At 36.2% G+C, this 144,179-nt stretch overlaps 1 protein-coding gene across 1 annotated transcript; it reads left to right on the forward strand.

Moving 5' to 3' along the window:
* Window positions 1-13,236: 13,236 nt before the first annotated feature.
* Window positions 13,237-93,915, forward strand: CDH19 (cadherin 19). Its single transcript, XM_070778687.1, has 12 exons — window positions 13,237-13,492; window positions 41,128-41,428; window positions 44,703-44,997; window positions 52,845-52,964; window positions 55,835-55,999; window positions 58,220-58,401; window positions 59,141-59,394; window positions 64,090-64,211; window positions 80,225-80,346; window positions 86,409-86,523; window positions 89,006-89,257; window positions 92,315-93,915. Exons 2-12 carry the CDS (start codon window positions 41,234-41,236, stop codon window positions 92,803-92,805), a joined length of 2,313 nt encoding a protein of 770 aa, XP_070634788.1. The 5' UTR covers window positions 13,237-13,492; window positions 41,128-41,233; the 3' UTR covers window positions 92,806-93,915.
* Window positions 93,916-144,179: the final 50,264 nt, after the last annotated feature.

Here is a 144,179-nt window from a genome sequence, read left to right on the forward strand (position 1 = left end):
ATAAATGTATCTTCCTTATCTGTAGGCTTATATCATGTAGTATATAAATATAGGGAAATTTAAAGTGTTAGGCTTCCAGTAATTTAATCCAGAAATTCAGTCAATTCAGTTGCTCAGTAGTGTCCAACTCTTTGAAATCCCATGGACCGCAGCATGCCAGGCTTCCCCGTCCATCACCAACTTCTGGAGCTTGCTCAAATTCATGTCCATCGAGTCAGTGATGCCATCCAACCATCTCATCCTTTGTCCTATTCTCCTCCTGCCTTCAATCTTTCCCAGCATCAGGGTCTTTTCCAGTGAGTCAATTCTTTGCCACAGGTGGCCAAAGTATTGGAGCTTTAGCTTCAACATCAGCTCTTCCAATGAATATTCAAGACTGATTTCCCTTAGGATTGGCTGGTTGGATCTCCTTGCAGTCCAAGGAACTTTCAAGAGTCTTCTCCAACACCACAGTTCAAAAGCATCAAATCTTTGGCACTCAGCTTTCTTTATAGTCCAACTCTCACATCCATACATGACTGCTGAAAAGCCATAGCTTTGACTAGATGGACCTTTGTTGGCAAAGTAATCAGATCAGATCAGATCAGATCAGTCCCTCAGTCGAGTCCGACTCTTTGCGACCCCATGAATCGCAGCACACCAGGCCTCCCTGTCCATCACCAACTCCCGGAGTTCACTCAGACTCACGTCCATCAAGTCAGTGATGCCATCCAGCCATCTCATCCTCTGTCGTCCCCTTCTCCTCCTGCCCCCAATCCCTCCCAGCATCAGAGTCATTTCCAATGAGTCAACTCTTCGCATGAGGTGGCCAAAGTACTGGAGTTTCAGCTTTAGCATCATTTCTTTCAAAGAAATCCCAGGGCTGATCTCCTTCAGAATGGACTGGTTGAATCTCCTTGCAGTCCAAGGGACTCTCAAGAGTCTTCTCCAACACCACAGTTCAAAAGCATCAATTCTTCGGCGCTCAGCCTTCTTCACAGTCCAACTCTCACATCCATACATGGCCACAGGAAAAACCATAGCCTTGACTAGACGAAACTTTGTTGGCAAAGTAATGTCTCTGCTTTTGAATATGCTATCTAGGTTGGTCATAACTTTCCTGCAAAGTAATATGGTTGGGCAAAATCTCTTGCAAATAGCAATTATAAATTCTAAAATTAGAATATAAAGCTATAAGTATGTTTCCAATTTTTTTATTGCTTGCACATAAGAAATTAAAATATGCAAGTGTGTATGTGTGTGTATATGCTTTAAATGTTTACACTGAAAAAGGTTGAAGGTCTAAAATTAGTAATGTAAGTGTCTTACTTTAGAAGGTCCCCTCCTAAAAATGGCAAACCAAATAAATGGAAGCAAAGAATAGTAAATAAGAAAGATGAAAAACCAATAAAATAGAAATAATAAGTAAATCAATAGAAACAAAGCTACTTTTAAGTAGTGAAATTGATAAACCTTTATTTATAATGAGAGAGAGGGATCTAGTCAAATTATCCTTTCCTCAATGACTTTAATGCATTCAGAACTAAGTCAAATACCTCCACATTCTTGTTCTGCCTGTATTTTTATGCTTAACTCTTAACATTTTTCCACATCCACCTTAAGATCCAAGTATGCCAATTTTCTATGCATTCCATTAAGATGACATTCTTTCTCCTCCTCTTGCACATACGGATACCGTCCTAGGTGTAAGTAGACCTAATTTCTCATCGAGCTCAACATGAGCACCATGCCTTTTGGAAAAGTTTTCCCAATTGCCTCCACACTTTCATCTGTAAAATGGTATGGGGAGGGAGGAGGGAGGAGGGTTCAGGATGGGGAACACATGTATACCTGTGGTGGATTCATTTTGATATTTGGCAAAACTAATACAATTATATAAAGTTTAAAAATAAAATAAAATTTAAAAAAAATGTCAGCAGAGTAAGCCACATCCTCCTGTGGTCTGCTGTTATAAAAATATCACAGCACTTATTAAGGTATAAGAAATACAAGGTTCTTTAATACATGCCATGATTCTTGCAGGGAAAGGCAGTAGGGTTGGTTTTTTTTTTGGGGGGGGGGTTTGTTTTTGTTGTTGTTTTCATCTATTTCCAGCCTAGTGCATCACACACAGTAGTACTCAATAAATTCTTTGAATGAATGGAAGCTCTGTATCCACTTGCATTCCTAAATATAAAGCAATGTGATTGAGTGGAAGAATCTGCATCATTTTTGGCATCAGATAGAAACTTGAGATTTGGCTGCAAAATGTTCTAGTTGCATGACATTTTCAGAGCTTTAGTTTTCTCATGTCTTATATGAGGATGAAGATAATACCAACCAACATATATTATGATGCTTGACAATTGTGTATCACCTAAGAGTCACAACATCCCTCACCTTACTGCTACTGGAAGGCCTGCCCTGAGAAATTACCATTTGTCGCACACAACACCATCTACTCCCTTTGCCAAAGATATTAGGCAAGAGATGCGAATCCAAAAAATAAGAGGCTATGGGATCATTGCTGATGTACATAGAATACTTTGACCCCTTAGAAGTTTCAACAGGAAAATAAGAATAGGCCTTTACTCAGTGGAAGTTTAAAATCTGTCACTACGAGTTTATAGGTGTTAACAATCAGCCATAAACAAGATAAATTATAAATAAGCAGAAATTCTGAGTGAAAGAAACCAATACACAGAGAGAGGAGGTTAATGACATAATCTAATATTAATTGGAAAAGGTACAAAGAAAGAGAAAGTAGCCAGGTCATTTCTGGAGACCTATGAACTCCCATCACTGCCATCACCAGATCTATTATAACCTTGCCATGGCTCTTCTTCCCTTATTTCCATGAAAGTCCATTTAACATAACTACAATGAATCTCTTTTCTTTACAACTCAAATTGCCTGAGCAATCACTACCTGCTTCATAAATTTGCTATAATCCAGAGGACACTGAGTTTTAAATAGTTATTAATATGTGTCCCTCTTTCCAGTCATCACCCCTGGCATTCTAATCTCAGCACACAAACTAGATCAAGTCTTTAAAATGTAAGTAAAGTCACAATGTTTCTCATTACAACTGTCCAATAATTCCCGTTTCATCCTTGTAAAAGCCAAATAACCTGAAATTGCCAGCAAGATCTTTTATACTCTGCCACCACGTGTACAAGTAAACACACGGGCCACTTGCGATCTTTGTCATCACAATCACCACATCCTTCTCTTCCTTCTCCTTCTCCCCTTGCCCTCCTCTGCCTTCCAACCTCCCCTTTCCCCTCCTTCTCCTGCTTTCCACCTCTCTGCACTGTAGTCACGAAGGATGCCTTGTTGTCCCTTGAGCCTTTCCGGCTAACAGTTTGGTTTGACCTAAGCTTTTCTTTGGTTTGATAACTTCAGGGCTCACTCCCTCATCTTAGTGATATATTTCCCCACTAGCTCTTCAGTTGGACTTTTTCTGAACATTCTGTATAAAATTTTGTGCTTCCTGCCCCATGACAATACTAACTACCCCCCCATTCAGTTCAGTTCAGTTCAGTTCAGTCGCTCAGTCGTGTCCAACTCTTTGCGACCCCATGAATCGCAGCACATCAGGCCTCCCTGTCCATCACCTACTCCTGGAGTTCACTCAAACTCATGTCCATCGAGTCAGTGATGCCATCCAGCCATCTCATCCTCTGACGTCCCCTTCTCCTCCTGCCCCCAATCCCTCACACCACAATCCCAATTTCCAATGAGTCCACTCTTCGCATGAGGTGGCCAAAGTATTGGAGTTTCAGCTTTATCATCAGTCATTCCAACGAACACCCAGGACTGATCTCCTTCAGAATGGACTGGTTGGATCTCCTTGCAGTCCAAGGGACTCTTAAGAGTCTTCTCCAACACCACAGTTCAAAAGCATCAATTCTTTGGTGCTCAGCTTTCTTCACAGTCCTACTCTCACATCCGTACATGACCACAGGAAAAACCATAGCCTTGACTAGATGGAGCTTTGTTGGCAAAGTAATATCTCTGCTTTTTAGTATGCTGTCTAGGTTGGTCATAACTTTCCTTCCAAGGAGTAAGCGTCTTTTAATTTCATGGCTGCAGTCACCATCGACAGTGATTTTGGAGCCCAAAAATATAAAGTCTGACACTATTTCCACTGTTTCCCCATCTATTTGCCATGAAGTGATGGGACCAGATGTCATGATCTTAGTTTTCTGAATGTTGAGCTTTAAGCCAACTTTTTTCACTCTATTTCACTTTCATCAAGAGGCTCTTGAGTTCCTCTTCACTTTCTGCCATAAAGGTGGTGTCATCTGCATATCTGAGGTTACTGATATTTCTCCCGGCAATCTTGATTCCAGCTTGTGCTTCTTCCAGTCCAGCGTTTCTCATGATGTACTCTGCATAGAAGTTAAATAACTGGGTGACAATACACAGCCTTGACGTACTCCTTTTCCTATTTGGAACCAGTCTGTTGTTCCATGTCCAGTTCTAACTGTTGCTTCCTGACCTGCATATAGGTTTCTCAAGAGGCAAGTCAGGTAGTCTGCTCTGGTATTCCCATCTCTTTCAGAATTTTCCACAGTTTATTGTGATCCACACAGCCAAAGGCTTTGGCATAGTCAATTAAGCAGAAATATGTTTTTCTGGAACTCTCTTGCTTTTTCGATGATCCAGCAGATGTTGCCAATTTGATCTTTGGTTCCTCTGCCTTTTCTAAAACCAGCTTGAACATCTGGAAGTTCACGGTTCATGTATTGCTGAACTACACCCCCCATACCTGCTTTTATTTCTATTTAGCCCTTTTGTTTATCTAGTATACTCTGCTGCTGTTGCTGCTGCTGCTAAGTCACTTCAGTCGTGTCCGACTCAGTGCAACCCCATAGATGGCAGCCCACGAGGCTCCCCCATCCCTGGGATTCTCCAGGCAAGAACACTGGAGTGGGTTGCCATTTCCTTCTCCAATGCATGAAAGTGAAAAGTCAAAGTGAAGTCGCTCAGTCGTGTCTGACTCTTAGCGACCCCATGGACTGCAGCCTACCAGCCTCCTCTGTCCATGGGATTTTCCAGGCAAGAGTACTGGAGTGGGGTGCCATTGCCTTCTCCGCTAGTATACTCTATATTCTACTAATTTACCTTGTCTATTCACTATGACCGATTACTAGAACATGAACTTCATCCAGATAGAAGCTTCTTTTCCTGGATCATTCCTAATTGTACCTCCAGCACTAAGACAGGTTCCTAAGAAATAGTATATACTCAAAAATTTCAAGGACTAAAAAGGGATAAATAAAGGAAGAAAGGACCCTAGTTTAAGCCCTTATATGGTTAGTTTTATTGCTTTACAAGTGATGCTTACTATAACACTACTAAAATTGCTGATTATATTTTTTAAAAGTTTCTTTTAAAAATTGTAAGTTTTCTTCAGTAAAGAGGGAGTGTGTTGTAGTGAGCACAATATAGACTCTGTCATAAAAAAAATCCTCTGATTATTCAAGACCTTGCTTTGCTATTTGTCTCATGTTTACTCAAATGTAAAGGGAGCTGATGACTACCTGGCAGAAGTGTGGTAGGTATTCAATAGCTTCTATCATAGCACGGCCATGTTGTGTGTGCTGTAAAATGAAATAACTGCAGCTTTCCATTTCTTCTGCAAAACAGAACCCTCTGAAACTGCCATAATACTCTCTAGCATATGAGCACATATTTCTTTCAACCATGCAAATATATTATTACAAAAAGCCAGCTTTGTTTGTTTGCAAAACTGTTTATGCCAGGTTTTCTAATTATTAAAAACATGTATTTACAGAATATAACAAATTAAATATGTCTGAAAAATAGAAACCATGATTTTTCTATTAAATCTAAGATACATATTCCAGAAAAGATCATCTGTTAAAAAAGGTCAGGTGTTTAAAAAGCTGTTGAAGGGTATGAATAAAAGCATTTTTAAAAATAGATATGAAAAATTATTGAAAGCAAATAGGGAAAATTTATGTCCACATGAAAACCTGTACATGGATGTTTATGGCAGTTTATTCATGGTTGCTAAAACTTGGAATCAACCAAGATGTCCTTCAGTAGGTGAAAGGGTAAAATGTGGAATATTATTCATGAATTAAACAAGTAAGCTATCAAGTCATAAAAAAATCAGGTCAGATCAGATCAGTTGCTCATTCGTGTCTGACTCTTTTCAACCCCATGAATCGCAGCACACCAGGCCTCCCTGTCCATCACCAACTCCCGGAGTTCACTCAAACTCATGTCCATCGAGTCAGTGATGCCATCCAGCCATCTCATCTTCTGTTATCCCTTTTTCCTCCTGTCCCAATCCCTCCCAGCATCAGAGTCTTTTCCAATGAGTCAACTCTTCACATGAGGTGGCCAAAGTACTGGAGTTTCAGCTTTAGCATCATTCCTTCCAAAGAACACCGAGGGCTGATCTCCTTTAGAATGGACTGCTTGGATCTCCTTGCAGTTTAGCTAAAAGTTCTTTCAGATGTTTTCATAAGATATTAGGAGAAAATCCAAATGAACTTTTTAGGTCAACCTAACATATATTTTCGGAGAAGGCAATGGCAACCCACTCCAGTATTCTTGCCTAGAAAATCCTATGGACGGAGGAGCCTTGTAGGCTGCAGTCCATGGGGTCTCGAAGAGTTGGACACGACTGAGCGACTTCACTTTCACTTTTCACTTTCATGCATTGGAGAAGGAAATGGCAACCCACTCCAGTGTTCTTGTCTGGAGAATCCTAGGGATGGGGGAGCCTGGTGGGCTGCCGTCTATGGGGTCGCACAGAGTCGAACACGACCGAAGCGACTTAGCAGCAGCAACAACAACATATATTTTAAGTAAATATAAAGTATTTAAATTGTTCTGGGACTTCCTTGTTGCCCAGTGGTTAAGACTCTGTGCTCCCAATGCAGGGGGTCCAAATTCGACTCCTGGTCAGGGAACTAGACCCTACATACCACAACCAACAATTCACACACTGCAACAAAGAACTGGTGCAGCCAAATAAATAATTTAAAAAAATTAAGCTGTCTTTTATTTTTTTTTAATTTACCAAATTGTACAGTTTAATGCATATACTTTCATGTCAGTTATACTTCAGTTTTTAAAAAAATGAATTTCTTTAGAATAAAAAGACTGAAAAGCCATTACAATGTGTGATCATTCACTGGACCCTTCTTTAAAAAATCATGTAAGATAATTGTAGGACATTGAGGAAATTAAGCTGTCTTTTAATAAAAAAACTAACATTTTAGTCAGCCATAGCAATTTATGACCCACAGATAAGCAAGATAATGTAGTGTGAGATGACTGCTGCTGTGTAGATTTTTGTATATTTGTGTGTGTGTTTATTCATCTATTGATCAAATACATGTAATTTAATTTTTAAGTAAAATGTCCTATACATATTAATTAAAAACACTACATCACATGAATATAAAGCAGATAATTGTAAACTTTTCCTGTAAATGACTAGGTAAGAAATAGTTTCTATTTTGCAGGTCAAGTCTCTTGCAATTACTCAGTCTGCCTTAAGAACTTGAAAACATCTGCAATTTGGACAATATGTAAACAAGTTAGTATGGTTATGTTCTAAGGAAACTGATTTTTTTTTTTAAACAGAAAGCTGGATTATTTGGCATGTTAAATGTCTTATTTTGCATATGTGGATAAAATATCATTGAATTAATATTTAAGCACTACTAATTTTCAATGACTATTTTTTATTAATTTAAATGCATGCCGTTTAAGAAGAGTTTTTCTTTATATGCTCTGTGCTCAGTCACTCACTCAGTCATTCACTTTTGTCCGATTCTTTGTGACCCCATGGACTGTAGCCCACCAGGCTTTTCTGTTCATGAGCTTTTCCAGGCAAGAATACTGGAGTGGGTTGCCATTTCCTCCTCCAGGGGATCTTTCGGACCAAGGGATCGAACCCACGTCCTCTGCATTGGTAGGCAGATTCTTTCCCACTGAGCTACCTGCGAAGCCCCTTTCTTTATAAAAATATATGAAAAATCTTTCATAAAATGTCCCTCAAATTATACTTGAGGGAACTTAAAGGAAATGGCAACTCACTCCAGTATTCTTGCCTGGAAAATCCTATGGACAGAAGAACCTTGGTGGGCTACAGTACATGGAGTCACAAAGAGTCGGCCAGGACTGAGTGACTGAGCACAAACAATAGGCCATATCCTACAGTGTGGCTCAGTCTGCAGAGAAGCTGTGTTGTTCTTAAATTCTCTCCTAATGAGCTCTTGATTAAATACATATATCTCACATATCATCACAGAGTCTGGAGGTTATCATTCCTCTTTTACAAAGTGATTTTATTGGACTTTCATTTTGTTACATTTCATTTGGTTAAGCATCTTGTTTGATGCTTAAAAATGATGTGTGCTTTTTATTTTCAAGAGATGGTTGGTCAGAGTTTCATTTGCCTTTGTATAACTGTAACGAGATGTCTTACAAAATGAAAGATATGGATGACTGATAGATAGATAAATAGATAGTTCAAGAGCCAGGGTTCAAGAGTGCTAATGCTACATTTTGGAGGTTGTACTTCTGAATTCTATTATTCTAAATTGTTGATGTATTACCAATTACTAAAATATATATTTTTTATGGAATAGAACTTTTTTTATTTATGCATTATTCAATCATTTTTTTCTGTCTTGGAATTTATGTTATAGTTTAACCAGAGAGAATTATTCCTTAGATACAAACCTCCAAAGCAAGGTCTTCCCACAAAAAAGAAAAAAGTAACAAAACAGAAAATAAAATAATAAAATGCGGGTATATATGAACAGATACATTTTATTTATTTGTTGGTTTTCTTTTTTATTTAATTAATTTTTATTGGAGTATAGTTGCTTTACAATGAACACATTTAAATTGTACCAAACCTATGGCTACTGCAACTAGAATTTAAAAGATAAATCTTCCAAGACTATGCAAAATGTTGCCATATTCAATAGAATGTTTCTTTATTAGCAGCCAAGTTTTCTGTTCAGTTCAGTTCAGTTCAGTCACTCAGTCGTGTCTAACTCTTTGTGACCCCATGAATCGCAGCACGCCAGGCCTCCCTGTCCATCACCAACTCCCGGAGTTCACTGATACTCACGTCCATCGAGTCAGTGATGCCATCCAGCCATCTCATCCTCTGTCGTCCCCTTCTCCTCCTGCCCCCAATCCCTCCCAGCGTCAGAGTCTTTTCCAATGAGTCAACTCTTCGCATGAGGTGGCCAAAGTACTGGAGTTTCAGCTTTAGCATCATTCCTTCCAAAGAAATCCCAGGGCTGATCTCCTTCAGAATGGACTGGTTGGATCTCCTTGCAGTCCAAGGGACTCTCAAGAGTCTTCTCCAACACCACAGTTCAAAAGCATCAATTCTTTGGCACTCAGCCTTCTTCACAGTCCAACTCTCACAACCATACATGACCACAGGAAAAACCATAGCCTTGACTAGACGAACCTTTGTTGGCAATGTCTCTGCTTTTGAATATGCTATATAGGTTGGTCATACCTTTCCTTCCAAGGAGTAAGCATCTTTTAATTTCATGGCTGCAGTCACCATCTGCAGTGATTTTGGAGCCCAGAAAAATAAAGTCTGACACTGTTTCCACTGTCTCCCCGTCTATTTTCCATGAAGTGGTGGGACTGGAGGCCATGATCTTCGTTTTCTGAATGTTGAGCTTTAAGCCAACTTTTTCACTCTCCACTTTCACTTTCATCAAGAGGCTTTTGAGTTCCTCTTCACTTTCTGCCATAAGGGTGGTGTCATCTGCATATCTGAGGTTATTGATATTTCTCCTGGCAATCTTGATTCCAGCTTGTGTTTCTTCCAGTACAGCATTTCTCATGATGTACTCTGCATATGAGTTAAATAAGCAGGGTGACAATATACAGCCTTGACGTACTCCTTTTCCTATTTGGAACCAGTCTGTTGTTCCATGTCCAGTTCTAACTGTTGCTTCCTGACCTGTATACAAATTTCTCAAGAGGCTTTAACACAAAAGGATTGATGTTATTTGAAATATATGGATTAGCTAGTGTTTTAGTGTTTATTTTATCTTCTCTTATTTATCATTGTGATATATGATCATGATTTTTTTTTTAAAGATAAAATGCATCAAACTGGACTATTAGAAAAGAATAACATCTAAAGTTCACTCTAGGAAAGAAATTACTTTTCTTTTCAGCTTTTTGAAAGGCTATTTTACATATTTGTCTATAGTAAACACTGTTGATTGTCAAACCTGATTCAACAATCTAAATTTTAGTTGTTCGCATTAATCCATTTCTCTATTATGTAGTTCTTCCTCTCACGTGCAGTAATGGCTTAATTGTTCTAATCTTTTCTCTTTGGCATAAGTTTTTCAGATATGGACAAAAGATTATATTAGTCAATAAGACAAAATTGAAGTTTTGGGGACACTCTTGGGGTGATAAATTATTCTTAAGCATAAGATGAGAGCAAATGAACTTGAATAACTGATTGCAGGGTGAAACCACTGGCTCCAACTAACCCTAAGCCAACTTCATCTTTTTATGTATGTTCCACATTTCTCCAAGGTTTATTCCGTTCTCTTAACTTTATTTTGTATTGTTGTCTCTATGGCAGCCAAAAAGAATCCTAATTGATACAATGATTGACAGTTAATATATTTTACATTATTTCTGTCAATATATATGAGTTTTTCTAAAATCATTCATGAATATTATTTTTTATATTATAACAACAATGTTATTATACATAATAGTGTTCTGCATGACTGCAGTGATCAGGAGGTAGACCTTTAATTCTGTCAACCAGACCACAGCTGATTGGAGCCTTAACATCTTATTAAAGTCATCTGGATCATCTATGCTGAGATATATGTACAGCTAAACTTTCTGATTGAAGTTTTATCTCCAGGGATTGAGCCTGAATAACATTTGAATTTGTCCTCTGCCCGCTGTTAAGTCTGAATTTCATTAGCTGCTCCATTCTGCAGCTAGTCATTAGATTTACATTTCTTAATTATATTTTTTTAAAAAGAAATTGGTGGCTCGTCAGAGCATTAATGAATTGTAATATGATCATTTAATCTTAGATTAACTCAATTCAATCCTAGTCTGATTTCTTCTGAAACTACACTCGCCTTTGAACAGCCTGCTGTCAGATGACATTTGCAGAATTCTCCCGGACTGCATGCGAAAGCTGATGATTGTTTGCTAGAATGTCTCTGTGTACTTATGAAACAGTATCTGTGCCTCAGGAATGGTCCCCCCTCCCTATGTGTGTTCTATGATGTGGAGACCTCCAGTAACCCGTAGTGCACCAGTGGCTCTGTCTCTCCTATGGATAGTGCTGTACTTAATTCTGAGCTCTTCCTTCTGTATAACAGTCATGTTCCACGCCCTATTTCTTTACTCTCCCACACCTAGATGTGAGGAAAATGTGGTAGAAGTAATCCGTAAGCTTTTTTGATGGCCAGTCCCATCAGTCCAGTCAAGTCTATATTCTTGGTTGTGATATACAGACTTGCTGGATTCCCCAATGTGGTATTAAGAAATTTTCTTCTTCCAGGGACTATAAACTCTTAGACATTTAGAGCACTTTTTGCCTAGATTAAAAACAAATCTAGTTGGTCACTTTGCATAGGTGTTTTATAACAGATCTGTAGTTAACGAAATAAAAAATTGCCATTAATGGTATTCTACATAAAACACATAGTTTCAAACTGTTCACTATTTAGAAAGTTTGTTCCTGTCTCAGCAGATTTTCTACAGTCCTGATTGCCCCTTTAGTGGTTTTATAACAATCACTGTATAAAACGCTGACCCACACTTGCTCTCTTTTGCCTGAAGATAAGCCCTCGGGACATCTTGTTGAATAGGGCTATTGGTTGAAAAAGTATAATTGAGTTCAGAGTGGAGCTGGAGACTGTATCAATGCAGGAAACTATACCCCATAAAATATTAGATTCGTAGTCCAAAACTGGAATATAGATGAATTGGGAGTTCATTACGCAAGTGAAATAAGGCATTCACAGAAGGATATGCTGCCTGAGTCCACACACATGAGGTGTCTTAAAGTCGTCCAACTCAGAAGCAGGGGGTAGAATGTCAGTTGATGGGGCCAGGGACAGGTGGAAATGGGGAGCTATTGTTCAACAGGTGTAACATTTCAGTTACACAAGAGGAGCGATTTCTAGAGATCTGCTGTCCAACATCATGACACTAGTTTACAGTCCTATACCACACACTTTAAAGAAGTTGTCAAGAGGGTAGCTCCCATGTTAAGTGTTCTTACCACAATTTAAAAAAAAAAGCTAACAGGGAAAAAAAATTTTTTTGTTTGGTTTTGCTGCATGTTACACAGGCCTTTACATTTCTTTAGTAAGTGGTAACCAGAATTGTTTTATATGAACTCAAAAATGAAGTAAGCATGAATCAGATAACCTATATCACATAATCTATATTGTTCTCATTAGCATTGTTTGTAATCCCTTCCCCCTCTCCTTCCATTGTTATGGTAAAAAGAATGAACATGCGTATCCTCCAGATAGTGCAGGATTTGTCTATTTCTGAATTTGAGGCTGTTTCCTGCAATGCTTGCATATGTAAACCATAAAAGTGTTAAAATTTATAGACATCAATCATGGTGTTAAATACTGTTCATATTCTTTACCCTTTCTCTGATTTGGTTCAAAAATGATTTTTAATTAAAAATAGCTTGAGTAACAGTATAGAGTGTAAATAGTATAGAGTGTAAACAGTATAGAGTGTAATATTATGTAGTTCACTATAAACAACAGTAACTATTTATAACAAAACCTAACTATAAATTTGATAAAATAAATAAATTTAGGTAGTTCATATACCAAGGGAAAGAAGAGGATTATAATTTAGACATTGCCCTCTCTTTCTGTATTTTACTTCATTCCTGAGTAGAAAGACTGAATTTAGGAGCAGCCAGAAATCATAGAGACAGAGTTTAAAAGCTCTTCTCTTTTTAGTAACTTTTGTGCCTGCTTTAAATTGATCATTTGTTTCATCAGCTAATCCTCAAGTAGAGGGCATGTCCTTTCCACTTGCAGAATTCTCTTGCATAAGTTGAATTCCCTCCTTATCACCTCAAGCCATAAGCACTTTATTTTTTGTTTGTTGTTAGGAAAAAGAGGGGGGGAAAAATCAGCTCATAACTATTTGCTGGAGCTGTCTGCATTTTAATCCCAGACTATGAGCGGACATCAGAGTGCCCTTATGATATTTTGCACAAAGGCTCAGTGTTCATGGCTGTACTCAGAGAACCCAAAATAGCATTCAGTGAGCAGTGACATACTGAGGGTCTTGGTACTACAAGCACAAGTTGTCTGTAACTCGGAGCAATGTGGCACATGTAAGGTTCCAGGAGAAGCCTGCGAAGCAAAATCGGGGCAAACTCTCCTGCTATCCTTCCTGTGTTTCACGTGAATTTTGAATTTCAGGCTCTTCAGACCTTATTGAAGATATACAGGTAAGAATGCGATCAGCAGGCAAGTATTAATTATATAAGCTAACTCAAAGAAAATAGAGTGAAAAAGTAATTGAAAAACTAATTTCCACTTCATAAGGAAAAAATTTCTAAAAATCTCCAAACTTGGCGTGTACATTGAACATTCTCTAAAACAAAGATCAGTTTAGCATCTCTGCAATTCAGATTCAGGAAAATAAAAGTTCTTTATATCTAGAAAATTTAAAACAAGTTTCTTGGGAGGAACGTAGCATCATTCTCCAGGATTTTGTTTCTTAATTTTTTTTAAAATATTTACCACTCTACTATCAGATGCCATGTCAAGGTTTAAAGTTATAAACCTTAAAGATATGTGGAAATATTTATTTATAGAATAAATATTTTAAATAATAAATTATTTATTTCTTAGTAAATGATATTCATTGTGGAGATTTCCACATATTTGAATAAAATTATATGTTTCTTTGGAGAATAATTTCTTATTAAAGTTGACATATACTTATTTTATTTTCTTTATTTTTGTCAGGGTTTTATGGTTATCAAATTTTTCATTGACTTTCAAAAATTCTTAAAGTGAAAAAGCTTAAGTAATTAAGAATGTTACAAAAATAATAATAATAAAAGCAAATTATTGAGCACATTATGAATATAAATACATACATATTCAAACATGTACACATATTAGCTTTCAATCTATTATATCCATTACATGAAGGTTAATTCATCAAATATGAAATACACAAAACTAAAAATTAAGAAAATGCAAATTGTGAAAGGGATTTATTATTGTCTCAATTCTGATTTGTTGCAAGCAATTTTAATTGGGTTATTAATTTTAATAAAATATTTCAATGTAAATTTGCCAAAGCATTTAGTAAATCTATAACTAGCATATGAAATAACATATTAAAAAGTTAACAAAATGTATAAGTAGAATGTCAAAGTTTTTCTCAGATTATGTAAATTTATATATAGTTCAGTTCTATCAATCAGTTTATTTTTTTAATTACTATATCTTGAGAGAAGACTTTATTTGCATAAAATATTTGCTAATTTATAATTATAATTAAGATATATCTAATATTAGATCTATTTGCAATATCAAATAAAGTAATAAAATAGTATACTTTCATATATTATTTATTTCAAATTCAAAGTACTTTAAATGTCTAAATATCACTAATATGCAAACAAATATTTATAATTTTAAATTTGAAAATATTTAGATTTAAATATAATCTGAATATTTTTGTTTACCAAATATTTTTAACAAAATATTTAAAAATATTTCCAATAAGAATAAACATACAAATTGATAGGTCTAGAATTGCTTAAATTTTTAAATAATGAGTTTATGAAATCTAGAAATCATTTGCTCTCATCTTCTTTATATGTGTTTTCTTTAGCAACACTTTTACCAATGACTGAAATGAATCAGACCATTAGGTAAATTATATAAAATTTTTACAGTTTCAATTTAGCATGTTTTTTATTTGTTTCCTTTTTTGGTTAAACACATACACTTTCATACAATTTTTAGAAATCTTAAAGCATAGATTATCTACTTATGCATTTTGTTTTATTTTGTTTTCTCTTTTGAAATATTTTTAAGGTACTTATATCCAGAAAATTTTTAAAAATTATTCAATTAAATTACCATAAATTGAAGTTGCTTTAAACTGACGTGTACAAATTCTTCCCTTGCATTCATAAGAAATCTATTGCTTAGAAGTTTATCATAATATACTACATGTAATTTGATAAATAATAATCAATAACTAATTATGAACTTTTTGCCAGTCATGCTCTTAGCATTATTTTATATGTAAAGTGTTATAGTATAGTATTTGACAAGTTATTAAGTAGTAATGCAATAAGAATAAATGCATTACACAGTTTAAAAGAAGATATTGATTTTCATATCCCTTTCTTTAGATTAGGATTCATTGATACTGACCATAATATTTGAGGACTATGCTGATGAACATGAGGAATTGGAACTTTTATATTTTGTTGTCATGATGACTTTCGTTAAAAACTATCATCATCTAATACCTGTATCTTTGTTTTGGTGTAACAGATTAAGGATAAAACACAAATACAGAACTTCATAACCCATATGAATCCTTTCTTTCTCACAGTGCTGGTAACAACTCATAATTTGAGAAATGAATGAGTTACTTTTGCCATACTGACCAGAAAGATGTTTGACCTTTCTTTTAAAGGCTCACAGTGTTAGAGTTTTGCTGCCACCACTCAGTTAAGAGAATTCAGCTCAAATGCTCTAAAAATCTACCTTTTCACAACTTCTAGAAAACCAGTTTCTTTTTGAGACAATGCATGCCCTTTTGAAATAATGCATGAATATTCAGAAGTGATCCAGTCAGACAATTCTTGTTTCACATTAAAAAAAAAAAAAAAAAAGTGGCTCTAGAATTAGTAAAGTAGAAATATTTTTGTCAGAAGTTTGTCTCATTAATTAGTACTCAGTAAAAGACATTCAGGATCATCAAAAAATGTCTTACAGTTAAAGGAAAGCATATAATTTTTCAGAGACTCTGCTTTGGCATCTGAAATCAAGTTTGAAATGTTATCATAGAACAGTGACTTATCAACATACAAAATCAGTACATTTACATTTTTTTCTGCTCCTTCCTTCTAAGAACTTAGATGATAAATGAATTTTGTAAATTAGCAGGATAGTATATTAAAGTGGGAGTACTTTTGGCACATCAGTTACAGCTAAAAATAACCTAGGTAATTTTCTCTAAGTGCAAAATTTGGAAATGTCATTCCTGTGGAAATGAGGAAATTGTACATAAATCATGGGAAAGGAAAATGCCATCGTTTTTCTGCCTTTAAGTTGAATTATAGCTGAATTGTTTTCAAGAGTTTGCCATCTATTTTATTCTTAAAAATCTCTAGTGGAGCATCAATGACCTCCTTTTTTAAGAGATTTGTTTTTTTTTGTTTTGTTTTGGTTTTGGCCACGAGGCTCGTGGAATGTTAAGTTTGCTGAACCCAGGCTCTGAGCAGTGAAAGCACAGTCCTAACCACTGGGCCCCTAGAGAATTCTCATTACCTCTTTTTTTGTTTGTTTGTTTTGAAGTTAATTGATTTACAATGTTGTGTTAATTTCTATTGTACAAAAAGTGATTCACGCACATTCCCTTCTCCAGGAGATCTTCCTGACCCATTCTGTATTGCAGGTGAATTCTTTACTGTCTGAGCCACCAGGGAAGCCCTCTTTTTCATATTATTTCCCTTTATGATTTATCACAGGATATTGAATACAGTTTCCTATATTATACAGGAGGACTTTGTTGTTCACACATTCTCTGCATGATAGTTCACATCTGCTACAAACCCCCAATCATCCTTCCCTCACCATCCTCCCCTGGCAGTCACAAGTTTCCTCTCTCATGTTTCTGAGTCTGCTTCTGTTTCATAGATAAGTTCATTTGTGTTATCTTTTATTTTTTATTGTATTTTTGAAGCATCTTTACATATCACTCATTTAATTGCCCTACAAATGAGCTCTCAAACACTGTAATTTCTATGTTAAAAATTGTTTATTAATTCCAAATGGGTAGAGACATGTATCTGCTTTCCTGTCATTTGCAACTCCTTCGAGAGACACATCTACCATTGGAACTCATCTCGACCTTTAGCCACTCTTCAATTCACTCTTTTCTAATTCTTGAGAAACACTTATAAAATTCTTGAGCTATTCATCATGAGGCACCAGCCATTGGTTTTTGTTTTTAATTAATGCACAGAAGCCAAATCTGGACACTTCAGGTACACATTAGCACTTGTTATAGACTCCTCTGGTGGTGAGTTAAAGAAGATATCTATTTTTCATGTTCATTTGTAATACTGATTTTTCTTATTAAATATAACTCACTATCAAACTCTACTTTCTGGATAGCATATAGTTTCTCTACCAAGAAACTATGTAGCTATCATTGTCATCAGTTCAGTTCAGTCGCTAAGTCGTGTCCGACTCTTTGCGACCCCATGAATCGCAGCACGCCAGGCCTGCCTGTCCATCACCAACTCCCGGAGTTCGCCCAGACTCACGTCCATCGAGTCAGTGATGCCATCCAGCCATCTCATCCTCTGTCGTCCCCTTCTCTGTCCAAAATCTCTTTAAACATTGACTGGTTGTATATGTCAAAAATTGCTCAACTAGCTTCAACAATTAGAACAGTCTTTTGGACTCTGTGGGAGAGGGAGAGGGTGAGATGATTTGGGAGAATGGCACTGAAACATGTATAATATCATATATGAAGCGAGTCGCCAGTCCAGGTTCGATGCAGGATACTGGATGCTTGAGGCTGGTGCACTGGGACGACCCAGAGGGATGGTATGGGGAGGGAGGAGGAAGGAGGGTTCAGGATGGGGAACATGTGTATACCTGTGGCGGATTCATGTTGATATATGGCAAAACTAAAACAATATTGTAAAGTTAAAAAAGAAAATAAAAAAGATTTCCAAATTTTTTACACAATAACAATGCATCACAATAATGCATTGCATTTCTAAATGCCAGTTTATTTCTGTAGGACAGAGTTTTGGACCTGAGTTTAGTAGATTAAACAGTCTGAAATTCTTAACATTCTTGGAAGATATTTTCTAATTTCAAAATATCATTCCAAGTTATTTTGCTGGTATGAATAACAACTAATAACAAGAAGCTATGGATTAGGAATTTAGAGGTCATAGGAGATTAGTGCATATCTTTGAAAGATTTATGAGGTAGAATTGACCATAGATGAAGCTTGAATATGCATGAGAGGTAAAGGAGGAAAACATTAAACAGGGAATTTTTATTCAACTGAGAGTTTCTGAGTGGAGGCTGGTTTTATTTGGTGAAAGAAACAACATAATCATGATGTGGAGGGCCCACTCCAGTATTCTTGCCAGAAAAATCTCATGGACAGAGGAGCCTGGTGGGCTACTGTCCCCAGGGCCAAGAGTCAGACACAACTGAAGTGACTGAGCACACATGCACGCAATGATAGAGAATGAAGAATAAAAGATGATTATCAAGGTGCCTCTTGGAAAATAGGTTTGTAGATCAGGAAATAGATATGTATAGACTATTCAGGAGATTGCTTTGTGATGCTTCAGTATATAAATATTAACTGAAGCTGGAAAACCAAGAGATAAACATGTACTGAATGAGCAAAAAAAATTTTTTTTTTCTAATTTTATTTTATTTTTAAACTTTACATAATTGTATTAGTTTTGCCAAATATCAAAATGAATCCGCCACAGGTATACATGTGTTCCCCATCCCGAACCCTCCTCCCTCCTCCCTCCCCATACCATCCCTCTGGGCCGTCCCAGTGCACCAGCCCCAAGCATCCAGCATCGTGCATCGAACCTGGACTGGCAACTCGTTTCGAGCAAAAAATTTTTTAAGAATGGACCTTCAGAATTTAGGGCAAGAAAATGAGATGGAGATTCTACAGGCAAAAGAGAAACACAAATGTGTACGGAGATTTGCAAACCAAAAAAGGGAGCATTTTTAAAAGGAATGTGGTTATTGTGAAGGCAACAATATGTTATACCACTGTGAAGCTAATCTTACAGTAATAAATAAAAGCGGTTTTTAGATTTTGTTAAAATATAATGGAAATTTTCCTTTTGATCTTGATAGATTGGTTGCATTGCACTATTAGGGTGGGGGAAAGCTAAATTGCACTTTTCTGTAGACTGAATGAGAGAACGTGAAGACAGTGAATGGACATTTATTCTGTAATATTTCCCCTCCATTTGCTTCAATATTTCCTTTTGGATGTTGTGCCTTTTGAATTCGTGTTCTAATTTCCTGATCTTTTCTATCCAATTTTCTATATCTATGCATCATTATTCTAGTACCTAAGAGATCTTCTCATATTTATCGTTTAACCACCCCTCCCCCCACCTTTTAAAAACTAGTCACTAGATTCAACTTCATTAGATGTTTTTTTTTTTTTCTGGCAATGACTAAGGTGATTGATTTAGACCTCCCCAAATATCATTCCGGGCTTCCCTGGTGGCTTGGTGGTAAAAATCCTCCTGCCAATGTAAGAAGTGCAGTTCGATCCCTGGGTCAGAAAAATCCCCTAGAGAAAGACATGACAACTCACTCCAGTATTTTTGCCTGGCAAATGCTATGGACAGTAAGTTTCTACTCCAAAACCTGATTTTTCACATAATAGAAACTGTGTACATTAGCTTGCTGTGTGTGCTTAGTCACTCAGCTGCGTCTGACTCTTTGTGACCATTTGGACTGCAGCCTTCCAAACTCCTCTGTCATTTGTATGCAGCCTGCAGCAAATGCTTCCTATTATTCTTGTCCTGTCTTGGAAGGAGTTCTTTTCTCTACGATTTAAGCAGCATTCATATTGACAGTTAACTGCTTTGATTTTTTATTCCTGTGGTAATGGGGATTTACTACTGATTCTCTTATACACTCTAAGGATGGATTAATTAGAGGGTTCTGAAGAAATCTGGGATTATAAACGTTTAATGGCTTGTTTTATGGCCTAATACTAACTACCTTTGTTTTGCATTTGGCATGCTCCTGGTGCAGTCCCAATTCTTTTTACCTGACTTATCACAACATATACAGAAGTCAGGTATGTTATCTCATTTTGCAGTTGGAGAAACTCAATCTGAGAGTGTTTAAGTACCTTAGTTAGTTATGCATGCATGCTGAGTTGCTTCAGTCGTGGCCTACTCTTTGCGACCCCAGGGACTGTAGCCTGCCAGGCTCCTCTCTCCATGGGATTCTCTAGGTTAGAAAACGAGTGGGTTGCCATTCCCTTCTCCAGGGAATCTTCCTGACCCAGGGATCCAACCAGTGTCTCTTACATCTCCTGCATTGGCAGGCAGGTTCTTTACCACTAGAGCTGGTTGGGAAGCCATACCTTAGTTAGTACCATGCAACTATTATCTATAGATGTACAAGTCTTTACATTTTATTTAGATTCTTCTTAATAGCAATAATTTAATGTTACTAAATGAGAATTTAAATAAATAATTAAGAAAAAGAACCAGTTGAAAATTACACAGTTGATTTAATTATTTACTTCATGTCATACCTTTGTCTACTATTACACATTCTCAGTCATTACTATTCATAATAACCATCCATTCTAGATATAATTTGTCAGCCAGAAGGTTACTGCTACATGATCAGAGCCATACAGTAAAGTCAAGCTGAGAACTAGAGCAAATTGTTCTCTTGAAGACAGAGGAAGCAGGATAAGGTGGGAAATGTCTGCCTGGAACATCCATCTGACCACATAGTGCACCTCTATCCTAAGAACGGTCTCCAGACAGGTGCTTAGATAACACAGGGCATACACAAGACCATCAATCGAGCTGTGGGAAAATATAAGAATTTCTATTTTTGTTGATGCTTTATCTCCTTTTGCATTTCATTTTTCCGTGTGTCTTGTGAAATATCTGTATAGTCATAGAAGTTGTAGAAGTAAATGATTAGTATACACATGCGCAGCAAACGCTGGAGTCCACCTGAAGCGTTTTTTTTTTCCTGCTAAGAGTGTAAAATATGAAAGTTGGGAAACCACTGCTCTAAAAATAAACCCTGGCCCATATCTACACACATATTTCTTTTCCAATATATTATCCATATTCCAAAATCCTTCAGGCACATTGGTTAAAGGTACCCACTCAGAAGGAAGCAAGTGCCCTGAGTTTAACTCCAACCCCACCCCACAAGGCTAAGCAAAATTGCTAACCTACATGTGCACATTTTCTGCATTCATAACATAGCACATAGAATGCATACCGTAGAAATGTTGTAAGACAAGTCATTTAAAAACGGCATAGTATTTGTATAGTTATAAGTATGGATTAAGCATTCAATATTAGTTAGATAACATGATGATAATAATGATGAAGATGATGATGGTGGTGGTAGTGTTCTCAGTCTATTTGCCTTAGAATCACCTTTAGAGACTGTTAAAAATACCTCACTGAATCAGAAACTGTGGAGTGGAAAATCCACATTTTATCCCAGTTTTCATTTCAAACTAATGTAAAGTAAGTGTGTAAATCATTTCCTGCAGCTAGAGGGAACGAACCAAGCAAGTTACTGTTTACACACAAAAAGATTAAGGGATTCTCTTCATGCATAGTAAAAAATTTTCAACTAGAGAACATGTAATCAGGTCCAACATAAAATAAAAGAATTGTCACATAAGTTCACAGTTTAGTGTAAAAACCATTACTACCATTTTCAAAAAAGTATTTTTGCTTAAATGCTTTTAATATTTCACCCAGTTCATCTGCATCCAATACTATATGGTTCTATGAAACTATTTTATGAATTTTAAAATTTTGCTTTGATCCTACACACACAGATACACATACACACATAGACACACACACAAGCAAAATAGCAGAGTCTATGACTTTAAACTTTCTTTTCATTCACTAAGATTTGGGTCTTTAAAAAATTCATGTTTATATTATGCCTTTTTCAATAACAAAATCATATTTTCCACACCATTTGGCAGTGGTGCTTACTAAGTATTGCTTTTGATGGTAGAATAAATTTATAGATATTATAGTTATAAAGAAGATGTACTGAAAAAATTGATAATTGAAGAAAGGAACATTTGTTTGATATATTTGACTAGGCTTTATGTAGCTACTAATACAACATCAGCAAAAATTGTCAGAGTACAACTATGTCTTTATTTACTATAGTAAGAAGTGGCTAAAAAGATTTCCAATAAGTGGAAGACAAAATAATATATTTACAATGGAAATTGAGGACTAAATAATAAATGTTGCAATAAATTCTTGAGAGACTAGAATATATTGTTGATAAGAAAGAAAATATTTTTTACTTTATCTTGTCTTTGTAGAGATATATAAGTTCAAATCGACAGGTGGTATTTATGTAATGAAAACAATTAACCAATAATGTTGTATAATCACACAAAACAATGTTTTAGGTGAAAAATGCCTCATTTGCATGATTCTATGATTGTGGAATTCCCAACTCTTTAATTTATGGGTACAAAGCTTTTCATTAAACATTGATGGTAAATAAATAAAGAGAAAACAACTCAAAGCTCCCTCAATAGGCAATGAGTATATAATTGAGATTTCTTCATATGTCAGTATAATCCTAATCAGTGGCAATGAATGCACTGGGTCTATATATACCAATACAGATGAGTCTAACTCATAGATTAAATATTCAATTTGAGAAAGGCTTTACATGATATCTCATTCAAGCAAATTTTTAAATGCTGAATATATGTTATTTATAAACATCCATAGAGTAGATTTTTTTATCTATAGAAAAAAAAATCTCTTTATATTCAAGATAATAGTTATCTTTTTGGTGGAAAAGGAGGAAGATTCATAATATTTCATTATGTAAATATTAACATTAAAATACAAAAAGTTAATACTTCAAAAGTTTTATAACACTCATTTTGCTCAAAGAAAAAAATACTTATCAAAGTAGACTAATAAGTAATTGCTGAATTTTAGATGGAATTCCAATTGTTTTTAATATGTTTACATGTGTGTATGTATAGATATGTAGTATAATTATGTATACACATTTTAATTACATGAGAATATAATATGTATTATAAATAATATATTATACACATATTGCTTTAATGTGTGTGAGTGTTTGTGTGTGTTTTGTGTGTGTGTAACAAATTTTTGTGTGTGTAACAAGTTTTTGTGTGTGTTTGAGACTTGGGATTTGATATACAACGTATAATTGGGAATAGTTCATGGATAGGTGCACTTTCTTTTTGAAAATTTTAGACCCACCACTATTTTATGAATGTATGAATGTAGATTTATCTTTAGTTATATATTTCTTTTTGTATATGCTGCTCTCAACTACCTTTCATCTTTGTAATCATACATAAAGTAAAATCAATAGTAAAATATTTAATTATTTACAGTAAAATTTTATGTCTATTTTTCCTGTTTTAAATGTTAATTAATATCATAGAATATAAACAGCCAACAAAGAAATATTTTCTGCTTGCCACCTCAGATCATAGAAATGGTACCAGAGGGAACATCAGTCTATCTATCTATATATCTATATCAAATATAGCTCCAAACAGAAAAATTAATACCTTAATTAAATTATCTCAGAAAGTAAGGATATATATTATATACCCCCTGGAGGGGGGAGAGGGAGGGGGGAAGACTAAAATCTGTTATATTCCAGGAAATTCATTATCCTAGCTAACCTTAAGTTTAAAAGTCATTCATTATAACTTTGATGAAATGAAGTTTCCTTTTAAGTTTTTGTTTTTAATGGAATACCCCAAGCTGATTTTAGTATTTTATAGATTGCAGCCATACATGTAGAATATCCTGGTATTAAATGCTTGAGAGTTTTACCCAAATCAGAATGCACCAGATAGATGAGGAAATCCCAAATAAAAACATACTCAGTATAAAATATTTTAAGCATATGCTTTAAAAATACTGAAGAAATGGCAGAGGAATTAATTCAGGACCTAATATTGTGGAGAAAATATCCCAGAAAAATGAGGACTGAACTGAACTAGAGAAACGAAGATTTGATATAATGCAGAAGAAGTTAACTGAATTATACAGGCTATGGAGATTTGTGGCCTGTTTGACTACGCTTAATATCTTGGAAATTACTTAACTTGGGCAGCTATTTGAAATAATGTTTTTGAAATTAATATGCAAATACACTTGTCCCTGGGCACATCATATTTCTCTCCATCTCTGACCCTATTCAACTTCTTGTATCCTTTTAGGTTAGGCATTTTTATCTCTTCTGTTACTCTGACAAGTCTTTATTCCAGCTATTATCTATGGCTGGCCTCTGTGACCTCCTTTCTCTCATTACTTTCTATAAGCTCACTTTCATCTTTCTTCTCTTTTTAAATGGGAGTTAATAATTAGTATTGAATTAAAGGAATATTAACTGGAAAATACAGGGAGTACCTCCTATGGTGTTAAGAATCTAGTTGGTGATTTTATTGGGGTGCTAAGCTAGGTAACCAAGTTCTCAGCAATCTCATACCACAGATGCTTGAGTCAGTGGGCGGTACAGTCACTCATTGTCTCAAGCTTGACTGAAACTCCATCCTCTCATACTACAGCATCTGGTTGCCCAAGAAAGGAAAGATAAAGACAAGAGAACTATTCAAATGTCTTTTACTGCTTCTGTTCTGAAACACAGATGTATGGTTTCTACTTATATTTCATTAACAAAATAAAATGCATCAGTTCAGTTCAGTTCAGTCACTCAGTCATGTCCGACTCTTTGTGACCCCATGAATCACAGCACGCCAGGCCTCCCTGTCCATCACCAACTCCCAGAGTTCACTCAAACTCATGTCCATTGAGTTGGTGATCCCATCCAGCCATCTCATCTTCTGTGGTCCCCTTCTCCTCCTGCCCCCAATCCCTCCCAGCATCAGGGTCTTTTCCAATGAGTCAACTCTTTGCGTGAGGTGGCCAAAGTATTGGAGTTTCAGCCTCAGCATCAGTCCTTCCAAAGAACACCCAGGACTGGTCTCCTTTAGGATGGACTGGTTGGATCTCGTTGTAGTCCAGGGGACTCTCAAGAGTCTTCTCCAACACCATAGTTCAAAAGCATCAATTCTTCGGCACTCAGCTTTCTTCACAGTCTAACTCTCATATCCATACATGGCCACTGGAAAAACAATAGCCTTGACTTAGACAGACCTTTGTTGGCAAAGTAATGTCTCTGCTTTTGAATATGCTATCTAGGTTGGTCATAACTTTCCTTCCAAGGAGCAAACGTCTTTTAATTTCATGGTTGCAATCACCATCTGAAGTGATTCTGGAGTCCAAAAAAATAAAGTCTGACACTGTTTCCACTGTTTCCCCATCTACTTCCCATAAAGTGATGGGAACACATGCCATGATCTTCATTTTCTGAATGTTGAGCTTTAAGCCAACTTTTTCACTCTCCTCTTTCACTTTCATCAAGAGGCTTTTTAGTTCTTCACTTTCTGCCATAAGGGTGGTGTCATCTGCATATCTGAGGTTATTGATATTTCTCCTGGCAATCTTGATTCCAGCTTGTGCTTCTTCCAGCTCAGCGTTTTTCATGATGTACTCTACATATAAGTTAAATAAGAAGTGTGACAATATACAGCCTTGACGTACTCCTTTTCCTATTTGGAACCAGTTTGTTGTTCCATGTCCAGTTCTAACTGTTGCTTCCTGACCTGCATATAGGTTTCTCAAGAGGCAGGTCAGGTGGTCTAGTATTCCTATCTCTTTCAGAATTTTCCACAGTTTATTGTGATCCACACAGTCAAAGGCTTTGTCTTACCAATAAAGCAGAAATAGATGTTTTTCTGGAACTCTCTTGCTTTTTTGATGATCCAGTGGATGTTGGCAATCTGATTTCTGGTTCCTCTGCCTTTTCTAAAACTAGCTTGAACATCTGGAAGTTTACGGTTCATGTATTGCTGAAGCCTGACTTGGAGAATTTTGAGCATTACTTTACTAGTGTGTGAGATGAGTGCAATTGTGCGGTAGTTTGGGCATTCTTTGGCATTGCCTTTCTTTGGGATTGGAATGAAAACTGACCTTTTCCAGTCCTGTGGCCACTGCTGAGTTTTCCAAATTTGCTGGCATATTGAGTGCAGCATTTTCACAGCATCATCTTTCAGGATAGCTCAACTGGAATAACATCAGCTCCACTAGCTTTATTCGTAGTGATGCTTTCAAAGGCCCACTTGACTTCACATTCCAGGATGTCTGGCTCTAGGTCAGTGATCACACCATCGTGATTATCTGAGTTGTGAAGATCTTTTTTGTACATTTTTTCTGTGTATTCTTGCTACCTCTTCTCAATATTCTACTTCTGTTAGGTCCATATCATTTCTGTCCTTTATCGAGCCCATCTGTGCATGAAATGTTCCCTTGTATCTCTGATTTTCTTGAAGAGATCCCTAGTCTTTCCCATTCTGTTGTTTTCCTCTGTTTCTTTGCATTGATCTTGAGGAAGGTTTTCTTATCTCTCCTTGCTATTCTTTGGAACTCTGCATTCAGATGCTTATATCTTTCCTTTTCTCCTTTGCTTTTCACTTCTCTTCTTTTCACAGCTATTTGTAAGGCCTCCTCAGACCTTGCTTTCTTGCATTTCTTTTCCATAGGGATGGTCTTGATCCCTGTCTCCTGTACAGTGTTACGAACCTCTGTCCATAGTTCATCAGGTGCTCTGTCTATCAGATCTAGGCCCTTAAATCTATTTCTCACTTCCCCTGTATAATCATAAAGGATTTGATTTAGGTCATACCTGCATGATCTAGTGGTTTTCCCTGCTTTCTTCAATTTCAGTCTGAATTTGGCAATGAGTTCATGATCTGAGCCACAGTCAGCTCCTGGTCTTGTTTTTGCTGATTGTATAGAGCTTCTGCAATTGTGGTAGGGATACTGGTAAGATATGATAATGTTTACCATAGCAATCAAAAGATTTTAGTTCCTTTTTTGCTCTCTTATTTCACATGCCAGTCACAGCCATTTCTGCTTACTAATTATTTAGATGTTAGAGATGGTTAAGGAAATCCTACAGAACTAAAGGTAGGCTTTTCTTAGAAACAGGGCGAAAGGGAAGATACCTTGTGGACAATTACAATGGTCTCTAAGACTGGAATCACCTCATGCTACTCAAAACCTTTGCCTATAATTTTTGCAGAAATCTCAACCTCAGTATTTCCAAACTGACCTAATCTCTTTTGAATTCCAGTTAGCCATCAAGTTTTGTTAATCCTGTTTGCATATTATTCATTGTGGTCCTCATTCATATTATCTATTTCTTGGAACTGTGATTGACCTGACTGTTGGAATACACTGAAGCCTTCAATTGGGCAACAAACTGTCATGGTGGATGGGAGAAACAGAACAAACATTTCAAAGTCCTGGAATTGCAGATGCCTTTCAGCACTCTTAGAGAATTAAAATTATTTCTTGAAAACTGACCTCATATTAACTAATGGTTAAAATAAATAAATATAAATCTGAAGGAAGACATTGAGCTGGGAAACACTACAGTAGGTAATAATAGAGTCCCCAAGATACTTCAACTGAAATAGTTTAAGAACTTAACACTTTTATATTATTAATATCCTTGCTTCTGCATTTAAGTAAGTGGTGGTTGTGGTTTAGTTTCTCTTGTGACCCCATGGACTGAAACCCTCCAGAGTTCTCTGTGCATGGGATTTTCCTGGCAAGAATACTGGAGTGGGTTGTCATTTCCTTCTCCAGGGGACCTTCTGACCCAGGGATCAAAGCCCAGTCTCCTGCATTGCAGGCAGATTCTTTACTGACTGAGCCACCAGGGAAGCCCATTTAAGTAAGTAGAGAAGCTTTAAATAGATTCACACAAGTGCAGAGTATCTTCTGAAAGGTATATTGAGGCAGTTCCACAACCTTGGAAAAAATGAACTTCAAGGCGCAGTCAGTAACCTTCCCCCACCCATCCTATAAGGAATGATAAAGTTGCTTATGGAATAAGGGGGGTTGTTAAGAGGCATTCCTTGTTTTTCTTTTATAAAAAGATCTGTCAAATTAAAAAAGAAAAAGGAAAAGGATTTCAAACTACTTCCTCTGTGATAATATTACCACTCACATCCCCCAGAGCCTCATTTTACTGCCTGTCCAGCCCTAAGGTTTTATAGAACTTGCTCGCTTCACACCTTTAGATCCTAATAGGAAACATTAGATTTGCTTCTTTAAATTAATAAAGGGAAATATGTTATCTTATTTTTAAGTAGCATTTTAGAAACTAGAACTTTAAGAGTTTATTTTTTTAAGCTTTGGAACTTCCTGACCATTGCAAAGTATGTCTTTTGGTATGCTATTTTGGCCAAGCCTCCTCAGTGGTTTTCTGAAGACAGAGGCATTGTATTAACTGCCATCTGCTTGTCTCTTTGAGGAGCTGGCTTTAGTTTCAGCTTTACACAAGCCTTTCAGAATACATTATATTTTATAAGTTTTCACAGATGGAATAATTATCTTTATATAACCAGGAAGAGGTCATAGAAAAGACAATTTGTAATTAGATTCAGTAACAAACTGTATAAGTGCATAGATTATCATATTTTTCATCCCTTAAGTCATAATTAGTCTTCTTTGAAAACGTAATTGTTCTGAGTCACAGTGGGATCATTTTCAGCCCGTATATGCCCATCCAATATCACACATTGCTTCAAGCATGACAATGTTTATCTGTCATAGTCACTTAGCATTCTTGGAAAAAATAATGATATTCAAATCCTTTGAAAATACTTGTAGAACACATACATTAGGACAATGTATCCTACACTATGTTTGCAATAGTCATTTATAAGTTTTTATATGTGCATGAAGTTTGCAGAAATAATAGTAGTTGACTACTTCAAAGTTTAGAAATAAAGAAATCATTAGGTATTTACTACCCAGGTATAGGTTGCTATTTTTATAGAATTACTTAAAATACTTACATAACATATAGTGTGCATCAGACAGTATTCTGTGTACATTGACTCATTTAATCAAGATAACAACCCCAAGTGACATGCCTTATTTTCATTGTCATTTTTCATATGACAAAACTGAGGTATGGAGTTAGTGTTAGTCGCTCAGTCGTGTGCGACTTTGTGATCCCATGGACTGAAGGTCCCCAGGTTCCTCTGCCCATGGGATTTCCCAGGCGAGAATAGCAGAGCAGGTATTGCCCAGTCACACAGCAGTGCGTGGTGGGGCTGATCTTGTCATAGACATCTTTGCTCCACAGGTGGCGCTCTTAACCCCACTGAGCGGACTTAGAACATTGCGTTTCAACATATTTGGGAGAATCACCTCACTCAGGAAATAGTAAACTCTTGATCTTCAATATGGTGCTACATAACCTTACTTTATGTAAAATAGCTTCATAATTCATTATAAAACTAGGTGTATATCTGTATAAACTAAATAAATATTAATACTAAAAAATAGAAATGCATATTCTTTTACTCCATTTATAATTCCTCAATTCAGAGATGATTTCTATTTGCATTTGAGGGCATAGTCTTCCAGGCTTTCTTCTCTGAATTTGTCTACATTTATGGTCAAATTAATGGAATCATTTTCTATGTAATTTCTTTCTTTCACCTAGCAAAGTGTTGCACCATATTTTCATTTCATTAAGTGCCTTTACAGCATAAGATTTAGTAGCTGAATAGCATTATGTTAACATGAATTTCAGACTTCCCTGGTAGCTCAGTTGGTAAAGAATCTGCCTGAAATGCAGGAGACCTGGGTTTGATTCCTGGGTTGGGAAGATCTGCTGGAGAAGGGAATGGCAACCCACTCCAGTGTTCTTGCCTGGAGAATCCCATGGACAGAGGAGCCTGGCAGGCTACCGTCCATGGCCTCACAAAAGTTCAACACAACTTAGCAACTAAACCACCACCAACATGAATTTTGAAACTTATTTTTCATTCACTTGTTTCTTTGTCATCTATGAGAGCAATTTTTTATATCTTCTCCAAATAATTAAATACAAGGTATTCTGGGATTTTTCCAGTGTTTTGAAATTATACAATGATAGAAAAATATAGAGAAGTATATATGAGTTTATCTCCTGAAATACTGTATTAGAATATCTTTTTAGGTATTAAAAATAGAGCACTGTTTTATTCATTTATATTACATGTTTTCATGAGAATGTTATATGAAAAAAAATTTCAGAAAATAAAGTTTTTTGACGGCAATCACACAAGAAAATACATATGAGAAATAGCCAGTGAACCTGCAATAGCTAAATTAAAATTGGATTACAATACTGGTAAACACATAATTAAGTTTTATACGTACTAATTGCATTGGCAACATGTAGTGAGGAATATAGTCCAAAAGGAGTTTAAGTGAACCTTCAGTAGAGAGTTACACAAAGATTTAGCCTTAAAGTTATAAGAATGAATCCCATTTTGGAAGCTTGTGGAAGGGAAAGAAAAGGTGGGATACCAGGTTTTTTTAAATGAGATTTTGCCAATGTGTATTTCATCAACTGAAATTTGTATCTTCCCATTGTGGAATATTTTGCATGGGCATTTTCAATCCTATCAATGCACAGCCTTCACATGGGGCTCATTAATCCACAGCCCTCCCCGAAAGTGAGTGAAAGTCGTTCAGCTGTGTCTGACTCTTTGTGAACCCATGGACTCCCCTCCCTGCTGCTCCAAAACAGAGTTCACAACAGCCAGCCCAGGAATGAATTGACTCTACATTTTAGGATACCGCACAAGTAGTGTTGGAGAAGGCTATAATGTCAAAGAGGGCTTAGGCGGTTTCAGCCACTACATTGCTTCATCTGTAGCATACACTCTCAATTCCACAGTAAATGAGTAAAATATAAGTCTAATGAGAATTCATAAACAGAACAAAGAAAAAGGTATTTTACATTCTAACTCTCTTAAGAAAGATTTAACACATGCTTAATTATAATTTTTGGTTCAAAAATTGTCTTCCTTCTCACTTATATCTGCAAGCTATATCCACTCATTTCTTATTATATTCCTATTAGCAGTTCTGAGAAAGCCATTTAAAAGCCTTTATTTATAATGTCACTCTAAGATACTGCCAAGTTTCCCTTGATTTTTAAGAGATCACAAATAGGATTAAGTTTCTATATTTATCTGATCCACACTTCCCCAGCTCCAACTTTTATCTTCCCCCACACAGCCACCAAATCCATCATTCTGACTTATTCTTTCTCTGCTTTGTGACCTCAAGAATCTTTAGAGTAAGAGGGAAAATGATGGTCTAAAAGGAGATAATAGAAAACATTTTATTATGTCTAGTTTCAAGACTGGTCCAAAAGTTAAAATGCAATTTAAAGAACTTTATTCAGCTTTAAGAACATGAACTACCCAAGACAGACGTCATACACAATGTCAGAAATCTATGCATTTCCTTTCTTCTATTCAGGAAAATGCAAAGTATAATGTAGACTCTATGACCTTAAAATTAGATATACAATCCTACTTCTATTTGCTATTATGTAGATCACTTAAAATTTCTCAATAGACATCCCTTCATGTGTGAGTATAATATATTATATGAAATACACTTTTCTATATTAAAATCATGTGATTCTACTTGGATATATTATATTGATGCTTATAATAATATTGTTGTTCAAATATTAATAACTTTATTAGATAATATTGTGTTAATATCAATGCCACCTTATTTTAATATATTATATATTTTGAAAAATACTATACTATACGTTTTATTTAATATTTACACATATGTCTAGATACTGGAACTGATATTAAATCCAAACAAGCTAATATGATTCAGAGTAATGGCATGTTTTTCTCTATATTGACATATTATGCATGGAGGGATAATATAAGTATATATACATATACTGTATAATATAGACAGTATTTTATACTGTATATAGTATAATTGTAATAATATATAATTATTATATAAATATAATGATAATTATATACATATAATATACAGTGTATGTGTATACTGTATATAAGGGGGGATAGATGTAAATATATGTATACTTATAGCTGATACATTTTGTTGTACAGCAGAAACCAACACAACACTGTAAAGCAGTTATCCTCCAATCAAAAATAAAAATTTAACAAAGAAAGAAATGTTATACAGATTTATATCCCTGTATTCACTTGATTGGAAAATAAAACCACGATTGCCGACGTAGGTCAGAAATGTCATTGGCTATTTCTCTAGGGCCCATTTCAGACATATTAATTGATAACAGTCTTCCTTATTAGCCTGAACTCAGCTCTGGGTATCTCTCATCTGACACTGCTGACAGCTGCCAACACTCTTCAATCAAAAAAGGACCATTATTTGCAACAATTTTTCCCTTCCCCTTAAATGTATGACCACTATAGGAAATTTGGAATATGGAAGATAGCAAACAAATCCACAATAGTTCATCATTCAAATATGCTTACTGCCACCATTTCATTCTATTTTTTTACTGTTTCATATGACAGGGTATTGTATTCCTATCTGTTTTGTTATGATACAGATGCATGAAATAGTGATAACTTAACTTTTAAATATTTCCGTCATATGCTTAAGCTGAAAAAATAACATAAGGTAGAACAGTCATTCAGGTTTAATGGATATTATGCTTTGATAGCTTTAGGTTGTATCAGAGGAGAAAAATGCCACAGATATTTCTAAACTTCAACTTAAACCGGTTTCTCTTTCTCCTATCATCTTAACTATCATAATAAATTCTGTGTATTATTTTTATTTTCCTAGACTTAGTTTAGAAAGCCAATTTATGAGAATAATTTATAATGTATCATCTTATAATTTTGAAACATTTGGTAGCATATGGTCCCTTAATTTGAACTTCAATTCTTTATACATTTTTTCCTACATAATTCGTTTATATTTGCCTCTAAGTGGACAAATTTAAAAAATTTTTTGAGATATAAAGTGGTAAAGAAAATAGCTGTTAGATTATAGATTAAACTAGCTTTTAAATATATACTAAATTTGGACAAATTATCTTCATCATGTCCATGTATGTGCTCAGTTGTGTCTGATCCTTCGTGACCCTGTGGACTGTAGTCTACCAGGGTCCTGTGTCCATGGAATTTTCCAGGCAAGAATATTGGAGAAGGTTGCCATTTCCTTCTCTAGGAAATATTCCCAATGAAGAGATCAAACCAGAGTCTTTTGTGTCTCCTGCACTGCAGGTGAATTCTTTACCTTTGAGCCATCTGGTATGCCCATTTAGTGGTTGCCCAATTTTTAATTTCATTAACTTATTACGGAGTTCTGTTTTTTGTATATTTTCATCAACTGCTGGTACTAAAATATTTAATACTTTCTGAGCATCATATTGATTTTACAAATATAAAATAAATCATTGTTATTTTTATTGTTGAAAATATGTTTTAAATACAGTTGAAAATGCAGCGCAAATACTCATTAACCAATTTTAAGAATATTAACTATCAGGAGGACCAAAAATTATCAGTTCTTGACCAGAAAAACGACAACTAGCAAAATTAGCAATATTTTTATTTATCACCTAATAACCAATTCATATTAAATATTACAGATTCATAAAAATGTAAGGATAAGAATGTGTTTATACAAATCAAGGTCTAGACAATGACCTCACTTTACACTTGTTCTTGTGTCTTAAACATCTTTTAATCTAGCACAATATCTTCTTTTAAAACCCCACACTTTTTTTGTCAAACTACTAACATGTTGAAGCCTCCCCAGTCCCATCCCTCTACATTGTCACAGAACACACAGGCTTTGGGTTCCCTGCCTCATATAACAAATTCCCACTGGCACTTTACATACGGTAATGCACATGTTTCAGTGCAAAAGGACAGACTTTTGGACACAGTGGGGTAAGGGGAGAGTGGAGATCTTCCCCACCCAGGGATTGAACCCGGGTCTCCTGTATTGCTCGTTTATTCTTTACTGTCTGAGCCAGCAGGGAAGCCCTAATGCATATGTTTGAGTGCAAAAGAACAGACTTCTGGATGCAATGGTCGGGAGGAAAAGGTAGGAAGATTTGAGAGAGTAGCATTGAAATCAGATTTTTTTAGCAGCAGTAATAAGATCCCTTGGAGAAGGAAATGGCAGCCCACTCCAGCATTCTTGCCTGGAAAATCCCATGGACCGCGGAGCCTGGTAGGCTACAGTCCATGGTGTAGCAAAGAGTCGGACACGACTGAGAGGCTTCAGTTTCACTTTCACTTTCAGTGAGGGATAACTGACAGAACAAACCACACATATTCAAATTGATGTGGGTTTCTTTGGCATATTTATACTTCTGTGAGACCATCATCACAGTCAAGATAATAAAGCCATCACTTCTCGATTTTCTCTTACGCTATGCTAAGTCACTTCAGTCGTGTCCGACTCTGTGTGACCCCATAGACAGCAGCCACCAGGCTCCCCCGTCCCTGGGATTCTCCAGGCAAGAACACTGGAGTGGGTTGCCATTTCCTTCTCCAATGCATGAAAGTGAAAAGTGAAAGCGAAGTGGCTCAGTCGTGTCCGACTCTTCGCGACCCCATGGACTGCAGCCCACCAGGCTCCGCCATCCATGGGATTCTCCAGGCAAAAGTACTGGAGTGGGGTGCCATTGCCTTCCCCGGATTTTCTCATAAGACCCTTGGTATTCCCTGCTTCTTCTTCTCCTCCAGCTCCATGATCTCTCAAGAACTTACCTGTTTTCTGTCATTGTAATAGGTTTGAATTTTCTAGAATTATATACAGATGGAAACATACAATCTGAATTATCTTTTGTCAAGCTTCTTTCATTCAGCATAACTATTGGGGATATTACTTTGTGCATCAATAGTTCATTTATTTTTACTACTGAGCACGATTACACCCCGTGGATGTACCACGCTTAATACATTGAATTGTTGCTAGGCATTTGATTTGTAGTCATTTGGGCTATTTTAAATAAATCTGCTTTAAACATTCTGATAAATATCTTTGCATGGACGTGTAATTTTATTCATCTGGAGCAAATATCTGAGAATAGAATTGCTGGCTCATATGGCTGGTGTATATTTAAGTTTTTAACTTAAAAACCTGTTTTCTACACCGGTTGTGCCAGCTTCCATTCTCACCAGCAGTGCATGAAAACTATATCCCATTTGGTACTGCAATCTATAGTCTTAATTATTTTATGTTGATTGACTGTGCTTTTAATTTTCAGGGATTTTTATTGTTCAATTCACATTTCAATAGAGGAGGTCAGTGTTAACTACTCCACAATTATAACTATTTACTTCTTAGTTCTATTGATATTTGCTTCATGTATTCCAAAGCTCTGATATTAAATTCACTTATGTTCGGGAATGTTAGGCCTATTTGATAAATTTCCTTTTATAATCTTTATAAATGCTCTTGTTATGTCAGATGATATACTTCTTATCTTGAGGTCTTGTTTCTGAGATACTGATACATCATTTCAGCTAACATGATTATTATTTTATGGTACATTTTTCTCCTCCTTGTCCTTACAACCTATCTGTGTATTTATAATTACATGATTTGTTTAGTACTTTGTTGGGTTAAGTTTTTAAATTCCAAACTGACAAACACTGCATGTTATTTGTAGTGTTTTATTAATCTCATTTTACTGCAGTGACTTATTGGGTTGAATTTGCTATACAATCTTGAGTTTACTTCTTCTCCTGCAGTCTCCTGTTTATTATTGCACTAATAAAAATTTCTAGAATCTTACTTTCCCTTTCTTCGTCACATGATACGGCATTTTGTTTATTTTTAGTGATTGCTCTGGTGAATTTGGTGTGCATCCATCATTTCTCACAGCAGCCTACGTGAGCAATTGCTACATCACTTTATCTATAATGCAAGAAGTTGAATAATAGTGTAATTTCCCACATCCCTTTATTTTCATCATTATCAGCATTGATTTTATTCTACATGTTATATACCCTGTAATATTGTTATTAATTTAAATAGTAGATATTTTAAAGTATCAATAAAAATACAAAATAGCCTTTTATATTTACTATACATATTTAATATTTCCTTCTAATTCGTTATTTTATGTTGGTCCACATGTCCTTCATTCTGAAGAGTTTCCAGTTAATAGTTTTACAGTGCAGTTGTGCTGTTGATTAATTCTAATGTGTTTTATATTACCTTGATTTTGAAGGATATATAATTATAGGTTGAAGGATTTTCTCTCAGAACTTTATATGTGTCACTCTCTTTTCATCAGTTATTTCTGATGAGCATTTAATGGACATTCTCATTGTTTCCCTTTTTATCCTAACATTTTATTTTTAGTAATTTTACAATAACATGATTTTTCTCTTACTTGTTTGTTGAGTGTCTTTTTAAATGTGATATTGTTCTGCACATTTGAAAAACCATTGGTTATTATTATTTTCTCTCCTTTCTCTTTTGGACTCCAATGATATAGATGTTATACTACTTGAAATTGTTCTATAGTTATTGAAATTCTCTTTATTGTTAAAAATCATTTTTTCTGCTGCTGCTATTATCTCTCTACTTTAATTTGAATAATTTAAAAAATAATATTTAAAATCAATGGTATTTTCTTTTATAATGTTTGATCTTTTGATATAACCATTTTGATTTTAAATATTACATCATTCAGTTCTAGGAGTTTCTTTTTTTTTTTCGTTCTTTGTTGTGTTTCTTTATGTGATCACTAAAATATTTGATTTAGACAGTTATCATCAATAACTGGCAAAACTTTAAAAGGAAGAGTGATGAGGAAATTCATAATAAATGATTCAAGTGCCAGTACATGAAGCTAATAATGAAACTTAGGAACAAGAACACATCAAGACTGGAAATAAAATATGACAAAAGTAAGAACTGTTTGCCTTCAGATATGAAGCAATATGAAATGTAGAGTATCAGTTATGAGTATTGTTGACAAATATGTAAAATTGCATCTAATCAAGATTCTACTAATTTAAAGTAAATAAAGAAGCACATTAAACCACACTGTGGGGATGCAGTCAGAAAAATCCATAATGTGCGAAAATCCATAAGATCAATAACTTTTCTCAACACATAAATGGAAAGAAAAGTTAAATTTAGAGTGATGAGTCTTGTGGATTAACTGAGATGTAACAAATGTCTCAACAAACTACATGGTGTGGAAATAGCTGAATCTTGACTCAAATATGTTTAAATAATTTTACTTTGAGTATTGTTTGAATATTTGATTGTATTGAAGACATTCTTAATTTTTAGTAGTCAATTTTGATTTTTAAAAAGGGTACATACATACACACACACACACACACACACACACACACACATATATATATATATGCCATGTGTGTCCAAGTTTGCTTGTGTGTGTAATGAATCATTAAAATGATAGACATTTCAAATTGTTTTTAATATCAGGAAATAGGTGTGTATACAGATTAAGCAAGACTGATCATGTCTTGATAATTTTGAACCTAAATGATGGTGTTTGTTATACTATTCTATGCTTAAATGTATGAAGATATCATAATATAAAGTTAACTATGATGGTATTTACCTGACATTTTATTTTTTAATTTTTTTATTTATTTATTTTTTACTTTACAATATTGTATTGGTTTTGCCATACATCAACATGCGTCCACCACGGGTGTACACGTGTTCCCCATCCTGAACCCCCCCCACCTCCCGCCCCATACCATCCCTCTGGGTCATCCAAGTACACCAGCCCCAAGCTTCCTGTATCCTGCATCGAACCTGGACTGGCGATTTGTTTTTTATATGATATTATACATGTTTTAATGCCATTCTCCCAAATCATCCCCCCCTCCCTCTCCCACAGAGTCCAAAAGACTGTTCTATACATCTGTGTCTCTTTTGCTGTCTCACATACAGGGTTGTCATTACCATCTTTCTAAATTCCATATATATGCGTTACTATACTGTATTGGTGTTTTTCTTTCTGGCTTACTTCACTCTGTATAATAGGCTCCAGTTTCATCCACCTCATTGTAATACATATCACTGCTAGTGATAGTTTTCCAAATTTATACAAAATATCTTTTCATAAAGAAAACTGTACTTGTTCCAAATGTTTTCATTTTTCATTGCTATCAGAAATATGCATTTTATCCATTTCTAAGCAATAGACATAATTAAAATTTCAAATATTGAACATAAGGGTAAAATTAATCTTTAATTTTTACCTCAGGTGAATTTTTTTCTTGATTTTCATTAAGTAAACAACAAAGAATATATCTTCTTGAAGGAATTAGAGAGGAACCATGGAATTCCCATTAACAACAGTATGTCCTTTATAATTAGCTTTTTTTAACACTCTTACTAACAGGAGTCAAAGACCTAAGAAATCTGTCAGGGACAATCACAGATATGTGGAGAAAATTCAAACAAGGTCATATGAAAAACTCCTAACTCAAAAAGATTTTATGACTTTTCTGTTGATTAGGGCACTGTTAAATCTGACAAAACTATTTTTCTTCCTTGAAAGTGAAAGTGAAAGTGAAGTCGCTCAGTCATGTCCAGATTTTTGTGACCCCGTGGACTGTAGCCTACCAGACTCCTTTCTCCATGGGATTCTCCAGGCAACAATACTGGAGTTGGTTGCCATTTCCTTCTTCAGGGGTTTTTTTTCCTTAATCCCAAACAAGAGACTGGTTCCAAATAGGAAAAGGAGTACGTCAAGGCTGTATATTGTCACCCTGCTTATTTAACTTCTATGCAGAGTACATCATGAGGAATGCTGGGCTGGAAGAAGCACAAGCTGGAATCAAGATTGCTGGGAGAAATATCAATAACCTCAGATATGCAGATGACACCACCCTTATGGCAGAAAGTGAAGAGGAACTAAAAAGCCTCTTGATGAAAGTGAAAGAGGAGAGTGAAAAGGTTGGCTTCAAGCTCAACATTCAGAAAACGAAGATCATGGCATCTGGTCCCATCACTTTATGGGAAGTAGATGGGGAAACAGTGGAAACAGTGTCAGACTTTATTTTTGGGGGCTCCAAAATCACTGCAGATGGTGACTCCAGCTATGAAATTAAAAGACATTTACTCCTTGGAAGGAAAGTTATGACCAACCTAGACAGCATATTCAAAAGCAGAGACATTACTTTGCCAACAAAGGTTCGTCTAGTCAAGGCTATGGTTTTTCCAGTGGTCATGTATGGATGTGAAAGTTGGACTGTGAAGAAAGCTGAATGCCGAAGAATTGATGCTTTTGAACTGTTGTGCTGGAGAAGACTCTTGAAAGTCCCTTGGACTGCAAGGAGATCCAACCAGTCCATTCTGAAGGAGATCAGCCCTGTGATTTCTTTGAAAGGAATGATGCTAAAGCTGAAACTCCAGTACTTTGGCCACCTTATGTGAAGAGTTGACTCAATGGAAAAGACCCTGATGCTGGGAGGGATTGGGGGCAGGAGGAAAAGGGAACGATAGAGAATGAGACGGCTGGATGGCATCACTGACTCGATGGACATGAGTCTGAGTGAACTCCAGGAGTTGGTGATGGACACGGAGGCCTGGCATGCTGTGATTCATGGGGTCGCAAAGAGTTGGACACGACTGAGTGACTGAACTGAACTGAACTGAACTGAATCCCATACAAATCCAATTTGGTTATATGGAGACTATATAAATATGGGAAATGCAAAGTTATTCTGTTTCATTTAAAGCTGGGAATTACCAGTCATGTCCTGGAGAGTTGGTATGAACAGTGTCAGGTAAACGGAAAGTTCTAAATGGAAAAGTCTCTAGCTTGTTTGTGTGTCTTAATTTTTTTTATTCATTTTTTTAAATTTATTTATTTTAGTTGGAGGCTAATTACTTTACAATATTTATTGGTTTTTGCCATATAGTGACATGAATCAGCCATGGGTGTACACGTGTTCCCCATCCTGAACCTCCTCCTACCTCCCTCCCCATTCCATCCCTCTGGGTCATCCCAATGCCCCCCGCCCTGAGCTCCCTGTCTCATACATCGAACCTGGACTGGTGATCTGTTTCACATATGATAATATACATGTTTCAATGCTATTCTCTCAAATCATCCCACCCTCACCTTCTATTTAAATACTGAAAGATAGCTTTCATCTCCATTTTACTTATTATAAACATTCAGCCATGTTACCCAAGCACTGTAATTTGTATTTTATTTTCTATAAATGGTTTTGTTTCTTTGTTAAGATGAAAAACATTTCTTTGGTATATATTTGCAATATAAAAATATCTTAGAGTTTCTATTCACAAAGTATTTGATAACATCAATATTATGAATCAGTATAAAATTTTAAGTTCCCCAGGTCTTAAGCTGAATTTTCTCTTTTTTTTTTCTATTTAATTAGCTATGTAAAGTATCATAATTTGAGAAACTGAATGAAAAAACATTTCTATTGAAAAAGAGAAATGTCACATTTCACCTGGTTTGATAGTTGATTTAATGGAGTTTGAGTTTTACTGAAATAGAAAAAAGTAAGCGAGTTAAACTTTTAAAAATTTATCAGTGCCGGTTATCTGTCAAGGAGATTGGTAGGGCAACTTTTCCACCTTCAGGCAGATTTATGACAATAACTAAGCAGAAATTTGTAATTGTTCCATTCAAATTATTTCTACAAAATATGATTAACTAGCTTACCCGGAAAATAAATGCATATTTTGTCCCATTTTTACAGATGCAAAAGTTTTATCCTGCCTTCAATAATTCTGTGAGAAAGTGTTTTGTTTTTAGGTGATTCAGGAGAATTTATTTATTTATTTACTTATTTTAATTGGAGGCTAATTACTTTACAATATTGTAGTTGTTTTTGCCCTACATTGATATGAATCAGCCATGGGTATACACGTGTTCCCCATCCTGAACCCCCCTCCCACCTCCCTCCCCATCCCATCCCTCAGGGTCATCCCAGCGCACCAGCCCTGAGCGCCCTGCCTCATGCATCGAACCTGGACTGGCGATCCATTTCACATATGATAATATACAGGCTTCAAAACTATTCTCTCACATCATCCCACCCTCACTTTCTCCCACAGAGTGTTATTTTTTACATGTCAAAATATTGTTTTATTCTGTTCTCTAGGAATATGGAAGATACGTAAGAGTTGAAAATATTACAAGAGAGCTTAAGAGTTTTGTTTGCAGCACACTAGTTCCCCTGAAGAGTACCAGTTGGAATCCAGAGCAAAATGAATTGTTGGTTATTGCTGCCTTTTATGTTGGGAATTCCTCTCCTATGGCCTTGCATTATAGCAGCAGAAAACTCTAAAACAGAGGAGGTGAGGCACCCAGCGGGATCTCATTTGAGAATCAGGCGTGGCTGGATGTGGAACCAGTTTTTTGTACCAGAGGAAATGAATAAGACCAGACATCACATTGGCCAGGTACTGATTTTCTGAAAGTGCTACTGGAAATAACCTTGTAAATGTAATCGAATGAGTTGAGGAGGCTTCAGTATTTGATGAATTTTTCATTTTCTCAGTGGAACTATTAGAAAGGCTCAAACAACAGCATAACTGATTGTTTCATATTTGCAAACGCCTGAAATATTCTCAAAACTTGAAGAAGAAGGAAAGCTCTGCCTTTCAAATTTCACTTTGGTCTCTCATGTGAAAATGCAGCATTTATCAACATCTGGAAATCTGATGGTGTTATTTTTGGTAATGGATCAAAGCAACAGTAATGTTTACCAACAGTATTTAGCCGAATTTTCCATTATGCTAAGTGGGTGTTGATTTACCGCTCATTAATTTTTAATGAAATAGATTAATACCAAATCCTTTTACAGTCATGTAGCTTCAAGAACCTACACACTTCATTTGATTAGTGAAGTTGAAGTAAAATGAATAATTATTTCACTTCTCTATAAAAACATTTTAAGAAAATGTCCTTAATGACACAAAACATTTCCTATTCATGTTTTCAGTTTTTATTCTTATTTGATTTTCTTTAAACAGAGGTAATTATAATATCATGTCCTTCTTCTCTGTAAGGCTCTTTCTCTGGATGAATGAACTCAAATAAGTTTAACCGCTAATTAACTAGCACTAAAATTTAATTGGGCCCAAAGGGTGAAGCACTCAAAATTCATTAACTCCCTCCTTCTAGCCCTTTCAGGAGAACTTCTGTGTTAGTGTGTTGTCTGGATTCCGCATGAGTTCATCTAGCCCATCAGCCAAATATATGAGTACATTCAACCAATGACCTCGGTTAGGACTTTAGGCCAATTTCAGTCATTGGTGTGTGTGTGTGTGTGTATCTGGTGTAAGTAATATTTCTCATGCCTTTTTTGACTTTTAGTGGTAAGGCTCTAAGGGAAGTACAACAGTGCAATCAGAATGAGGACTAGTGATGTGATTAATTCACATTTTCTTGTTTCTTTTTTTGCTTCTGCTCACTACAGATAACTTTTATTTCCTCCTTTCATATAGCATTTAGCTTTGTTTTTCATTCTGTAAAAATATTTATGAAAGTATTCTAACAGATATCTTTCCTCTAAACAACCTCATTGGGCTTAAACAGCATACAGGTAACTATTTAAAAGAGAGTAATAGTGAATATTTACATGTTGTAGTGACAGAGCTGGTAAAAAGACAATGTAGCTGATATGTCCAAAATCACTTTGTTTTTGATCAATTTATTAAAAGGAGTTAAAATTTGGAAGCACAATTAAGTAAAGATTTCATCATATTGGTTTGCCAAATTGATAGTAAATACATAATTGAAAAAATGGTTTTGAATGGAAATATAGAAAATGTATAATCATGAAATTGAAATGTGTTTAACATGCATTTTGTGACATAAATAGGAAGATGTTGAAATTATGGTTTTTTAAATTAAATCTGAATCCTAAAAAGATCGAGCTCACTGATCTATGACAATTAAACTGAATATACTAGAAATGCATTTATTCGTAACTAAATCTGACTTTCCTTCATCCTGATATTCAAAGTATATTGAAATGATATTGGAAACCAGGGGCTGTGATTCTTCTCACTTCTAATACTTATTTTAGAAAATACATTTGTTTTCCTTAATTTCTTATCATTAGGGCATGTGGACTTCACTTTTATGAATAATAAAGGACTTTAAAATTTAAAAGCTGTAATTGTTTTTTCATTATTTCCAATTTGTTTCTTTTATTGTAAAACAATGATTCAAGACAGCATTATAATATTAAATTGTTCATTTTGATATCTTGAGATATTCTCCCCACATAGAAAAATGTATTAATTAGTCCAGAATAATGACACATTGTACCTTGAGCTGTCAGAAAAATTATGAAATTAAGCTTGTGTCTATTGGTTAACCATATAAATTTTCAGAGAAGCTCTTACTTTGAAGAAGGGCATATTCATAAATAGTGCTCCCCCGCTGGCACAGTGGTAAAGAACCCCCCTGACAATGCAGGAGATGTGAGTTCGATCCCTGGGTCAGGAAGATCCCCTGGAGGAGGAAATAGCAAACCACACCAGTATACTTGCCTGGAAAATTCCATATACAGAGGAGAACATGCACACACCAGTATTCTTGCCTGGAATAAGATAGACAGAGGAACCTGGTGGGCTATATTCCATGAGGTCACAAGGAGTCATACATGACTGAGCACACACACACATTCATAAATTGAAATATGAATAAAGAATCAAGAAAACCATGGATTCACGATAATTAGGAGGTTCCTGTCTAATGCTTCTTCTCTTAATGTAAAATAAGTTAGATATGAAAAATCATGTAGTATTATCTATATAATAACCCTTTTTAATATATAAAATTCAAAATTCCATTAACACTATGATGAATAAGCTATTTAGTGAGAGCCAAAAAATAAGTATATTTGAGAATTAAGTGGACTATATTGGAAAGAAAGAATTAGATCTAATCTGGCTTAAATTTGAGGACTAAAAGACCATGTTACATAGTGATTTGTAAGAGGGGAGGGGCTGTGTAGGCGAGGGTCTGGGGTCAAACAGGGCTTTGGTCCAAATCATAATTCGACACCCAAACCATACAACTCTGTGGAAGTTTTTATATTTTTAAATCTTACTTCTCTTCTCTATTCAAAGCATTTATTAAATCAACAATATATATTTCACAATATTAGTATGAGGATTAATTGAAAAAACTAATATAAAGCAATTTTCAGATTTTATGGATGATTGAGATTATTATCATAGTCTCAACATGCTCCCTAATTTTCTTACTAATATTTCCATGTCTTCTATGTGTTTTTAGCCTAGAGATAGAACATCACTATTTAAATTTATGTAAGTCATTATCTCTTTAACTGTCTCTAGATCCCGATCTAATATAAATATTTGAGATTATGGTTTTAATGACTAAAAATGTAATCATCTGAGTAAACATGAACCGACTGTGTTGTGCATAATGTATAAAAGAGACTTTGTTTTTCAATCATTATAGTTTCTAATTGGAATCATCTATTTAGACTAATAAAATTTGTATACTGCTTTACAGTGAAATTTCTTGGTGATAGATTTTAATCTTAAATTTAACATTTCACCTCATTTAATACAATATGGGAATTATATGAAGTTGTTAGTTTGGAGAATAATTAACAAACATGAAAATGAAACAGTTAAAATATATCTATCTTAACATATCTAGATAGTAAATTATCTCTCTTTGCACTTGCAGCTAAGATCTGATTTAGACAATGGAAACAACTCTTTCCAGTACAAGCTTTTGGGAGTTGGAGCTGAAAGTCTTTTTGTTATTGATGAAAGAACAGGTGACATTTATGCTGTACAGAAGCTTGATAGAGAGGAACGGTCCCTCTACACTCTCAGAGCCCAGGTAATCGACACCACTACTGGAAGGGCTGTGGAACCTGAGTCTGAGTTTGTCATCAGAGTGTCGGATATCAATGACAATGAACCAAAATTCCTAGATGAACCTTATGAGGCCATTGTACCAGAGATGTCTCCAGAAGGTATTGCATATTAATTTACATCAAAGATGTACCTGTTAACAATGAAAACAGATTTAAAATTTCAAGCATATGTTTTGAACATGAATTATTTAAAGTTCTACCTGGGTACTTCCTTCTGCAAATCTGTTAAGTAAAATACTTGAAAAATTTGACTATACAGTAGCATTTTATAAGCAATGATACTATTTATTATTAGGTAATTTGTCTTGTTAAAATATAATTTCAGTCTTCAATAAAGAATGGTTAAACATGTTTCAGTGATACATGAAATTCTTTAACTTGTTCACTTATTACTTTCTTCAATATAAGAATTTACTTTCCAAAATAAACTATATTTTTGAATCTCAAAAAAACATATAAGATCATCTCCATTTAAAAATAGGAGAAACCATTTTATAAGACAAAAAAATCTATATTTCATCCAAACAAGGGATCGTGAAAACGAAAAACAAAACAGTTGAAGATATTTGTGTAGCCTCATCCATTTTTAATTTCTTTTTCAAACCCAATATCACTTTAATAAATACTTTAAGTATAAATACTTGTAAAGGAAAATGCTTTCCATGAGATATAATAATTGACTGCCTTGGAAACCAGACTTGTTTCCAAATGGGGAAAATTATCATACAATCATACAAAATTTATCCACTCTTTCTTTGTCAGAAAATTGTAACAAAACAACAAATAGTATATAAATTTTACTTCATAAAATGTATCTAATTGTGATAAACTTGAATTTATGTGTGATTCAATAAAGATGATTTTTAAAATTATGCTAAGGTGCTTTAAAACTGCCTTATCTGAACATTAGATTCATTATCCAGCATGTCTAAAAATGTAAATTCCATATATACTTTCCGGATTCTTCACTCTTTAACAACTAGCAATTTAAAGACCCATTTCTACATGTATTCAGAACATAGATTTTTAACACCAGCATAAACAAATTTAGCTGTGTAATATATATCAAGGCCAATTATCCTTAGATATAAATGATGAATTAATATTGTCCTGTCTGATCACTAGGCAGTGATATATTTCTTTTTCTCCTTCCATCCTTCTCATCCTCCTCCTCCTTTTCCTCCTAGCTCTTTTCTTTTCCTTCTTCAGCAAACATATGTTATAGATCAAACATGTTCTAGGAATTTTTTGTGAGACTAGGGATTTGATTGTAAAGGAAACATATGAAGTAATTGCTAGTTAACAGAGCTTATATTTTAATGATGGCGTACAAACTGTAAGCAACTATTTTAAAGAAGCCAGGTAATATTTGACCTTATATGCTATTAAACTGTTAAGTATGAGCAAAATACGATGATGGCTAATTGACTGGACAAAGCGGGGTCATTTAGGAGGTAATATTTAAAGAAAGTGATCCAAAGAGGCCAGCCATGCCATGTTCTGGGAAAAAAATTCCCATGGCACAGTGAGGAGAGCTGCAGAGGGAATGGCAATGGTTAAGATCTCCTTGGTGAAGAATGTAGGTAGGGAAAAGGAAAAGATACAGGGTGACCAAACTGCTAGATATAAAGGAGTTGACTGGTGAAGGAGAATCAGTGGAATTAGACAGTCATGTAAGAAAAGAAAGACATGAGAAGCGATGTTGCAAAAGAAGAGATCCTCCAACTGCATGGAAGCTGCTGTGAGGTTGAATAAAATCAACAGAGAAGAGTGATTTTTTTTTTCAAGGATTTGAACACATTTACATGTAAGTTTACATACACAAAATAAGTTTTTACAAGATGATATGTCTGATAAAGTGGGCAAAGTCAAATATCATCTTAAGTTTTATTTTCATAAAGTCCTTTGCAAAGACTACCTTTAAGATTAAGAGGCTGTTCAGAACACAAAGTTGATTTAAATTTTCCATATTGGAGAAAATCTCTAAAGGATAATATAGGAAAACAACATCAACTATCAATGTAATGGATAGAATGCAGACTTACTATATTACATATTTTATTGTTATAAACTGTGCTTCCCAGGTGGCAGAGTGGTAAAGAACCTTCCTGCCAATGCTGGGGACATAAGAGACACAGGTTATTATATTACATGCTACGTTGTAAATTTATTAAAGGAAGAAGTAAACTGAGAAATTGCTCTTATTAAAATCTAAGAAAATGATATTTTATAATTATACTTTCTTCGCATAACAGGATAGATAAAAATAAATTTAAGAGTGCTTTAGACTTCAAGAGTCCAATCATTGGCTCTTTGCATTTGCAAATAGTTTGGTCATCTGTGATCAAGCTTGATGACAACTCAGAAATTCAGTGACCTTTAGCTCTTTCAGTCACCAAGTGAAGGCTTTCCCTCGCTCTGGTATACATTCCTTGCTAATTGAACTTTAAGAAGTTATTCAATTTAATTTTTTAAGAGTTGCCACAAATTACCCAATTCTAATGACAGGATGGTGTCATAAGATGGAAGAATAGGAATTAAGGGTGAGAGAATTCAGTGTACACATATACAGGTTTTGGGTTATTGCTCCTTCCCTTAGCACAAAATTTTCATGATCATTCTGCATTGTCACAGTGGTTCTAAGCAGGGTGATCAGCTCTCCAGTTCTACCCAGGACCGCCCTACTCAAACCTATATATATATTTACAACTTGTACTAGAAGCATTTGTCATTGATTTTTAATTTTTGAAAAAATATTAATTCTTGCATTACAATAAGCCAGAGTGAATTTTGTAGACATCTGTTGTTTTACTTCCAGTTTCTTTCATAATGTGTGAGACACATGGGCCGTGAATGCAGTTCTTTTTAAGACATGATTAAATCTGAATGGGGGCTATATGATAAAATACAGTTAATCTGAGAAACTGATCAAATGATGCAAATGTGGATGAAGGGTATCCTGATATACTTCAGGTTAAAAAAGTCTGCACAAGATATCTTTCATTAATGTACATATAGATCATTTATGCTTTAGAAATATATTTATTTCTAATATAATTTAATTTTTGACTTATTAATGTTGTAGAGTCAACCTTATCAGTTTTAGTGAGAGTACATTAAAATGATCAATAGAATAAATAGAGGCTAAACAGGTTAGATTATATATAATGACATATACCATGCTTCATACACTGATTGACTAATACAAATTAAAGATGATACTCAACCACCAAGTGTCTGTTATCTATCTTTACTGGTATTATAAGGAAAGGGACACTTGAAACAATCATTGATTGTTTCCATGAAAGACACATCATTGGCCTCGTGGTGATTTTGTCAACATTCTATGTACTGTATAACATTCCTAACTGCAAGCTCTTCATGACCCAGATAACCATGATGGTGTGATCACTCAACTAGAGCCAGACATCCTGGAATACAAAGTCAAGTGGGCCTTAGGAAGCATCACTAGTAACAAAGCTAGTGGAGGTGATGGAATTCCAGTTGAGCTATTTCAAAACCTAAAAGATGATGCTGTGAAAGCACTGCACTCAATAAGGCAGCAAATCTGGAAAATTTACCAGTGGCCACAGGACTGGAAAATGTCAGTTTTCACTCCAATCCCAAAGAAAGGTAATGCCAAAGAATGTTCAAACCACTACACAATTGCACTCATCTCATTCGCTAGCAAAGTAATACTCAAAATTCTCCAAGCCAGGATACAACAGAATGTGAGCCAGGAGCTTCCAGATGTTCAAGCTGGATTTAGAAAAGGCAGTGGAACCAGAGATCAAATTGCCAACATCTGCTGGATCATCAAAAAAGCAAGAGAGTTCCAGAAAAACATCTACTTTTGCTTTATTGACTACAGCAAAACGTCTGACTGTGTGAATCACAACAAACTGTGGAAAATTCTTCAGGAGATGGGAATGCCAGACCACCTCACCTGCCTCCTGAGAAATCTGTATGCAGGTCAAGAAGCAACAGTTAAAAGTGGACATGGAACAATAGACTGGTTCCAAATAGGGAAAGGAGTACGTCAAGGCTGTATATTTTCCCCCTGCTTATTTAAATTATATGCAGAGTACATCATGCAAAATACTGGGCTGGATGAAGCACAAGCTAGAATCAGGATTGCCAGGAGAAATACCGATAACCTCATATATGCAGATGATACCAGCCTTATGGCAGAAAGTGAAGAAGAACTAAAGAGCCTCTTGCTGAAAGTGAAAGAGGAGGGTGAAAAGTTGGCTTAAAAGATCATGGCATGCAGTCCCGTCACTTCATGACTAATAGATGGGGAAACAATGGAAACAGTAACAAACTGTATTTTGGGGGGCTCCAAAATCACTGCAGGGTGACAATATACAGCCTTGACGAACTCCTTTTCCTATTTGGAACCAGTCTGTTGTTCCATGTCCAGTTCTAACTGTTGCTTCCTGACCTGCATACAAATTTCTCAAGAGGCAGATCAGGTGGTCTAGTATTCCCTTTTCCACAGTTTATTGTGATCCACACAGTCAAAGGCTTTGGCATAGTCAATAAAGCAGAAATAGATATTTTTCTGGAACTCTCTTGCTTTTTCCATGATCCAGCGGATGTTGGCAATCTGCTCTCTGGTTCCTCTGCCTTTTCTAAAACCAGCTTGAACATCTGGAGGTTCACGGTTCATGTATTGCTGAAGCCTGGCTTGGAGAATTTTGAACATTACTTTACTAGCATGTGAGATGAGTGCAATTGTGCAGTAGTCTGAGCATTCTTTGGCATTGCCTTTCTTTGGGATTGGAATGAAGACTGACCTTTTCCAGTCCTGTGGCCACTGCTGAGTTTTCCAAATTTGCTGGCATATTGAGTGCAGCACTTTCACAGCATCATCTTTCAGGATTTGAAATAGCTCAACTGGAATTCCATCACCTCCACTAGCTTTGTTAGTAGTGATGCTTTCTAAGGCCCGCTTGACTTCACATTCCAGGATGTCTGGCTCTAGGTGAGTGATCACACCATCGTGATTATCTTGGTCGTGAAGATCTTTTTTGTACAATTCTTCTGCGTATTCTTGCCACCTCTTCTTAATATCTTCTGCTTCTGTTAAATATCTTCTGCTTCTGCTTCTGTTAAAAAGCCTCTTGATGAAAGTGAAAGTGGAGAGTGAAAAAGTTGGCTTAAAGCTCAACATTCAGAAAACGAAGATCATGGCATCTGGTCCTATCACTTCATGGGAAATAGATGGGGAAACAGTGGAAACAGTGTCAGACTTTATTTTTTGGGGGCTCCAAAATCACTGCAGATGGTGACTGCAGCCATGAAATTAAAGACGCTTACTCCTTGGAAGAAAAGTTATGACCAACCTAGACAGCATGTTAAAAAGCAGAGACATCACTTTGCCGACAAAGGTCCATTTAGTCAAGGCTATGGTTTTTCCAGTAGTCATGTATGGATGTGAGAGTTGGACTGTAAAGAAAGCTGAGTGCTGAAGAATTGATACTTTTGAACTGTGGTGTTGGAGAAGACTCTTGAGAGTCCCTTGGACTGCAAGGAGATCCAACCAGTCCATTCTGAAGGAGATCAGCCCTTGGATTTCTTTGGAAGGAATATTGCTAAAACTGAAACTCCAGTACTTTGGCCACCTCATGAGAAGAGTTGACTCATTGGAAAAGACTCTGATGCTGGGAGGGATTGGGGGCAGGAGGAAAAGGGGATGACAGAGGATGAGATGGCTGTATGGCATCACTTACTCAATGGACGTGAGTTCGAGTGAACTCTGGGAGTTGGTGATGGACAGGGAGGCCTGGTGTGCTGCGATTCATGGGGTTGCAAAGAGTCGGACATGACTGAGCAACTGAAATGAACTGAAAATCACTGCAGATGGTGATTGCAGCCATGAAATTAAAAGACGCTTGCTCCTTGGAAGAAAAGTTATGACCAACCTAGACAGCATATTAAAAAGCAGAGACATCACTTTGCCAACAAAGATCTGTCAAGTCAAAGCTATGGTTTTTCCAGCAGTCATGTATGGATGTACGAGTTGGACTATAAAGAAAGCTGAGTGCCAAAGAATTGATACTTTTGAACTGTGATTTTGGAGAAGAGTCTTGAGAGTCCCTTGGACAGCAAGGAGATCCAACCAGCCAATTCTAAAGGAAATCAGTCTTGAATATTCATTGGAAGGACTGATGCTGAAGATGAAGCTCCAGTACTTTCGGCACCTGATGCGAAGTATGAACTCTTTGGAAAAGACCCTAATGCTGGGGAAGATTGAGGGCAGGAGGAGAAGGGGACAACAGAGGATGAGACAGTTGGATGGCATCATCGACGCGATGGGCATAAGTTTGAGTAGGCTCTGGGAGTTGGTGATGGACAGGAAAGCCTGGCGAGGTGCAGTCCATTGGGTCTCAAGAGTCGGACACGACTGAGTGACTGAACTGAACTTTGAGTCAATGTACAATTTCTCTTATACGTGACAATTCCTCACAGAAAACATAAATGTACAAAATATTATCAAATGATTTGTATTTCTTAGTTGCTTCAATGGGAGAAAGCAATGGCACTCCACTCCAGTACTTTTGCCTGGAGAATTCCATGGACAGAGGAGCCTGGTAGGCTGTAGTCCATGGGGTCACGAAGAGTCGGACACAACTGAGCGACTTCGCTTTCACTTTTCACTTTCATGCATTGGAGAAGGAAATGGCAACCCACTCCAATGTTCTTGCCTGGAGAATCCCAGGGATGGCGGAGCCTGGTAGGCTGCTGTCTATGGGGTCACACAGATCGGACATGACTGAAGCGACTTAGCAGCAGCAGCAGCAGCAATTGCTTCAGTGCTTATTTATTATTACTGTTTATGTTACTTTACTATTTTTGAAGATTTCTACAGTTTTTAAATTACTGATTAAGAATGTATACAGGCTTACTTCTCTCCACTGACTTTTTTAGAAAAAAACCTTTAGAAAATATTTAAAGGTTTTAAAGTTAATTAATCTGTATTTAATGAAATGTTATGTCAATAAAACTGAAACAGGAGAAAAGAAAGACAGAAACTGAAGAAAATAAAATCAGATAGTTAAAGTGATGTTAGAATTGACCATTCCTAAAGTCCTTCTAAGTTTTATAGCTGATATTTACAAATTATGAGTAAGAGTAAAGCAAGACTTTATTAAATTTATTTTAGAAGTTCTGCCTCAAATTTGTATCATCTTAATTTATTTTACATTTATTATTTTCATAGTAAAAACACAGAACATAGAGCTACAAAAATATGTGTTTTCAACAAGACTCATAATGCCAGATTCCATATTTACATAAAAATCATTATAAAGCACAATTAAATAAAGATATTTAATTTAACCATTGATTTTAAACATACAAGTATTTATTTCCCATGAATTTTATTGATTGTTATTAAATTAGATTAAGAATGGTTACCTTATCAAGCTGGTAGATTTTACATTGCACTTTAAAAGAAAATTCATTAAAGTAGGCATTTTGTTAAATGGAATGATGTTAGCCAAATAATTCTGCTTATTTTCAGCTTGACACTAGGTCAAGATTATTTTAATAACATTTATTAATATTTTTAAATTCTATAATTTTTTGAAGAACTGGTTACAATATGGTTTTTGAAGAAAAACTGCTTTTAAATCTCCCATTGATTACTCCACTAATGGAGTATTATTTGAATAATCCTTAATTATATATTTTATTAGGTTATTTAATATGTAGGTTGCATAAGATCTACACATTTAAAATTCTATATTGTATTTGGGAATAAGGGCTATTTTTTATAAGGTTATATTTTCTTGTCTAAACAAAAGTATATTTGTTTGTTTCATAATTCAGAAAAAGGAGGGCAGGTCTTTCTTGCTAAAGAAAGAATCTTAGAGAACTAGGATCCATTTTTCAAAAAGATCAGAGTCTTAATTTCTTGTAACTATTTATGTTCTCTTCAGGAACATTAGTAATCCAGGTGACAGCAAGTGATGCTGATGATCCTTCAAGTGGCAATAATGCTCGTCTCGTGTACAGCTTACTACAAGGCCAACCATATTTCTCCATTGAACCAACAACAGGTATTCCTGGATGAAATAACGTGCAATTCAACATGATTCTAAGTTGGCAAACATCAGAGCAAAAATTCCCTGCCTACAAATGTGTTGTAAAGTGGACCAAATGTTTCCATAAACAAGGAGGTTGTAATGTAATCTTAAGCATTTAATTATTTTTATTTTTAGCTGATTTTTCTAAGGTTGGGAGATTAGATTTTTCACATCCATACCACAAATGATTTGTGTATGGGCTATAGAGCATACCTAAGGATTATTACATTTTAAAAATATGGGAAAGAGACATTTACAAACAAATGACAAAAAAGTTGATACAAAGATAGCCTGCAAGCATATTAAAATTGTGCAAGCTTACTAGTCATCATGGAAATGCAAATTAAAATCACAGAGTTCCACCTGTACACCCAGCCAGAGTGAGGTTAATCCTGACTTTATGGCTGGGTGTGGAAACTTAAAAATAATAACTCTGTATTTTATGTACTTTTGATTTACATGAGTATAGCATTTGATTTTTCTACCCTTGCTTCTTCAATTTCTGTTAATCAATTGAATACTTTATAAAATAAATAAAACAAAAATTTCTCTATATCTATTGAACATATAAGAATTAAATAACATTGGTCATTTAACAAGTATGATTTCTTTGGTCACTGCAAAGATTAAATACACATAAAGAAGCTTATAGTCTCTAAAGACGAAAAAAATAAATACCTAACTAACCACCCAGAAATGTGGCAAGTGCCAAAAGGAGTAAAATTCTATGGTTGTTAATGAGACAAGTATTATATCCATCTCGATGACATGAAAAGCTTTAAGCAATTAAAGCATGTGTTGGGTCTTTAAGCATTTTTTATTGATTCATTCATTTAGCAAATACTAAATGTCTCAGCTTTTATCAATCAGGTCTCTTGTGAGAATCAGATTTTGAAAAGTATGATTTGAGTGACTATATTCTTAATTCTCCCAGAATAATACCTAGTTTTTATTATCCTGAATGTACAAGTTAAAGTTATTTTAATACATGCAATGAATAGATGCCTTAAGACATTAGGTTTTCCTTCTCTTACATGATCTTGGTTGAGAAGGGTCGAATATGTAACAGGTGTTGTGTTTACAACATACTGTGTTTACATTGTACACAACATTGCAATATTTAAAAAAAAACAATAATAAAAAGGAAGCAACAGGAATTCTTATCTCTTGGAATTTAAATATAAATTTTAAACATTGGCATATTGATAAATGCATGCATTCAGTTTGTGTATATCATGAAGTAAAATAAACAAGGTTCAATAGAAGAAAGTAAGCACTATTTCATATTGTCCGGCAAGGCAGAATGCACTGAAAACAGGATGCTGAGCTGAGCCTGTGATCAAAGTGAGGAGAGGAAGGCATTCCAGGTTATAGGAAGAATGTACAGGAAATCCCTGAGAAGGGGAACTGTTGAAGCTCTTAGACTACCCAGGCACCAGGGTGAGAAAACAGAAGAGGAGGAAAGCAGAAAGTGGGTTATCTGTGGAGGAGACGTGTGCTGGGTGGCACTCGATCTTCTTGGCCATTTCGAGCCTTGTCTTTCTCTCCTACTCCTCTCTGGCTTCTTAAATATTATATATTGAACAAATCTGCTAAAGCAATTAATTTCATTAGCAGAGGAGCAGTAGAGTGAGCAGCAAGGCAATTGAAAGCCAAAACACAGAAGAGGTAAGTTTTGGAGTGTGTAAGAGGATCTAGGAATATATTTAAATTTGTTCATTTTGAAGGTGAGAAGAAAAGAAAAGGAAGTAGGCAGGGTTAGTTGAAGCCTCCACACATGGGAAGTGAAGGTCTTTGTGTTCCTCTCAGTCTCTACACCTTTGGATATATAATTCAGAAGGTCTAATACTATTCACCTTTGCTAATAGCAAACACGATTCTCTGTTGAGTCACATCTAGGGAAGACGGTAGGAGCATCTGTTTCATATATTCTGTGGTTTCCATATTGATTACATATCAGATCAGATCAGTCGCTTAGTCGTGTCCGACTCTTTGCGACCCCATGAATCGCAGCACGCCAGGCCTCCCTGTCCATATACTAGAATATAATTGTGAAACACCAGTCCACAGTTAAAATATCATGAGAGTGTGGTCCGATTTATCCTTCTTTTATTTTTGTTCAGGTATCACAATTTTTAATAAATACCTTTGCCCAGACGTTGTTGACGATTAGCCATTCCCTTTCTTATATTTGTATTATGTGTTCCCCAATCTTTAGGATTGCATTTCAGCCTCCTATGCACCATCTTAAGTTTCTCCTGGTTTCCTCAATGATGAATAACTTTTTATTGAATAATTTTATAGAAAGTGGACACTTAACACAACAATTTCATGGTCCAGTGTGGGTTTGAATATCTCTGTTGGTGGATTATGAGTAAGTGTGAATCAAAAATCAGCCCTTCTTCACATGTTATGACTCAAAATAGATTTTAACATCACAGGTGCACAGTATTTTTTGCATAAATTTAGCATTTTAATTTACACATGTATCTATAGTAAATCAACTCCTTCCAAGTTTAGGAGAACAGATAATTGTAGCATCCTAGCATCAGGTCAGAAAAGAAAGCAGAAAAATAAGACTTTCTTCTTCTCTCCCTGTGGTTTATCTTAACATAGTATTTTATTAAGGATATACTACTCTTAGTATTGTGATGACTAAACTCTAAGCAGAGTTGGTGAATAGTTTATTTTCATATTTTAATCTCCAGGGCAGCATCTGGCACGTTGTAATGATTCAAAATGTGTCAAACAAATGATCTTATGTTCAAATTCTTAAGAAATTAACTAGGGAGAAGCCATGGTTAATTATGAAATACTAATTGTATTTTGTTACATTTTTAAAGGAAAAATAAGAATATCTTCTAAAATGGATAGAGAACTGCAAGATGAGTACTGGGTGATTATTCAAGCCAAAGACATGATTGGTCTGCCTGGAGCACTGTCTGGAACAACAAGTGTATTAATCAAACTTTCTGATGTCAATGACAATAAACCCATATTTAAAGACAGTAAGTAAGAAGTACCCTAACAAATGATTTTTGAAAGTATGGGAAATAGCACAGACTAAGTCTTGGGAAACAGCACAGACTAAGTCTTGATTTGGCAATGTATTAAAGCATCTGCTTTCAGATTTGGGATAGTGTCACTCTCTCCTCAAGAGTAATTTGTTGGCAATTTTTAATTTGTGCAATCGAATAAATGATTCTTTTAACTTCCCCACAATGACAGATACATGGTAGCACACTTAAACTCTTGCTTCCTGAAAACAGCGAAATATTACCAATTTTAAAGTGACATTTCTCCTGCTTAAAAATAGAGAAAGATCTCACAAGGCAGTCTATGTAGTGACTCGCTATGTGCTTCTAAGGAAATCAAGAATCCCTTTAAAGACAAATTATATTGAATGTGCTCCTTTTTTTAATTTTAAGATTTATTCTTTAGGATGTTATCATTCCTGATGATTTTTTACATTTCAGCATAAATTACAAATGATATATGAGTGACTAACTTTAATAAGTTTTTTGCAAGTTACTTCTGAAAAGTAAAGAAAGGAAGCTTATTTATTTTTATTTGTGTCAATATATTTCAAATATAACTGCCATTATATAAAAAGAATAGAATCATCTGATGCCTGCATGGTTTTTCACAACCAACCAACTATTGCAGCTCCATCATTTGTTTCTTTTAAAATTATTTTATTGATGTATATTTTGGGCTTCCCTGGTGGCTCAGATAGTAGAGAATCCGCTTGCAATGCAGGAGACCTGAAATCAATCCCTGACTTAGGAAAATCCCCTGGAGAAGGGAATGGCTACCCACTCCAGTATTCTGGCCTAGAGAATTACATGGACAGAGGAGCCTGATGGGTTACAATCCATGGGGTTGCAAAGAGTTGGACACGACTTAGTGACTTTCACTTTCATAACTGATTTACAAAGTTGTGTTAATATCTATTATACAGCTAAGTGATTCAGTTATGCACATATATACATTCTTCTTCATATTCTTTTCCTTTATTTTTATCACAGGGTATTGGATATAGTTCCCTGTGCTCTACAGTAGGACTCGTTTATCCATTCTCTGTATAATAGTTTTCACATGTTAGTTCTGAACTTCTAATCCATCCTTTCCCCCACTCCCCATCCCACTTGGCAACCACAAGTCTGTTCTCCATATCGGTAAGTCTGTTTTTGTTTTGTAGATAAGTTCCTTTGTGTCATATTTTAGATTCCACATATAAGTTATAGCATACGGTATCTGTCTTTCTCTTTCCAACATACTCAACTTAGTATAATGATCTACATGTCCATCCATGTTGCTGCAAATGTTCTTATTTCATTCTTTTTTATGGATGCACACTTCCACATCTTTCTATTTCATTTCAACCATGGTTAATGCAATCCAAGTTCATAGTCTCTTAAATCAAACTAGTACACTTAGAACTCAAGTATTTGCTTTTAGACACTACCTTCTTTAATTCATACTTATATTTATTGGTAATTTTAGGTATCAGAGAATGCCTGAGTAATATTGAAAAACTTTGTATCAAATATAATTTGGCATTGTTGAAGGATACAACAGAAAATAAATCCATGAATAGTGAGAAGGTATGAGTATGAATGGGCTTCCCTGGTAGCTCAGAAAATAAAGAAGCTGCCTGCAAGAAACCAGGGTTTCATCCTTGGGTCAGGAAGATCCCCTGGAGAAGGAAATGTCTATCAATTTCCCTGGAGAATCCCATAGGCAGAGGAGCCTGGCAGACTAAAGCCCATGAGGTCAAAAAGAGTTGGACATGATTGGGTAGCTAAGAGACACACACACGCACACACACACACAAATATGTATAGAAATTTGGAAATTATATGTAGTGCTGAAAGAACTTTCTAAGATATGAAGCTCTCACATGGCAACTAGAGAGAAGTCCCCACTCTCTGTGGTAGAGAAAGCCCATGTGCAGCAACAAAGATCCAGCAAAGCCAAAAATAAATAAACTTTTAAAAAATAAAAAAAAAAAATAAAGAGAAAATAATAGATATTCAAAAAGATATGAGGGAGATGTTTAGACTGCAAAATATAAAGGGAGAGAGAGAGAGGTGTATTTAGAATAAGCAATTAGTGAGAATGGGTATGCTTTTTCTGATAGCACATTAAATAAAAGGAGGGTGCTATATTTGGAAGTTCTTTATGTTAATTATCTGTGCAAAATATCCTGAATTTTGTTTTTGAAGGTTTATACCGCTTGACTGTCTCTGAATCTGCACCTGTTGGGACATCTATAGGAAAAATCATGGCATATGATAGAGACATAGGAGAGAATGCAGAAATGGACTATAGCATTGAAGACGATTCAAGAACATTTGACGTCATTACCAATAATGAGACCCAAGAAGGAATAATTATACTAAAAAAGGTAGATGCATTAATTTTTTTTGCTTTGCATAATAATGCAAAATCAAATCAGAAATACATATAATTATTTTGTGTAACCAATTAGTGTTTGTTTCAATTAAGTAATTAAATTAAGATCTTGTGATTTATAGTTTACAGAAAAAAGGAAAGATATGTGTGCTTTTAAAAAACTTCTAAGATGTTTCATTTTTTAGAATATTAACATATATTGCCTACATTTTAGCATAAATTACAAAGCATAATTTTAAAATAGCTAATTATCAGTTTTGTGCAAGGTACTTCTGAAAAAATTAAGAAAAAGTTCAGTTTTTTATATTTCTATCTATATATTTCAGATATAACTGATGAGAGAGTTATTACGGAGTTCCTTGAATTACACTGTAGGAGAGTTTTTGAAAAAGATTTTAAAACAGAGGACAAACTTCAAAAATATATTAAATAACAGGAAATTAATTCTCAACTCCCTAAGATATTTATACTCAGAAAAGTATAGCTTTAATCCTAAAAAAACTAGTTATTAACTAAAAACATTTTGTAACAGTTGTAAATAACAAAATACACATAACATAGGGATTTTCTCCACAACTACTAAATATTTAATGACAATCTCATAGGGATCCAAGAACATAAATAGTAAAAACCTAACTGGAAAGCACCTGAGACTTAATTTATCAACAAAACCTTTTTTTTTCCCCTAAGTAATTCCTTGGGTTTTCTGTGTACACTGTATTACTTTGCAGAAAGTGAACTTTGAGGACCAGAACCACTATCGTATTAGAGCAAAAGTTAAAAACCCCCAAGTTGATGCGCATCTCAGGGAATACCACACTGAAGCTTCCACCACTGTCATCAAGATCCAGGTGGAAGATGTTGATGAGCCTCCTGTTTTCCTCCTCCCATATTACATCTTTGAAATCTTTGAAGAATGCCCTCATGGATCCTCTGTAGGCACGGTCTCTGCCACTGATCCTGATCAGAGGAAATCTCCAATTGGGTATGTCTGGAAGCCCAGCTTTGCATTGATAAATGAGGGAACACAGATTAGTTTGAAAATAAAATTTTTTAAAAGTGGAACCAAGATATATCCAGACCTATATTTCTCTCTATGGTCACTTATAAAATTTGCAAAAGTTTAAACAAATCAAAACAGGAAACCTCACTATTGGTTAAGATGCAAAGAAGTAAGCTCTTGCAAACATGGACAAGAGAGAGGCTGTGCACCAAAATCCGATGCAATCAACTCTGTTAATTGGGATAGGGATGTTAGGAAAAAGAAACCCTTGATTATGCCAAGTCAGAGGAGAAACAAAGTTGATGACAATGTGGTTCATACAAATACTATTTGATTAAGTTAAAGTAAAAGTTGCTCAGTCGTGTCTGACCCTTTTCGAACCCATGGACTTATATACAGTCCATGGAATTCTCCAGGCCAGAATACTGGAGTGGGTAGCTGTTCCCTTCTCCAGGGGATCTTCCCAGCCCAAAGACTGAACCCAGGTCTTCCACATTGTGAGCTGTTCTTTACCAGTTGTGCCACCAGGGGATGATATTCAAAAGTTAACCAAGCTTTTATAAGGTACCATTAAAGGCATAAAAATGAGTCCAATCAGTTAGAAATAAGTTTTTTTGTTGCGATTAAACTATATTTACCATCCATTAAATTAGTCTGTTACATTCGGGTAATATACTTTCTGCCTTTAAAAAAAAAAATTTTATTCTCCTTATATTTCTTATTAAAGATAAAAGCAAAAGCTGTTATTATATTTGGCTGTGGTCACATTATTCTCATATATGTTACATAATATTTTGCATATAATCATCAATTTTAATGCTTTTGTATTTTTTCAAATGTCACATTTTCAGCTAAGTTTTTACTCATCATTATTTCTGATAGCTCGGTTGGTAAAGAATCTGTCTGCAATGCAGGAGACCCTGGTTTGATTCCTAAGTCAGAAGATCTGCTGGAGAAGGGATAGGCAACCCACTCTAGTATACTTGAACTTTCCTGGTGTTTCAGACAGTAAAGAATCCTCCCTCAATGTGGGAGACCTGGGTTTGATCCCTGGGTTAGGAAAACCCCCTGGAGAAGGAACAGCTACCCACTCCAGTATTCTTACCTGGAGAATTTCTTGGACAGAAGAGCCTGGCAGGCTACAGTCCGTGGAGTCGCAAAGAGTTTGACATGGACTGAGCGACTTTCATGAAGCATTCATCATTCATTGCCTTATTTACACAACTGAGATTAGATATTTAAATTGTTTCTACAATTTGTCATTATAAATGATAGCATGATAAAAACTTTAATCATGAAAGTATTTATTAAGTTGTGTGTTCTTTACTATTATCAGAAAAACAAGTAGGTTAATAGACATGCTATTTAAAATTTAAACAATGTATTGTGCTTTGATTATATACACACACACTTATATTGGAAGTCTCCCTGGTGGCTCAGACAGTAAAGAATCTGCCTGCGATACAGGAGACCCAGGTTGGATCCCTGGGTTGGGAAGATCCCCTGGAGAAGGGAATGGCAACCCACTCCAGTATTCTTGCCTGGAGAATCCCATGGACAGAGGAGTCTGGCAGGCTACAGTCCATGGAGTCACAAAGAGTCCTACACGACTAAGCAACTCACACACACACACACACACACACACACACACATACACTACATATATACTTATATTCATTACTAAGTTTACTGCTAATAAATAGGAGCTATATCTACATGTTAGAAGACAGCATTTTGTGATTAGGAATTACAGTGGGAAACTGGAGCATCGTCTGTCTTAAAAATTTAAAGATGCTTCTTCTATATCAGTAGCCCTTCCAAAGAGCAAAGCAATACCCAGCATCTTAGTATATGGAAGCCTGTGTAATTCTCTGGACTATAAATATGGAAATAGATGAATAAGGGAAGGTGGTGGCATAAACATGTATTAATAGTTGTTTTAAGGAGTCTAGTGTGCTAGGAATTAGAACCTCGAAATTATCTGTAATAAAAACCCCATCATAAAGTTATAAGAAACTGCACAAGAAATCTTCCCAAAGTTTTTCATCTTATCCCCATTCTCTATATTACTGCATTGTTTAGATGACAGATAGAGGGAATAAATTCTTTGCCACTATTGTGGATGATTTATTCCTTGGACATTTTTAAAATTTCCTTTCTAACTAAACCTAGAGTCAAATTTTATAATTTTTATAAATATGGGAATGGCACTAAAATCTTTTCTGTTATTAAAAAAAGAAAGAAAATTAAAAACTTTAGAGTAGAAGCTGTGAAATTGAAAATAGAGATATACAATGGAATGATAGCTGGTTCTTCCAAAACACCAGTAGAAGTTATCCATCTAACCGGACTACCAAGGGGAAAAAAGAAGAGGCAAAAATTACCATTATCAGAAATGAAGGAGGGAATGCAATTATTTAATTGAACCTGTAGACATTAAACAGTATTAAAAGGAGATACTAAGAATAACTCTATGAATTCAGATCAATTCCTTGAAAGAGAAAAACTGCCTGCATTCACAGCAAAAGATAAATAATCTGAGTAATCAGACTTGTGGGAAAGAGTTTAGCCGCTAGCTGGAAGCAGGTTTGTGTTTCGTTCAAGAATGACAAGGATTTCTTTCACCAGTGGAAGAAGCTGTCTTTAAACATCTTTCACCTAATCACGGACTTAGAGAATAGACTTGTAGTTCCCAGGGGGAAAGTTGGAGGAAAGGGATAGTTAGGGAGTTTGGGATGGACATGTACACACTGCTATATTTAAAGTGGATAACCAACAGGGAGCTACTGTATAGCACCGCTGTCCATGGGATTCTCCGGGCAAGAATTCTGGAGTGGGTTGCCCTTTCTTTCCCCAAGGAATCTTCCCAACCCAGGGATTGAACCCAGGTCTCTTGCATTGGAGGCAGATTCTTTACTGCTAGAGCCACCAGGGAAGCCCCATAGCACAGGGAACACTGCTCAATGTTATGTGACAGCCTGTATGGGAGGGGAGTTTGGGGGAGCAAGGGTACATGTATATATATGGCTGAGTCATTTCCTTCTTCACCTGAAATGATCACAACACTCTTTGTTAATTGGCTATACCCCAATAGAAACTTAAAAAAATAAAATAAAATCCTTTATTACTTGTGCATAAAAGCATACTTAAAAGCATCCTTGAAAGATCTGGTGGAGTTGCACCTACTTGGGAAGATTTAGCCTTTGTTATGGGCTTGGCTTTTATGTGTCTCAGTTCTTCTTCTGGGAGACAGGAATAGTACTTTTATAGAGGTGTATGAAGATTAAGAACAGACTATAAAGGCATCCATATATGCATGGAGAAATCATTTGTTTATATCATTCTGTCAGGAACCCTTAGCAGTGAGAAAACGCCGCACAACCACATTCTATTCACTCAGCACTTTTAACGGAATGAAGAATCTTTAAAAAGGAATTGCAAAGCAAACCAGAGATTAATCTGAACATCTAAACTTCACATTTTAGGCTTTTTAGTCCATGCTCTTTATAATATATATTACACATTTATTTCTTACATGGTGAAGTGAAGTGAAAGTTGCTCAGTTGTGTCCTGATTCTTTGTGGTGTTGGAGAAGACTGTTGAGAGTCCCTTCTGCAAGGAGATCCAACCAGTCAATCCTAAAGGAAATCAACCCTGAGTATTCATTGGAAGGACTGATGTTGAAACTGAGGCTCCAATATTTTGGCCACCTGATGCAAAGAGCTGACTCATTAGGAAAGATCCTGATGCTGGGAAAGATTGAAAGCAGGAGGAAAAGGGGATGACAGAAGATAAGATGGTTGGTTGGCATCACCAATTTAGTGAACATGAGTTTGAGCAAGCTCTGGGAAATGGTGAAGGACAGGGAAGCCTGGCATGCTGCAGTCCATGGGGTTACAAACAGTCAAACACAACTAAGCAACTGAACAACAACTATTTCATTTTGTCAAAAATATTTAAGTAGGAAATGTGACCACTTGTTGATATGTAAGCAAATTGCTTATTAAGATTTAACAATGAGCAGAGCTAAAACTCGGAGAAGGCAATGGCACCCCACTCCACTACTCTTGCCTGGAAAATCCAATGGATGGAGGAGCCTGGTAGGCTGTGGTCCATGGGGTCACTAAGAGTCGGACATGACTGAGAGACTTCACTTTCACTTTTCACTTTCATGCATTGGAGAAGGACATGGCAACCCACTCCAGTGTTCTTGCCTGGAGAATCCCAGGGACCAGGGAGCCTGGTAGGCTGCCGTCTATGGGGTCACACAGAGTCGGACATGACTTTAGCAGCAGCAGCAGCAGGGCTAAAATGGAATTTCCTTAAAGCTTAATTCTCTGTAGTTTTTATTTTAATTTTCCCCAACACCAACCTACAAATTAGTGTGATATTTTTTAGAATTTTGTTAAAATTCTCTCTTGCGAATGAGAATGAGTGGCATGTCCAGATTTAGCACACATTATTTGAAAACTAGAGTTTGTTTCAGGTTTTTCTCCTCTATTTCCATCGAGTTGAATTGTAAATGTAGAAGTTATCTTTTTGAAAATTTTCAGCATTATACTAGCTCTGTAGAATGTGGATTTGATATCTTTTTGCTTAACAAGAACAATGTATACACTTTAAAGTTGTACAGAGAAAATAATATTTTAAAGGAATTATTTGTGCCTGTGTGTGCAGATATTCTATTACCAGAAGTGAAGTGTTCAGTGTTGATGACAATGGCACAATATTCACAACTAACCCACTTGATCGAGAGACTAGTGCTTGGTACAACCTAAGTGTTACAGCCACGGAAAAATGTAAGTATTCATTTGAGAACCATATATTGGTTCACCATGTTTTTTAACCATTCAACAATCTCTAAACACAGGAACAAAGGGTAGCTTAAAGTGTTGCTGAAATTAGAATTAAATGGTATTTTATGTATCAAGTGTATATAATTTATTTATCATGTATACATTTATATATCAAGTGTTTATATATACAAGTGTATATCATTTATTATTTAAAAGTTAACCATCTGTTCATTCTTACTACAGCTTATTTATATACTTACCACAAAATATCTCTATTTTATTATGGCAATATATAATGTTTAATATAAGAAATGAATCAGAAAATTCAGAAAAACATAAGAAATAAACCCAAATTACTTGAAATTTTAAAATCTTTATTTATTATATGCTCTTACAATATTGTTCACGAATACATTTTTAAATCAATTTTTAAACATTGAAAATAAATTTTGCAAGTTTTTTTTTTTTTTTTCAAATTGGACATGTAACTATTGCCCAGTGAAATTTGCTCAAATAAAACTCATGTCAGCTGTGCTAATGGTCACATCTTCAATAATCAGTAGTAACCAGGTATTTTTCCATTTCCAGGTTTCAAAACATAGATAAAATTATCTAGTTTACCAGTTAGTTTGTGTCTTTAAATTTTCAATTAATCAGTTATTAAATCAATCAAGCTCAAAAGAATAGAGAGAACAGAATGGAAAAGACTATCAAAATCATCACTATTATAGTCAATGGATTTCATATAATACAGTAAAGGATTCAGTTTGTGAATTTGAAATGTATCAGAATGCATCCTTTCCAAACTGATTTTGCATAGAATTTTAATAATCGTGTTTACCTACTTGGCTTGTTCTTTGAAAGTCTTTAAACAAATATCTTACTCCTCACCTTATTGAGCAGTTTGCTGATGAGATGCTGGAGTAGAAGCATCACTTACATATTTTCTGTTCTACACTGAGTGGCTCTTTGGCACCCAGGAAGATTGGGGCTGAGTCTTGAATTTTCTATTTAAACACTAAATGGATGGGGAGCAAATGTTTCAAGGGAATAAATGTCTGCTGCACAGAAGAAATTCCAAAGCTTTTGGTGTCAGAAAACACAAGGATGTTTAGCCTAAAAGCAAGAAGCTTTTATTCACTGGATATTTTCAAGAAAAAAATTTATTGCTGTTTCCAAAGAATTGAAGAAAGAATTTAAATCAGTTCAAAGGATGAGTGAACATCTTTGAAAAATGTGTTTCTCCATGAAGTAGTTTTCAACTTTTAAAAGAGCATGTTTTAATGAAATTTATGTAAATAATTATCCACTGTAATTTTATTTTATATATAAGGAGAACTTAAGTAAGAATATTTCATTAACTTCTGCTAAATTAAAGCATAACATTTTAAGTTATTAAAAAGCAGTGTCTTTAAAATTGATTATGTGTATTCTAAGACACAAATATTGTAAAATTTATAAAACAATTTATAAATAAAAGAAGATTAAAAATATGGTTGAGGAAATAATTCCTGTGAAAGGCAAATTGAAAATAAACAATATATTTATATTACATGAAATTTATTACTGAGAAGTTAATCACTGTTCCAGAAATAAGTGATTAGAAATGTTATAAAGTTTAGAAATTACACATTTCTTGCTGATCTGCTTCTTGTGCTATAAAATTCATTTTCTTAGAGTAAAAAAAAAAATACACCTCATTTAAACTCATCTTTGAAGATATATTTCGTAAAATATCTGTTTCATTTTAAGACTTTAAGGGAAATTGCTTAGGAAGAACTTATATTACACCAAGCATCCAATTTGCAAGCATTTTTTCCTCTACCTCTTGATTCATTTTTAATCCACATTATTAATTTCACTTTAGAACAACTTTGGAGAAAATAATTGCAAGTGCCAATTTTTTATTATGGTAATATTGATATCAAACATAATTTTTGACCCATTTCAGTCACTTAAGACATATTAATATAAACAAAAACACTCAGATAGTGGAAAGCAGGGCTTCATGTAAAATTGTTACATAAAGCACTTGCTGCATGTGTTAAGTATCTGGAAGGTTGTGACGTATCAGTTATGTTGATTATGGGAAAGACATGCTCCAAATTAACATGTGTTTTCCCAGCAAATGAAGTTCACTGTGTGCTTAGTCTTTTTCCTGGAAAGTTTCCCAAATTAAGCATCAAGCTATTTATCAACATGACAGCTAAGTGAATTGTCGGAGGAGTTTGTAATTTCCTCAGTTCTGTCTCACCGCAGCAGAAATTTGAAGCAATGAACAGACTATTGTTACAGCTCAGTATATTTTGGCAAGCAAAGGAAAACACATCCTCCAGGAGTAAGGGTGGGCCACGTAAAATACAGGAAGAGAAGAGAGGCCCCCCACCCCGCCTGGGCTCAATTTTGGCTCCTCTTTTTGTATGTTATTTTCTCCACCTAATGAACCTACCTTATGTAAATTGGGCTAGGCAGGAGGGCTGTTTGTTTTACCTGAGGTTCTCACTCGGTCCTTGGACCTTCCTTTGTTTTATTTTCACGGGCTTTTTCCTTTTAGCCACCACCATTCTAGACTCCTTTTCCTATTCTAACTACATAACTAACTACTTTAAACAAGCTGCAAAGATATGGGTATGCTTTGTATAGTCATGTCAAAGGTTTAATTTGAACTTAATTTTTTATTTTATTTTTATTTTAATTTTTTATTTTCTAATTGAAGAATAATTGCTTTACAGAAAAATGTGGTTTTCTGTCATACATCAACAAGAATCAGCCATAGGTATACCCATGTTCCCTCCATCCAAGACCTCCCTCCCATCTCTCTTTCCACCCCACCCTTCAGCCTGTTGCAGAGCCCCTGTTTGAGTTCCCTGAGTCTTACAGCAAATTCCCATTGGCTATCTGTTTTACACATGGTATTATAAATTTCTATGTTACTCTCTCCATACATCTCCCCTCTCCCTCCTCTCCTCCCACCTTGACAATAGGTCTGTTCTCTATGTCTGTTTCTCCATTGCTGCCCTGAAAATAAATTAATCAGTGCCATCTCTTCAGATTCCATATATATGTGTTGGTATACGATATTTATATTTCTCTTTCTGACTTACATCACTCTGTATAATGGATTCTAGTTTTGTCCACCTCATTAAAATAGATCCAAATGTGGTCTTTTTATGGCTGAGTAGTATTCAATCATATATATATATATATATATATATATATATACACCAGAGCTTCTTTATCCATTCATCTGTCGATGGACATCTAGGTTGTTTCCATGTTCTACCTATTGTAAATAGAGCTGCAGTAAACATTGGGGTACATCAGTTTTGATTTCCTCAGGGTATGTGCCTGGGAGTGGGATTGCAGGATCATATGGTGGTTTTATTTCTAGCTTTTTAAGGAGTCTCCATACCGTCTTCCATAGTGACTTTATCAGTTTACATTCCCACCAGCAATGCAAGAGTGTTCCCTTTTCTCCACACGCTCTCCAGCATTTATTGCTTGTAGACTTTTTGATGATGGCCATTCTGACTGGTGTGAGGGGGTATTTCATTGTAGTTTTGATTTGCATTTCTCTGATAATGAGTGATATTTATCATCTTTTCATGAGCTTGTTAGCTATCTGTATGTCTTTGCGGAAATGTCTGTTTAGGTCTTTTTCCCACTTTTTGATTGGGTTGTTTGTTTTTTCTGGGACTGAGTTGTATAAGCTGCTTGTATACTTTGGAAATTAATTCTTTATTGGTTGTTTTTTTGCTGTTATTATCTCCCATTCGTGGGGTTGTCTCTTCACTTTGTTCGTAGATTCCTTTGCTGTGCAAAAGCTTTTAAATTTAATTAGGTCCCACTTGTTTATTTTTGTTTTTGTGTGGATCATGGAAGATCTTGCTTTGATTTATGTCACTGAGTATTCTCCTCTAAGAGTTTCATAGTTTCAGGTCTTACATTTATGTCTTTAATCCATTTTGAGTTTATCTTTGTGTATGGCATTTGGTAGTGAACTAATTTCATTCTTTTGCATGTAGTTGTCCAGTTTTCCCAGCACCACTTATTGAAGAGGCTATCTTTGCCCCATTGCATATTCTTTTCTCCTTGTCAAAAATAAGGTACCCATAGTGGGTGGGTTTATCTCTGGGTTCTCTATCTTGTTCCATTGGTCTACATTTCTGCTTTTGTGCCAGTACCATACTGTCTTGATGACTGCAGCTTTGTAGTAGTCTGAAGTCAGGAAGTTTGCTTCCTCCAGCTCCATTCGTCTTTCTCAAGACTGCTTTGTTTATCCGGGATCTTTTGTGTTTCCATATGAATTGTGAAATTTTTTGTTCTAGTTCTGTGAAAAAAGCCATTGGTAATTTGATAGGGATTGCATTGAATCTGTAGATTGCATTTGGTAGTACAGTCATTTTCACAATATTGATTCTTCCCACCTAGAAACATGGAATATCTCTTCATCTGTTTATGTTGTCTTTTATTTCTTTCATCAGTCTCTTACAGTTTTCCGTATACAGGTCTTTTGTTTCCTTAGACAGGTTTATTCCTAGATATTTTATTCTTTTTGTTGCAATGGTGAATAGTATTGATTCCTTAATTTCTCTTTATAATTTTTCATTGTTAGTATATAAGAGTGCAAGTGATTTCTGTGTATTGACCTTGTAACCTGCAACTTTGCTGAATTCGCTGATTAGTAATTAGTAATTAGGGGTTTTCTATGTATAGTATCTTGCAAATAGTGCAAATAGTGAGAGTTTTACTTCTTCTTTTCTGATCTGAATTCCTTTCATTTCTTTTTCTTCTCTAATTGCTGTAGCTAGGACTTCCAAAACTATGTTGAATGATATTGGTGAGAGTGGACACCTTTGCCTTGTTCCTGATCTTAGAGGGAAAGCTTTTAGTCTTCACCATTGAGAATGTTTGCTGTGGGCTTTGCATTATGGCCTTTACTATGTTGAAGTAGATTCCTTCTGTGCCCATTTTTGAAGTGTTTTTATCATAAATCGATGCTGGATTTTGTCAAAGGCCTTTTCTGCATCTATCAAGATGATCATATGGTTTTTATCTTTCAATTTGATGTTATGGTATATCACGTTGATTGATTTGTATATATTGAAGAATCCTTGCATCCCTGGAATAAACCTGACTTGAAAATGGTGCATGAACTTTTTTTTTTTTTTTGGTGCTTCAATTTTATTTTATTTTATTTTTAACACTTGGGGTCATTTATTTTTTATTTTTTTAATTTAAATTTGTTTATTTTAATTGGAGGCTAATTACTTTACAATATTGTATTGGTTCTGCCACATATCAACATACTGTGTTGTTGGATTCTGTTTGCTAGAATTTTGCTGAGGATTTTTGCATCTATGTTCATGAGAGATAGTGGCCTGTAATTTTCTTTTTTCATGTTGTCTTTTCCTGGTTTTGGTTTCAGGGATTGTGGCCTCATAGAATGAGTTTGGAAGTGTTCCTTCCTCTGCAATTTTTTTGGAAGAGTTTCAGAAAAATAGGCACTAGCTCTTCTCTGAATGTTTGACAGAATTCCCCTGTGAAGCAAACTGGCTCTGGGCTTTTGTTTTAGGGGAGATTTTTTTTATCACCATTTCAAGTTCAATGTTTGTAATTAGGCTGTTCATAATTTCTATTTCTTCCTGGTTCAGTCTTGGGAGGCTGATTTTTTCTCAGTATCTGTACGTTTCCTCCGGGTTGTCCATTTTGTTAGCATGTAGTTATTCATAATATTCTCTTATTCTGTGTTGTCTGTTGTAACCTCTCCTTTTTCATTTTATTGACTTGATTTTTCTCCCTTTTTTTCTTGATGAATCCGGCTAGTGGTTTGTCAATTTTATTAATCTTCTCAAAGAACCAGCTTTTAGTTTTATTAACCTTTGACACTGTTTCCTTCATTTCTCTTTCATTTATTTCTGCTCTGTTTTTTATGATCTCCTCCCTTCTGCTGACTTTGGGGGTTTTGTGTTCTTCTTTTTCCAGCTGCTTTAGAGGTGGAGTAGGCTGTCTATTCAATGCTTTTCCTGCTTCTTGAGATATGATTGTATCGCTATAAACCTTGCTCTTAGAACTGCTTTGCTGAGTCCCATAGGTTTTGGGTCATCGTATTTTCTTTGTCATTTGTTTATAGGAATCTTTTGATTGCTTTTTTTATTTCTTCAGTAACCTCTTTGTTATTTAGTAATGTATTATTTAATCTCCATGAGTTTGTGTTTTTTGCTGTTTCATTCCTGTAGTTGATATCTAGTCTCATAGTGTTGTGGAGAAAAGATACTTGACACAATTTCAATTTTCTTAAATTTACTGAGGCTTGATTTGTGGCCCAAGATATGGCCTATCCTGGAGAATGTTCCATGTGCACTTGAGAAGAAAGTGTATTCTTCTGCATTTGGATGGAAAGTCATGAAGATATCAATTAGGTCCATTTGGTCTAATGTTTCATTTAAGGCTTGTGTTTCCTTATTGATTCTATGTTTTGATGATCTGTCCATTGATGACAGTGGGGTGTTAAAGTCCCCCACTATTATTGTGTTGCTGTCAATTTCTCTTCTTATGCCTGTTACTGTTTGCCTTATGTATTGAGGTGCTCCTAAGTTGGGTGCATAGACATTTACAATTGTTATGTCTTCTTCTTGGAGTGATCCCTTGATCATTATGTCGTGTCCTTCTTTGTGTCTTATGATATAAAGTCTACTATGGATTGCCACTCCAGCTTTCTTTTGGTTTCCAGTTTCATGGAATATCTTTTTTCATTCTTTGACTTTCAATCTGTATGTGTCTCTAGGTCTGAAGTGGGTCTCCTGTAGGCAGCACATATATGAGTCTTGTTTTTGTATCCATTCAGTCAGTCTGTATCTTTTCGTTGGTGCATTTAATCCATTTACATTTAATGTAATTATTGATACATATGTCCCTATTCGTACTTTTTGATTGTTTTGGGTTTGTTTTGTAGGTTTTTCCTTTCTCTTGTGTTTACTGGCTATGTAAGTCCCTTTAGTATTTATTGTAAGGCTAATTTGATGGTGCTGAATTCTCTTAATTTCTGCTTGTCCATAAAGCTTTTAATTTCTCCATAAATTTTGAATGAGATCTTGGCTGGGTGTAGTAATTGTGGTTGTAGGTTTTTCTCTTTCAGTACTTTATATATATCCTGCCATACTCATCTGGCCTGTTGAGTTTCTGCTGAAAGATCTGCTGTTAATCATATGGGTTTTCCCTTGCATGTTACTTGTTGCTTTTTCCTTGCTGCTTTTAATATTCTGTCTGTTTAATCTCTGTTAGCTTGATGAATATGTGTCTTGATGAGTTTCTCCTTGGGTTTAACCTGTAGGAGACTCTTTGTACTTTTTGGACTTGATTGACTATTTCCTTTCCTATGTTGGGGAAGTTATCAACTATATTTTCTTCAAAACTTTTCTCAGTGCCTTTCTTTTTTTCTTATTCCTCTGGGACCCCTATAATTCAAATATTGGCACATTTAATATTGTCCCAAAGGTCTCTGAGGCTTTTCTCAATTCTTTTCATTCCTTTCCCTTTATTCTGCTCTTCAGCAATTATTTCTACCATTCTATCCTCCAGTGCACTTATCCATTCCACTGCCTCAGTTATTCTGCTATTGGCTCCTTCTAGAATATTTTTAATTTTAATAATTGTGTTATTTATCTGTTTTCTTATTCTTTATTTCTTCTATGTCTTCAGTGATTGTATTAACTGTTTTAAATGCTTCTTGCATTTTCTCCATTCTATTTTCAAGTCTTAGGAGCATCTTTACTATCATTATTATAAATTCTCTTTCAGGGAGATTACTTATTTCCTCTTTGTTTACTTGGTCTTGTGAGTTTCAACCTTACACTTTCATTTGTGTTGTATTTCTCTGCCTTTTCATCTTTTTTTTTTTCTTTTTTAAATTACTCCATTCCCAGGCTTTAGGGTTGTATTACTTCTTCCTTTTGATTTTTTGCCCTTGGAGGGAAATGTTGGCTGCATGGTTTGCGTTGATCCCTTGTTGGGGGTGACTTGTGCCTGTGTTCTAGTGGGAGAAGGTCAAGTAGGTAATTACGGAAACACTGGGACATATACACACACACTTCCACACATACAGTTATAATCAAAGTATTCTAAAGAAAAGAGGGAGGTTGACTTGGTTAGCAAGGGAAACCAGAGGTGATATCCACCAACTGAAAGAAGAGTTAGCTACTGCTCAATCTGGAAATCTGAGTATGAGCAGAAGGCCAGCTGGGGAATATAGCATAGAGAACTCAACAACTTAACTTACTTGGTTAAAGAAGAAAGAGTGATGGAAAAATGAGAGAATAAAAAAAAGAGAGAGAAAAGAAAGAGGAGAAGGGAGGGAAAGGAGAAAAGGAAGGGGTGGAGAAGAGGATTTAAAAATTTAAAAAGAAGGAGAAAAAATAGAAAAACAAAAATTAATAGATGTGTGTGGGAAAGATTTATATATATTCATGAATAGCTACAGCTGGTAAAGCACAGTAGGAAAAGCGGTTGAATACATCCAAAACAAAATCCAAAAAAAAATTCATCAAGGGGAAAAAAAAAGTGAGAAGGAGAAAAAAGAAACAACCTAAAATGAATGCTTTTCTTGCATTTTTTGACAAGAAACACAAAGCACAGCAAAAGGCTAATATTGAGGTGGAAATATGTAGGGGGAATAAACCATGTGATTTATAAAAAAAAAAGAGAAAAAATTCTTAAATTGATTTTTTTAAACAAGAAAAACAAAGAAGAAAACTCCACAGCACCACAGAAAGCTAATGTTATGGTGGAAATATGTTGGGCAATAAGCAGTGTGATTTATAAGAAGAAAGAATCTTAAAATGATTTTTTTTTTAATAACAAGAAAAACAAAGAGGAAAACTCCACAGCACCACTAAATGCTAGTGTGAAGATGGAGATATGTTGGTGGAATAAACTGTGATTTATAAGAGGAAGAAAGAAAGAAAAAGAAAAAAAATGAAACAGGAAAAAAATAATAAAGGATTTTCAAGATCATAGCTCTTGGTTGTGGAGTCTGCCCTGTGGATGGGGTTGGGTTAGTGTCCTGTGATGTTTTTCCTGGTTGGCGGAACTTGTGCCTGTGTTCTGGTGGATGGAACTGGATCTCACCTCTCTGAAGGGCAATGCAGTGTCCAGGAGTAGGTTTTGGAGTGTCTATGGGATCAGTATGGAGAAGGCAATGGCAACCCACTCCAATACTCTTGCCTGGAAAATCCCATGGACAGAGGAGCCTGGTAGGCTGCAGTCTATGGGGTCGGGAAGAGTCGGACACGACTGAGCGACTTCACTTTCACTTTTCACTTTCATGCATTGGAGAAGGAAATGGCAACCCACTCAAGTGTTCTTGCCTGGAGAATCCCAGGGACGGCGAAGCCTGGTAGGCTGCCATCTATGGTGTCTCACAGAGTCGGACACGACTGAAGCTACTTTGTAGTAGTAGTATGGGTTCAGTATGCCTTTGGGCAGTTGTAGCTTTCAAGGTGTTGCTGCTGCTAAGTCACTTCAGTCGTGTCCGACTCTGTGCGACCCCATAGACAGCAGCCCACCAGGCTCTGCCATCCCTGGGATTCTCCAGGCAAGAACACTGGAGTGGGTTGCCATTTCCTTCTCCAATGCATGAAAGGGAAAAGTGAAAGTCAAGTCGGTCAGTCATGTCTGACTCCCCGCGACCCCATGGACTGCAGCCCACCAGGCTCCTCCATCCATGGGATTTTCCAGGCAAGAGTACTGGAGTGGGTGGCCACTGCCTTCTGGCGTGTCTATTTCCATAGCTGCTTCAAAGTGGCTCTTAGCATAACTGCAGTGCCACCAGTCCCCTACTTGTCCCTGGGATCACTGCCGGTGCCTCTGTTGCCCTGTCCCGCCCTGTGCTTTTGGCCGAAGCTTGCTTGGTAGGTGTTTGTGTGGATCCTTCTACGTCCTGGCGATTTGTGTGGGCTTCCCTCACCTTCCTGAGCTTACCCTCCGTGTCGCAGGGGTGTGTGCATTTGACTCTCAGTTTCCGTGGTCCACTTTATGCATCGCGGGCATTGTGTGCACTTGTCTCAGGTCCCTGGGCATGCACTCTGCATCACGAGGCTTGTGTAGACTTGTCTCAGCTCCCTGGGCATCCACTCTGCGTCACTGGGCTAGTGTGGACTTGTTTCAGCTCCCTGTGCTCACCCTCTACGTCGCGGGCTTTATGTGCACTTGTTTCGTCTCACTGCCTGCACTCTTTGTCGCGGGGGTTGTTTGTTCTTCTTAAGGCTGTGCCGCCGGGAGGGTAGTGTGCGCTGCCCAAGTTTGTAGGCCTCCCTTCCGTCGGCACCTCGGTCCTGCGCTTTGCGCTGGTTGTGTTTGCGCCCTCTGTACTACAAGGGTTGTGTGCACTGGCTGGGTTTGTCTGCTACACCACTCTCGGTTCCCCTGAGCGCGCCCATCTGTTTGGGGTCACAGTCCATGGCCTGTTAATGGACTGAGAAGTTCAGCTTTCTCTGTTTACGGCCCTCCAAGTCCCTGCTTTGCCTGATTTTCCAATACTCCCCAGCTCCCCCTTGGGCCCGCCTGTGAGGGAGATTCCCAGTGCACGGGAACTCCCTCCCTCCCTTGGGGCACAAGCTGCTGCCCAGAAATTCCCTGTCTTTTCCCTTTGTGTGTCTCCCTCTTCTCTCCTACCTCATTTCAGAGAGCTTAGCCTGTCTCCGGGAGGCCTGGGGTCTTCTGCTGTCGCCTAGAGGTTGCTTTGTAGGAGTTGTTCCATATCTTGATGAGTTTTTGATGTATTTTGGGGGAAGGCTGGCGATCTCCCCATCTTACTCTTCCTCCATCCTTTCTGATTCCTAAACTTAATTTTAAATAGCTTTTTCAGGCAAAAAAATGATAAAGATTCTAAATTATTTTTTAACTAATTTTCTTAAATTTATTTGTAACATATACTTTTTCCATTTTACTTAGGCAGAAAGTTGTTCTACAGTGATGTATAGTTAAACCATAAAATATGAATTTTAAGTTTTGAATACTTTTATCTTGAAATTTCTAGAAATATCTTTTCATATTTAATGTTTTTAATCTATTTGATTCTGAAAATAGTACAATAGAGTCACCAAATAATAATTCTTAGTGGTTTATGTATTTCCTAAAGGCCATGGGTTTTTTATATGCAATAAAAACTGCAAGTTTTAATTTTAACTGATTGATTATGTATTGGTTAAAATAATTACATACAAAATCTCATCCCAACCTGGAAAATCTCTTTACAAGGTGAAACAGATATGAACAGTTTTATAATTAAAAAGCATTAAACCAGAATTTGATGTTCATCATAGTTGGAAAGAAACTGCCAAGTCAGAAAGAAACCTCAGGCCTTTTACATAGTCAACCAAACAGGATCCGCTGCAGGCATGTCTCAAAATAATGGAGTGGGTAGCCATTCCCTTCTCCAGGTGACCTTCCAGACCCAGGGATTGAGCTTGGGTGTCCTGCCTTGCAGGCAGATTCTTTACCACTGAACTACCAGGAAGCCCAGATAAATAACTACTGGTATTAAAGTAGGAGCACTTAGCACCACCACGTGTCACACAGTTTGTGCTAAGTCCACTAAGTAGTTAGAATGACCATTTGTGTTTGCTAACTGGCTTTATTCATATGAAAACTAAACTTTGTACATGTTTATGACAAGAAATAGTTCTGTATTTTGGTCAAGGTTTTTGCTGAAGTTAGGTGCCTACCCTCCCACAGAAAATGGGAGAAAATATGCTATTAATATCTTCCTTGATGATTAATTACATTCCAAAGAATTGGCTCCCAGCACTGAAAAAAGACAAGCTTGGGTTGTAAAGTTGGCAAGAGATTTGTCTCAGTTTTAAAAGGTTAACATACATTTCAAAAAAATAGAGAGAAAACTAATTTACAAGCTTTTCTAAAGTAAATACTCTAAGAAGGAGAAGAAAGGAAAGACTTTTCCCTAATTTTCAACAGAACTAATTCTTTCTCTTTTTTAAAAAATTGTGCTTTACCTTTACACATTAAAATTTCAAATATAATGCTTTTTGTTTAAAAAAAAAAAGAGCATGCAAGATTATAAAGACACTAAGACAAAAGAAATTCCTCCCCACTCTTCAATGTATGTAGTTTCCAGTGACTTTTCAAATGAAGAAAGAAATATTCAAAATAATGATATACAAATATGCAATACCATTGCCTGATGGATCAGATCAGATCAGTCGCTCAGTCCTGTCCGAATCTTTGCGACCCCATGAATCACAGCATGCCAGGCCTCCCTGTCCATCACGAACTCCCAGAGTTCACTCAGACTCACGTCCATCAAGTCAGTGATGCCATCCAGCCATCTCATCCTCTGTCGTCCCCTTCTCTTCTTGCCCCCAATCCCTCCCAGCATCAGGGTCTTTTCCAATGAGTCAACTCTTCTCATGAGGTGGCCAAAGTATTGGAGTTTCAGCTTTAGCATCATTCCTTCCAAAGAAATCCCAGGGCTGATCTCCTTCAGAATGGACTGGTTGGATCTCCTTGCAGTCCAAGGGACTCTCAAGAGTCTTCTCCAACACCACAGTTCAAAAGCATCAATTCTTCGGTGCTCAGCCTTCTTCACAGTCCAACTCTCACATCCATACATGACCACAGGAAAAACCATAACCTTGACTAGACGAACCTTTGTTGGCAAAGTAATGTCTATGCTTTTCAATATGCTATCTAGGTTGGTCATAACTTTCCTTCCTGGAGTAAGCGTCTCTTAATTTCATGGCTGCAGTCACCATCTGCAGTGATTTTGGAGCCCAGAAAAATAAAGTCTGACACGGTTTCCACTGTTTCCCCATCTATTTCCCATGAAGTGATGGGACCGGATGCCATGATCTTCATTTTCTGAATGTTGAGCTTTAAGCCAACTTTTTCACTCTCCACTTTCACTTTCATTAAGAGGCTTTTTAGTTCCTCTTCACTTTCTGCCATAAGGGTGGTGTCATCTGCATATCTGAGGTTATTGATATTTCTCCCGGCAGTCTTGATTCCAGCTTGTGTTTCTTCCAATCCAGCATTTTTCATGATGTACACTGCATGTAAGTTAAACAAGCAGGGTGACAATATACAGACTTGAGGAACTCCTTTTCCTATTTGGAACCAGTCTGTTGTTCCACGTCCAGTTCTATCTGTTGCTTCCTGATTTGCATACAGATTTCTCAAGAGGCAGATCAGGTAGTCTGGTATTTCCATCTCTTTCAGAATTTTCCACAGTTTATTGTGATCCACACAGTCAAAGGCTTTGGCATAGTCAATAAAGCAGAAATAGATGTTTTTCTGGAACTCTCTTGCTTTTTCCATGATCCAGCAGATGTTGGAAATTTGATCTCTGGTTCCTCTGCCTTTTCTAAAACCAGCTTGAACATCAGGAAGTTCACGGTTCACATATTGCTGAAGCTTGGCTTGGAGAATTTTGAGCATTATTTTACTAGCATGTGAGATGAGTGCAGTTGTGTGGTAGTTTGAGCATTCTTTGGCATTGCCTTTCTTTGGGATTGGAATGAAAACTGACCTTTTCCAGTCCTGTGGCCACTGCTGAGTTTTCCAAATTTGCTGGCATATTGAGTGTAGCACTTTCACAGCATCATCTTTCAGGATTTGGAATAGCTCAACTGGAATTCCATCACCTCCACTAGCTTTGTTCGTAGGGATGCTTTCAAAGGCCCACTTGACTTCACGTTCCAGGATGCCTGGCTCTAGGTCAGTGATCACACCATTGTGATTATCTGGGTCATGAAGATCTTTTTTGTACAGTTCTTCTGTGTATTCTTGCCATCTCTTCTTAATATCTTCTGCTTCTGTTAGATCCATACCATTTCTGTCCTTTATCAAGCCCATCTTTGCATGAAATGTTCCTTTGGTATCTCTGATTTTCTTGAAGAGATCTCTAGTCTTTCCCATTCTGTTGTTTTCCTCTATTTCTTTGCATTGATCGCTGAACAAGGCTTTCTTAGCTCTTCTTGCTATTCTTTGGAACTCTGCATTCAGATGTTTATATCTTTCCTTTTCTCTTTTGCTTTTCGCTTCTCTTCTTTTCACAGCTATTTGTAAGGCCTCCCCAGACAGCCATTTTACTTTTTTGCATTTCTTTTCTATGGGGATGGTCTTGACCCCTGTCTCCTGTACAATGTCACGAACCTCATTCCATAGTTCATCAGGCACTCTATCTATCAGATCTAGGCCCTTACATCTATTTCTCACTTCCACTGTATAATCATAAAGTATTTGATTTATGCCATACCTGAATGGTTTAGTGGTTTTCCCTTCTTTCTTCAATTTAAGTCTGAATTTGGCAATAAGGAGTTCATGTTCTGAGCCACAGTCAGCTCCTGGTCTTGTTTTTGCTGACTGTATAGAGCTTTTCCATCTTTGGTTGCAAAGAATATAATCAATCTGATTTTGGTGTTGACCGTCTGCTGATGTCCATGTGTAGAGTCTTTTCTTTTCTTATGTTGTTGGAAGTGGGTGTTTGTTATGACTAGTGCATTTTCTTGGCAAAACTCTATTAGTCTTTGCCCTGCTTCATTCCATATTCCAAGGCCAAATTTGCCTGTTACTCCAGGTGTTTCTTGACTTCCTACTTTTGCATTCCAGTCCCGTATAATGAAAAGGACATCTTTTGGGGGTGTTAGTTCTAAAAGGTCTTGTAGATCTTCATAGAACTGTTCAACTTCAACTTCTTCAGTGTTACTAAAAGAATACCCAGTTGTGGATGTGACTGGTGATAGAAGCAAGGTCCGATGCTGTAAAGAGCAATTATTGCATAGGAACCTGGAATGTCAGGTCCATGAATCAAGGCAAATTGGAAGTGGTCAAACAAGAGATGGCAAGAGTGAATGTCGACATTCTAGGAATCAGCAAACTGAAATGGACTGGAATGGGTGAATTTTATTCAGATGACCATTATATCTACTACTGCAGGCAGGAATCCCTCAGAAGAAATGGAGTAGCCATCATGGTCAACAAAAGAGTCCGAAATGCAGTACTTGGATGCAATCTCAAAAATGACAGAATGATCTCTGTTCGTTTTCAAGGCAAACCTGATGGCTCAGTTGGTACAAAATCTACCTGCAATGCAGGAGCTGAGAAGGCAATGGCACCCCACACTGGTACTCTTGCCTGGGAAATCCCGTGGACGGAGAGCCTGGTAGCCTACAGTCCTTAGGGTCGCAAAGAGTTGGACATGACTGAGGAACTTCACTTTTACTTTTCACTTTCATGCATTGGAGAAGGCAATGGCAACCCACTCCAGTGTTCTTTCCTGAAGAATCCCAGGGACAGAGAAGCCTGGTGGGCTGCCATCTATGAGGTCATCACAGAGTCGGACACGACTGATGCGACTTAGCAGTAGGAGCAGCAGCAATGCAGGAGACCCAGGTTCCATCCCTAGGTCAGGAAAATCCCCTGGAGATGGGAATGGCAACCCACTTCATTATTCTTGCCTGGAGAATCCCATGGACAGAGGACCCTGGCAGGCTACAGTCCATGGGGTCACAAAAATCAGACACGACTGAGTGACTAGCACTTTCTTTCAACAGGTCACAAATGTAGACAGTTATGCTTCCTAGTACCTTCAGACCACATCTGAAGACAATTTAGATCATCACAACTAGAGTGGACAATGCTACTGGCATTTAGTTAGTAGAGGCCAGGGATAATACAAATATGTTTGACAGTTCCTGGATTTAAAAAAAAATATATTCATATACCTGACTATCTTCTTTACTTTTACAGCTTTTCCTCATCAGCTTCCTACAGTCCATGGCAGGTACAAGGCACTCGATAAATACTGATTGAGCTGAATGTTCTGAGAACATTTTTTGTAGGCTATGTTGTTGTATATGAAATATATAATGATCCTGTCCTTGGCTTTTATTCATGTGAAATAAAAATATACCACATAACCTCTAATGCAATTTTCATGACTATGTTACCCCTAACAACAGCATTATTCTTTATTTTCATTCTGTTTACTCAATTTGCAGACAATATAGCACAGATTTCTTCAGTACCTGTCTATGTACAAGTTCTCAATATCAATGATCATGCTCCTGAGTTTTCCGAATACTATGAGACTTATGTTTGTGAAAATGCAGTCTCTGGTCAGGTAAGAATCCATCATAAATTGTCAATATCTAAACAGTACTTTGTATTATACAGAATAGCATTTTCTATGTATTCCTCCATCTTTGAAATGATATTAATAAAAATAACCTTTATTTAGCTATATTAATTATAGGCTTTAATGTAAGTTACATATAATTTAAATTTCTTTCTTTCAAAAAATATGTAAACTTCAAATTTTCTATTTCCAAATTCCTCACGTTTGAAAAATCTGCTAACCCCTAGAATTTAATAGTAAATCATTTGTACTTTGTCAGTAAAGAAATTATTTTTTGTGATTCTGTAAATAATTTTAATTCATTTTTATTATTCCATCCATCATGCAAATAAAGATAAAATGATATATAAAATACATCAGACATCAACAGATGAAATTAAATTTGAAATGAATTATTAAATATATAAAGACAAGATAGCATACTCTTTTTGAAATACATTATCATTACTTCACAGTTTTTTCACACATTTTCTTATATGGGGCTTACCTTTTTACATTTGTAAAATGTAGAATTTAAATTAGATTCCCCTTTGAGGATCTCAGTTCCAATCACAATAACTTTACATTTTTATTTATCCTATTAAATGTCATAAAACATTAAAAAAAACCTACTTTTTAAAATCCTAAATAAGTATTGCTGTTGTTTAGTCTCTAAGTCATGTTGGCCTCTCTGCAACTCCATGAACTGCAGCACACCAGGCTTCCCTGTCTTTCACTATCTCCCTGAGTTTGCTCAAACTCCTGTCCACTGTGTCAGTGATGCTATCCAACCATTTCATCCTGTTTTCTACTTCTCCTCTTGCCCTCAATCTTTCCTAGCATCCACTTCTTTTCCAATGAATCAGCTCTTCATATCAGGTGGCCAAAATATTGGAGCTTCAGTTTCAGCATCAGTTCTTCCAATGAATATTCAGGGTTGATTTCCTTTAGGATTGACTAGTTTGATCTCCTGACCAAAGAACTCTCAAGAGTCTTCTCTAACAACACAATTCGAAAGGATCATAAAACAAACAAACAAAAAAAAAGAATCAAGTACTTACAAAACTATAAAACAAAAATTGAAGGTTACAAAAACCAATATAAATGTATTACTGGTATTGGTTTTGTTTTTATTGGAGGTTTTTTTACTTAGATTCTTGATTTATTCTGGTTGGTTTGAAATATATTATGTTGTTTTTTATAAAATATCTCAGAAGCAATAACTCAATAAATTTCATTTTTCTTTCTTAAAGTAAGTTAATACTTTTTAATTTATCAGATTATTTTATTTTGAAATTATTGTTTGAAAGACAATGAAATGATACCTTTGAGTATGCATATCAAGAAAAAGAAAGAAAAATTGGGTAAATTATAAAAATTATATCCCTATTTTGTAATATGATATTTGTGTGTTCTAATAATTTGAAAATATGAATGATGTAAACAGTGTTGGGAAGATGATACATAAATATATTAAAATTCTCCAGTGTTTTCAACAAATTTTGCTGTAACAAATAGATAAGAAGGAAACAGGGAGGAAATGGAAATTCCATCTAAACCTCATACTTTATACAAAGATTATTTTATAATGTATCATAGATTTAAACATAAACCTAAAACTAGAGATAAGCAGAGGAGAAAATATTATTTTATGGCTAGGCAAAGAGTTCTTAAATATAACACCAAAATACCAATCCAAAAGAGAAAACATGTATTAATTTGATGTAATCAAAATTAAGCCAGTGAAAGTCCCTGTTAAAAGAATAAAAAAGACAATCTACAGAGTGGCAACAAATATTTGAAAGTAATGATATAACTGGTACTCAGTCTAATAGTCAAAATCTCCCTTAATACTGAAACACATTTGGTAGTATATTTTAAAATAATAATGCGAATAAAATCTCTGCTTTCCATACTATCAATTCATAGTGTTCCTAAGCTTAGGTCCCTACAATAATACATATAATTCATACAAAGTGGAGTTACCAAAAAGAATAAAATATATTTGAGAACATAAAATTATCTAGTCAAGTGAGTAAAGTACTGACAAATAAATAAGATAGAATTTTAATTTTTCTGAAAGCATTAAAAAAAGAGAGAGGAGATTGCTTTTCAACAGGCATAATGTTTGCATTAAGCTGGGTGAATAAGCCTGTGACATTGTCACTATGGTTAAAAATGTGTTAAGAGAGTGGATCTCATGTTAAATGCTTTTGCCACAAAGTTTTTAAAATGTAGAAGAGAAAGGGGTAAAATTAATTTTAATGTTTGTTTGACAGAATATGATGATTTTCACATGTAATAAAAATATAGGGAAATATTTTATGTATTTTCTCATACTATGAAAATCACTCTTGTTTCGTGTCCCACAGGCTCAGACAGCTGGACAAAATGGTGTGTTAAAAGGTCTCCTGTATCTATCTGCTTTGGGTAGATAATACAATCCCTGTAGGAAACCAAAAATGCCAGAACAGTGCACTGTATTCTGAAGGAAATCAGGCCTTCCCTTAATGACCTATGTGGCTAAGCAGAAGTTTTATTTCTGTTCCTTATGTGCAAATGACCAGGATGCGGCAGAGAGGAAGAGTAAAACTTTTCAGGGTTTTGCAAAATATGAATATAATAAACGAGCTGACATTAGGGCAATTTGCCTTTTCTGTTTGGTGTAAATAGTTATCATTTTTCAAATTAATGATTCCCATTATCTTGACTGATACCAAATATCTTTTCCAGAAGTCAAGTAGAATAGCAGTAATTTTTAGATTCCTTCATACCAATACACTGTCTAATGTAAAGACAGTTACATTGTCTCCATGTAAAAATTTTCTCTTGCCTAAATTTCTATGATCCCACAGTGTGTTCCCTGGGTTTCTCTTCATCTTCCTTTCTCCCTCCTGTCCCTTACTTTTTATTTTTTTCAGACTCACTCTGTTATCCACAAAATGTCTCAATTACAGTCATATGCAAATGACTTCTAGATCTTTATGCCAGTTCTTTCTCTTATATTTAATGCGGTAAGTCCAAATAATTAGAGAAAATTTCTACCTCTATTCTGCTGGAATGTAAACAGTGGTGATAGAGACATTCTTGGCCCCAGCCACCATGGGACACCCAGACCTGAGATGACTTGGAGTGTTCCAAATGCCAATGAAACATTTGTTAAATGGATACCCTTGGGATATTCATTATATACATTCATAGTTTAAATTTATATGTGATGATTTTCTTTGTACTTTTATAAAGAATTTTATAAAGAATGACAAAAGTAATTTATCAAAGGAAAATGAGAAAATATATATTGAGATAAAATCTAAGACTATTTCATTTTTAACAGAATAAATGTATATCTATACAAGTTAATGGCAAAACATTACATTTAATGTAATTTGAATACATCTAATAAAATTTTGTGAAAACTTTTTTTTGAAACAGTAGTTCTGCCTCTGTCTGCTATCAAAATGTTATGATATCATGAGCTTTTCAATATTTTTTCCTTAAAAATATTCTAAACAAAGAAAGAAAACAGACTATAGACTCAATTTTCTTATAGCTCTATTATTTGATTAGCACTTTGACCTTTAGAACAGATGTTCACAACCTTTTTGAATACTAAATGTATATCCTAAAAATAAATATAAATAATCCTAAGAATGTATATCTCCATATTTAAAAAAAATATTGGAGTATAGTTGATTTACAGTGTTGTGTTAGTCTTAGATATACAGCAAAGTGAACTAGTTGGCACTCCAGTGGTTAAGAATGCTGGAGAGGGTGTGGAGAAAAGGGAACCCTCTTACACTGTTGGTGGGAATGCAAACTAGTACAGCCACTATGGAGAACAGTGTGGAGATTCCTTAAAAAACTGGAAATAGAATTGCCTTATGATCCAGCAATCCCACTGCTGGGCATACACACTGAGGAAACCAGAAGGGAAAGAGACACGTGTACCCCAATGTTCATCGCAGCACTGTTTATAATAGCCAGGACATGGAAGCAACCTAGATGTCCATCAGCAGACGAATGGATAAGAAAGCTGTGGTACATATACACAATGGAGTATTACTCAGCCATTAAAAATAAAACATTTGAATCAGTTCTAATGAGGTGGATGAAACTGGAGACTATTATACAGAGTGAAGTAAGCCAGAAAGAAAAACACCAATACAGTATAATAAGGCATATATATGGAATTTAGAAAGATGGTAACAATAACCCTGTGTATGAGACAGCAAAAGAGACACTGATGTATAGAACAGTCTTATGGACTCTATGGGAGAGGGAGAGGGTGGGAAGATTTGGGAGAATGGCATTGAAACATGTAAAATATCATGTATGAAACGAGATGCCAGTCCAGGTTCAATGCACGATACTGGATGCTTGGGGCTAGTGCACTGGGACGACCCAGAGGGATGGTATGGGGAGGGAGGAGGGAGGAGGGTTCAGGATGGGGAACACATGTATACCTGTGGTGGATTCATTTTGATATTTGGCAAAACTAATACAATTATGTAAAGTTTAAAAATAAAATAAAATTAAAAAAAAGAAAACTAAAAAAAATAAAAATAAATAAAATTAAAAAAAAAAAGAATTTAGGCTTCCATTACAGAGGGCGCGGATCTGATCCATGGCATGCATGCATGCTAAGTCACTCAGTCATGTCCGACTCTTTTTGATCCCATGGACTATATAGCCTGCCAGGCTCCTCTGTCCATGGGATTCTCCAGGCAAGAATACTGGAGTGGGTTGCCATGCCCTCCTCCAGGCGATTATCCCAACTCAGGGATCAAACCCGTGTTTCTTACATCTTCTGCAATGACAGGTGGATTCTTTACCATTAGTGCCACCATCCCAGGAACTAAGACCCACTTGCCGTGCAGTGTGGCCAATAAATAAATGTTTCTCCAAATTTTAAACTTAGAACATTAAGTGGGAAAGACAGAATTCAGAATATTAGACTTTCAAGCCCATATCCTTCATCCTGGCTATACAAAATCTTGCAATAACTCGAAAGCATTATCCTGATACAATGCACATTTATTATTGTAGGCATGGATTGAATAAAAATGTTTTATTTTACTAGATTATTTAATTAACACTCCATGATTGTGATTTAATTAGGAATGTGTTGTAAGGGAAAAGATAAATCAATGTAGAGAAATAATGTACAAACTGTATTAGTTTCACAAGGTTCTTCATGCATGTGTAGAGATATCCTTTGAAATGTAAGATTATAAATCATATCTGTCATCTTGCAACTAAGGATATTTTTGTTTGACACATTGTTAAAAGCAATTTAATTCTAGAAAATTCAAAACAATAACTTTTATAGTCAATTTACTTTAATTTCCAGAATAAATCACAGTCTCACTATTTGATGTTGACAGCACATCTCTTTTTTGACAATAATTAACTACTTGACTGACACTTTCATGTCTTGAAAGCAAAGGACTAATTGTGAACTGATTTGTTCCTAGTTGCATTATTTCATTTTTTTATAATCTGAGATAGAGAGAGGAATTTACTTGACATGGAACACTTTTGCTCTAATCTTCTGGGTGAAAGGAAATCATTTACATCACCCCTAAGCTTTAAATACACTACTCTTAAAATCAATTTATAACCTCATTACTTTAACAAATACTCAAGTAAGACAATAAAGTTTATTACAGTTATGTCTCCAATATATGCAGGAACTATTTAATTTCAGCAAGTCGTAATGGTTAGTATTCAGATAAGAAAGAGAGAAGGAGAAAAGGACAGAAAGGAGAAATCCAGGCAGGAAGGATCGGAGGATGTTTTCTGACAAACTTACCTTACGGAAATCATCTCATCCATTAACAAGAATTTACTTTCTATGTAATATCAAAACATTCTTCTGAAAGGAGCAAGTAAACATGTTTTTAACCTCAGAAAATATTTTCATATTTTCCACCAATTTTTAGATATCCTCTGGAATATCCATAAAGATTTTGGTAAAGCAATTTTAATAGAAGCTAATAATAATTTAAAATAATAATCAGAATATTATAAAGAGAATGATCAAAACTTATCCCTATTTTTTTTCCTAGGTGATTCAGACCATCAGTGCAGTGGATAGAGATGAATCCATAGAACATCACCATTTTTATTTCAATCTATCCATGGAAGAAAATAACTCGAGTTTTGCAATCATAGATAACCAAGGTAATGCCATTCACTTATAATAGCTTTCTATTCATTCTTTGAGATCTTGTTTAATTTTAAGAAAATTCACAGCATTACTTTTTATACTGTTCCTGCAATATGATAGTGTTGAGAAATTATTCAAGGAGTGGCAATGGAAATGGGAAACAAAACCCAAATTAGTGTTCTGGGAATACTAGCCTCATTTCCCACTGGATTTCTTTAAATTGGAAACACTTTTTCAAGTAATTATTGGCTATAAGCCCTTGCAAAGTCTGAATGTCCTTGAAAATATAATTGCAGTTCCTCTCAGGTCTTCATATCTGGAGAAGAAAATGATATATACTTCCCTGGTAGCTCAGACAGTAAAGAATCTGCCCGCAATGAGGGTGACTCGAGTTCAGTCCTGGGTTGGGAAGATACCCTGAAAAAGGGAATGGCAACTCACTCCAGTATTCTTGTCTGGAGAATTTCATGGACAGAGGAGCCTGTAGGACTACAGTCCTTGGGGTCCCAAAGAATTGGACACAACTGAGCAACTAACACTTTCACTTTTCATAGTCACTTGATTGATTCAAAGATATTTGGAATCATTAATTAGAAGCTATAAATATATGAAAAGGCTGTTCTTTTCCCTTCAAAACAAAATAGTTGTATCAGCCTAAGAACAAAATGTTCTAAAGAATTTTGTATGGAGAGACGGAGTTCCTTTTCCTTTCATACAGAAGTAGATTAACTTTGTACAAAGCTGCAGTGTTCTTTTTTCCTTCAGTAAAATATTTTTTGTCATCATATATGTTTCTATTCTAATTTTGCTTCATATCACAAAGATATGCAGCACTGTAGGATTCAGGCATCTATAATCAAACACCCGCAGCTGTTCTTCCTTACACCTGAGTTTAAGCTCCCATCAAGGGGAGATCTTTTATGGAAGGATAAATGCAGACACATTCTTTCCCCTTTGCCTTTGTCAAATTCCCTAGTGAAAGAAACTCAACTAGATTTAAGATTAAAAAAAAAAGCCACATCAAAATAAGAAATATGCTATAGATTTGTTTATATTAATATAAAATAAATTAGTGGGACAAAATAAATATATTGAAACATAAATGGAACAATTTAATTTTGGTTTAATATTTGTGGTTATAAGTAATTTAAGAAAATACATACCAAAAAGTATAAACTTTCTCACCTGTTTGATGTGTCTAGTGAATAAAATCACAGAAGGTTTATAGACTTCAAGAGCATGATGGAGAGTTTGTTTTTAAAAGGAGATTTAGGAAAAGTGATAAGTAGGCATATATTTCAAAAGACTTCCATATTTTTTATTTATCTATTTCAAAGACTTCCATTTATCTATCTCCTCTTATTTGTTTGTGTCTTCTAAAATTTGTTTGATTGCTACAGAATATATTTCAAGGAATGCCAATAAAAAAAAAAAAAAAGTGTCTGGGGGAAACATATTGTGTACCATTGACTGATACACAGTAAACTGCACTGGAGAAGACCACTTAGCATTTTTGGGGATTTAAGGAAAAAAATTAAATATGTTGAAGTATTCATGATTTATTTTTGTTAACTCTTTGAGTGTTCTAGCCAGGTGACTTAATCAGTATTATTAAGGTTTAACGATTCTCTGAAATATAAGTAGAAAATAGGTTAATAATGTCAAGGTGAAATAAAATGTTCTAAAAGAAACTTTAACTCCAAGTAAAGTTAATTCTTTTGCCTTACTAATAAATACATTATTTGAGATCACTACTGTGACACAGAGATGACTTTGAAAATCTCAGGTTATTTATACTATTTGTGAAAGTAATGAGTTTCTATTAGAAAAATGAGTCATGAGTATTTAATTCAAATGAAACTGATGTGTCTTTATACATTTAATTCTGCTGCTGCTGCTGCTAAGTCGCTTCAGTTGTGTCTGACTCTGTGCGACCCCATAGACGGCAGCCCACCAGGCTCCCACTTCCCTGGGATTCTCCAGGCAAGAACACTGGAGTGGGTTGCCATTTCCTTCTCCAATGCATGAAAGTGAAAAGTGCAAGTGAAGTCACTCAGTCGTGTCTGACTCTTCGTGACCCCATGGACTGCAGCCTACCAGGCTCCTCTGTCCATGGGATTTTCCAGGCAAGAGTACTGGAGTGGGGTGCCATTGCCTTCTCCACATTTAATTCTAATACCCCCATATACTGTCAATGGCTAATTAAAAAGCAATTTCTTTTCTGTGTTCCATATGTATGTTTCCTCTTTACCAAAAAAAAAAAAAAGATTTTAGAACTGATTCATATAATTCATCTAATTTTGTAATTGGGATTTAGGCAGTCTAAATCAGTAATGACTTTTTGAATTGATCTTTTAATTTTCTTTTTCATCAGAAATGTACTCTTTCTTATTTGAGCTTATTTAATCTCTACATTCCTGCCTCTTCTACACTTAGTGGCTATGAATTTCTTTTGAATTATTAAAAATAAATTATGCCTGTGGATTTTTGTTTTAGATAACACAGCTGTAATTTTGACCAATAGAACTGGTTTTAGCCTTCAAGAAGAGCCTGTTTTCTACATAGCCATCCTAATTGCTGACAATGGAATCCCATCGCTTACAAGTACAAACACCCTTACTGTACACGTGTGTGACTGTGGTGATGCTGACAGCACACAGACCTGCAGTCATAAGGATTTTATGCTTTCCATGGGATTCAAGGCCGAAGTCATAACTGCTATTCTGATATGCATTATGATAATATTTGGTAAGTCATGTGAACTGAGCATATATTCATTTACTGACAACAATATGATACATATAGAAAAGAGTTAATCCCATTATGATGATATAATGTGGACTTGTGTGTATGTGTGTCTGTTTGTGTGTGTTTAATTGCCCTTCTGAATGTGTTACAATTCTTAACTCAAGTGGATAAATGAAAAATAGAGTGAATATGCACTTCAAGTTGAAAATCAATGACCCTTGAATTTGATGAGTGTGTGAGTACACATGTGCACGTCCTTTTAGGAGTGGTTTTGACACACACACTGCAACATATATAGTAATGTAAAAATTAGTAATAATAATGGTGAAATTCTGTTTCACGCTTATTATACTCCAGGAGACTGACTTAAGTGATTTGCAGAAATTGTGCAGTTTACTCCTCAAGATAACCTCAAGAAGTAGCAACTGTTATCGCCCATATTGTACAGATGAAGAAGTGAAAGTCCAAGAGTTACCTAATTTACAAAGGGTCCTGTAGCTAATAAATGAAGTGCTGAGGTTCCATAACCATAACAAACCTCCATCCAACTCTTTCCTGCAGCACACTGAAGCCTAGACGCATTAGGGAGTAAATGTTAGGATGAAAAAAATGTAAACGAGAAGTAACAAGGATCTACTGTAGAGCCCAGGGAACGTGTCAATACTCTGTACTGGCCTATGTGGGAAAAAGTCTAAAAAAGAGTAAATCTGTACACATGCATAACTGATTCACTTTGCTGTACACTTAAAACTAACACAATATTGTAAATCAACTCTACTCCAAAAAAAAAAAGGAAATTCCAACTGATCAGGACGCACATAGTTCTGTCGGTCACATACATCTCAGGGTTTCCAACTTTCCAGCATATACCATGAGGAACTAACAGAAAGTTTCCTGCTTTAAAAAAAAAAAATCATTTGTTTATGATGGGTAATTATGCTTAAGCTAGCTTTGTAGTTAAAAATAAACATAGTTTTCATTCTAAACACGTAAAATAGAGAGTCTTACTTAAAGTGTTAAACACAAAAGAAATCTCAGTAAAATAGCTCCACTTGTTTTTGTCTGTTTGCTAATGTTGTTGCTGTTGTTTTCACAAGGAAATAAGTTATAGTCACTTTACAGATGAGGCAAATGAGGTTCCAAATGTTTTAGCTAAGCTTTTAAAACTACACATTATGCATCAAGCACAACTTTTCTTAACATACCAGTCTATATAGTCTAAACCCTTCTGTTGATTCCCTCATCACTTCACATCAAAGCCAACACAACTGTATTGAATGTTGACAGCAACCGTATGAGCCATGGGTTATGAAATCCCAAACTCACTACTCAAACTGACATACAAAATGTTTCAGGATTTGCTTTACCTTCACTCTTCTCATCGTTCTCAAAGCTTTAAAAACCAGGCATTTCTCTTTTACCAAAGTTGCCCGTCTTTTCTATCTAGCTTCAGTTTTTCAAATTATGTTTGATGATCTTTTATCATAAATCTGAATTTAGAGCTATATAACTAGATATCAGAAGCAAGAAGCGGTAGAAACAGTATAATGTTTGCAGGTTGCAAGTACAAAATTACTCACTGATACAGACCCAAACCTAGTCCCAAGACCCTGCAAGTAAATCAAGGGCAACCTCACAGTCAAGGGCACGAGTCATATTGGAAAGGTGGAATGTCAGGTTCAACAATAGTCAGCAGTTTCCTGTGAAAGTTTCATGAATATGCACTTCAATTCATAGATTGAAAAATTATTTATTAGATCCCTTTCTATTTCAACCATATATCTCAGCTGTATTAAATTACTGTACCTGGATTCAGGCACAGTGAGCTTATTTCAGGAACACTATTTCAATTTATTTAAATGTAAGATTTACCTAAAACGTTGCCTAATGTATTTCTCTTTTGATAATATTAATAACATTACTTCCTGTTTGTTTCAGTTTCTGTAGATGAAATTCTGAACAGATACATAAGATCTGAACTTGTGTAAGGGGACTAACCATGAAACACACAATTTTCTCCAAAAAATTTTTAAAAAGCATTCTGAAATTGTTCTATTTCTACACAATGTTAAAACTATTTCATATTAATACAGTTGATTGATGTGAACATACCAGTGTTATGACTCAAAAATCTGATAAGTTTCGAATTTCTGAAATTAATATGGTGTAGCAAAGCACAGATTGTGAACCAACTTTCTGGTTTTGAATGCCAGCTTTTTGTTCCCTGGGCATGTGATTTAATCTCTCGGCACTTCATTTTCACCATCTTTACTAGAGCACTATAATAAAATATAGGTAGCACAGCAAATCAATGAATATATGTAGAGCTTTTAGAAAAATGACTGGGACAGACTTTGTAGTCAATAAATACTAACTTTGAAAGAAATTATGCCATAGAATGTGTCTCAGTGGTAAAAATCAAACCATCTCAGTGTGATTAACTTCCTCTAACACGGATCACTGGTTCCTGAGATTGACAGAGGCAGGTAGATTGGAAAATCTTCTTTCTCATCTTTGTTTTATTTTCAATAAAGAAAAAAAATAAAATTTTGTAATAAATTGATCATCATATAAAGTTCACTGTATTTCTCTGATGTTTTTCCACTCTAAATCATCAACCAGTTAAGACTTCTATGCTGCCTTATCTTTCTGCAAGTCCCTTTGGTAAATTTTCAATGACAAATATATCTTTGCTTTATAATCAGAAAACTGAAGCTTTTGTCTTGAGCTTGTAACAAAAGCAAGAATTTATAGCTTATTATAAATAGCATACTATTTAACAATATTTTATAATGTAAATAGATAACATATTATATATTTAATTATAGTATGCATTAATATTATAAATGTAATATTTGATAATGTGTTTCAGTACAAATAGAATAAATATATAACATTATATAGGTATAACATTAGTATAACAGTATTAGGCATTATTGTTTATTTATAATATAGTAATACAAATATAAACATGCATTATATTTAAGGAGTAATATGAAGCCTTAATATTTATAATATTGTATTTGCGTTAATGTTCTGATACGCTTTGTTTAACAGGGTTTATTTTTCTGAACCTCGGTCTGAAACAACGGAGGAAGCAAACTCTGTTTCCTGAGAAAAGTGAAGAATTCAGAGAGAATATATTCAGATACGATGATGAAGGTGGCGGAGAGGCGGACACGGAGGCCTTTGACATCGCGCAGCTGCGGGGCAGCGCGGTAATGCGGGGCCGAAAGCCCCGCAGACCCGCCAGGGCGGAGATGCGCAGCCTGTACAGGCAGTCTCTGCAGGTCGGCCCTGACAGCGCGGTGTTCAGGAAGTTCATTCTAGAAAAGCTGGAAGAGGCTGACACTGACCCGTGCGCCCCACCTTTCGACTCCCTCCAGACCTATGCTTTTGAGGGAACAGGGTCCTCAGCTGGATCCCTGAGCTCCTTAGACTCCGCAGTCTCTGATCACGATGAAAATTATGATTATCTTAATGAACTGGGACCTCGCTTTAAAAGATTAGCGTACATGTTTGGTTCCACTATGCAGTCAAAGAATTAGGGCTTTTTTCATTAATACATTTTTTAAAAAATGCTAATGTATGTTTGGGCAAACTGGTAGTCGCTTGGTGAAAAGTTGTTTACTTCAGTTCCCTGGGAAAAGAAAGAGACGCAACTTACACTATTCTCTGATTTTCTTGTAATAAATATCCCATATCGTCCCTGACAGCAGATAAGGGAAGTGAAGCTAACTGCTCTTTCAGACGTTTTTTATTTTTATTTTTTTTAATGCCGAATACAAATTTTCAAAATTTTTGACTGTTTAATGTGAAAAGGGCAATGAACTAGATCGTCTTACTTTTATTTCATTTATTCACTTTGTAAATCTTGCAAAGTAAGAGTAAAGTGTTTCTGTGTGTTAACTTCCTGATACTCTACTGAGAAAAACATATAGGAGAATCTGGGTGGTTATATACAACTTTGAAAAACTCTTTTCTGTGAATATGCAAGCTTATGACTGAGAGTCTATGATTCATTCCAGTTTGATATTTTAAAATTGTCTTCAACACCACATTTTAAAACTGATTTCAAATTTAGACAGATGCTTGGTATTTGTTTATGAATCAAAGATATAGTGTAAATTTATATTCTCTTGGATATTACAGCTTTATAGAAAAAAGCACATAGACTATGTTTAGGAGATTTTCATAAGTTATTTTCTTATGTATTCAGAATACTTCTTTATCATGTCACAATGCAATCACAAAGTACATATCAATATTTCCTCAAGATTAAATTAAAACTTTTTAAAAATAATTGAAAGCGTGAAATTTTTTCATTTTATTTTTTAATTTTATTGCTACCAAATGAGAGAAGTAAGTGAAATTAGTACTGGGTTAAAACTAGAATTAGTATTCATCCAAAATATTATGACCAACTGTGCTGCTCTTACTGTGCATAAAATAAAACATGATAAAATTCTCAGCATTTCCTTTTTTATCGATGCTTAGACTGTAACTGATTCTTCCATGTCATTTTTTTATTATTCAGTATAAAATTAGGTGCAAGAGTTACTTTTATTGTAACATTATGGAGGAAATATGCTAAGCTGCTGGACATAAAGCTTGAAGGTAACATTAGAGAGTAAGATAATAAAACACTTTGATTTTAATCAGCCTTGTAAAAATGATTCTTATTATTCTATCCAAATCAAAGTGAAATTCGAAATTCACAGTTTGAACAGAAAGTAGTGAACACTGTGTGCTCAAAATTGCTATATGTGTTCATTTTTTATTAATAGCGTGTGAAACTGAACTGAACCAACTTGATCATATATGTTCAAATCAAATATTTCAAATAATTTTGAGCTGAAGTTGGAACAGTTGAATACCTACAATCTCTCTCTCTCTATTTTGAGACATAAACATCCATACCATGTAATAGAAGATAATTTTTTCATCAATATCAATCAGGTATCATTGGTATCATTTTGTGTCAGCAACACAGATATAATTTTACAAAAGCCTGAGAAAATCAGACTTGCAATACAACAATTTTGCAAGATATTAAAAGCAGTTGGAGAGGACATCAGACCAGATCAGATCAGTCGCTCAGTTGTGTCCGACTCTTTGCGACGCCATGAATCGCAGCACACCAGGCCTCCCTGTCCATCACCAACTCCCGGAGTTCACTCAGACTCACATCCATCGAGTCAGTGATACCATCCAGCCATCTCATCCTCTGTCGTCCCCTTCTCCTCCTGCCCCTAATCCCTCCCAGCATCAGGGTCTTTTCCAGTGAATCAACTCTTCTCATGAGGTGGCCAAAGTACTGGAGTTTCAGCTTTAGCATCATTCCTTCCAAAGAAATCCCAGGGCTGATCTCCTTCAGAATGGACTGGTTGGATCTCCTTGCAGTCCAAGGGACTCTCAAGAGTCTTCTCCAACACCACAGTTCAAAAGCATCAATTCTTTGGCGCTCAGCCTTCTTCATAGTCCAACTCTCACATCCATACATGACCACAGGAAAAACCATAGCCTTGACTAGACAAACCTTTTTTGGCAAATAATGTCTCTGCTTTTGAATATGCCATCTAGGTCATAACTTTCCTTCCAAGGAGTAAGCGTCTTTTAATTTCATGGCTGCAGTCACCATCTGCAGTGATTTTGGAGCCCAGAAAAATAAAGTCTGTGGACACTGTTTCCACTGTTTCCCCATCTATTTCCCATGAAGTGGTGGGACCAGATGCCATGATCTTCGTTTTCTGAATGTTGAACTTTAAGCCAACTTTTTCTCTCTTCACTTTCACTTTCATCAAGAGGCTTTTGAGTTCCTCTTCACTTTCTGCCATAAGGGTGGTGTCATCTGCTTATCTGAGGTTATTGATATTTCTCCCGGCAATCTTGATTCCAGCTTGTGTTTCTTCTAGTCCAGCATTTCTCATGATGTACTCTGCATATAAGTTAAATAAACAGGGTGACAATATACAGCCTTGACAAACTCCTTTTCCTATTTGGAACCAGTCTGTTGTTCCATGTCCAGTTCTAACTGTTGCTTCCTGACCTGCATACAAATTTCTCAAGAGGCAGATCAGGTGGTCTGGTATTCTCATCTCTTTCAAAATTTTCCACAGTTTATTGTGATCCACACAGTCAAAGGCTTTGGCATAGTCAATAAAGCCGGAATAGTTGTTTTATGGAACTCTCTTGCTTTTTCGATGATCCAGCGGATGTTGGAAATTTGATCTCTGGTTCCTCTGCCTTTTCTAAAACCAGCTTGAACATCAGGAAGTTCACGGTTCACATATTGCTGAAGCCTGGCTTGGAGAATTTTGAGCATTACTTTACTAGCGTGTGAGATGAGTGCAATTGTGCGGTAGTTTGAGCATTCTTTGGCATTGCCTTTCTTTGGGATTGGAATGAAAACTGACCTTTTCCAGTCCTGTGGCCACTGCTGAGTTTTCCAAATTTGCTGGCATATTGAGTGCAGCACTTTCACAGCATCATCTTTCAGGATTTGGAATAGCTCAACTGGAATTCCATCACCTCCACTAGCTTTGTTCGTAGTGATGCTTTCTAAGGCTCACTTGACTTCACATTCCAGGATGTCTGGCTCTAGGTCAGTGATCACACCATCGTGATTGTCTGGGTTGTGAAGATCTTTTTTGTACAGTTCCTCTGTGTATTCTTGCCATCTCTTCTTAATATCTTCTGCTTCTGTTAGGTCCATACCATTTCTGTCCTTTATCGAGCTCATCTTTGCATGAAATGTTCCTTTGGTATCTCTGATTTTCTTGAAGAGATCTCTAGTCTTTCCCATTCTGTTGTTTTCCTCTATTTCTTTGCATTGATCTCTGAACAAGGCTTTCTTATCTCTTCTTGCTGTTCTTTGGAACTTGCATTCAGATGTTTATATCTTTCCTTTTCTCCTTTGCTTTTTGCTTCTCTTCTTTTCACAGCTATTTGTAAGGCCTCCCGAGACAGCCGTTTTGCTTTTTTGCATTTCTTTTCTATGGGAATGGTCTTGATCCCTGTCTCCTGTACAGTCAGTGTCACGAACCTCATTCCATAGTTCATCAGGCACTCTATCTATCAGATCTAGGCCCTTACATCTATTTCTCACTTCCACTGTATAATCATAAGGTATTTGATTTATGCCATACCTGAATGGTCTAGTGGTTTTCCCTACTTTCACTGTAGTAAATCCTTGTACATGCATATCATTATTTACCTAGGGAAAAGAAAGGACAGTAAACAAAAGAAAGTTCCAGAAAAGCAAAAGCTTGCAAGTAAAAAAGAAATGTATGGGTTGAGAGAATGTTTATATTCCTATCATATTGACATAAAAATTGAAAAAGTATAGTTAGGGAAATTTTCATGAATCATTCCATGAATGACTGCTCCCTGTATTTAGAAAATAGTGTATATAATCTTGGTTAAAGAAATTGAAAGTGTGATAAATAGCAGGTGAAGCAATCTATGGAAAATAGAAAAAAAAATAGGATCTTTGAGGCTCACAGTCAGTTCTGTCATGGATGGAAGCCTTATAAACAGCTTATCAACTTGGATGAACACCTTATAAAAATGCACATTGATGCAATATCTGCATCAATAAGGTTTAACGTTTGAGTCCAGTGGCATTAAGCAAATGTGTTAACATAAATTCTGGTTTAATTAATGATAGGATTGTCAATCATACCGTACATAGGAAAAGAGATTCAGGGATAGATACCTATATGTTAGTCTAAAAAGTGCTCTTTTAAAATTACATATAAAAAACACTATCAGATTCTAGTAGATAAGTTGCAATTTTCTAGAAATTGTATTCAGTAATATTTCAAAAACTATTAAAAATTTTTTTCTAGTCACACAGGTGTTGCAAGAATACAGCTGTATCCCAAGCGAAAGACATGACATTAAGATCTCATTTTTGTAAATTTTAATAAAGATAAATCAGTGTGGATACTTATGAAACAGCACAGCTTCACATTATTACCTGCACTACAGTGTTCTTGCCTGGAGAATCCCATGGACGGAGGGGCCTGATGGGCTTCGGTCTATGGGGTTGCAAAGAGTCAGACACGACTAAGCAACTAACACACACAAACTTAAATGTCACTCTTCATTAACTTACAGGTTGATGCCTAAGTCTTAAACTACTGGTGGTTGATACAGGAAGATGTTAAAAGCCTTTATAGGGATCAGAAAATATTAGCCATATTTATTCACTAAGCCCATGGCTTGAGCCTGTCAGATCTGAGTTTGCATTATTTCGCTTTCATTTAGGTAACTGTGTGAACTTTGTCGAATGGAATAATTTTTCCACGTCTGAGGCTGTGATCGCTAAAATGAGGTCCAATCTACCTATTTCACACAATTGTTGTGAAGAATAAGCAAAACAGGAAGAGTGTGCAGTACCATACAAAACACAAGAGCTCAACAAATGACAGCCCATCATCACAAAGGCCGGCACGGCTCTGCTGGAATGCACAGATCCCTTTCTTTTCAAACACTGAACCATCCCAAGGGCTTCACAGCACATTTGAAATATAAGTCAACTTTCTGACCTGACATACAAGGTCGTGTATCCTCCTGTGTTCTGCTTATCCTGTGTGCTCTCCACTCTTCCAATGTCATGCTCAAGGCCTGAAACAACCTTTCTCCAAACATTTCTATTTTTCATTCCCTCACTTCATTCAAGTCCATGATCAATTCTGACTTCCTCAGAAAGACCTACTGGGCCACTGTCCCCTAAATGTGGGTCCCTTGCTTTGCTTTCTTTCCATCAGATCACTCAGTTACTCGGTATTTCATTGTACATATGGTACTTACTATTGTCTTTATCCTTTTGTTACAATGTAAACCCTAATTGGGCAAGGAATTGTCTGACTTTTTCACTTGTTCTTGTCTGAAATAGCTTCTGGCACACAGTATGTGACCAATAAATATTTCTTGAATGAATGCAGTAATGAATTCCAATCTATTTTTCTTGGTCATGTATTATAGAAGCAACCTTAACTTTGTTGAATATTAATATGGAATTAAAGTATTTGTCAAATGAGGTTGGCACTGGGTAGTTCTGGGATACAAATAATATCCCAGAACTTTGAAAATACCCCAGATTTTCAAAATCTTTCTTTAACTAATAAGAGTTTGTTATTTTAACTTGTTTGTACTTAATTGTATCACTTCCTGTTGTGGGGAGGGGTAATGGCAGTTACCCTGTTTGGTCGAAACACATCCTTTGATGATTGCTGTAGAAATTCGCATATGAATAAAGTCCCATGAAGTGTGATCCGCAGGAAAACATTTGTGTGGCATGGGAATTCTGCTTCACATGTTAGAAAACAATCTGGGAACAAATGCATTGTTAAGTTCGCAGGGCTACACAAAACCTTCAAGGTAGGTCATGTTCTTTTTTATGATATAAATAGGCATTAGATATCAAAGACACTCAAAGCTGGGAGACACATTAGCGAGAGAAATGTAGGAAAGGATTATGTGACTTTTTTTTTCCTTTTTTATTTTGTTTTTGGCCACAATGAGCAGCATGTGGGATTTTAGCAACCTGACCAGGATTGAACCCACGCCCCTTGCAGTGGAAGCCCAGAGTCCTAAACACTGCACTGCCAGGCCAGTCTTGTATGTGGTTTTTTATACATCTAATTATGTCTGTCTTCTATATCTGCATACCCACCACATATCTATCTATCATCTATCACCTGACTATTATCTATCTCGTCCTCCAAGAAATTGTAATTTCACAATTACACTTGAGATTAGCAACTCAATCACAGGTTAGATCCTTGGAACCTGTTAGCAATTGTTGTTTTCTCTTCCTAGAGAGCTCTGAGGATGGGAAGCCGCCTGGTATGAAACGGCAAGGAGAGAAGGCAAGAACTGGGCAAAATGCAGTTCCTACCCTTTGACAAGGCAAAACTGCGTAATTTCCCAGAGATTAAGTCACTGCACCTGTAGATATTTCACACAGAAGGGAGAAGCTTCGGGAGCTTAAATCAGTCATTCAAAGACTGTGTGACACAGGCTAAGGAAAAACAGAGACCTCTGGTCCTTAAAAGTCTCCGAATGCCCCCTGCATGAAATCCAGAAGGGAGGGGCAGCCGTCAGGCGCCGGTCATCACTCAGGACTCTGGCTGTGAAGCTGTGAGAGTGCCGGTCCTTTGTTTTTCACCTTTCCATCCCCACCCAGAAACCAGAGGTCCTGACGCACAGAGTACGTGGAAGAGGGAGAGGGACAGAGCCATCTTGGCCAAGGTGGGCATAACAAAGATCAATGGAAATGTCTCTTAAAAACTGAATAAAATAAAGCATGTTCATGATGTTTCTTTCACGTTGCAAACTGATCAATAAAGTGGATACATTAAAGTATCAAATCCATTTGGCATTTCATGTAGTTTGAATAATTTGAAATTCACCTTGCTAGTGTGAAGCATTCGGAGAAGGCAATGGCAGCCGACTCCAGTACTCTTGCCTGGAAAACCCCATGGGCGGAGGAGCCTGGTAGGCTGCAGTCCATGGGGTCACAAAGAGTCAGACACGACTGAGTGACTTCACTTTCCCTTTCATGCATTGGAGAAGGAATGGCAACCCACTCCAGTGTTCTTGCCTGGAGAATCCCAGGGACGGGGGAGCCGTCTATGGGGTCGCACAGAGTCGCACAGAGTCGGATACGACTGAAGTGACTTAGCAGCAGCAGCAGTGTGAAGCATTAGCAAAATACAAAAAAGTAAATATAATTGATAGTTTTCTTAGGCCACTTGAAAGCATATTAAAATAGTTTGCACAACTTTATTTTATCACATTTTTTGTGCTTATTCATTTTAATATTTAAGTTGTGATCTGTTCTTTGGGTTTTGCAGTGCTAAGTGGTTTATCTCAGCCAAACATAAGGCTGGACATGGAAATGACCATATATTCACGATGACACAGAGGTACAAATCTGTAGAATGTTTTGCCCTAAAAAAGGGGGTACAGATGATATATGGAAATCACATGTTTCTGTAATATTGCTTCATTTACATGGTAAAGAGAGTAAGTGGTGTATGAAGTACATTTCATATTGTTTTCCAGTTGCTAATGTTTCTTTCTTGTGTAAACTTCGGAAGTTACTTAAAACATTGTCTTTTGGTAGCTCCATCTGTACAGTGGTAACATTAAGGATATATACCTCATCATATTATTAGAGGAAGTAACCAAAATAATACATATAAAGAATTAATTGAGCTTAATGTATAGGAAACATGACATTTTAACTTGTGATTGTTAAAAATAATAATTATTATAATTATATGAAGTTAATCTTTAGGAATGCTCATGGACTCATCTTACTCTAGAAATATTATGGGCAAAAGAAAATGAAGTAGAAATGAGTGAAGATGGCTGAAAGCTATCTACAAACTTCCGTTTATAAAATAGGTCCTGAGAATGAAATGCATAGTATGTTGACTATAGTTAATAATACAAAAAAAGGTGAGAAGAATATGAATTAATTTAGGATAATAATTAGCTTGCTGTTACTTCCTGCCTGCCCACTTTGACCCTTCCATGGTAATGTGCTGTTACTACCAAAGGAAAAATTAATTGCTTTAGTTATACATTATGTATGAGATGTTCTGAGTGAACATCCCTCCTCTGTGACATTTACTTGGAAAAAGCTCTGCTAAATTAAGTAGTAACCGCACTTGGTGGCGACTTTTCTAGGTTTATTTGTTTTAGGGGGAAAAAAAAAAAAACTGAAAAAAGAAAAGGGTTGATTTTGCTCACTTTTGTAACTGATGGAAAAGTGAAATTATTTCTATGTTATGTTAATATTGGAACTACATGGAAAACAAAGTAAATGGGCTAAGGGCTCCAAGATAAAGCTTTCATACCTTTTGTAATATCTAAGGTCTGATACCCAGAGTTCTAATTTTATACTAAGAATTTAAAGTACAAAGCAGATTCTTCTCATCACCTCTGAAGATACAAAATGAAAAGCTGCACCTTGGCTTCTCTCTGTATTCCACTGTCCTTTCTCATTAAAAAATAAAATAAAATAATGACATGTTGCCATATATTCTCTGATGAGAACGTTTTTGTCATCTTTTTCTCTTCTATCTATTCTTAAGGCTCAGACAAGTTCTAGGCAATTATCTGGCTCATACTGACACCTCAGTTTTCAGAAACTTCTTTCTCATCCCAGAAGACCTCTGCATTATTCTGGAAGCTTCCTTTGCAGAGCTAATTATCTAAGTTTAAGTCTCTTTAAAACTTAACACATACCTGCACTTGACAAATTCAATTTACATAGAATTTCATCTGATCACTTGAAAATGTCAAGTTTCAGGGACTATATAAATAAAATTAGAAGTTTATAAATCTTATATTTATTCATACTCACCCATCACCATATATCATTAAAATAATTTGTCCAAATAGTACAGTGTTTAAGAACAAATATTTCTCCCCCTTTGTATTCTACAGTCACGTTACTTTGTCTTTTTAAGTAAGGACTTGAAATTGAAACCTGTACCGAAAAACATGCTGGGAAAATGTGTTAACTGTGCAAATCCTATGTATTTCTCACTCTTGTGTTCATTCACCTTCTGTAAATAAATAGCAAACATCAAAGACTTTATCCACTAGTATCATCTACTGAACAACACCACATTGAGTGCTGAGCAGTGAATCCTGATTGGAATCCTAACAAACGCTATATGTGTGTCCTCGCCTGAAAAATAATGATGAGCAACACACTGAAGTTGAGTTGAGATTGAGCTGACTGTGACTTGGGTGTCAGGCTGGCACCCGGGTGAGATAAGGTGCTGAGTCGGTTCCCTCTGTGCTTCAAAAAGGAGCCACTGCCTCTCACTGATCTTCATTCAGTTACCCTTCTGGCCAAAACCAAGAAAGTATTCATGATGAGATTTGTATTTCAAATGTTTCTGGATATGACAAACAAAGCTGTTCCTTTAAATCTCACTCATTCTTTTTTTGTTTATTTTAATTGCAGTTGCATTTCCAGGTGTTATTCTAAGGGTCACTTTAAGTGTTATCTCATTTAAATCTCTATTAGCAAAGTAAGGTACTAATATTATTCCTAGCATACTAATAAGGAAACCAGGACAAAGAAAAACTGATTTGCCTAAAGTCATACACAAGATCAAGTTAGTTCTAGATTCCAAGGTTTAATCCATCATACCATATTAGCTCCTAAATCTGCATCACCTCCTTAGGTTATTAATCTGGGGCTTTTTCATTTGGTTACTGATGATTTGTTACTTTAGATGATATGGTAATATTTATGAGTACACATGGATAGAATAAAGAGCTGATTAGTATTCTTTTTTCAAAACATCCTTATCCATTTTTATGTTGTTATTACTGAAACTGAGTTTCTGTCAAAATTAAATGACAAACACTCTTCTTTTCCTTTTATTATTACATATCATTCCTTATTGCTACTAATCAACCATAGAAATGACACATTCAAAACATATGTGAGAACAGAAAGAACCTTGATTATTTAAGGATATGCATTCTTAAATTATTGTTATATTAAACTGGCATAAAAATGCAGTATATTAATTTACTTAATATGATATATTTTTCCCTCTGCATATTAATGATCATCCACAAAGGGCATACAAATAAATAATTGTGTATATGTTGTCATGAATAGCAAGTATGTAATGAGCAAAAGAAAGAAAGGAAATTAGGCAAGAATATGAAAAAGCACTAAATTCACATTGGGGAATTCAGAGAAACTACTTTTCATTTGCATTGCTTGTTGTCACATCACCCTGCTCCTTTCTTGGCTGCTTTTTTTTTTTTTTTTCCCCCTATGTGAGCATTTTCTGTATCTTTTAAAACTTATAATAGAATGCATTTGATTTTTTTCATAATTTAATCCTCAATCAGAGAGAGGGATTAGCTATTTTTAAGCAATGACTTTTGAGATTCACAGAGACAGAGAACTGAACCCAAGCCTCACAGGATTGTTGAATTATTCTGATGTGTTTGGGTAGCACAAAGAAAGCTTTCATAGATAAACACACATGGTTCCCTGATGCATTTTTCAGCAAAATGATCTCTGCCCTAGGAACAAAAGAAAGATAATAAGCCTGACATGTTCTTTTAATTCTCCTTTTCTGATATCAGAGTTCATGGTCTGTATTATATCAAAGAATGTAGTTCTCCTTGATTAAAGGAGACAGCAACTGACCAAGGGATGACCTGAAATACCGAGATAATAGCCACTGTCGCTACTGGGCACCAGGTCATCGACTGATTTCTCTAGGACACACCCACTTCACTCAGGATAAAACCAAATAGAAGTTTCCATTTTATCTACAGTGACTGTTCTCCATGTTCTCTTTCTACTGTACTTATGGAAAGAAAGTAACCTAAAATCCTTCTTCTAAATATTTTTAGAGTAAATATTAAAGCATGGTGGGCAGTTATTAACATTGAATCATTACTGAATCATTGCCAAGCAGTTAAAATGCCTGTTTCTATTGATGAAATAAAGCTTGACTGATCTGGCAAGGGCAAAGTAGGTATGAGATCCATAAAATCTGCCCCGGGAGGGGGTGCATTCTACCCACTTTTTAGGTTGGATGGGTAGAATTAAATTAAGACTATGGGCCCTTCTGTATTTTTGTGCCAAAGCAAAGATTATCATTATTGGCTCAGAGAAAGAGAATATAATTGAATATGCATGAGTAAGTAGCACCAACCCACACAGAATTTTATATTACGTTAAAATCTTAAATTTTTCTTGTGATTTTCAGCTTTAAAATGTTTGGTTTGCAACATTAATAAAAATTACCAGAGCTATTAAAACACATAGATAACTAGAGCTAGAAGTCATTTCTTAGGGTTCGATGAGTGAGCCAACTTAGTGTATTTAACATTCAGGTGGCAGAAGGGTTTCCGCCCTTATAAATCATTTGCTGCCTTATAATGTATTCTTTTTTCTAATTAAATTGATTGCACAAAGCTTGTGGAACCTTGGGATTTGAACTCAAAAAGCCTTGCAGGGGAAGAGCAATTCATTTCCATGCTGAGTCTTCTTTTGCCACATGCCTTACACTTCTAAAAGCCAAATGTTACATTTTGTGGCATATATGCTAATCCCTGAGGCAGGTTGCAGCTCACAGTTTCCCTTCCCTAATCACTTTCATTGACTTTCATACTGTCTACAACATTAAGTTAATCAGAGTATTCCATCATGACCTCTAATTGCTTTTCTGAAAGGTAGGATTCTTAAATGTATCAAATATGTTAAACATGGCATCAGTCCCACTGAGAGACTGGGAATCTCAGCAACATCAAATCTTTATAAAGCAACCCAAGGTGCCTCTCTTCTTCCAAACAGTCCTTTTATTCAAGCAGAACTGATCTGAGATGTGGCTTTTACAATTAGCTTTTGACTTAAGACATTGCCCCAGGTGAGAGAGGATCAGAACAAGTGAAAGAGGATCAGTATAACAATGAATTTTAAAATGACATACCTGTACTGCTTTGCATTAGTAATAAAAGAGTCAAGCAATACTGATTTGGAATATGCAAATATTTAGTAGGTATTCTTTATGGAAAAGTACTATGTAGTTAACATTGTTAATCTTTTCAAAAATTAAATCTCATACAGTTAAACCACTATTAAACTACTTGTAAGACACAATGGCACTTAAGTCCCAAAAATGTCCTTCACTACTAAAAGTAGGAGGAAAATGTGAAAATGCATATGTTAAAAGATTTTGTTACTTAGTAATTGTTTCTTCAAAAGATCCATTTGAATAATACTATTAAATGTGATAGCTACATGATCCCTATATTGTTACTTTTTTTAGGATGATTTGGTTCTAGTTTACTTGTGTCATGCCCTGAAAAATTGTTGTTGTTTAGTCACTAAGTCATGTCCAGCTCTTTTGCGATGCCTTTGTAGCCCACCAGACTCCACTGTCCATGGGATTTGCTAGGCAAGAATACTGGAGTAGGTTGCCATTTTCTTCTCTAGGGGATCTTCCCAGCCTAGGGATCAAACCTGCATCTCCTACATTGGCAGGTAGATTGCGTACCACTGAGCCATTAGGGAAGCCCAGCAATGAAAAGTACCATTATATATATATATACACACACACATATACAAACTATAGCAACTCATAGTAACATACATTGTAAGGGGCAGAAGTCACACCATAAGATAGTGAGAATCCGTTTTGCTGTTCTCATCCTTGGTTCTTTCTAATTACATATAGACAACATATTTATTCAATTTTCCCTTTTAAATCCTAATCAGTAAGTATTTATTGAGCACTGATTACATGCCTAAGTGTCTTTAAAATCAGAGAGAATGACACAAGGTCTCTTAAGACCCCAAATATACTCTAAACAAGAGAGAGCCATGCAGCTCCAGTTCTCATAATCTCAAAGCGGTCCCCAGGAGGGGATAGGGCAGAGAGATGTGGTAAGAAAACTTTCTCTAAGCAGGTGATATTTGAACTGGGCTTGAAAAAGATAAGGAGGTGGTTGTTTATATGATGTTTGCGGATCATGTGAACACACGTACCTACAACACAGTGGAATTTCTTCAGACGTTAGCAACTTCCGGTGACACCCTTTAGCTTGCAGGTACATAAGAACTGCCTCAAAGCTAGTACGTAAGTAGTGAATACCAAGTGTGGTGCAAATGCAAACACTAGGTAGAGAGCCTAACTATGCAGTAGAGAAGGAACATGGTTGCATAACTCTGCAGGCGCTATTTATTTGCAAGCAATGTTGCAATAGAATTTGAGTCATGTGGCAACTTTGGCCACAAATGTCTCTCTCCCAAGAACACTGTGAATGTCTCTAATTTTTAAACAATTTTAGATTTATGTTTGCTATATTGCTTTTAGATTTACATTTTATTTTTTGAGTATTCATTACCTATGTTTTAGGAATTTCCTGGTGGCTCAGATGGTAAAGCATCTGCCTACAATGAGGGAGACCTAGGTTCAATCCCTGGGTTGGGAGCTCTGTGACTATTTTCTGGTGAATGATACTAGAAATGAAGATTTGGGCAGTAAGAGTGTTTGTTGCTACTGAGATAATGGTTTTTCTTTTCTTTTTTTTTTTTCCTTTTAGGCTCTTATCTGTAAGAGCAGGGAAACATACATGTGTTTATGGCCATGTGTCGGAGAAGGCAATGGCACCCCACTCCAGTACTCTTGCCTGGAAACTCCCATGGACGGAGGAGCCTGGTAGGCTGCAGTCCGTGGGGTAGCTAAGGGTCAGACATGACTGAGCAGCTTCACTTTCACTTTACACTTTCATGCATTGGAGAAGGAAATGGCAACCCACTCCAGTGTTCTTGCCTGAGAATCCCAGGGATGGGGGAGCCTGGTGGGCTGCCGTCTATGGGGTCCCAGAGAGTCGGGCACGACTGAAGCAACTTGGCAGCAGCAGCAGTGTGGCCATGTGTGGATTCATGTATCTTACTCATACCATAAAAATTTCCATATACAACCATCTGTTTTAAGCAAAATTGTTCTTCAGTCATTCAGTTGTGTCTGACTCTTTGCGAGCCCATGGATTGCAGCACGTCAGGTTTTCCTGTCTGTCATCACCTCCTGGAGCATGCTCAAACTCATATATTAAGCAAAATATGAGCTCGTATCTTTGTTTCCAATATTAATCCATTAGCTAGTGTATCATTTTAGCCTTTTATACTTGCTTATATCTAAACTGTGACCCAACAGTGAGAAACCTGGTTTCTAGTAAATGCCATTCATTTACTTAATTATTCAGTTCTAACAAAGATCTAGAGCAGTAGCAGAATTGTTAACAAGTACCCCTGTGGGAGGAAACTTTGTATGCATGGGTTCTGCTGTGGTTAAACAGAGTATTCTATGAATGCCAATTTGATTGCATGACAATGGTGGTCAGGTACTTATATCATTACTAATCTTCTGCCTGCTTGAACGGTCAGTTACTGAAAGAGGGTGTTGAAGTCTCAAACTAAAGAACAGACTTGTTTATCCTTTAAGTTCTTTAAGTTTTTGCCTCATGTGTTGGTGCTCTTTTGTTAGATAACACTATAAGGACTGTCACCAGTTATATTTTCAGAGGGAATTGACTCTCTCCACCGCTATCTGTTGGGGCTTCCCTCATAGCTCAGTTGATAAAGAATCTACCTGCAATGCAGGAGACCAGGGTTCCATTCCTGGGTTGGGAAGATCCCCTTGAGACGGAAATGGAAACCCACTCCACTTTTCTTTCCTGAAGAATTCATGGACAGAGGAGCCTGGCAGACTACTGTCTATGGATCTCAAAGAGTCAGACATGACAGCAACTAAACCACCACCACCACAGCGCTATCTGTTTCTGTCTATAATCTACATAATATTCTTCATTATAGATGATAATTTTCTCTTTCCTAAAGACCATTATTTGTGAAATTTATATACTTACTCAAGGTTTTTTTTTTTTAAATATTAGCATAGTACATTTTCCCCACCCCTTTACTTTTAACTTATTTGAATCTTTACATTAAAAGTGGATTCCATATATCCAACACATACTGAGTTATTTTTATATCCAGTCTCATTTTTTTAATGATTACCCAGTCTCTCTTTTTTAATGATTATACCATTTATATTTAAAGTTATATTATCTATATGTATGGGATTCCCTGGTTATTCAGTTGGTAATGAATCTGCCTACAATGCAGGAGATCTGAGATCCATCCCTAGGTGGGGATCCCTGGGTGGTGGCCAAGAGATGCCCTGGAGCAGGGAATGGCAACCCACTCTAGTATTCTTGCCTGGAGAATTCCAGGGACAGAGGAGCCTGAAGGGCTACAGTTCATGGGGTTGCAAAGATTCAGACACAACTGAACATGTCTAATACTAATGCTTTCTTACTTTATAAATATATAAATATATAAATATATATATATATATATATATATATGTATATGTATAGCTTCAAATTCCCCTAGTGTCCTTTTCTTTGTCTCCTTACATGAAGTCCCTGCCTTGTGATTATTTCATTAATGCTTAGTCAGTAAGTGCTCATTCACTAAATCTTATTTGACTTCTTTGCGACCCCAAAGGCTGTAGCCTGCCAGGCTCCTCTGTTGATGGGATTTCCAAGGCAAGAATACTGGAGTGAGTTGCCATTTCCTTCTCCAGTTTCATTTATAATCCACTCTTATTTACTGGAGCTCTGATGATATGGTAATACTGTGGGGGAGGGGAAGCATTCTATAAAACTATGGTTAAATCTCAGTTTATGGTTAATTTCATTTACTGACCCTCTGTCCCTGTGCTTTGACCTTCACAAATATTTTTTAGCTCTCTCCAGCCCTAAAGTGAGGCAGGGAGGAGTGGGAGCTACACTCAGATAAAAAATGGCCTTGTCTCTAGGTAGGTGTCTCTGGCGAGGTCTTTTTCCTTGGAGGGTAGGCCACAGAGATAGCATTCCATAGGCCCACCAAGAATATCCTGGACATATTTTCACAATGGTTATTTTTCTTTTCCTACTGCTATAAATATAAGGAATCTTCTCGATGACCTTCTCTTTCCTTCCTTCTTTATCTTCTTCCCTCCTTTCTCTCTTCTCTATTTTCTTTCCTTTTGTGGGGATAGGCAAAGGCTCTTTTTCTTAAAAGCTCCTGGAATTCCAGAGGGGGAGTCCACCAAACACTGACGCTTTTAGGAGTTTCTTGCTCTTGTGCTAGTCCACACTCCGTCCCCAGCAACTGGTTCAAATGACCAATTAATGACTCTAGGGTCTGAGACCAACTGGATTCACCTGTCTTTCCAAAGTTCAGTGTAGCAGTTTTGCCCTGCAATAATGAACTGCACTATTGATTATCTGATAGGTTTAAGAAAATCAACACACAGAAATCCCTTGCATTCCTATACACTAATAATGAGAAAACAAAAAGAGAAATTAAGGAAACAATTCCATTCACCATTGCAACGAAAAGAATAAAATACTTAGGAATATATTACCTAAAGAAACTAAAGACCTATATATAGAAAACTATAAAACACTGGTGAAAGAAATCAAAGAGGACACTAATGGATGGAGAAATATACCATGTTCATGGATTGGAAAAATCAATATATTGAAAATGAGTATACTACCCAAAGCAATTTATAGATTCAATGCAATCCCTATCAAGCTACCAATGGTATTCTTCACAGAGCTAGAACAAATAATTTCACAATTTGTATGGAAATACAAAAAACCTTGAATAGCCAAAGCTATCTTGAGAAAGAAAAATGGAACTGGAGGAATCAACCTACCTGACTTCAGGCTCTATTACAAAGCCACAGTTATCAAGACAGTATGGTACTGGCACAAAGACAGAAATATAGATCAATGGAACAAAATAGAAAGCCCAAAGATAAATCCACACACATATGGACACCTTGTCTTTGACAAAGGAGGCAAGAATATACAGTGGATTAAAGACAATCTCTTTAACAAGTGGTGCTGGGAAATCTGGTCAACCACTTGTAAAAGAATGAAACTAGAACACTTTCTAACACCATACACAAAAATAAACTCAAAATGGATTAAAGATCTCAATGTAAGACCAGAAACTATAAAACTCCTAGAGGAGAACATAGACAAAACACTCTATGACATACATCACAGCAGGATCGTCTATGACCCACCTCCCAGAATATTGGAAATAAAAGCAAAAATAAACAAATGGGACCTAATTAAACTTAAAAGCTTCTGCACAACAAAGGAAACTATTAGCAAGGTGAAAAGGCAGCCTTCAGAATGGGAAAAAATAGTAGCAAATGAAGCAACTGACAAACAGCTAATCTCAAAAATATACAAGCAACTCCTACACCTCAATTCCAGAAAAATAAATGACCCAATCAAAAAATAGGCCAAAGAACTAAATAGACATTTCTCCAAAGAAGACATACAGATGGCTAACAAACACATGAAAAGATGCTCAACATCACTCATTATCAGAGAAATGCAAATCAAAACCACTATGAGGTACCATTTCACGCCAGTCAGAATGGCTGCGATCCAAAAGTCTACAAGCAATAAATGCTGGAGAGGGTGTGGAGAAAAGGGAACCCTCTTACACTGTTGGTGGGAATGCAAACTAGTACAGCCACTATGGAGAACAGTGTGGAGATTCCTTAAAAAACTGGAAATAGAACTGCCTTATGATCCAGCAATCCCACTGCTGGGCAGACGCACTGAGGAAACCAGAATTGAAAGAGACACGTGTACCCCAATGTTCATCGCAGCACTGTTTATAATAGCCAGGACATGGAAGCAACCTAGATGTCCATCAGCAGATGAATGGATAAGAAAGCAATGGTACATATACACAATGGAGTATTACTCAGCCATTAAAAAGAATACATCTGAATCAGTTCTAATGAGGTGGATGAAACTGGAGCCTATTATACAGAGTGAAGTAAGCCAGAAAGAAAAACACCAATACAGTATACTAACGCATATATATGGAATTTAGAAAGATGGTAACAATAACCCTGTGTATGAGACAGCAAAAGAGACACTGATGTATAGAACAGTCTTATGGACTCTGTTGGAGAGGGAGAGGGTGGGGAGATTTGGGAGAATGGCATTGAAACATGTATAATATCATGTATGAAACGAGTTGCCAGTCCAAGTTCGATGCATGATACTGGATGCTTGGGGCTGGTGCACTGGGACAACCCAGAGGGATGGTATGGAGAGGGAGGAGGGAGGAGGGTTCAGGATGGGGAACAAATGTATACCTGTGGCGGATTCATTTCGATATTTGGCAAAACTAATGCAATATTGTAAAGTTTAAAAATAAAATTAAAAAAAAAAGAAAATAGTAAAAAAAAAAAAAAAGTCAGTTTGAATCTCAGTGTGTTTCTTTTTGTGCTGTGAACTCATAGCACAAACTGGGGGTGACATCTTCTAAGCTCTTTATCCACTGTTGCTCATGACAGAAACATCTCCCCCAGATTTGCAAGGCAGAGGGAAAGCATGAAGATAAGCCCATGAGCTGGACAAGGCAGAAAGGAGTACAAAGGTGGCACTGTCTGGAGACAAGAAGAAAAACAAAAGACACAACCAGGGTCTCTCCATGGAGTTGATCCCAGTGACCTCTGACCCTCAGAGCAATGCCTTAAGGTTAACAACTGGTTCCTTCATATCAAGTTTGGGTGCTTTTCACAGAGCTGCTTTTGTGCTGGACCCCAGGGTGAGGTTTTTTCTTTGGCTGTGCTGGGTCTTCGTTGCTGCATTGACTTTCTCTCGTTGCTGCGAATGGGGGCTTCTGTCTAGTTGCTGCTGCTGCTGCTAAGTCGCTTCAGTCGTGTCCGACTCTGTGCGACCCCATAGACGGCAGCCCACCAGGCTCCCCCATCCCTGGGATTCTCCAGGCAAGAATATTGGAGTGGGTTGCCATTTCCTTGTCCAACACAGGAAAGTGAAAAGTGAAAGTGAAGCCGCTCAGTCATGTCTGACTCTTCGCAACCCCATGGACTGCAGCCTACCAGGCTCCTCTGTCCATGGGATTGTCCAGGCAAGAGTAGTGGAGTGGGGTGCCATCACGTTCTCCAGGGATCTACCCAGACCAGGGACCAAATCCCTGTCCTCTGCATTGGCAAGCGGATTCTTTACCACTGGATCAGCAGACAGGTCCAGGGGCGAGCCTTTTAAGTGCAGTTTCTCGATTCGCTCCTGGGTATTGCCATCACGAGTCCCTAGCTGTGTTGGTTTGTCAAGCTGGGTGTTTTGGGGGCTCATCTCTCGGGTGTCTCAATGGGTGCTCAACCCACTGAGTAAGTCGGGTGCTCCCTGTAGGGGGTTAGAACCATTCGCTTCTCTGGGAGAAGCTACCGTTTTGAGTTTCCCCTTGATTGTGGGTTGAGTTCTCCCTACTGTTGTGTTGTAATTTGAAATTGTTTGTGGCCCTTCTGAATTCCAGTAAGTGGGCAGCAAATCTTTCTTAAAGGCTCAGAGGGTAAATATTTTAGCCTTGCTCTGAATATAGTGTTTATTGTGACTTCTCAGTGTTTGCTTTTATAGAGTAAAACAGTCACGGATGATACATAAATTAGTGGCACGACTATGTTCCAATAAAAATATTATTTGTAAAATCAGGCAGCAAGCCCACAAGCCCTAGTTTTCTAACCCTTGTTTTAAGGTATTTGTAAATCCAATCCAATTCCAGCTCTATGTTAGTACTTTAGCGCTTTAAGTAATGATTTTTCTCCCAGTGTCCTATGAATTAAGCAATCTGGTGTGGAATTTGCCTGGATTATGCATGAAGAACAGCTTTTATGTAGATTCTGTCATATATTGGCAAGTAATTATAGTTTCCTACTTCAGTTTATTCATGTGAAAAAATCAAATATAGCAATATGTCTATGACAAAGGAGGACAGAGTTGAGGGAAAAAAATGAAATTGTCCTACCTTCCCTATGCCTATTTTAATACTTTGTAGGAGTATTAAATACGCCTGCTTTATACCCCTGGTCAATTTTTGGAGATCAAATTAGAAAATACATCTGAAAATATATAGTACATGATGTGATACATGATATTTAAGGGTTATTATAAACACAAATCAGAGAAGGCAATGGCACCCCACTCCAGTACTCTTGCCTGGAAAATCCCATAGATGGAGGAGCCTGGTGGGCTGCGGTCCATGGTGTCGCTAAGAGTCAGACACAACTGAACGGCTTCACTTTCACTTTTCACTTTCATGCATTGGAGAAGGAAATGGCAACCCACTGCAGTGTTCTTGCCTGGAGAATCCCAGGGACGGCAGAGCCTGGTGGGCTGCCGTCTATGGGGTTGCACAAAGTCAGACATGACTGAAGCAACTTAGCAGCAGCAGCAGCAGCATAAACACAAATAGTAAACATATTTTGTTCTTTATAGCCAGGTACATATTTTCTAGGGCTTCCCTGGTGGCTCCGTGATAAAGAATCCTCCTCCCGATGCAAGACAAGCGGGTTCCAATCCTGGTTTGGGAAGATTCCCTTGAGAAGGAAATGGCAACCTACTTCAACATTCTTGCCTGGAGAAGCCCATTCACCGAAGAGCCTGGAGGGCTACAGGGCATGGAGTCGCAAAGAGTCAGACATGAACTAGTAATTGAACAAAATATTATTTAAGCTTCTAACTGGACATATTCCTGTGGACTGAAACACTATCCGATCAATTAAGCAATTAATCAGAGATTATTTTTTTATCCCTTGTCCTCTGCTGTTAAAGGAGGTGCTTTAGCTTAGGTTAAACGAGGTGCTTATAGCATAACTTTTGTCATTCAGCTCTGTTTTAACATGCATGCTTCAGAGAAGATTGTATGACTTTGAAATAACCTAGATTTTCAGCATTTAACTCTACAATTCATCCATAATCTCTCCCAATGCAGCCATTCCTTTGAATGGATACTTTTCCTAAAGTGATTATCATATACAGTACTTCTCATAAGATACAGATCTTGTTTAAGTAGTGGCCATCCCTGTCATTTCTTTAAAACAGAAGCCTGTAGATCATTTTTTCTTATATAATTTAACAGTGAAGTAGGTTTAATGCTTTGCTTAAGAATTATGGAAAATTCTCTAAAACATGAATTTGTCAGGGTGGAACTACAATATCTTTATGGGCAATTTTATTTTGAAACATAGTCTAGTGTGGATCAGCCTTCTTGATTTCAAAATTAATACCAGCAGAGTATATTCTGAAATAGTTTTAAAGCACTACCCTCTCCATCCACAGTCACTGTTTGAGAAACTTGTAAGTGCAGAGAGAAGCAGGTTTAGAAAATGAACTAAATGTAAGTCACTTCATTTGTAAAGTCCCATAGCGACACTTTAAAGAACATAGGAAGATGGAGTGGTCACTTATCTTTTTATCTCTAGTTAGCTTAGATTTTAAAATTCTTATCTGTTACTCCTCCCTGAATTGATCCTAATTTATCATGCCAGAAAGTTATCTCTTTAATAATCACAGAGCATAGTACAGAGTTGCCTGCTTAATAGGTCATCAATGAAATCATAAATTAGACTCTTAAGATAGGTATAAATTATCTTTACAAAATTTACTTATCCAAAAAGAGAAAGAGTTAGAGTTGGGCTGAGAGGAATGATTGCTCTTTTGGGGTCATAACAGCTTCCTATTTCAAGTTAATGAGAATTAAATGAACTGCTGCAGCCTACATGCTGCTGTGCATTTATATTGCACGACTTTGCATAAATGTTATTTTTATATGGTGTCATGTCAAACATGGGAACAAATGCCAAGCAGGTGAAAGAATTCCTGTAACTTCTTATAAGTTAAAGATTTGGATTCAACAAATGTCAAAATAAACTTAAGCAGCAAACTGACTAAAATCACAAGCCAAAGAGAATTTTCAACAGTATACAATTTATTCTTTGAATCTCTGAGCTTTATTGAATCTGATAAAATGATACAATGTCTCCTGTTTTTTCATTGAAGGCTCAAACCAATGTTTTGAGAGCTTAAATTTCACTGTTAATCTACAAAAGATTATTAGTATTGTACTTTAAGTTACCAATTCTGGTGAGATACCCTCACTAACCTATATATATATATATATATATATATATATATTCTGAAAAGAACTATCACAAAATCTGCATTACTCAGAGGTATCAGTAAAATAATAATAAGACAGAATTTCAAGTTTGTTGTTAAGATCCAAATGTGTTTTTTTTTTTTTTTTCCTGAATGTATGTCCTAATCTTGCATTTGCAAAGCATCATTTATAAGTCTGAGTATGTGCCTACTGAAGTTTGATTTTTATCACTTTACATAAGTCAAAAGGTTTAAAGTAATTGAAGGAATTAAATATATAAAAATTATTGGAAGATTTGATTTACAATAGTCTAGTAGAACATTTTCTAGGAGAGGTTTTAGGAAATGAAAAGAGTCATCAAACTAGCAGGAAAATGCCCATGATCATAGATGCCTATAGCAGAGGACAGGAAATTTGCAGGAAAAATTTATTAAAGCCTGAAGAGTTGGCAGTATATTACTTCCTCAGAAATCTGTGGGTCCTGCCCACCCTGAATGGAATAATTGCCTTTATTTTTCTCTTTCATTTTCAGATCTCATACAACTACTTCTTATCAGTAGATTTAAACCCGAAATAATGCAGACTGGGGGGAGGTTCAGCACATTTCTCATATCAGGCACAGTTGGGCCAGAATCATACAGAAAAATAGAAACCTGCCTTTTGTACAGGTAGGTGTTTAATACAAGAAATGATAACCCTAAAATTGTGTTAAAGTGCTGGAGGAGTCAAGGCCTGGAAAATTATTGCTAACTCTCAATTTCATTCTTAGAATTTAGAAAATCAGTTTTGCAGAAATACAAGGAAACTTCAGACAATAAAAGGACCTGCCTGTAACAGCAGACAGGGAAATTATCAAGGAAACACTAGGAGAGCTACGTAACTTCATGTCTTCCAAAGCCCAAGCTTACACCTGAAAACTCTGCAGGAGACACAAATGGTCTCTGCTTCTGTTCTGCCTTCCAAACTGACTTTGCTTTTCTCCTTTTCAAAGTTTTGAGTTGGTGAAACCTCAACCAGAAATTTGCTCTCAATGTTTCCTGTCCATAATTCAGCAAGGGCCGGAAGATGATGGTGATGATTAGTAGTTGAAATAGGTAGTTTTCCCCGGTTCTTACCCACTCATATCCAAACTCTCATCAAGTTACGTGGATCCTATTTGTTATACAGATCGCGAATGTATTCACTTATCTCCACCTTTGTCCTTGTCCTCCTGTTGTGTGTGTGTGTGTGCTCACTCACTTGTGTCTGACACTTTATGGCCCTATGGACTGTGTAGCATGCCAGCACCTCTGTCCATGGGATTTCCTAGACAAGAATACTGGAGTGGGTTGCCAATTCCTCCTCCAGTGGATCTTCCTAACGTAGGGACAGAATGCATGTTTCTTATGTTACCTACATGTGTTTCCTACATGTATATTTCTTGCATTCCTACATTTGCTACACTGGCAGATTTTTTTTTTTTTTTACTACTGAGCCACCTCGGAAGTCACTATCCTCCTATTACATGCCATCATTCTTTCTCACCTGGACTATCGCAATGAAAATTAACTGGTCTCTTCAATTCAGTTGATAAGTCATGTCTGACTCTTTGTGACCCCATGGAATTCAGCCCACCAGGCCTCCCTGTCCATCACCAACTCCCGGAGTTTACCCAAACCCTTCTCCATTAAGTCAGTGATGCCGTCCAACCATCTCATCCTCTGTCATCCCCTTCTCCTCCCGCCTTCAATCTTTACCAGTATCAGGGTCTTTTCTAATAAGTCAGTTCTTTGCATCAGGTGGTCAAAGTATTGGAGTTTCAGCTTCAGCATCAGTCCTTCCAATGAATATTCAAGACTGATTTCCTTTAGGATAGACTGGTTGGATCTCCTTGCTGTCTAAGGGACTCTCAAGAGTCTTCTCCAACACCACAGTTCAAAAGAATCAGTTCTTCAGTGATCAGCTTTCTTTATAGTCCAACTCTCATATCCATACACAACAATTGGAAAAACCATAGCTTGACTAAACAGAACATTGTTGGTAAAGTAATGCTTCTGCTTTTTAACATGCTGTCTAGGTTGGTCATAGCTTTTCTTCCAAGGACCAAGCATCTTTTAGTTTCATGGTTGCAGTCACCATCTGCAGTGATTTTGGAGCCCACTCCCCGCCAAAAAAAAAATAATAAAGTCTGTCACTGTTTCTATTATTTCCCTGTCTATTTGCCATGAAGTGATGGGGCCGGATGCCGTGATCTTAGTTTTCTGAACGTTGAGTTTTAAGCCAACTTTTTCACTCTCCTCTTTCACTTTCATCAAGAGGCTTTTTAGTTCTTTGCTTTCTGCCAAAAGGGTGGTGTCATCTGCGTATCTGAGGTTATTGATATTTCTCCCAGTAATCTTGTTTCCAGCTCTTGTGTTTCATCCAGCCTGGCATTTCACATGTTGTACTCTGCATTTAAGTTAAATAAGCAGATGACAATATACAGATGACGTACTCCTTTCCTGATCTGCAAGCAGTCTGTTGTTCCATGTCCATTTCTAACTGTTGCTTCTTGACCTGCATACAGATTTCTCAGGAGGAAGGTCAGGGGGTCTACTATTCCCATCTCTTTAAGAATTTTCCACAGTTTGTTCTGATCCATACAGTCAAAAGCTTTGGTGTAATCAATAAAGCAGAAGTACATATTTTTTTCTGGAATTCTTGCTTTTTTGATGATCCAGCAAATATTGGCAATTTGATCTCTGGTTTCTCTGCCTTTTCTAAAACCAGCTTGAACATCTGGATGTTCACGGCTCGTGTACTGTTGAAGCATGTTTTGGAGAATTTTGAGCACTACTTCGCCAGCATTTGAGATGGTAGTTTGAACATTCTTTGGCATTGCCTTTCTTTGGGATTAGAACGAAAACTGACGTTTTCCAGTCCTGTGGTCACTGCTGAGTTTTCCAAATTTCCTGGCATATTGAGTGCACCACTTTCACAGCATCATCTTTTAGGATCTGAAATAGCTCAATTGGAATTCCATCACTTCACTAGCTTTGTTCCTAGTGATGCTTCCTAAGGCCCACCTGACTTGGCATTCCAAGATGTCTGGCTCTAGGTGAGTGATCACACCATCGTGGTTATATGAGTCATGAAGATCTTTTTTTTTTTTTTAATTTTATTTTATTTTTTAACTTTACAATATTGTATTAGTTTTGCCAAATATCGAAATGAATCTGCCACAGATATACCTGTGTTCCCCATCCTGAACCCTCCTCCCTCCTCCCTCCCCATACCCTCCCTCTGGGTTTTTGTATAGTTCTTCTGTGTATTCTTGACACCTGTTCTTAATATCTTCTGCTTCTGTTGGGTCCATAAAATTTCTGTCCTTTATTGTGCCCATCTGTGCATGAAATGTTCCCTTTGTATCTCTAATTTTCTTGAAGAGTTATCTAGTCTTTCCCATTCTATTGCTTTCCTCTATTTCTTTGTATTGATCACTGAGGAAAGCTTTCTTATCTCTCCTTGCTATTCTTTGTGACTCTTCATTCAAATGAGTATATCTTTCCTTTTCTCCTTTGCCTTTAGCTTCTCTTCTTTTCTCAGCTCTTTGTAAGGCCTCATCAGACAAACTTTTTGCCTTTTTGCATTTTGTTTTCTTGGGGAGTCTTGATCACTGCCTACTGTACAATGTCAGGAACCTCCGTCCATAGTTCTTCAGACACTCTGCCTATTAGATCTAATCCCTTGAATCTATTAGTCACTTCTGCTGTATAAGCAATCATAAGGGATTTGATTTAGGTCATACCTGAATGGTCTAGTAGTTTTCCCTACTTTCTTCAATTTAAGTCTGAATTTGGCAATAAGAAGTTCATGATCTGAGCCACAGTCAGCTCCCAGTCTTGTTTTTGCTGACTGTATAGAGCTTGTGCATCTTTGACTGCAAATAATATAATCAATCTGATTTCAGTATTGCCCATCTGGTGATGTTCATGTTTAGAGTCTTCACTTGTGTTGCTGGAAAAGGATGTTTGCTATGACCAGTGCGTTCTCTTAGCAGAACTCTTTTAGCCTTTGCCCTGCTTCCTTCTGTACTCCAAGACCAAATTTGCCTGTTTTCTGGGTAGATCCTGACTTCCTACTTTTGCATTCCAGTCCCTATAATGAAGAGGACATCTTTTTTTGAGTGTTAGTTCTAGACATTTTTGTAGATCTTCATAGAACCATTCAACTTCAGCTTCTTCAGCATTACTGGTCCACAACCTCATCTAATCTGTGACTCTGAAGATTCTGTGTACAGCCTCAAAAACTACCTTTTCTTTTAATTTTTCGGGAGAATGTTGTTCATATCTTTTCACATCAAAGTTTAACTATTTACCACCAGTCAAGTGAAGTCTCATTGTCAGAAATAATGGGATGTCAAGGTGTATTACTATTACATTTATTCCATGTCAATAAGGGAGATACACATAAGTTAAAATGGATAACAAAAGAATAGCATGACCGATTTACCATATTTTGACAATATTTTATTTCAACATAGAAGTACTTAAATCAAAATATCCTTGTAGTCATTCCTTCACTCAGCATATATTTTAATTATTATTTGTTGTTGTTCAGTCACTCAGTTGTGTCCTACTCTTTGTGACTCCATGGCCTGAAGAATGCCAGGTTTCCCTGTCCTCCAACATCTGCTGGAGCTAGCTCAAACTCATGCCCATTGAGCCGGTGATGCCATCCAACCATCTCATCCTCTGTCATCTGCTTCTCCTCCTCCCTTTAATCTTTCCCAGCATCAGGGTCTTTTCTAATGAGTCAGCTCTTCGCATCAGGTGGCCAAAGTATTAGAGCTTCAGCTTCAGCATCAGTCCTTCTAATGAATATTCAGGACTGATTTCCTTTAGGATTGCCTGGTTTGATTTCTTTGCAGTCCAAGGGACTCTCAAGAGTCTTCTCCAACACCACTGCTCAAAAGCATCAATTCTTTGGCGATCAGCTTTCTTTATCGTCCAACCCTCACATCTGTACACAACTACTGGAAAAACCAGTACATTGTCTAGATGGACCTTTGTTGGAAAAGTAATGTCTCTGGTTTTTAATACTCTGTCTAATTTTGTCATAGATTTTCTTCCAAGGGGCAAGGATCCTTTAATCCCATGGCTGCATTCATCATCAGAAGTGACTTTGGAGCCCAAGAAAATAAAGTCTCTCACTGTTTACATTGTTTCCCCATTTATTTGCCACGAAGTGATGGCTTTTAAATTAAACTTTTAAACTCCTACCTTTCTTTATCTTGGTAATTTTTAGAAAGCTTTTTAAAATAAATTTTTAAAATAAAAATGTATTTACTCATTGGCACTAGAAACGCATTTCCAGGGCTTTATGTGAAAGATGTAAATGTACTGTATGAAATGATATGAATGTGTATAAAACGTATATGCTCATATTATTTCCAGATTTTATGCATTGCTATATTCTCAATTCTATCTATAAGGTATAACACCATACCTCTGAGTAACTTGTCAGTATTCTTTCCACTACTCATATTCAGTATAATATTCATAGTCAATACAAACTTATTTAAATGTGCACATTATGTAAGTGTAATTTATTATTCAACTACACATCTTATTTCTTTGCTTTTTCCTTTCTGTCTCTGATGATGAATTTTGTGTATCACCTTGACTAGGCTATGTTATTCAGTTGTTATATCAGAGACAAGACTAAGGTGTTGCCACGAAGATATTTTTCAAGTGTGATTAACATTTAGATCAATCTGCATAAAGCAGATTGTTAAGTCACTTCAGTTGTGTCTGACTCTGCAACCCCATGGACTATACCCCATGAGACTCCTCTATCCAAGGGATTTCCCCAGGTAAGAATACTGGAGTGGGTTACCTTTTCCTACTCCATGGGATCTTCCCAACCCAGTTTCTTATGTCTCCTGCTTTGGCAGGTGGTTTCTTTACCACTAACTCAATTTAATCCTATCAGTTGAAGGTCTTTAAGGGCAAAGACTGAGGTTACTCAAAGAAGGGATTTGGACTCAAGATTAAGGCATCAACTGTGACCTGAATGCTAGCCTGCCAGAACTGTTCTACAGATTTTGAACTTGTCAAATCCCAAGTTCCTTAAAATAAATCTATTTGTCTATCTATCTATTTTCTCATATTGATTCCATTTCTCTGGAGAACTTTGACTAGTACAATGTTCTTTATGGTTTTAAGTGTACTTCTTAGTGGGGGCATGATGAAAAATTCAGGAATAAAAGCAGAGCTAGTTCATGAAGCATGCATGTTGTATTGAAAAATTTTGAGGAGTTTCTCTAGAGCTGCCCTAAGTTACAATGAGATAATTTTGACAATTGTATTTAGCTTTTAGAACTATTATTTCGACTGTACTCTACAAAATGTGCTGCATTTTTAAAGCTAGATTTCTGGAAGTTGAATTAGATTGAGAATCTCTTAGAAAAGAGTTGATGGTGTTTATCACAGGAAAGTTATATGGTGGTTTCAGAAAATGGGATGTCTAAATTTCCTTTTTATTTAGGAATCAATTATTTATGTTGACAGGATTCAAGGTATGATCCTGAGAGTGGGTGGGTAAAGATGAGAGGATGAATCATCCTTATTAAGATTATAGATATTTATACTGAAGGTAAGATTTGGATAGAGAGAAAGATGTGATGTTAAATGGGGGAAAATGACCAGAAAGGTGGTAGACAGTAGTGGTAGGAAGGGTGAGAGTTCTAAGGGGCGAATTCCTGGTATCGAGCAGGGTTACAGGGAATAAGCGGCATATGTTATAGGAGACACACACCTCAGGGACAAGGCTGGGAGAGGGAAGCGTTTCTAAACAGTTTGATAATTTAGTTGCTTTTTCTATGAAACAGAGATTAAAAGGAGACTGTGGACTCTGTTGATTATTTAAATATTCCACATCTTTGGTCATCACTATTGATAAAAGGGGTATGAGTTTCAGAGTTAAAGGTAAAAATGTTAGTCACTCAGTCATGTCCAACTCTTTGTGACTCCATGGACTGTAGCCTGCCAGGCTCCTCCATCCATGGGATTCACCAGGCAAGAATACTGGAGTGAGTTGCTATTTCCTTCTCCAGGGGATCTTCCTGACTCAGGGATTGAACCTGGATCTCCCACATTGATGCCAAATAAATGTAGGGTAAATGAATAAATCAATGAACTTACTGCCACATGTTTATCTCTTTTAATCTAATAATTTAGGTTTATTCCTTTTGATCTAAAATTGCATATAGTGGCCTCACTGATACTTGAAAAGTTCTTATAAATGGTATTAAGAATTCTTATTGTACACATAATGGAAAGCACTTGAAGACAATCTGACTTTGGAAACCCTCTAAAAGTGGTTCAGTTCAGTTGCTCAATCATGTTCGACTCTTTGCAACCCCATGGACTGCAGCACGCCAGGCTTCCCTGTCCATCACCAACTCCAGGAGCTTGCTCAAGCTCATGTCCATTGAGTCAGTGATGCCATCCAACCATCTCATCCTCTGTCATCCCCTTCTCTTCCCGCCTTAAATCTTTCCCAGCACTAAAAGTGGTATCCAGTTTGTATAGCAAAATATTGCCTATAATATTTAAATTGGGATTTCAATTTGAAATTTGAATTTAATCACAACTATGAAAGGAAGATTAATGATGATTTCTTGAATTATTTATCAGAATTAAGGGATATAGTATGGATACTCAAGCAATCTACAATAGTGAATAGCTGTTTGTGTTTGCAGTGAAACAGAAAAAATGCCTCATTAAAACATGGAGCTGATCTTTATATAAAATTATCACATTCAAATCCTTTTTGATTAGATTTTCAATTTTAATTACATAAAATGAATTCCATAAAATACAAAGTGAACAAACATATTTTTAATTTTAATAAGAAGCATTATAACATGATGGGAATTGAAATTACTTTCTAGGGAAAACTATCACCTCATAGACTGAATATGAAACCAGCCAAGCTTTATCCAGATTGAACAAGTTTCTCTATGCCTTATTTTCTCATAGGTAGGATATAACTAATAATAAATCTATAACCATTTAGTGACTTAAAGTATGTTAAGCAGTTCACATAATTCCTGAGAAAAAAGGTTTTTATGAGCATTAGTTGTTTGATGGAGTCTTGAAAATGATGATGTTTAAATTCACCTAAATTATTACTTTATCTATATATGTTATTTGACCATTGTATAAGGCACTATTCACCCCAAATTTAGTCAATCATGGTGTTTATTTCATAAACCTATTCAGATTAATTTAATCTAAATATAAATGAAGAGTAAGAACCTGAAAGACACTCAATTTTCCCCCTTTTGTATTTTAAAAATTTGCTATTTGAAGTATGTTTGATTTACTATTAATATATTAGTTTCAGTTGTACAGCACAGTGTGGAGGAGGAAATGTCCACCCACTCCAGTACTCTTGCCTGGAAAATCCCATGGATGGAGGAGCCTGGTAGGCTACAGTCTATGGGGTTGCGAAGAGTCGGACACGACTGAGTGACTTCACTTTCTCTTTTCACTTTCATGCACTGGAGAAGGAAATGGCAACCCACTCCAATGTTCTTGCCTGGAGAATCCCAGGGACGGCAGAGCCTGGTGGGCTGCCGTCTATGGGGTCACACAGAGTCAGACACGACTGAAGCAACTTTAGCAGCAGCAGCATAGTGATTCAGTATTTTTATAATTATATTCCATTAATTATTACAAGATGTGTGTGTGTTAGTCGTTCAGGCCTGTCTGACTCTTTGCGACCCCGTGGACTTTAGCCCACCAGGCTGCTCTGTCCATGGGATTCTCCAGGCAAGAATACTGGAGTGGGTTGCCATTTCTTCCTCCATATTACAAGATAGTACCTGTAATTGTCTGTGGTATATGATATATCCTTGTTGCTTACCTATTTCATGTATAGTAGTATGGATCTCTCATCCTCATACCCCTAACTTGCCCCTTCCTGCTTTCCTCTCCCCACTGATGACAATTTGTTTTACCTTGCGGTGAGTGTGTTTCCATTTTGCCATATACATTTGTTTATTGTTTAGATTCCATGTATTAGTGATGTCGTACATTTTTTTTCTTTTTCCCTCTGTCTGAGTTATTTGACTAAGCATAGTATTGCCTCGATCCATCCACATCGCTACAAATGGCAATATTTCATTGAAAAATAACTCCGTTTTAATCATCTGCAATACTTAAATAGAGAAAAATGTAAACCTCCCTTAAAACTGACAAGTCACTTTTCTAGTGAAAATAAAGCTATTTCTTTCAGTTATGTGGAATATTTAATGTAAAAATTTAAGAACTTAGGTTTGTAGAAAAATCATCAAATAAAGAGAACAAAGAACAACTTTTAAAAAGTGTATTTACTATCTATTTTATGTAAAAATTTAATCGTGTTCTGCTGTGAAAATAATGTCTAGATAAGCACAAATCCCATTCCTCTGAATGTGATAAATTTTAGTAGTGTTATTCAAGCATTTCTAATAAAAACTGGTAAATAATTCATGGTACAAACACTGCCAACTTGCAATAATTTTTCTTTATCTCAAATTTATTTACCAAGAAGCTGAAAAGTTTTAACTCGCCAAAAGTAAATTAGAGAAATAGCAATATTAATTATTCTCTCCTTTCTAGTAGTGAAAAGTAGAGCCAAAACATTGTCACCAGGACTAATGTGTGAAGTATGAATTTGGGATTTTTCTGTAGTGGGTTAATAATGGGCCAAATACCATCATATTGAAACTTTGAAGGCAAGTGAATTAATAAAACCCATTCCCCCATGATTTGCTGAAAGGCACACAAAGCCAAGTAGATGGGATGCGAGTATAATTTTCCATGTGTAGGCCCTTCAGATATCAGGAGCCATTACCAGCTGTTACATGAAAATATTTTTCTGTGCTCTCATTTTTTTGTTGTAAGTCTTCTCTCATGAAGCATAATTCTTGTCTATACTTTCATCACCATATTGGATTTGCTGCCAGGAAATAATACAATGAATTTAAACCAGAAAAATCTCTCATCCTAAATTAATCTTCTTTGAAATAAATTGATAACTTAGATGTTGGTTCAATAAGTCTGTTCCTTCCTTGGGTTCCTTAACACCATCTAACTTGGTAAAATAGAATAAATGAAACTGCATTCATGTGAATCACACTTAATCTGGGCTTGCCCCAGTAAATGTATTTCCAATTTTTGACATCTGCATAAGGACCACATCTTTCTCCACATTTTGATATACCTTTAGTTCCAATAATATGCAGTGTACACTGAGGAAGTTTCAGAATTTTCTTTTTCTCTCTCTGTTTTATATTTCCTCATTCTTCACCTTCCTGACTTGTTATTTAAACTTTTTATCTTTCTCAGATTAAACTCATTCTCTGTTTGTGTGTGTGTGAGAGAGAGAGATAATCTGTAATCTATATAAGCAGAAGCATTCATGAAGTTTTACTTTTCTTCTCAAGCAGGGTGATTGCATCCCAGCAGCATAAACAAAATCTATGTTTGCCTTTGGTGGTGACAAAACGGCTTCCCAATGGCTTCAGGTCATGAAACAGACATTTCAATATTTTAGCTCACGGTGTAAAAAGGTGAAAGAGCACTGCTTTGTGTACACTTGGCTGATTTCTTTCATCCAAAATTCTAATACTAATTGAACTAATACTAGTTGAAATTCTAATTCAACTTCCCTGATTATTAGTTCAATATTTATATATCTCTGTTTTTTCTGTTACCTTCCCTCCTCCAAATTAACAACAAAAACATCTTTTGCTGATAGGAAATTACCAGGCAATTACTAACACTAGTTCCTCAATGCACCTACTTGATTGCATCCCACACAGGAAACTAATGGAAAGTTGAAGAAATGTTTGTACATTAGTAAAACATTGTATAATTTTTAGTCACAGAGTTTATTATTTAGAAGCTAAAGTTTTAACATTATTCAACAGGATAAATACTTCAAATGACAAAATGTACATTGACTTACTCATCTTTACATTCCCTCAAATTATAATATGAATTATAGCAATAGTGTATTTTGCTTGTTGAAGGTTCAGCTTTTGTACCTCTTTCCATAAAGTGACTGGGAATAAAAGCTTTAAAATGTTGTCTTAAGACAAGGCAAGTCATTTTCAATGTATTTTATGCCTTCCAGGAATTAAATTATGTTTATTTAGTTAGTGTATGTCCAGACCACCTGTACCAATGTTTCTTTAAACAGTCTACATATGGGGAAGAGAAAACTGACAGTGTTAGGAGTAGCAGGTGATTAGTGTGGCATAAATATTTTGGGCTTTTTTTTTTTTAATTCTGCTATTTTTTTTTGCTTTGATCATGTGTTTGGATTGAGCTGAATTTGACATTATCGTATTTGTATGTGTGATTAATAGAATATGACCGGAGAAACAAACTGCTTTTGAAAGAAACCTCTTCAGGCAGGTAATGTCATGCAGATTGCAGTTGAAATATCATCCCATCCATTCTAGCAGTTTTCTGCCCTTATATCCACATTCATGATTTCCTTGTTAAGTTTTTCTTTTTTAGTGCTCAATACCTCAAGGATATGGGCAAAAAATAGTTAATATTATGATCATGTTCTTTTCAAAACCCTATGATCAATTCATGTAGAATCATTGAAATGAGTATAAGAATTACATCCCTTGCCACAAAAATCCTCTTAAAATGACAATACTAGGATTCTTAAGAGATGATTCCAAAAAAAGAGAATATGAATGAAGAAAACAGCAGCAAAATACCAAAGTTAGAGGACCTGCAAAGGTGATAAGCGACTTAGCAGATATAAGTAAGAAGAATCATAAAGTGGGGGCAGAGAAAGTCAAGATGCTCCCTGATTTTCCTGAGAAAACTTGCAAAATGCTTAGGAATTCGTAGGCTTCAGATTTCCCTAAAAGTGAGGCGTAATTCAGGGATAAGATGAATATCTATAAGAGAAGTGCCTATTCTGTACCATGAAGTCATTTCTCTGTACACTGTCTGAAGTCTTGTTGTTCAGTTGTTAAGTCCTGTTAGACTCTTTGTGACCCCCTTGACTGGAGGCCACCAGGCTCCTTTGTCCATGGGATTCTCTGGGCAAGAATACTGGAGTGGGTTGCCATTTCTTTCTCCAGGGGATCTTCCCAACCCGGGATCGAACCTACATCTCCTGCATTGGCAGGAAGATTCTTTACCACTGGTTCACTTGGGCAACCTACCAAGATTCCTGAAAACTAGCAGAGTTCTTTTTTTGTAGAAAGAAAAAAGTGTCTTTGGATCCGAGGCTGCCAGGACTGAACGAGGGCAGTGTTATCATACTGCATGGAAGGCAACGAGTGGCTTTCTGTCAGGACAGAGTTACATGTGTGCAGTCTGTATACCCTGCAGAAGAGAAAAAGAATGGCTAAAATCATGGAATTTGCTATGGTCTGAATATTTGTGTCCTCCCAAAAGTCTTGTGTTGAAATCTTAAGCCTGAGGTGACAGTATTTGAAGATGGGGCTTTGGGGAGATGATTAGGTCATGGGGGTGGTATCCTCATGAATGGGATAAGTGTCCTTTGTTAAAGACACCAAAGAGTGTCTTGGTCATTCCACCAAAGAGCACAGTCTATGAACGGAGAATCAATCCTCACCAGAAACCACACTGAATCTGCCAGCATTATGATCTTGGACTTCTCTATCTATAGAACTATAAGAAATAAACGCTGTATTTAAGCCACCTTGTTTGTGATAGTTTTTATAGCAACTCAGGCAGACTAAGATTCCATACCCTATTCCTTCACCCGTAGAGCTATGTCTACACAGACATGGTGTCCTATGGTTAATTCATATAATATGCAGTATAAGGTTGTTATATTATTGAAAAGTGTACAGTAAACATCTACATCTTATATTCTCATTCCCCACATTGCCTCCAAAACAAATGCAAAGACTTAAATTTGTAAATCCAGGAAGAAGTGTGAAAGGATTTTCTCAAGGCACACTATTTTATTCAAAAATTTTTTTAAAAGAACAACCAAACAAAAAACATTTTTTTCCTTAAAAATATACACACTTATCATCTGGGTAAAAATAAGACATCAGTAATCAACAATTGTTTAAACACAGTCTCTCAACATTAAGACTGTTCATACTTGAACTATGCTGCTGCTGCTGCTGCTGCTGCTGCTAAGTCGCTTCAGTTGTGTCCGACTCTGTGCGACCCCATAACTATACATGGACCCAAATTAATGAAGGAACACAGCCTTTAGTTTATTAATGGCTCCAGTTTCATTTTTTTGGATTTTGTAGAATTTTCCTGCTCTCACAGCAGTTATTCACACATGGTATCCTGGAGACTAACAAAAAAAAAGTTGGATGGAAATCAAAGATATAGTCTTACTAATTTATATTATATTGCTGCCTTTGTTCATTTGAGCTGCTATTGCAAAATGCCACAGGCCAAGTAGCTTGTAAGCAACAGAAACTTATTTCTTACTGTTCTGGAGGCTGAAAGTCCCAGATCAAGATGCTAGCATGATTGGGTGAGGTTCCACTCCCAGGTGGCAGGGTTCTCATTGTGTCCTCACATGGTAGAAGGGGCTCCAGAGCTAGGTGGGATCACTGTCTCTCTCTTTTTCGCAATTTTATTTCTATTTATACATAATTTTTCAGGTTTATTGAGCTGTAATTGACATATAACATGTGTAAGTTTAATGAGTATAACGGGTTGATTTGATATACTTAATATAGTGCAGTGTGATTACTTAACACCACCATCATGTCACATAATGCCATTTATTTTCTGTGGTGAGAACCTTTAAGAATATACAACTATATGGTCGACTGTATCCACAATGCTGTGAAGCTAGTCCTCAGAACTTTATCGTCTTGTAGTTGGAAGTTGCAGCATTTTGGAGAAGGAAATGGCAACTCACTCCAGTATTCATGCCTGGAAAATCCCATGGACCGAAGAGCCTGGTGGGCTACAATCCATGGGGTCGCAAAGAGTCGGACACGACTGAGCGACTTCTGTGTGTGTGACCAATAGGATTCTGACTTGTGAGTTTACAATATAAAGAGGCCACGACCATATGTCACATTATTGCTTCTTTTTACAATTAATAGAATTTTAATTTTTTAACACTTCTGAGCTTATTTCCATTTTCACTAAACAGGAAGAATTATATTACCTATCTTATGAGACTGTTGTGAGCATTAAGCAGGATGATGGAAATTTAGAACAGTACCTGGCACAGAGCAACTCTCCAGCATGTGAATGAAAGGCTTGCCCATTGGTGAGAGTTGGGTTACAGTGACATTTAGAATCAGGAAAGTAAGTTCTTGCTTCGGCAACAGATAAACTAAAATTGAAACAGTTCAGAAAATCAGGAAGCTGTGGCAAATAATCCACCTGCTGATGTAGGAGACGCAGTAGATGAGAGTTCTATCCCTGGGTCGGGAAGATCCCCTGGAGTAGGAAATGGCAACCCATTCCAATATTCTTGCCTGGGAAAGCCCAGGTGCAGAGGAACCTGATGGGTTCATGGCATATCAAAGAGTCCGACATGACTGAACACTGTCCAAACACACAGAGAATCAGGAAGGTGAGGACTAGATCCCACATCCCCCACTTGCTAGCTGTGTGATCTCTGAAAAAATCCCTTAACCATCTTAACTCAATTTTTTCATGTGTAAAACTGACATCACAGGTACTTGTTGAAGAAGCTCAATTTTTAAAAATATAGTTTATACAGAAAATATTATATTACTTCCAAGTATTAGAAATAGATGTATTATATTAAATATTTTTTTGATCTATACCATCACTGAATTTCAAAAATGTAGTTAGTCTTAAGGGGTTATCTTTAGTTTCTTGTGGGATTGCTTGATAATAATTTTCATTGATATTCTTAAGTGATATTGGCCTAATGTATTGCTTTATCATTCACATTAATTGCACTTCAGTATAACTCCAAACAAATTGAAAAAACTTTTCTCTGAAACAGTTTACATGTGAATTTACTCTCTGATCTTTAAAAATTGGGTACAATTTCCCTCAGAAAAAGATCACAAGTCTAGGGTAATTTACTGGGAAGTTCTTTTAAATTGTTTATACTCTCTGTATCTTTTGGCTGTAATTTTTGTATGCTATATTTTCTCCAAAGCATACATTTCATCTGAATTTCCAAATTTTTAAGAGAAATATATTTTTAGTTGTTCCTCTTTTTGAAAATTTATTTGTTCTGTGAGTTTCACTTGCCTTTTCTTAATTTTATATTTGTATGCTTTTAAACCCTTGTTGAATATTCAATTAGCTAGAGTGTGTCTAGTTTGTCTGTCTTTATTTTCATTTTAAAAATAATTATTTTCAGCATAAGTGTAATTATTCTATATTGTAATTGTTGTTTAATTTTTCCAAATTATTTCATTCACCTTTTATGGTACTTTATAGTTTTGTGACTAAATAGCATATGTAAATATTTTATATTTTTAAATTTCTAGATACTTATCCTTAAGATTTGTCAACTTTTCTAATTCAAAAAATTCAGAAATAATAAGAATTGACTGTCCAAGATAAATTATGGATAATTCAATCTATTTCCAAGAAATTATTAATTCTGTGAAAATAGCGATAAAATATGTAATTTTGTCAATATGCATAAGTCAAAGAACATGTTTATTATTACAAACATGAAATTTGTGATCTCTCCTTATTTGTTCATATCTTCAGCCATTCAAAAATCTTTACTGAGGACTTATCCATTACCTTATATTGTTATATGGTTTTTAAAAGCCTGGCAAAATAACAATATTCATTAAAAAGTCAGTTTTACAGCACTCTCTGAGCCATCACTCAGTGTGCAGCCAACTCATCTTCTCCAATATGCAATTAGCTTTTTTATACAAAAATTGATTTATGGTTAGATTTTCCATTATCTGGAATGTGTCCTTTTGAAGCAAATTTTCCTAAGCACAAAAAATTCTGAGACCTGGACTTCAGGTTGCCTTGAAAAAATATTTATCCTCTTATCCTTGTATTAAAAAAACAAAAATAGAAGTATCGCATTATCATAGGAATGTTGTGTGACTTTTTATAAAGTATTTCTTTGAAACAAACTCAATGTGTCTCCACAGATGCAGATTATTTTCTTGAGAATGAACATTTCTTCTTTTCCTTTTTTATTTCCATCAAGGAGATAGAAACAAATAAGAAAATGACAGACATATCGTGGAACTCATTTTACAGTAAATAGAGTGCAACCATGCAAATGCAATTCACTGGTCCACCTGACTTGGGTGGACCTTCAGAAGGGAGGCCTTCTGAAGACTCTCAGTGTCAGCTAAGTAATAATACAAGTGGGACCAGGGACATGTTCAAAATTCTGTATATACTCTTAACCAGTGTTCAAATATGTTGCTGCTTTTCCCATATCCAGGATTATAAATTCAGGAATCAAGAGTGGACATGGGAGTGCCTGACTCATACTGATGCCTACAGACCTACAAGTGAATCATTTGCTTCCTATCCCTGTGAACGTAGGCTCTCCTAGCTTCAGTTCAGTTCAGTTCAGTTGCTGAGTCATGTCTGACTATTTGTGACCCCATGAACTGCAGCACTCCAAGTTTCTCTGTCCTTCACCATCTCTCAGAACTTGCTCAAACTCATGCCCATTGAGTTGGTGATGTTATCCAAGCATCTCATCCTCTATAGTCTCCTTCTCCTCCTGTCTTCAATCTTTCCCTGCATCAGGGTCTTTTCCAGTGAGTCAGTTCTTTGCATCAGGTGGCCAAAGTATTGGAGCTTCAGCTTTAGCATCAGTCCTTCCAATGAATATTCAGGACTGATTTCCTTTAGGAATGACTTGTTTGATCTCCTTGCAGTCCAAGGGAGTCTCAAGAGTCTTCTCCAACACCACATTTCAAAAGCATCAATTCTTCAGAGCTCAGCTTTCTTTATGGTTCAACTCTCACATCCATATATGCCCACTGGAAAAAAACCATAGCTTTGACTAGACAGACTTTGTCGGCAAAGTAATGTCTCTGGTTTTTAATATGTGGTCTAAGTTGGTGATAGCTTTTCTTCCAAGGAGCAAGAGTCTTAATTTCATGGCTGCAGTCACCATCTGCAATGATTTGGAGCATCCCCCCCCCAAAAAAAATCTCACTGCTTCCATTGTTTCCCCATCTATTTGCCATGAACTGATGGGACAAGATGCCATGATCTTTCTTTTTTAAATGTTGAGTTTTAAGCCAGCTTTTTCACTCTCCTCTTTCACTTTCATCAAGAGGCTCCTCAATTCCTCTTCGCTTTTTGCCACAAGGGTGGTGTTATCTGCATATGTGAGGTTATTGGTATTTCTCCTGGAAATCTTGCTTCTAGTTTGTGCTTCATCCAGCCCGGCATTGCTCATGATGTACTCTGCTAGTTTAGAGACTTCCAGAGGAAGGAGTGGGGCTTGCCACCGGTATAGTGGTAAAAGAACCTGTCTTCCAAGCAGGAATGCAGGAGACATGGGTTTGATTCTGGGTTGGGAGTAGGAAATGGCAACCCACTTCAATATTCTTGCCTGGAAAACTCCATGGACGGAGGAGCCAGGCAGGCTACAGTCCATGGGGTCACAAAGAGCTGGACATGACTCAGCATGCACGCTGGCAAAGGAATGAGTGCTTCCTTCAAAGAGACTACTGCCTCTATCCATTTTGACCTCCTCATGGCTCTGATTAGGCAAAGAAGGGAATTAATTTACTGGGTGGGATACTGAACCTGATTATTGAGGGGAAACTGAGCTGCCTATAAAACTTTATTCACTATTATACCCGGCAAAGCCAAGTTTCACAAAAACAAAACAAAATGAATAATGCTGGTTTAGTTTAAGTTGCATTAACATTGATTAATATCAGTAGAAAAGTAAACTTGTAATAAATAAAAGGTAAAATGAAATATCATAACCATGACTTTCAGGAGTACCGTGTGAGAAAGCACTATAACATTTCACACATAATTTTGTAAATGAATCCTTACCTCTAGGCTGTTTTGAATTTGTCAGTAATCATTTATTTTTTCCCAGTGAAAATGTTATATGTATTATGGTACAAAGCTTTATAATAAACAAATGCATATTATGCATATTAATGTCTATTAATACTCATATTATGTATATTAATTCTGCCACTGGGTATTCCATTAAATATAATCATGAATTAATTATAACTTATTGTGGGACTAGGAGCTCATAATCAAAAATAATTGCTTAGCATATTGTCCTGAAGAGCACAAATTCATTCAACATATTGGGCAAATGCACATTCCACTCTGCTTAAAATATCCATAGAGGTAAGAATAAGCCCATTCTAGAGAAATTTTAGTCCATTTTTTTTTCATAGTTGTTTATAGAATATTGTCAGCTTGATACAGAATCTTCCTCAGCGTAATTTCTATCCATTACTTTCATTATACTTCTCTCATCTGGGGTTTTGTTTTATACATCTAATTCCTCTTATGAGGGTGTCCTTTTAATAACTTAAAGACAATATTCATACCCCCTCCGATTTTTTCCTTCCACAGGCAAATTTAATTTCACATACATAAACTTTTCTTTTCCTCAAAATCCTGTTCTTCCTCTTTGGGACGCATTCTATGTTAGATCATCACTTATTTCAAGTCTAACATTCAGATTGTATCTAAGAATTCCAGCAATGAGTTAATGCTGATCTATTTCATATATTATATATATTTTATATTTTGCATGTATATATATACATGCACATTTTAATTTAAGAACCAGACCTGGAGAGGTTCCTATTATGGCCAAAACTCACATGCCTGCTAAGAGGTAGAATTGGGGGACTCAGGGAGAATTTGGGGTTGACATATCACAGTATCTATCCAGGTTTTCCTCACTGGGCTTCCCAGGTGGCTCAGTGGTAAAGAAATCCCTCTGCTAAAATGCCGGAGAATCCCACTGACAGAGGAACCTGGTGGCCTACAGTTCATAGGGTTGCAAAGAGTTGGAGATGACTGAGCGACTAGACAACATTACAGTATTGATTCCTATCCAAATTTTCCTCACTGGCTATATCACTTCTACCCTAAAATTATGAGACAGATGAATTGCAAGATGGTACTTACCTCTCCTGCCCATAAGTCCAGTCATGAGGTCAAATTTCTGCTTGACTGAGAGAGCTGTTTGCGAAACAGAAGATGTCAAATTGTATCGCTTAAACTTTAGAGGCAAGGTGGATTTAATTACTGTAAAGATGCAACAGTAATCAGAAGTTATTAAATTTGGTATTCTATGGGGCAAAATAGATGAAAATGGTTTAAGGAATTAAAGAGGTTTTGTTTTTTTTTTTGTATAACATAAGTATTTTCTTGCTTGAAAACCTTATATCTGTTTTGACTGCCTACTGCAGTATGACAGAGTTACAGCCAGGCCAATATTAAAATTAAATCTACAATGAAGACTGAAGAGCAAATCTGATAGAGAAAATAAACACATCTGATGGAATTGCTCAGTATTATTAAGACAGTGTAGATCACTACTTGCAGAGATAAGATGTGAATATTATTGTAAAGTTTGTGAAAAATTATCTGAAGGAATTTAGTGATGCATGCATGGGATATGTAGGCATAATTGCTGAGGGAATATGTATCAGGCAGATGAAGAAAATAAAACCTACAGATGAAGAACTGCATCAACATAACACTTTCACCAGAGTGAAAGGGCAACCCATAAAATGGGAGAAAATATCTGCAAAAGAATGAATATCAGAAACACATAAAGACTTCCTACGTCTTGATAATACACGTATAAGAACAAAATCAATTTAAAAAAAAAGAAAGGACTTGAATGGGCATTTCCCCAAAGAAAACAATATATATGGCTAATAAACACATGAAACAATGCCCAATGTTACTAATAATTAGGGAAATGCAAACAAAAATGACAGTGAGATACCATTTCACACTCATAAGTATGGCTACTCTCAAAATATAGGAAATAAGAAGTGTTGACAAGGATGTGGAGAAATGGGAAATTTTATACACTGTTGATGAGAATGTAAATGGTATGGCTGCTATGGAAAACAGTATGGTAGTTCCTCAAAAAATTAAGCAGAGAATAACCATATGATACAGCAATTTCACTTCTGGGTATATATCCAAAAGAATCTGGAACATCCTAAAGAGATACTTGGTACTCCCATATTATTGCAGCATTATTTTGCATTAGCCAAAAGGTGGAAGTAACTCAAGCATCTGTTGATGGGTGAATGGAGAAACAAAATGTGCAATAAGCATACAATTGAATACTGTTCAACCTTAAAAAGAGAGTAAATTCTGACTTGTGTTACAGCATGATTAACCCTAAGCACATCATGCTAAGTGAAATATACCAATCACAGAAGAACAGGTACTGTAGGATTCCATTTATATGAGGTACCTAAAGTAATCAAATTCATAGGTATGGAAAATAGAATAATGGTTGGCAGGAATTGGGAGTAGATGGGAGTATTTTACTTTAGGTATAGAATTTCAGTTTTGCATGATAACAAGGCTTCTGTGGATGGATGATGGTGATAGGAGCACAGCAATGTGGATGTTCTTAATGCCACTGGATTGTACTTAAAAATGGTTAATTGTTAGGGACTTCCCTGGTGTCTAGTAGTTAAGACTCTGCACTTCCACTGCAGGGGATATGAGTCTGATCCCTGGTTGGGGAACTAAGACGGTGTATGGCAGAGCCAAAAAAGGAAAAGCTTAATGGTAATTTTTATGCTGTATGTATTTTGCTATAATTTTTAAATTTTCCAGTTATTTGAAAATCAAAGATGCCAATCATTGCTGCATAAATACAGAGAAGTAGTAGCAAGGGAAGTGTCGTGATATGTTACATTATGGGTTATGAAGTCAGTTCAAGACAGATATTGATGTTGCATGATGGATACCAGCTCATAGATTTCTATTCTATTAACCAACACAAAATGCAAACTAAAATTAAATATTTTGCATTAGGTAAATGATTATGAAAATATTTCAATTATATTTATGTTTATTTTGTTTCCAACATTTTGCAGATATCAAATGAACTGCATTTCTTTCTTTTTTTTTTTTAAATTTTACTTTATTTTTAAACTTTACATAATTGTATTAGTTTTGCCAAATATCAAAATGAATCCGCCACAGGCATACATGTATTCCCCATCCTGAACTCTCCTCCCTCCTCCCTCCCCACACCATCCCTCTGGGTCGTCCCAGTGCACCAGCCCCAAGCATCCAGTATCCTGCATCGAACCTGGACTGGCATTCATTTCTTTATTTCCACAAAGAGTTAGAATAGTTACTCTCTGTAGCTGAGCCAAGGACGATTTATTGAAAATCAAAGATAAATGCCTTTTATAGTTGCTCCCATATGCTTACATATTTTATGCTTTTGTTTGCATCTTATTTATTTATTTTTTGTTAACAGATGCTTTTCTTCAACTGTAAAGATTGTTTGATACACTTGAAAAGGGCACTATTCCCCCAGTGATTCGGAGAATAGAAGCCCTTGCAATGATGAACATGGCGCAGCTTTACTCATTTGGCTTTATTAATACTGTCTCTAGTTATAACTCAGTTAAAATTCAAGGCAAGGGTAAATAAAATAAAAATAGCCTGTCAATTTTATGATATTAAATTTAATGATGGCAATTTGATATAAATTTAATATTTGGCAATATGATTTTGCTTGTTTATTTGAATGACTTTACTTTCTCATTCAGCAAACCAAAAGTTGTTCATCAGAGAGAAAGCCTTGGATTCACAGGTTTATTGAAATATATTTCTATAGTATAATTTTGTTTGAATAATATTCCATAGTATGTGCATGTCTTTATGCATTTATCCATCAGTGGACACTTAGGTAGTTTGTATATCTTGGCTACTGTGAATAATGCTGCAATAAATATGAGAATGCCAGTATGTCTTAAAGATAATGATTTCATTTTCTTTGGATACATACCCAGAAGTGGAATTGATAGACCATATGTTATTTATATTTTTAATTTCTTGAGGAAATTCTGTACTGTTTTCCATAGTGGTTGTTTCAATTTACATTCCTACAAATAAGGCAAAAGAGTCCTGTTTTTTTACACATCCTAATCAGCATTTGTTATCTCTGGACCTTTTGATAATAGCTATTCTAAGTAATGTGAGTTTCCATTTGCATTTCCCTGATTAGTGGCCTTGATCTAGGTGTTTTGGACCCAGACCCTGCAGTGGGAGTCTTAAAAGTTGAGGTCTAGATGAGGAGTCCAAACTCTTTGCCCTCAAGGAGAAGCTAGGTGTTGAAGGTCCCTCCTAGTCATATGAGGGCTTCCCTGATAACTCAGATGGTTAAGAATCTGCCTACAGTGGAGGAGACACAGATTTGATGCCTGGGTCAGGAAGATGCCCTGGAGAAGGGAATGGCAACCCACTCCAGTATTCGTGCCTGGAGAATCCCATGGACATAGGAGACTACTGGACTACAGTGCGTGGGGTCACAGAGCTGGACATGACTGAAATGACTTAGCATGTCTGCATGCCCAGATGTATGGTGCCACGTTAGGACTGGGGCTTGTGTCTCTGCCTTTTCTAAACTTTTCAGTGAGGATGTTTTTTCTCACCTGCATACTGTGTAAGAGTGCCTCAGCTAGCTTCTGGGTTTATTTCAGAGGGAATTGTCCCGCCTGAAGCTATACATTCAATGTTGTTTTGTGGGAAGAAGGAAGCTTAGGAACCTTCTGTGACCATCTTGATGGTCTCCTCTTGATCTATATTGGACTTCCCTTGGGGCTCAGATGGTAAAGCGTCTTGCTTACAATGCGGGAGACCTGGGTTCGATCCCTGGGTTGGGAAGACCCTCTGGAGAAGGAAATGGCAACCCACTCCAGTACTCTTGCCTGGAAATGACTATACATTTGACTATACAAATGACTATACATCTTGGTGGGCTCCTCTTGATATATATTAAAGTTACTTATTTAAATTCATGTTAAGAACTTCTGGGCTCCCCTGGTGGCTCAGATGATAAAGAAGCCACCTGCCAATGAAGGAGACTTGGGTTCAATCCTTGTGTTGGGAAGATCCCCTGGAGAAGGAAATGGTTTCCCTCTCAGGTATTCTTGCCTGGAGAACCCCATGGACAGAGGAGACTGGCAGGCTACAATCCAAAGGGTTGCAAACAAATTGGACACAACTGAGCAGCTAACACTTTCACTTTACGAACTTCTAACCAAAAATATAGATTTTCTTTGGAGTTCCAGAAACAGTAATATATGTTTCTTTGAAACAGCTGTCATATTCTCATGTGCTTTTTTCCTATAAGCTAATTAGTCATAATTCAGCTGTCATTCTTCATATGACACGGCAGTGAACTAACGAGCACTTCATCTTAGTCAGTCTTTATCAAGTTGCTTTAAGTGGGCAGACCCTCTCATTTACACATATTTTTATTTCAATGTAGTGTCAAAATATGTGACAAATCACCGGGGTCACAGTCAAATGCAATTAGTTGTTAGTAACATTTCCATCTTTATAAATAGTAAAGCCATTTTAATTTTGCCTGGCCACCATTCTTCACACCATAACCAAGGTGTTGAGCACATCCGTCGGCTACTCCAGCCCCCTGTCGCATCCTGAGTTTACAAGGCACACCTGCCCTCTGGGAGCCACTGTTCGGTGAGGAGAACAGATCGAATATCTGAGGGAATAATACCTGCATCACTTGATTTTGATACGTTATCAAGAAGTAATGGAATGAAATATTGTTGAGCGTTCTATTTCCCATCTGAAGAACTCCTAATGATACCCGGAATACCAAATAAGAAATTTGTCATAGTGAAAGCTAAGGAAATAATGGGGTGGCAGAGACTAGTAGCTAACTGTCAAAACTTCCTCAGCCACCCCTTCATCACGGGTGCACATCATTTCTCCACCACTCTTTCACTCAGGTCTGACCTTTTGGAAGGGGATAGGGTGTAGGCAGAAGTGTTCTATTTCTGACCAAAGGCTTTTAAGTCAGCAGCATACCAGGTTCACACATCCCTTCTGTTTTGTCATCTGCATCTCATACATGGCAACCAGGTGTCTATCAGGCAGATGGTGAGTAAGCCCTAACAGATGGAAGGGTTCTGAGTGTGAACCAACAAATGAATGAGAATTACACACAGACCTGGAACATCTCCCCTCAACTATCATGTAGAGAGAAATACACTCTTAAACCACTAAGTTGTCTTGAGTATCTCATGTCATAGTTGGTTAGTAATTAACAGAATTAACAGTAATTAACAGAAATTCAGCAAATATATGATAAACAAACTGTAGATTATATGACATAATTATAAGCCAAAACAATAGTTTCATAAGCTGGATCCTGAGACCTAGGGGTGAAGTTAGTGTTAGATGAAAGGACTAATTAATCAGAAACAGACAGAGTTTCTCCAGCATAGGCCCATGGTCCTTTATGCAAACTTGATTATATATACTGACATTTTAATTTTGTAAACAATCCAAAAATGTTCTGTAGGAATACCAGGTACACTAAGTCATGGAAGAGTCCCATTTATCCTTGAGTAAACAATGAAAACCAGAATTTTGTATGGAAACTTAAATGCAAATATATGGTATTATACTTGCACTTAAACTAAAATGAACAGCCCTGACAGTCCTCAGTGAAAGAGAAATACAATATATGGATACAATTTAAATTCATATTAGGAAATACAAATACAAAATACCCTCTTAAGAAGTTTTTGATTATAACATAATTTCATCCATTACTTGTCAATATATCTTTTCATAGTTCTCCCAAGAATATTTCTGTAAATGCAGTTTGAGGGACTGGCTCTAAAATCTCTTTAAAGTGATTTTACCGTAATTGTTGCCTTTATCTATCATGAGATTCAATTTCATGTTTCATCTGCTTCCCCAATTTCCTGTTGTTAAATAGAAAAATATGTTCTGATCTTCTAAAAAATGCATGGAAATTGACTTCATCAAATGGATAGTTTTGCAGGATATAATCCATCTATTAAGGAAAGAATTTGAAAAGCTAAATAATTTAGTAATGATTTTTGTATCTGCAGTGCCTTTCTATCATTAAAAATACTTCAAATAGTCAGATAGTTGAATACATTAATTTTATATTCTAGGTTCTGTTGTTTCCTATGTTTATTCTGAAATAAACTATTTTGTAATTATTTTGTAAGTGATCTATCAGGTAATATCTTCTAAAATGTTAGGAGTAATTATTAACACAATAATTCTTGATATCAAATAATAAGATATGGATATACTTTTATTCCAGGTACAGTTGTATGCAGTCAATACTCAAGTATTCCTGTCATAAATATGACAGTTTAGATAACTTATCAAATTCACAGATATTAAAAGACAGAGTCACAATTCAAAACCAAGCCATTTGCCTGCTGAGCCCATGATTTAAACACCACTCCATGTAATTCTCCACAAATCATACTGATTTAATACAGTACTATCATTTTATGCAAAAGGAAATTAAGGCCCAAATAAGAAATATGACATCTAAGAATGAACAACAATGCAATAATAGTTTCTTTCCTTCTAGAACATTTCAGTAGGTATCAGAGTCCCATAATATAAATTTAAAAATTATCCCTTTATTTAACAAAATAACAATAATAATTTTAATAAATTATTAACATCTGCTTAGCAAAATGCAGTATTGGAATTTAGATTGAAATATAAAGATGTCCAGTAGCAGTGTCTGCACTTAGGCACAGATAGTTTACCATAAAATATGCAGTGAGGTGTGTAATAATGTTGAAGGTGTTTAAAAATAAAATCTAGGAATTTCCATTTACACAGTGAGAACACAGGGAAGAAATCATTAATATTGTTTCAACATCATAAACAACTTGTGTCACTACATCATATCTAGACTATCACAGACTTGTCTGTTACTGAAATTCTTTATTTAGAAGTGACCAACTCCAGATTTGAATAGAAGCAACCAAAAACAAACACATTACTGTGAAAATTTTTATGAAATTATTTGATGCCTGTGTAACGTTTCTCTCTTTGACATCTTTACTCTTCCCTGAAGCACAGGAGACATGGGATTCAATGCCTAAACTGCCATCTTGCTGGACATGAGTGGACAGTAACTCCCTTGAATGGGCCTCAGTACCTACCTCCACATGATTCTATTATAACCTGGCTTTTTGGTACATTTCACTTTCTTTTAACAGACAGAAAATTTGCAATATTCTCAACATTTCCAAAATGCATGCCTCTAACTCTGACTGTACATTTATCCAAAAACTCCCCTCTGCAAGCTATCTGCCATTACGGGCACAGAGGAATGAAGAACTCCATAGCAGACATCAGGCTGGGGTTATGGTCAGGGTAGCGAAGTTAGTTGGCCTACCAGTTAATAACCCTCAGAGGACATCTTAGCCAGGATGTTTGCAGCTCCATTTAGAATGTAGGATTGAAATTTTTTTTAGCTTAGCTGTGTGTTCCCTTGCCAATTATCAAAGTCATACATTCACTCTCAATATCCTGCTATATTTACTTTGATAAGTTATGACAAAATATTCTATTTTGAAATTTTATATGAGATCAATATGGGTTGAAAATATGGTTTCTTTTAATGTTCAAAGTTTGTTGTTCAGTCACTCAGTTGTGTCCAACTCTGTGACCCCATGGACTGCAGCAGTCTATGCTTCCCTGTCCTTCACCATCTCCCAGAGCTTGTTCCAACTCATGTCCGTTGAGTTGGTGATAGTATCCAATCGTCTCATCCTTTGTCATCCCCCTTCTCCTCCCGCCTTCAATCTTTCCCAGCATCAGGGTCTTTTCCAATTAGTCAGTTCTTCCCATCAGGTGGCGAAAATACTGGAGTTTCAGCTTCAACACCAGTCCTTCCAATGAATATTCAGGTTTCATTCCCTTTAGGAAATACACATGCTTTTCTATACATAGGATATTTTTGTGTGTGCTTTCAATTGTTAGTCTCACCCTGAAAAGCAGAAGCATCCTAAGGTATAATTCACATAATTTAGTTGGCTCTTGAGACTGATGATGATATACACACACTCCAAGAATATGTAAACTGTTCTTACGTACAGAAATGAGGTCTCTGGTGAAAGCTTCTCAAAAGCACATCTGAGGTGCCTTGAGAGCAAGAGCACTGTCTGGGGTTTGTTCTTTTTTATTTTTAATGTTAAAGGGGAACAGTTAGGATAAGGTTTCCCACATATAGGCAGAGACTTTCTATTTGAATTTCCTACTTGCACCAAAGAGGTGAGAACCCAGACTTTCTATCAGCTTGTCTTGATGTGGTACCTAAGTGGGAGTGGGGTGTGGTTGAGGCTTCACACTGTTAGCAAACAGTAAAAAATGGAGTCAGATCCCTTATTTCATTTTTTAAATCATTTAAAGAAATAGAAATAGTAGTACTCTTGATAATGTCACCACTGAGAGATATAAGAAAGTAAACAACAAGGTGTTAAGATGACATGCAGAGCTTTGTGTCTGTAAGAAGGATCACCCCCTGGTAACAATACATACCAGATGCCTGGAGGTCTCAGGTGCTTGGATAGATGGGCTTGTCTCTGGCCAGGACTTGCCCTAAAGGAGGACTTCAGGGAAGTCCATGAGAGCACTGCATGTTCCTATCACACTCTCTATTTTGACTAAAAAGGAAACCTCATGGGGAGGAAAGAAAAGAACCCATAGAGTTAACACTGACCCCACCCACACATTTCCCGCAAGACATCATCATAGTGGATCTCATCATGCCCTACAGATCATCGGACCTCAGTTGTAGCAGAAGCTGAAGCTTCTAGGGATGTCATCATCCAATGAGTTGTTCTGTGTATGTTGCTAGGCAACCCATTAATGATACCCCATCTGAGATGCCTTTCTGATCCTCCAAAATCTTCTACCATTCTTGCTCATACTCACAGTCAATTACTTGCAAAATCTTTATCTTTTCTTCTTTATCTTTCTCAGGGTGAGTGTATATCCTTCTCTTATTGAACCTAGTTATTTCCTGTGAATGTTACTTCACTCTTACCACCTAATCAAAATACCTTTTAGTATTCCTCTGCATCACATCTATGCCCCACATACTGTAGGAAGTTGGTAAAGGTTCTACGTGTTCTTTGGTAGTATTTCACATGACTGTGTGTACTCCTTGTTGCCACAGCACATACTCACATGACAGTGTGACATCTACTATCCCTCCTAGGATGGATGATGTCTATTGTGCTAAACTTGGCAATTTTTGTATGCTGGAAATAAACTTGATTCTTTTGAACTCACTCCCATCTTTTTCTATATTCTTGACTTCTTAAATTTATTAATTAACTTTTTTCTCTTACAATATCAACACACTTTTATCCTTTCCAAAATAGATATAGAATAAACAAAAGCTAAATGGTTAACTAGATTGTTTTTGTATGTGCCTTTGAAATATAATTGGGTGCAATTTTTCGTAGTCTGTTTTAAACAACTGACGGTTAATAAGCGCAATGGAAATAAAGATTAATTGCCTTAAAATTTACCAAATCTTCAGAGAATTTGTAAGTTTCATTGATTTGTCCTCTGCCTTCTTTCAAAAGTTCTAAATGTACAAGAGCTGAACGACTGCATTTGGAAACTTATTTTTCCTTAATTTTTGTTGGGTATACAGCATATATCTATGTCACAAACTAAATATAAAAAGTCATACATTTTAAAATATGTTAAAAATTGTGTGCTTTGGGCTTCCCACTACTAGATTCTGCTAGTAGTAAAGAACCCACCTACCAGCGCAGGAGATGCAAGAGACTGTGGGTTGGATCCCTGGGTCTGGAGAATCCCCTGTGGAAGGAAATGCAACCCACTCTAGTATTCTTGCCTAGAAAATTCCATGGACAGAAGAGACTGGCGAGCTGCAGTCCATGGGGTGGCCAAGAGTTGGACATAGCTGAAGCAATTTAGCACGTATGGAAGACAAATATTCCAGACGTGCTCACTTTCATAGTTCAGTTGGTAAAGAATCTGCATGCAATGCAGGAGATCCCGGTTGGATTCCTGGGTTGGGAAGATTTCTGGAAGAAGGGAAAGGCTACCCACTATTCTGGCCTGGAGAATTCCATGGACTGTATAGTCCATGGGGTTGCAAAGAGTTGGACACGACTGAGTGACCTTCACTTTCACTTTTCACTTTAGAGGCACATATGCTAAATATTTCACATGTGTAACCGACGGTGCTCCTGTGATCAACATATATGCAGAGTAAAATGTAGAACCTGAGACTTTGACTGCTCCTGTGTTTGGAACATGGCATCAACATGCCTCACACCCACTGGAAGACACCCCATCTCGTGCACTGACA

The sequence above is a fragment of the Bos indicus genome, chromosome 24 (genome assembly GCF_029378745.1).
Source record: "Bos indicus isolate NIAB-ARS_2022 breed Sahiwal x Tharparkar chromosome 24, NIAB-ARS_B.indTharparkar_mat_pri_1.0, whole genome shotgun sequence".
In the NCBI taxonomy this organism is placed as follows: Eukaryota; Metazoa; Chordata; class Mammalia; order Artiodactyla; family Bovidae; genus Bos; species Bos indicus.

What these genes read in the sequence shown, in the direction of transcription:
- CDH19 (XM_070778687.1), top strand. Translation starts at nt 41,234, where the DNA reads ATGAATTGTTGGTTATTGCTGCCTTTTATGTTGGGAATTCCTCTCCTA. An exon ending in ACCAGAGATGTCTCCAGAAG is followed by an intron (nt 44,998 to 52,844) that starts GTATTGCATATT and finishes TGTTCTCTTCAG; the next exon opens with GAACATTAGTAATCCAGGTG. An exon ending in TGTTACAGCCACGGAAAAAT is followed by an intron (nt 64,212 to 80,224) that starts GTAAGTATTCAT and finishes CTCAATTTGCAG; the next exon opens with ACAATATAGCACAGATTTCT.